General features: G+C 35.5%; 1 long non-coding RNA gene across 1 annotated transcript; it reads left to right on the top strand.

Moving 5' to 3' along the window:
- The first annotated feature begins 31,419 nt into the window (after positions 1-31,419).
- LOC122737349 lies at positions 31,420-99,972 on the top strand. Its single transcript, XR_006354245.1, has 4 exons — positions 31,420-31,628; positions 76,206-76,307; positions 99,411-99,572; positions 99,723-99,972. It is a non-coding gene; the product is annotated as an uncharacterized LOC122737349 (long non-coding RNA).
- The last annotated feature ends 44,207 nt before the right edge of the window (positions 99,973-144,179 follow it).

Here is a 144,179-nt window from a genome sequence, read left to right as displayed (position 1 = left end):
AGTTTGAAAGTAATTCATAGAATTTATTACATATATATGTATATATATTTAAAAAAGAAAACTGCATAAATTGAAGATTTCATGGTTTTATATACAATCTGTTTGTGTTCTGCTGTGCTTATTTTGATATTTAAGTACAGAATATTTTTAAAAGGATAGTGTGACAGTAAAATGTATTGACCATGTAGTAATCTGATTTGTTTAAAAAAGCAAATAAAATAACTGAATTGATTTTGTAGTGGTGACATTATTTTTATTGTTTAGATGCTAAGCAAACTGAAATAGACTTCTATAGCTATTCACTCATGTGTGTGAACCTACTCGCCCTCCAACCAGGTATTTTGATGGAATTCAGCTTTTTCTTTTTTTAAGTTTTAAGTCAATGAAACAATTTATAGTGTTTTACCTTCCTTCCTTCTTTCTTACCTTTCTTCTTAGTTTCCTCCCACCCTCCCTTCTTTCTTTTCTCTCTCCTTCACTTATTTCCTCCATCCTTCCTTCCCTGTATCCCTCCTTCCCACCTTCCTCCTCCCTCCCTCCCTCCCTCCCTCCCTTCCTTCCTTCCTTCTTTCCTTCCCTCTTTCCTCCTCTCCTTCCCTCCTTCCATTTTTTCCTTCCTTCTTTTTTTCCTCTCCTTCCTTCCCTTCATTTCTTCCTTCCTTCCTTCCTTCTGAAGAGGAGTTATTTTAGTCAGTATACAAATATCTAATTTTTAAAAAAAGTTTTCAAACAAAATTTTGTATACTTTACACAGTCTCTTCGAAATCTGACTCAAACACAGATTCTTATCCATACCAGATAAAATGGTAATACATGTGAAAGACAGATTAACTTATTTTAGGTCCACTGCCTACTTCTCCTTAAAACTGTTTGCTGGTTTTTCTTATGCCTTCTCTGATGTTTTTAGGGCATGAGATTGTGGGTTGTCATGTACATTCTCCAACCAATACACAGCGTGGAAGTAAAATTATTTGCAGTTTGCCAAGTTCTAGGCTACAAAAGAATTCCTTATTTTACAACTCACTCACCAGCAGGATGTGAAATGACAATATTCTCAGGTAATGAAACATGATTGAGATATGTTAAATTACCTGAAAAAGTTCTCGTGGTCTTATCATTCTCTGTGAACAGAAAAATCCTTTCTTATTGGGTGGAAGCAGTAAATCAAATAAGGCATTATTTCATTAGTCTTTCAGGTGTAATAATGTTAGTTTTGATCTGTAAATCTACTTCCTTTTGTGAAAGAACTATACTGACTTAGAGTGATTTTCTCAGTAGGATTTCTGTCAGGAAGGGAGGAAGATGTTGCATTGGAGGTTGGTCATAGGGAATAATTCTATAATCTTATAGTTCTTTCTGTGGGTCAGAGTTGTTGTCTATGTGGAAAAATCTTTCTAGACATATTTCTGTCAGAAGTCTTCATCCTCCCTCCACCCAAATTCCATGACTGTTTGGTGAATATAAACTAAGTCTTATAAGTGCCTCAGTTTTTTGGTAATTAAGGGGAAAAGTACTTCCAATATAATTTAAAATTTTCCACCCCTACCCAGTAATGGCAATAAAAACTCCAACCCATATTTTCCTTAGGATGGCAATACTGTAGTTAAATTATACAGAACTACAGGAGAGAGAGAGAGAGAGAGAGAGAGAGAGAGAGAGAGAGAGAGAGAGAGAGAGAGAGAGAGAGAGAGAGGAGAGAGAGAAACACACTTAACAAAATACCCTGTATTCACTTAACTGCATTTTAGAAGAATATCATTTACATTAGCTTAGAAAAATACCCTGCTTGTGTTAGTCATATAACATTTAAGATGCATGTCAGTTTTAACCTTTAACTACCACAGAACAGAATAGCCATTCTGTGCACACATGCTCCCGCAATACACAGAGTTTTGAATGCACTGAAGAGTTATTAGTGTTGTGGTTTTTTTTTAAATACAATTACAGTGCAGCTGTATAAGTCTGTTCCTCAGAGCCAAGCATTTTATGTCCTAGGGGTTGGCATGTGTTAGAGAAATACAAATTAAAAAAAAAAAGAGAGAGATAAATGTAATTGGGACTTGTAGTTGGGACCCTTATGTTTTTATGTTAAAGTAGCTGAGTGAGATACAGCATAACTTGGAAGTGACATTCATATATATTCTCTAAGCCTGTGACAAGCTAGTTCTAAACCCAGGATGATAGTTCTAGCATCTGTTTGCTGAATCCTATGAGAACTTTAGAGTAATCTTAACCCACAGTCTAATGACATCTGCCACTCAGCCAGGGATTTAAACAACAACAACAACAACAACAACAACAACCACCTTAGATCTGGCAAAGTCACCCTGGAGGTCTTTCCTTTTGTCAGTTAAGAGAGACACAGCAGGGAAAGACATAGAAAAAAAAGAACTTCACCATTTAAGAAAAAAAAAAAACTTACAAATTAAATCTGTCCAGATAGAAGGATTTTGACAAAACAGTTAGTTCCTTTTGGTTTTATTCAAAAGTAGAATCCCTAGAACTAATCTTCTGTTCAGGCCTCCATTCAGTGGGGTCAGAGATATGAGGAAGAATTATAATTTCTTTTCATGTCCAAATCATAAAATACCCCCAAGTGTTAGTTTATCCAGAAAGAAATGAGGTTCAACTTTGCATGGGGGGGTGGGTGGAGGGAAGGAAAATACTTTTTGTAAATTTTATTCCATAAATCCCATAAACATACATGATGTGGTAAATGGAGATTTTAATTTCATTGGGGAATAGCAGAACCCCAAAGCACTCTCTCTGCCTCCCCATCTGAAGACCTGTATTAGACCTGTATTCTTCATGACACTCCTGAGGCTTTCACTGTATGTAATTCCTCTCTCGTCCATTCCTGTGTGCAGCATGTGGACTGTTCTCCAAGAGAAGAGGGAAAAAAAAAAAAAGGATTTGGCTGGCAGTCAGAGCAGCAGGAGCAATTGCAGATGCTGCTATTTACACTATTTTCACATTCTGAAGAACAAAGAGCAGGAGGCTGCCAGCAAATCTTAGGGGCTAAGCTTTTGCCCTGCACAATCCGGGCTGACAGAAAACAGGCGGTATACCCACCACTTCATGAAGCTGGAGCATCTCTATTTTGGTGGAAAGCCTCTGCCAATAGCCTTTGTTACTGAGCCTGAGGAGGAAGAAAATCAAAATTGTCCACTTGTCACTGCTTCCAGATCTTCTTTGGGGGTACAGTATGGCAAGTCCTACCTCCAGCTCAGCTTGAATACAGCAGAGCAGGGTCCTTGTCGGAGGACAGATTGATTGCTTCAGCCCTCATCATGGCATTTGAATTGTAGATGCGCAGGGCCCAATTCCCCCCTTGGTTATATGCAGGGCTCTCATTGTCAGAGCTGCATATTGTTCCTTGTGAAACTCAAGGCACTGTATAAAGACAAAAGTTATTTATTTTGGGACCAGATTACCACAAATTAACTTCTGGACCCAATCCAAAGGAGCCCATGTAAGAGACTGGGAGGAGGCACAGGAATAACTATTACTCATCATCAGCCACATTATTTTGAGGACACATGCTATATTTAGCCAAACGATGGCACATCCTATGAGACTGGTATATTATCACTCAACCCAGAATGTGCCGGGTAGGATAGCAACACACTCACCACAATGGAACCACCTCAGTTAGAATTGAGAGATAGATGGCCCTCTTGGGAATTTCATTGGGTCCTGCTAACCAGTCATATCACTAGGCAGAACCAGTTTGTTTTCCCTGTTAGGAGATCTGTTGAAAGTGTTACAATAAAAGTTATTTAAGTCGCATAGTCTTTAATCTTCCAGCAAAATATTGTGCCCATGCCAGCAATGAATCATACTGTATTGTTATGCCTTTTTATAGTCTGATAATCTGTATTGTGTGTTTATAACCCTTGTACTCTGTATTTTATAATAAAACAAAACAAAACAAAAAACCCTACCAATATCCCTCAACCCTGTGGATCTGATGCTGTAACCACTTATGTTGCTGGGATGACATATGGTTAAAATGCATATGCAGAGACCATTTAGAAGCTAATCTGACCCTCTCTTTAAGGCCCAGAGACAAGTTATTGATTTTTCTCACCATCACTTACCCCTCCACCCTATTTGTCCATATTCTCAGAGAGTATTCTCTCTTTCTCTGCAGGCATCCTTCAGATACTTCAATTCTTAAATCTCTGGGATATAGTGGAGAGGCAAAGGGTATGGAGATGAGTTCAAGTCTCAAATGGGTAAAAAACAAACAAACAAACCAAACCTTACCTCCTCCACTAAGGAAGAATGCCCTTGAGTATCCCACTCTAAGTGACAAATTTGTCTTTCCTATTTCTAAAATGGTGACTAATAGAATGGGAGGAGGAAAGAAGGAGAAAAGAGAATTAGAATATCAATGCTAGTTTCCCCTATCAGATCTTGTCCAAGTTGAATTTATCTCTCTTTATTCACCTCTCTCCCTCTAATTCAGTTTCCCCCATTTTGATTTAATCTCATCTAAAAAACAATGTGAAGTGGGGTCAAATGGTCAAAAAGCATGCTAAATCTAGCAGTCAGTCAAGAAGCATTTATTTGCAAAAAAAAAAAAAACAAACCCAAAACAAACAAACAAAAAAAACAAAGGGGGGGAGGCAGCTAGGTGGCCCAGAGGATAAAACACCAGCCCTGGATTCAGGAGGACCTGAGTTCAAATCCGGCCTCAGACACTTGGCACTTACTAGTTGTGTGACCCTGGGCAAGTCACTTAACCCCCATTGACCCACCAAAAAAAAAAAAAGCATTTATTAAGCACCTACTATGTGCCAAGCACTGTTAAGTCTGGCAATATAAAAAAGCTGCCCCTCCTCCCTACAAAAGCAAAACAAACAAACAAACAAAACCCAACCACAATACTATTCTCTATCATGGTATAATGGAGAAGATAACAGGAAAGTACTTTGGTGCAAGCATGATATGAACAAGATAAATTGAAGGCAATCTCAAAGGGAAAACTCTAAGATTAAGGATGACAGGTAAAGGATTTTTGGAGAAGGGGGAAATTCAGCTGAGGCTTGAGGGGAGAATGGATATGAAAATTAGGAAAGAGAGCATTCCAGGCATGAGGGATAGTCAATAAAAATGCTTGGAGTAAGGAAATGGAGTTCTTGTGTGAGGAAGAGCAAGGAGGCCATGTTACTGGGTTGCAGACACCAGGACATTTGAGTTCAAATTTCTGCTCTGGTATTTACTTAGTCTATAAACATGGATGAATTTAACTTCTCTGTGTCTGTTCCCTCTTCTGTAAAATGGGGATAATATTTGAACTACTTCTACTTACCTTACAGGACTATTGTGGGGAAAATGCTATGTAATACTTAAAGCACTATGTAAATATTCGTTGTTACTATCTGTACTGATAAGATATCCCATAAATCAATGGGAATCTTTAAGCAAGATAGTTTTGCTTCCTTGGTTATACAGTTTCTTTTATGGGATGAGGGGGAAGGCTGGGATAGAGGGACATGAAGCCATTTGCTTCCCAGAGTTACTGAAATTCAATTTAAACATTTATAAAATATTTATTATATTCAAAGAATGCAAGGTGTTGGGATACAAAGACTAAAAAAAAAATTCTTTCCTCAAGGAGTTTGAAATATTCTCTCTCTGTTTGTATAATAGTATAATATAATATATAATCTTTTATATATAACATATAACCTATTTAATATATATTATGTATATTTATATATATATATTTTTAATTTTTTTAAAGAGACAATTCATTCTTCATTTAGACCCAAGGCTTGAATGTCTATTTTCCCCCTAATTTTCATGTTCAAAGATCAAGAATTGGATGGGACCTTAGAGGCCATTCCTTCAACCCACTCCTTCAAAGGAATGAGGAAACTCAGGCCCAGATTTATGTTAAGTAACTTACCCAAAGTCACAAAACTAGTAAGTAGAAGAATCAAGATTAGAACTGAGATCTTTTGATATTAAATATAGTGCCCCTTTCAACATAGCAGATCTCCCTCCTTTCTGGCCAGAGGAGTCCTCAAGTACATGCCTCATTTTTCAACACTGACTGCTGTACTTCTCTCCTCCCTTTACCTAAAAGTAAATCAAGGCTAAGCATCTCCTTTTCCTTCAGAGGAGCTGATTCTATTATGTGATGGGTTCTGTGACTCTCACACTAATTCTCAGTGCTGTGATAGATGACTAGTTTTCCATTTCAGGTTTGAGACTCTTTCTTCTATTTATGATATCCTCCATGGAAAAGCCAAGACAATCACCTCAGTTTTATGGATTGGAAAACTGAGGATAGAGAAGCCAAATGACTCAATGGGTATTCTTTGCCAGGTCCTGCTGATTCTGCCTTTGTAATATCTCTTACATCTGTCCCTTCCACTGCAATCAGCCTGATTCAGACCCTTGTCATTACCTGAATAGTCTTGTAACTGGCATCCTTACCTGAAGTCTCTCCACACGCTAATCCATGTTATACACCAATGCCAAATTCATCTTCTTAATGCTGATCATTTCATAGCACTACTCAAAAACCTTTCATGATGCCCTTATGATGTGGGAAGGGATTATGCTAGTGGTTATGGGGAAGTAGTGGTGGTAATATGTGTGTTTGGCAGTACAGTCTCAGGAATAAGAGTTGATATAAACACAGACACAGAGCCAGAGAGGCAATTAAGTATTCCATTGTCCAGTTTTGCTAGAATGTAATCTGTATTAGGTTGTATTAGTTAATTTTTCTGTCATGTCTGATTCTTCATAACCCTATTTTGGGTTTTCTTGGCAAAGATACTGGAGTGGTCTGCCATGTCTTTCTCCAGCTCATTTTTTTCATATATAAGGAACTGAGGCAAACAGGGTTAAGTGACCTACCCAGAGTCATATAGCTAGTAAGTATCTCAGGCCAAATTTGAACTCATGAAGCTAAGTTTTCTTGACTCCGGGCCTGGTACTCAACTCAGTGCATCACTTCATTGCCTATATGAGACTAGTATGAAAATATAAAATGAGAAAATATAGGTTAAGTAAGATTGTGGAGGATAGTTTACTTCAAGGGTAGGAAATAGCATTTATTTATTTGTTTGTTTGTTTATTTATTTATTTTTAGTGAAGCAATTGGGGTTAAGTGACTTGCCCAGGGTCACACAGCTAGTAAGTGTTAAGTGTCTGAGGCCGGGTTTGAACTCAGGTACTCCTGATTCCAGGGCCGGTGCTCTATCCACTGCGCCATCTAGCTGCCCTGGAAATAGCATTTATTTAGTAAGCATCTCCACCTATTGAAATACTCTCCATTCTTCAGGTCACAACTCAAATATTATCTCCTCCTAGAGGTTTCTCTTTATTTTCCAGCATAGACATCCTTCTTCTCTTGCTGTTTTCATAGTATTTGGTCTTATCACATTCTAATTTTATTATAATCATTTGTTTTCCTATCTTATCTTCCCTGTAGATATAATCTCCTTGTGGGGAAGAAACGGTATTTAAAAAAAAAAAATAGATACCAGTACCAAGCACGATGCTTTGCATATAACAGGGGCTTGATTAGTGATTGTCTAATTATGTCACATTAACTCCTATATTCTGTGATCTAGCCAAATTCTTCTTTCCTCACTCATAATAGTTCATCTCCCATCCCCTTGACTTTCTACTGGCCATTCTATTCCATGCATGACTACACTCCCTCCTCACTCTTGTCATGGAAGAGAACATCTCTCTCTTCCCTCAAGAACCAGCTAAAGTATCACCCTCTACACTCTTCCAAATGCTAGTGTTCTCCTTCCCAAATTGCCTATATTTAACTATTTTTATTTATTCTTTTTCATTTATTCTCTATGTGCTTAGGAGAGATAGCATGACATAGTAGATAAAAAGCTGCCTAGAAAAACCTGGATTCAAGACCTGCCCTAATTATATATATATACACACACACACATACATACATACATACACATATATATACATATATATATATACATACATATACATATAATTTGTTGTATCCCTCATTAGAAGAAAAGCTCATAGATTGCTTCATTCTTTATACTCAAATCCCCGCCATGTAGCATAGTGCCTGGCACATAATGGGCACTTAATAAATACTTGTTCATCATAATCACTAATTGAAAATATGATCGGGGCAGCTAGGTGGCGCAGTGGATAGAGCACTGGCCCTGGAGTCAGGAGTACCTGAGTTCAAATCCAGCCTCAGACACTTAACACTTACTAGCTGTGTGACCCTGGGCAAGTCACTTAACCCCAATTTCCTCACTAAAAAAAAAGAAAAAAGAAAAAGAAAATATGATCTGGGCAAGTTAATCTCTCAGTACTCTAGACAATTCTCTAAGATTATAAATTGCAAAGCAAATTCTAACCTGAATCAGTAGAGGGATTTTTCCCACACATAAGTTGCATATGCCAATGAAATCAAAAGTCTAGCTTCCTACTAAGGGTTCTTAACCTGAGAACCACAGATTGCCAAAGGAATACATAGATTAATTTTAGAAGAACCTGAACACTGAATGCAGATGGAAAATACACACACACACACACACACACATTCATATATACATTTGATATATATCATAGATTTTGCCACACTGCAAAAGGGGTCCATGACACAAAAAATATTAAGAACTCTCATGGTATTCTATATGTAATTTTATTCTCCTCAAATTAGAATGTAAGCTTTTTGCAAGTAAGGATTGCTTCTTTCTTTGTATATTTGTTCCTAGCACTTAGCACAGTTCCTGTCACATAATAGTGCCTTCAGGGATGCTCGCGATTGATAGAGTGATACGGGGGGGGGGGGGGAGGCACACCTCATACCAGACATTTTTCAAACCCAAACTCAGTTGGACAATCCACTGGAGCAGACTTGCAGAACACTAACCTATTTTTCAACCTTCCCTTATTCATTGGGTCCTCTTCTGTTGGCTAAAAATATGCCCAATGTTCTTACATACTTAAAAATACCTCCACTTGATCCTTCTATGCCCTCAAGCTTTCAATTTTTCTTTTTCTTTTATTTCCTATTCAGCTATATAGAAGATAAGGTAGGGGGGAACCTCAGAGGGAAAGTATTCTAATTGAGGAGGACTGGGAAAGGCTTTTTGCATTAGGAGAGATGATCTGAGACATGAGGGAAGCCAGGGAAACCAGGAGATGGAGGTGGGGAGGAACAGCATTCCAGGAGTGTCAGAAGCAGCAAGACCAGTATCCTTGCATTATAGAGAACATGGAAGGGACTAAGGTGTAAGCATACTGGAGAGGTTGGAGGACTCCAGGTTACAAAAGGCTTTAAAGATCAAACAGCATGTCATCATTGATCCCCTAGGTAATAGGGAGCCACTAGAGTTTATTGAATAGGGGTGATGTGGTAAGACTTGAATTGTAGGAAGAATCAATTTGACAAATGAGATCAGGCTGGATTGGACTGGGGAGAAATCTGGAGCAAGGAAACCAACAGAAGACTATTGTAATAGTCCAGATGTGAGGCGATAAAAGCTTGTACCACTTGTATCAGTGTCAAAAGAAAGAAAGGGTGTTTATGGGAGTTGTTGCAAATGTAGAAATGACAGACCTTAACAACTGATTGGCTCTGGGCAGTGGGATTGAAAGTCAGGATTCCACTGAGGTTTTGAGCCAGGATGACTGGGAGGATGGTGGCACCATCAATAGTAATAGGGAAATAAAGAAGCAGGGAGATTTTTGAGACAAAGATGTAAATTCTGTTTAGGGCATGTTGAGTTTAAGAAATCTATGATGCCTCAGATCTATATATTCAGATGTTTATATCTAGCCTTCTTATCCCTTCTACATTTAAGTCTGGCTTTGCCAATGGCTTGTGTGACATCTCCACCTAGATATTCCATAGACCTATAAAGATCAACATTTCCTAAAGAGGACTCATCTTTCCCCTTAAACTTACCCTTCCTCTTAACTTTTGGATTTCCTTAAGAGCATCACCATTCTTCTAATTACCCAGATTTGTAACCTAGGAGTTATTCTCAACTCTGTACTTAATTACTCTCCCCACCTCTCCACATCCAGTTCAAGATGTCTACTAAACAATTGGAGAGGCAAAACTGGAGGTGTGGAGAGATAACAGGGAAGGATAAGTACATCTGAGAATCATCTGCATAGAGATGATAATTGAAACCATTGGAACTGATGAGATTATCAAATGAAACAGTGTAGAGAAAGAAGAGTGCCCACAAGTTGACTGAGACTGCTCCTTCCTAATTCAACACTGATCTTTTTATTGCAAAGTCCAATGTCCTTTCCTTACTCCTCAACTTTATCTCTCAGCAGCTGTTGATAGTGTTGACAACCGCTCCTTGTAGATAGTCTTTGCTTCTTGGGGTTTTAGTTCATATTCTCTATATATCTTGCTTTGTATGTTTGTTTGCATGTTGTCTCCCCTGTTTGATTTTAAACTCCTTGAGGATAGGGACTGTCTTTTGCCTCTTTTTGAATCTTCAGCACTTACAACAATAAGCACTTAATAAATATTGATTGATTGATGGATTGCTGTCACAATTCTCTTTCTATGAGTACCATTATTTTTAGTTTTCTTTGTATGTTTATAGCTTATATTCTACATCCTATTCTTATATGGCTCGGTCCTGGTTGCTCTTTTCTTATCCCTCTAAATTCTCTCAGTAATCTCATCAGCTCCCATATGTTCAACTAATATCTCTCTGCAGATGACCCATAGATTATAACTAATGATGACGATGGTGGTGGTGATGATAGCAGCTTTCATATAGAGTGCTAATGTTTTTTCATGCTGCCTCATTTGATGACCATAATAACCTCGGGAGGTAGTAGGTGCTATTATAATTCTCATTTCATGGGGAACTGAGACAAAGAGAAATTAAGTATTTTGCCCAGAGTCACAAAGCTAGTAAGTTTCCTAGTCAGGATTCTAACTCAGGTCTTCTGACTCTTAAGTCAAGTAGCCTATCCAATATGCCACCTTTCTGCCTCAGATCTATATATCCAGGCTTCTTACTCCTCCTATATTTAAGTCTGGCTTCACCAATGGCTTGTGTGACATCTACACCTAGATATTCCATAGACATGTCAAGATCAACATTTCCTATAACGAGAACTCATCTTTTCCCTTAAACTTATCCTTCCTTTAAACTTTTGCATTTCTTTAAGGGTATCACCATTGTTCTAATTACCTAGATTTGTAACCTAGGAGTTATCCTCAATCCTTTACTTACTCTCCCCACCTCCTCCTTGTACCCATATCCAATTGATCACTTACATTTTGTCAAGTCAATATACTTACACCTTTTGCACCTGTCCACTTCTCTCTACTTATAGCACAACCACCCTTGGTCAGATTTCATCATGTCTTATGTGGACTATTTCAGTAACATCCTAATTGGTTAATTTATAGTTTGTCTTTTCTTTCTCCAATTTATCCTATGTTCAGCTGCCAAATTGATATGCCTAGAGTGACGGTCTTACCATCTTACTCTTCTGCTCAAGAAATTTCTGTGACCTTTCATTGCCCTAAGGACAAAGCATAAAACTCTCTTTTTTGGCATTTAAAGCCCTTTATAATGGTCAAGGACAAAATTCACATTCCTCTGTTTGGCATTTTAATCTCTCCAAACTGGTCCTCTAGTCTGATTACATATTATTTTCCTTCACAGAGTCTGTACTCCTACCAAATTAGCCTACATGTTGTTCCATATAGACTATGTAGCATTTACCTTCCTCCATGTCTTTGTAAGGGTTCTCATTATTCCTGGAATGTTCTTCTTCACTTTTGCCTCTTTGAAACCCTAGTTAGTCTTTAAGGTTCAATAAAAGTACTGTCTTTTAAAAGAAGCCTTTCTAATTTCCTTGGTTGTTAATCCTTCTCACTACCCCTATCACTGTGGAATGTATGTATGTATGTGAGTATGGTGTATGAACATATACATACACATATGTGTGTGCATGCACATATTTTTCCAAATATCTGTGAACATATTGCCACATTTGTGAACATATTTTATTTGCCATCAGCTGCTTATCTTGGTTTTCATTCCACCATCATCATCATCGTTGTCGTCATCATCATTATCTTCTTCTTCTTCATTATGTACCACCAAGTAGAGACTCATCACCAGATAATCTCATTGCCAGGAAACTCATCACTACAGAGATTACTTTAGTTTTACCTTCAAACTTCTTCACTTGCTTCTGCCTCTGATTGGAGGGCTAGAAGACAAGATAAAACAAAACACCCTCCTCCTATATCCTCCTTCTAGAGGGGACTCAAAATGCTGGCCATTTATTTATTTGTCACCAGCTTTTCTACTTGGTTTAGACTCTACCATCATCTGGTATCCTCTGGCACTTTCCATCCCTTTTTGTGTATTATCTTCCCACATTAGATTATACGCTACTTGAGGACAAGGAGTATCTTTCTCTTTCTCTTTTGTATCCCCAGAGCTTAGCATAGTGCCTAGCATTTAGTAGGCACTTAATAAATGTTTGTGGTATCATATGACATGGTAAATTTTATTCAATAGAGCATAAGCTGTTTAAGGTTATGTCATGTGCCGCTTTTGTAATTATAACCCCAGAACCTCATCCTTTTCCTGATCAAGACTAGGTATTTAATAATAGTATTTATAAAGTGTTTTACATATGTGTTATCTCATTTGATCTTCACAACCACCCTGCAAGGTAGTTGTTACTATTATTCCCATTTTACAGATGAAGAAACTGAAGTAGGCAGAGGTTAAGTGATTAAATTGATCTCTTGATTCACTGTGTCTTCTCCCACCTGGCTATCCCCAAGAATGTGACCAGGAGGGAGTCTTTTACCAGGTAAGGAACCAGATTATTCCATAATAATTCACTATGACTCAAAACCATGACCTGACCACCAAAAAAGCAAATAGAATTTGAAACTGCTTTAAAGAAGGAAGAGCGTTCAGAATACATGGGTGAATATCCTATTGAATTCCCCTGAATATAAGAAGTATTGTATTGAGTTTTGTACATCATATGCTAGGAAGAACACTGACAAGCTTGATTGCCCAGTAGTGGGAAATTGGGATTGCAGAGGGCCTAGTATTCATGAAGGCAGCCAGGTGGTGCATGGATAGAACACCGGGACTGGAGTCAGGAAGATATGAGAGTACAAATATCCTTAGAAAATTGCTATCTGTGTGACCCTGGGTAAATCAAAACTTCTGTTTGGCTCAATCTCCTCATCTGTGAAACAAGAATAATACCTCACAGGGTAGTTGTAAGCATCAATTGAAATAATAATGGCAAAGTGCTTAGTAATGCCTAGCACATAGTATGCACTATAGAAATGTTAGCTATGATTATTATCATTCTAAAAAAGGGTATGGGATATGATAATTGACTTTCAATATTTGAAGGGATATCAGGTAAAAAGAGAGATTAGACTTCAGTTTCTTGGCTTCAGAAGGCAGAACTAGGGGCAATGCTTAGAAATAATAAAGGTAATTATTTTGGAAGACAGGGAAGAAACAATAATAACAGCCCAGCTTCTTAACTCTTCTACCTATACCAAAGTGCAATGGGCTGCATTGGGAACTACCAAGTTTCCTCTTATCTGATGTCTTCATTGTGGTTCTTTGTCCTTCAATTTTGAAGAAGACCAATGACATCACAGGGTGATGTCTTAACTTGTGTATGAATTGCATTTAAGTGAGGTAGAGTTGTACAAAGTCATGAACCTCACTCTTTCTTCCTGAGTTATCAAAGTCTAGTGGCAGGACAGCAGTCAAGAGAGAGGGCAACAGACCAAGATGCAGTAGAAGATGACCTTGGTGTCTTCAATGCTTTACCAAGCTTCAGCTGTCTACATGGACATTGGAAAAAAATGTTCTCATCTGCTCATTCTGCCAGGGGAAGTCTTTACCTGATTGGGGCAGGCATCCCTCTAACTTACTGATAGATTTGAGTTCTGTTGGTTACCCATAAACTGGTTTAGCCTATCTGCAGAAATGGTTTACTGAGGTGTGGACACTGCACATGCTACAGTTTCTTGGGGCTACAGGTGATAGTTCGGCAAATCAAGTGGATACCAAAATTGGATGGCAAGCCCTTATGCCAGAGGTGCTAGTCTCCTGAACATACCATACTTGATGTGTTCAAATGAAAGCTAGATGGCCATTTGTTGGGTATATTGTCAAGGGGATTCTCTTGAGGTATGGGTTCAGTTAAATGGTTGCTAAAGTGCTGGCCAACTGAAATTCTATGAATGTAATATTTTTGAAAGAGGCTAAAGCCTGAGTCCAGGGTAAAGTCATATGTCAGCAACAGTAAATTATGCATCAAAGAACTAATGACTATCTTACTTAGTTAGCCGCCTAGGGCCTTACTCCTCTTGTGCTTGAAGAGTTCCAGCTGATACTGTAGGGGGTTGTATATAACTTGTTTCAATCAAAGGTTTTATCTGCTGAGACACTCACACACGCAGACAGAGAGACAGAGACAGACATAGAAACAGACAGAGAGAGAAAGACAGAGACAGAGACACACAGAGACACAGAGATACACAGAGAGACTGAGAGTGAGAGACAGAAACAGAGAAAATCCCATACATCCTTTCTCTACCTCCCCCTTCCTCCTTGCCCATTAAATTTGGCCTCTGGAGTCAGAGAGAGTCAAGAGGGTTTTCTCTCCATATGTTTCCCAACTTTGTCAATAAGACTTAGTGCTTCATCCAGTTTTTTTTTTGTCTTGGCTTTTATTTTCTCATGTTTCCTTCTTAGCCCCCCTCTCTGTAGTTTTTCTTTTTTCCGCATCTTTTCTTACTTGCTCCCCAAATCTTTTCTTTTTCTCTTATTCTTTAATTTCCTAAGCCTTTTCCTTGTGGCAACCAACTCCAAGATAATTAAAGAATGATTCCTTAGCATTTCACTAGAATTGCAATCTACAGGATAGAACGCCCTTTATATTCAATGAGACTCTGTGAAAATAACTCATCTTACAGCTCAGATGTTTCAGGGTTCAGATTCAATTCGGATAGTCATCTGAAAGTTGGGATTTTTAATAAAAGCTTTTTATAAAATACTTGGGTCTTCAAAAGTTTAATACATAACAAACAATAAAAAATCATACTTGTAAATAGAGGGGAGAAAAAGGTACAAATTTTCATGTTCAAATAATCTATGTACTCTCAGACTTGGAAATGAAGTTTTAGAAAGCATATTTTAAACTTCATTAAATATGCCATGTTTACCTATGTAATTGTCACAGCTGGACTTTAGGAAAATTTGAATTTTCATATAAATTCTTCCATCATTGCTTCAAATCTGAGGTTGAAATTTTCCCTCAAAGCAAGTAAATATTGTGACCTTGATTCTCTCATTTTTGGACCACTGTCTGCTATTATCTCCACATGAGGAGAACATGACCTGAATAAGTTCTTTGATCAATAAATATTGGCAATGAATATGTCCCCATCCATGGATTGCCAGGTGCTATTCAGTTACTATTACTTAGGTCATAAAAAAATCTCAACTCCTAGCAATATTAGGGCCCCTACGACCAGGATGGGGTTCGGAAATGTTGTCTGACTTTTGACCTCATGAGAGTTTTGTTGTAGTCGGAAGCACACTGGGTAGTAACAATACTTACCAGTGCTGGCCCTTGAACTCAATTTTTTTGACTCAGGGCCTTATCAGAAAGCCAGGGCTGATACTTAGAAGCTATGTGTCCCCCAGCAAGTCACCTAACCTTTCTGAACCTCATTTTCCTTGTTCTGCTTATCTAGAAGGTTGTTGTAAACGTTACATGCTATTTAAATGGGAGTTATTATTATTATGAGTTATTAATGATGACACAGGGGTGTGGGATGGAAGGACTATCAGTGATATAACACCCTTGGCTTCCTCTACCCCTCCCCCAACTTTTCTCTGCACAGAGAAGAACTTACATTGTCTCTTTCTATAGTTCCCGAAAGGCCCTGAAGTCATGCTCTGGGGATCCTGAGCGGGCAGCAGAGAAATTCCAGAAGCCTGCCAGTATTTTTACCTGTCTCAGGGCAGATTAAGATGGACTACAGCTCAATTAAGATACTGCTAGGATATTTCCAAGCAAATCAGAATTGGCTGTGGGAGGAATTTGGGGGAAAAGGAATTAGATTAAGGGAGAGGACTTGCTGACTAGGTACTAATGGAGGTTTTAAGAACCCACTCTAGTGGAAAGCTGAGTCTTTAGAGGCTCTCAAACCAACACAAAAGCCAAAGTTTTGTGTTAGGGCTACAGGTTGTTCTCAGCATGATGGGCCTGGAGTCAGGAAGATGTGAGTTGAAATCCAGCCTCATACATTTGCTATCTGTGTGACCCTGACCAAGTTATTTAACCTCTGTCTGCCTCAGTTGCCTCAACTGTGAAATGAGGAAAATAGCACCAACCTCAGTGTTGTAGTGACAACCAAATGAGATCAAGTTCATAAAAAGTGTACTTAACAGTGTGGTTGGCACAAAGTAGGTGCTTAATGCTTATTTATGTTTAATAACTAAGGATATGCTTATTTCCTCCCTTCCTCCCTTCCTCCTTTGCTCCTTTCTTTTTTTTTTAATTCATAATTTATTTATTTATTTTATTTTTTTGGTGAGGCTATTGGGATTAAGTGACTTGCCCAGGGTTACACAGCTAGTAAGTGTTAAGTGTCTGAGGCCATATTTGAACTCAGGTCCTCCTGAATCCAGGGCTGGTGCTTTAGCCACTGCTCCACCTAGCTGCCCCTTGCTTCTTTCCTTAAACCTCTCCCCACAGACACATATGCTCTCCTACTATGCATGAAACTTCTTAGACTTCCTTAAACCATAACCAGAAAATTTATGGGACTCAAAGGGAAAAAAAAACCCAAGAGTTTAGGTACTCTCTTATTATGTGTTTTGGCTCCTATGAACTTGAATATATCATGATACATTTTTATTTTCTTGCACTTTTTTTGGCCTATTGCATGACCTTCAAAACTTCAGAAGATAGGAATGTCAAGATCAATATTTATAAAGACCACTGAAGTGCATAAACATGTTAGAACTGAATGGAAATATAATAATTTGAAACTTAGATGGATGTGATCTCATCAGTATTGGTACTCCTTTGAATAGTGTGTATAGCCATATCTCTATGACTTTTCATCTTGTGTTACTGTTGTCTGTCTTCATGTAAATCTTCATTGTTTAACAACCAGCTCCCTGAAAAATAAGTAAATTATAGACTTTTTTTTTTTTTTTTGGTGAGGCAATTGGGGTTAAGTGACTTGCCCAAGGTCACACAGCTAGTAAGTGTTAAGTGTCCAAGGCCGGATTTGAACTCAGGTACTCCTGACTCCAGGGCCGGTGCTCTATCCACTGTGCCATCTAGCTGCCCTACATTATAGACTTTTAAATTTAATCTGCATGTTTAACATTTTCTCCATCACTTTCTTAAGTCTAGACAACACACACACACTCCCCCCAATAAATCAAGACCTGCTCTGTCATATTTACCAAATTCCAAGGTGTAAATGCTCAGAATGAAAATTTAATAATTGGCTCTAAGAACCAGTTCAGACTGGCTGCAGCATGCTTCTGTTGTAGTTCAGTCACTTTTCAGTCATGTCTGATACTGTGTGATCCCATTTGAGGTGTTCTTGGTAGAGATACTGTAGTAGTTTGCCACTTTCCTTTGCCAGTTCATTTTACAGATGAAGAAACTGAGGCAAACAGGGTTAGGGTTAAGTGACTTGCCCAAGATCACATAGCTAGTGAGTATCTAAAGCCAGTGTCTAAGGAAGATGAGTCCTCTTGGCTCCAGGCCCAGGCCTCTATTCACAACACCACCTAGCTGCCTTTAGCACACTCCTGACTCTACTCAATTCACTGGGAGCAGTGGGAGATCTTCCTCTAGAACTCTTGACGTGTGTGCATTGGAGCACATGTGCTGCCTATCATATATAGTTTGTTCTCATTCTATGACCAGCCCACCTCCTTTTCTCATCTATATTAATATAATAATATAATATATTTAATACCATCTGCTCTCTTACCTTTCCCCATTCCATACTGGCTCACTAGTCCAGAACAGAATCAACTCAACACTTGAACCCACTGGCAAAACTGACAATTATAAAAATCAGAGGGAGCTTTTCCCAACTACACTGGGCAGAAAACACAATTCCAGACCAACCTTTTACTATCTTTCAGGACTTGGAACTCGAAATCTACTTGGACATTTCCTGTGCATACACTGCCACCCACTTCCCCCAGTTTTCTTCCTCACAGTATGATAATCAAATCAATCATGGAAAACTAGAAAAGCAAGGCAATCTATTGTCCTGTGGTTACACTTGGAATCATATAATTCTATTTACTCTCTATGATTGAGAGTTGTAGACTACCTATGCCCCCTTCCTTGTCTACCATATCCTGGTCCCTTTTGCTTTTCTGTGAGCTCTATCCCTCCTATGTGCCCACTCTAACCTCCCCCAGAAGACAATGTATCCCTGTGCACCCTCTTCAGTAGCAGTCCTAGATATAATTCCTGTCTCTGCCTGTCCAATACATTGTCCAGGAGGGGAAATCAACATGCCTTTTGATTTTCATGGTCACTTCTAGATTCTCTCTCAATCACCATTCCTTATCAACTTCTTTTCCTTACAAGTTCATTCTATCCAGATATGTCACCCTATCCAGATCTTTATGACTCCTGGCACTCAGATAATTCTCCTCCTTTATTAAGGACTTTATTAGCTAGATCATAGTCTTACTCTCATCCCCAACTCTTGCTTTTTTACTCAAATCTTCAACTTACATGTTGATGTACCCTCAAATATAGTTTGTCAATCCCAACCCCAATGATCTATACCTTTACTGTATCCCTGTCATATACAGGGCTTGTAATAACTTTCATTTCATCATCATCTACAAGTCTTTTTCCACTGCCTTAAATTTAATATCTCACTATCAGTGTATAAGTTCCTAGTCTTCCATCTCTCCTTGGGCCTCACTCTATCAAAACCTATTCTAAGGACTCACTGCAACTTCCAATGACTGCTATTGTAAGCAATTCCATCTGCTGCCGTCTTAACTTTCTCCCCTTCACATTGTTGACCCTGTTGTTGATCAGTTCATCTTTACACAGTCCTCTTCTCTGGAGTCTCTACCACTGAAGGTCATGTCCAAATCTAACCCTATACTAACAACAAAAATAAAACCTTTCATTCAATCTTACACAGCTCTGCTCCTCTTTACAGCTTGATGCCCAGAAAAACTCTGTCCACTACCACAATAACTTGTGTCCCCTTTCTCATTTTCCACATACATTTTGGCCCTTTCCTCTCTGGCTACTGACCTCATTAGTCAACTGAAACCACTCTTTTCACAGTTACTCATAGGCTATTAATTGCCAAATATAATGGACTTTAAAAATTCTGTATCTTTATCCTTCTTTTCCTCTCTGTACCATTTGACATTATTTACTACTCTACTTCCTGAGATACACTTTGATCTCTGGGTTTGGGGGACATTTGTCTATTTTGGTTCTCCATCTGCCAATATAGCTACTCCTCAGTATACCTAGGTGGATCATCATTTTTCACCAACTCCATATACTTGCCTTTACCCTGAGATTATGCCCTGGATTCTCTTTTCTTCACTATACTCTCTTTCTTGGTAATCTAACTATGTTCCCATGGATTCAATTGTGTGAGTCTATATGTGTGAGTCTTTCTTCTGAACTTCATTCCACATCACTAATTGATATTAGACATACCCAAATGGATGATTTGTAGGCATCTCAAAATTGCTAATTTCCAAAGAGAACTCATCATCTTTTTTTTGCATTGTGTTCCTTTCCAATTTTCCCATTTTCATTACAGGTATCACCGTTCTTCCACTTATTCAGGTTCATAATCTCAAAGCCTTCTCAAATATAACCTCTTTCTTACCTCAGATCCAATCAGTTGCCAAATCCTGTTAATTTTACCTTCACAATAGATTCCTCATTCCTCCTCTCTCTCCCTCCCTCCCTCTCTCCCTCTAAAGTTTGATGTTTTATTTTTACATTACAAATATTTATAGATTACTCCAATTAAGTATAACTAATAATGCAGTGATCTAATCTGAAAGTGCATGCAATACTCCATATCTGTCACACCACCCCATATACATTTTTAAAATGTAACAGAAATCTATTTTTTTTCATTACACCCACTCACCCACAGGGGAAAAAAAGAAAAAGATATACAATTATCTTAAAACAAATATATTTTAAGTCAAGCGCAACAAATTCTTTCAATGGCTGTTTTATCATATATATGTATATACATAATATATATATACACACATATATGTACATAGCTACATACATATATGATAATGATGTGGGATGGAAATAGGGTCAAATTGATCATGAGTCATCCCAAAAGAATTACAAGTCTCAGTGACTGTTTCCCAAGTTTTATTGTAATACTGTGAGTGACCACAGGGAGAGAACCAGAATAGTGGAAAGGTATCTCCAGAGTAGTGAAAGAAAAGACAGTTATATTTATAGTATGGATAAATTGATTATCAGTCTCATTATAATAATCTCCACCTTAGGAAGTACAAGGGAGGGCCTGTCCTACTCATTATAATAATCTCTACCTTGGGGAGGTACAGGGGAGGGCCTATCCTAATTTGGAGTTCCTAGGGTCCTAAGCCAACCCCCAAGGTGGGTACCTTTTTCTGTGGAGGTGTGATTTTGGCATTTACAAGTCATAAGGTGAATCTGGGGACAAATTTGTCCTTTTCTGTGCATGTCTCTTTCTGATTCCCATGGCTAGTTTCAAAACATCTTCATTTTTCATTGATTCCTAGTTTGAGTTTCTATAGCCTGTCAATGTATCATTGTTATATGATATGCCCCTTTATGTCCCCATTATGGGTACTGATTACCATGAGTATGCAAGAAGCGAGGCCTTGACATATTAATGAAGAAGTTATCCATTAACTGGGGTCTGAGTCTCTCTTAGAGCTCATATCTGAATTAGAGCTTAGGTCTTAGGTTTTTCTGTAAACCCCTTTTTGCCTCACACATCAATTCTGATAATCAGAGGACTGGGTTCAAGAACTGTCTCTGATGATCAGCTCCTGTGTGGCCTTTATCATTTCACTCAACTTCTCTGGGGCTCAATTTATTTACCTGTAAAAGAGAGTGTTTGAACTTCAGATATTTTCCAGTTCTAGATTTATGGTAAAATTATTCAATAATCAATTATCTACAAGGTAATCCCCCTTTCCCCACCTCTGTGGATGAGGAAAATGTAGAGAAATTCTACAAAGAACTCAAAAACCTCCTCCAAAAAATAATGATACATATGTTAATACTTGATGGTTTCAATGCAAATATAGGCACATATGAGGAAGGCAACACATATATTAGATAATATGATTCAGTAGTAATACATAAGAAACCAAAGGCTTATAAAACACTAATAAGTAGGGTCATCAGAGAAAGTTTGTGTAGAAGGTGGTACCTGAGCAAAGCCTTGAAGGGAACTAGGGAATCAAGGTGAGAAGAGAGAACAGTCCAAGTGTGAGGGGAAACCTATACCAAGGTACAGAGCCAGCAGATTTTACATCATGCATTAGGACCAGAAGTAGACTAGTTTGTCTAGAATGTAGAGAATGTATGGGGGAGTAATGTGAAATTAATCTGCTAAGCAAGATTAGAGCTAGATTGTGAGGGCTTTAAGCATCACAGGAAGGAGTTTGAATTTTATCCTATGGGCAATCAACAGGGAACAATTTGCTTATAGTGATAATGTCAATATTGATATGTTTTAATTCCTTTAGTAGGATATCTAATTTTTGGTCACTAGGATAGTTAATCAGGGAGGTAAAGTGTATTGGGAAAGTCCTCCTGAAGATGAGATTTGAGATGAATCAAAAAGAAGTCTAGAAAACTGAGTGGGGGAGATAAAGGATGGAATGCATTCCGGGAATGGGAAGTAGCCAATTTAAAGGCATAGAGATGGAGTGTTATGGGTGTGAAACAGCAAATAGGCCAGGGTAGCTCTCTTGCAGGGTTTATGGAGGGAAATACAGTGTGAGAAGCCCACAAAAGGAGGATGAGGCTGGGTTGTGAATGACTTTAATTGCCAAACAGAGGACATATCATTGCCCTGCTCAAGAAACTGCAGTGAGTCCCTCTTGCCACCTGCCTAGGATAAAACAGAAATTACTCTATTTGGTTTTATCCCTTCACAATATGTCTCTAGTCTACATTTCCAAGTGGATTTCACATTATGTTCCTTCAAATACAAACTGTCCTTACTGTTCTCTAGACATGACATTCTATTTCCTATCTCCATGTCTTTGCCAATGTTATCTATCATACCCAGAGATACTCCCCCCTCAATTCTACCATAAAGAATCTCTCATTTCCTTCAAGGCTTAGCTCATGACACCTCTTATATTAGAGGGCCTATTTTGATTCCTCCAAATGCTAGTAAACCACCCCTAGAAATTATTATATTTATTTTGTTTTTAATTTTTGTGTATATGTTTCCTCCCCTTCCCTGAAGCAATATAAGATACTTTTTTTCCTGGTTTTTCTATCTTCAGTGCTTTACCTAGTGCCTAATACATAGTAGGTACTTAATAAATGAATTAATGTTGCTACTAAAGTGAGATGGGGCTACCCAGCCAAGGGACCATTTTTATATTTATCTATGTTTCATAGCATGCCTCAGCCAAAACATTAACCTCTTAGTGGCCATGTAGAGGTTGGTTCTAAGCCTCTCCCTCATTTAGAGCTGTTGGCTTTAGAAAGTCAATTTATCTGTGATTAGGATTGAGCTAGAAGTCCATTGGAAGGACCTTCCAGAACTTGTGCCTCTCTGATATAATGTTTGAGAACCAAGGCTCACCTCCACACCATAAGGAGGCATCCAGCTATGACTCTGTGGAGGAAATAAAATGGAATAATTAATAAATTTAACATGAAAGAGTAACATTTGCCATTCATTTTAACAGTTAAATTTCTTTTTCACCCTGATAGGAATGGAACAATACCAGAGAACTTTTCCTTGAGAAGAAAACAAAAAATGGATTTAAAAAATATAATGTAAATGCTTCTGATCTTGTCTATACACATTTTACAGAAGAGAAGACTGAGGATCAAAGAAATTAAACAATTTTCCTAAGGCCACATGGAAGATGAGTTGACAGAGCCCTAGGCTTATCTATTCAAAATTACCAGTCATTTCTTAATTCCCAAATCTGATGATTTTCTCTTAGAACTTTTTTGTTTTGTTTTGTTTTAAATCTATTTGCTGCATTTGATATTGTTCATTACCTTTCTTCCTGAATACTCTCTCTTCTCTGGGTTTTCATTATACTACAATATCCTGCTTCACCTCCTACTTGTCTGACCAATCTTTCTCAGTCTCCTTTTTGACTTGTCATCAATATCACAACCCACAACTCTGAGTATTTCCTAGGGTTTTATATTTCATCCTCTACCTTTCTTCCTCTATAGTCTCTCTCTTAGTAACTCCATTAGGTTCCATGTGCTTAACTTTCATCTCTATGCAGTCTCTTCCCTGAACTTTAGTCCTGAATTACAGATTCCCCATTAGACATTTCAAACTGGTCTTTCCAGAGAGATTGTAATCTCAACATGCTGAAGATAACTTAGGACCTTTCTTCTTAAACCCTCCCCTCTTCCAAACTTCCTTTTTTTCTGTCAAAAACATTACCTTCCTTTTAGCATTTCAGGTTCATATTTTTGGCATTGTCCCAGACTCCTGACTCTCCCTCACCCTACATAGCTAATCAGTTGCCAAATGTTCTCTTCACAACATTTCTGGCATCTGATTCCAGATCTCTACTCATAGAGCTCACCCTTCATTTTAAGTCTCTCATCACCTCTCACCTAGATTTTGCAACAGCCTTCTGGCTGATCTCCCTCTTGTATATTTATATTTATTAAATTTATATTTATACACATACAATTCATAGGCACTTATTTTACCCCTATTAGAAAATAAGTTACTTGCATGTAGAAATTGTTTCATTTTTTATATATGGCTCTCCAATGCCTACTGAATGGTAGGAGATTAAAAAATACTTGTCGAATGATTGGACCCCAGGTCTCCTTATTCCTAGTCCATTGTTTTTGAAAGTTTGACAATTATATTCTATAACTTCATTAAAGGACATATACAAGTACCGAACATCTTAGTAACCCTTTATCCTGACTCCTTTATACCAAAATATAAATAAATCCAATTCAATTCCAAATATTTGTTAAACACCTTTTGTGTGTAAAGCATATAACAAATAAAGAAAATGACCCAGTTAACTATGAGTAGGTTTTATGGTGAGAGGGTAAGAGAGAAGAGAATACGCATTTTTATAGCTCCTACTATGTGCCAGGCACTCTAAGAACTTCATTTTTTTGACAAAATAATATCTCATCCTCATAATAATCCTGAAAGGTATGTGCTTTTATTATCTCCAATTTATACTTGAAGGAAATAGTGCATACAGAGGTTAAGTGACTTGTCCACAGTTAATAAGTGGATGGTGCTGTATTTGGGCTCCAGTTTTCTTGACTCTAGGCCCAATGCTCTATTCACTGTGCCTCCAGCTGACTCTGAGCTGCTTCTGGGAGGAAATGGTAGTAGTAATAATAAATAGTAGTAGCACAGTAATAATAAGGCTTTACATTTCTATAGTACTTATTATTTTTCAAAGGTCTTCCCTGGCAGAACTCTGACTTCATTTTCAGTGGCCTTGCATTTACAGTTCAGATTCTTCTTCTTCTTAAGTCCAAGACTGTTAGCACAGCAAATCTGCAGCACTTGTCTCCCTGCCACTCGCTAAAATTCCACTAGTGAACACTTCTCCCACCCACCTTCCCCACTCAGAACAGCCAGAGGCAAATCCTAGATGTTTTCGCCCACATGGAATGCATGTTGACTGTGCCTCTTGGGGATCACCCAGTGGTTTACTCTAATAAAAAGTGTCAGTCTTAAGATTTAATGTAAAGAAATAGACCCTAAAGTGGCGCACAATGAGAGTGAGCCAGTATCTGACACTATTCCTTTCAGTTATCATTCACTGTTTACTCTGACTGTAAGCAGCAATCTGATGCCAACACAGTGTAAGAAGATGAGGAAGAGTCCAAAAGCAATGGATGCTAGTTTAAAAGAGTTGGACCCAGACAGCTTCTGAGTAGCTGAATAAGGGCTCATTGATTTACCACATTTGTTCTCACAACAAATCTCATGAAGTGAGTAAAATATAATATCATTATTTATTCCCATTTTGTGGATGAAGAAACTGAGGTTCAGAAAGATTGAAGCCAGAAGACTCCTAACACATCAAGCGAAGGACTTAAACCTAGGGTACTACATGAAAACTTCTCTTTTACAGTTGTCCTAGTGTAGTTATCCTATCCACTGGTAAAAATTATAACCCTAAATCACAACTTATTTTTTCCTTCTCATACCTTGAGATTCTTATCCATAGCTTTCTATAATGTGGCCTCCATCTGAAGATATAAGAATTAAAGATATCAGATTTTTACAACTTATATGAAACTTATATAAAAAGATAAAAGCAAGTCATTTTCATGCAGTGGATATAACATTATAATATGTTGTGAATTAGATAATCAATCAATCAAAAATAATAATTTATTAAATTCCTACTGTGCTAAGCTTTGTTAATACAAAAAAGAGGCAAAAGATGATCCTTGCCTTCAAGGAGCTCATAATCCAATCTGGAAGACAAAAAACAAAAATGTACCTATAAACAAGCTATGTACAGAATGAAATAGGAATAATTAAGAGAGGGAAGGCATTGGAATTAAGAGAAGGTGGGAAAGGCAACCTATAGAAGATTAGATTTTAGTTGACTCTTAAAGTTAGGGATGCTAATAAGTAGAAATGAAGAAGAAGAGCCCTGCAGGCATAGAGGTCGGCCAGAGAAAATGCAAGGAGCTGGGAAATGGTATGTTTTGTTCATGGAACAACAGGGAAGCCAGTGTCATCAGATTGAAAATTACATGGCAGAAAATAAGGTATAAGAAGATTAGAAAGGTAGGAAGGGTCTAGGTTATGACAGTCTTTGAATACCCAACAAAGAATTTTGCATTTGATATTGGAAGTGCTAAGGGAGTACTAGATTTTACTGAGGAGAGGGAGTGACATAATTGGATCTGATCTTTAGGAAAATAACTTTAGTGGCTGAATGGAAGATGGATTGGATGGGGGGGGGTAGTCTTGAACCAGGCAAACTCACCAACATGGTCATAATGTCCTTAGTGAGAAGTAAGGACAGTTTACACCTGAGTGATCCAGTGTCAGGTGAAATCATCAAGCCTTGGCAACACATTGGATATAGGGAATGAGAGGTAGTGAGGAGTCCAAGATAACTCCAAGGTTGGGAGCTGAGAAACTGGAAGGATGATGTTACCTTCTACAGTAATAGAGAAGATAGTAGTGGGGAGGGATGGTTTAGGGGAAAAGAAAATGAATGCCATTTTGAACATTTTTAGTTTAAGATATCTGCTGGACATCTATTTCAAGATGTCAGCAAGGCAGTTGGGTATGTGAGACTGGAGTTAAAAGTTGGAGGCAGAATAGGTTAAAGAATCATCATCTTAGAGATAGTGATTAACTCCATGAGAGCTATGGGATCATCAAGTGAAGTGGTATAGAGAGAAAAGAGAAGGGAGCTCAGGACAAAACCCTGATAGATACCTAGCTTAGAGGGCATGATTTGGAGGAGGAACCAGCAAAGGGGATAAAGGAGTGGTCAATATAGGTAGGAGAACCAGGAGGGTTGGTGTCTCAAAAACCTAGGGAGAAGAAAGAATCAAGGAGGAGATAATAATCAACAGTGCTTAAGGCTGCTGAGAAGTCAAGGAAAATGAAGATTTAAAAAAGGGCACTGGATTTGGCAACTAAAAAACAAAGAAAAATGGTTTTGTTCTTTTTTTAAAAATTTCCTGTTAGTTTGGGAAACTTTTATGGATAAGGAAGAATTTCAACAGTCCCATGAATGACAGAAAAGTTACTGTCATGAGTGACAGAAAAACAATCTAAATATAAGTAGGTGAAGACACAGAAGGGTATTTCCAACTCAGGGCTGAAAATAAGGAAGGTATCAAGGTGAGTGGAAAAGGGGACAGCTTGTCTTTGTGATGGAGGGAATATATAAGATGTTAGGTAGCCTAAGGAGCCCATGAAAAGTCTTGATTTGAGTTCAAAGAGATTGCCCTTAGTTTTAGGGTGGCAGGATGCCTTTGGCAGTGACAAAGGATGTTGTGTGATCTCATTGATGTGTCAAGATAAATATGTATAAATGACATTCTGAACACATATTCCTAGCCTTATGGTCCACAAGGGCCCATGAAGGGATTTTATAGACCTGTAAGATCGTAAGCTCTTCATTAGATTGTATGCTCCTTGAAGGAAAGGAGTCTTTTGCCTCTTTTGGTATCTCCAGTGCTTACTGGCACATAGTAGGCATTTAATAAATGTTCCTTGGTTGATTGATTGTAAGAGAAAAAGGAAGTATAGTTCTTCAATTTACTTTTGAGGATGTTCCCCCCTTTCTCTCCCTCCCCACAATCTGAATCCAAAAATATACTTATACCAAAGATTATTCCTATCCTTTCTTTAACTGGTGATCCTTTCAATATTAATTGGATCAGTTTCAAAGAAAGTGGAAACCACAGGAGGGGTTGCTTTCAGAACTCTCCTCCAGTCTATAGAAAGTTCCCTGGATCAGAAGTAGAAAGAAACATTGTTTTCTGGGTAAACCCTTCAACTCTCAAATCAGGGGGCTTAGCCCATTTTACGTGCAAATCCCTCATTCACCATCTGCTGTGTCCTATCAGTCTTTTCATCTGTCACCTCCTTACAACAAAACAGTTAACTCTTGAAGAAGGAAAAGGGAATGAGAGGCAATGCACAAGAATTGGAGGGGAAAACAAAAAGGAAAGAGAAGGAGCATTTCTCCAAAAGTACCATCTCCTATTTTGACAGTGTTGTGACAGCCTGTTAGCTCTCATCTAGGCACAGGTGCCTGTCTAAGCTGCTTCTGTTGCCATGTGGTAAAATATTCACTGACTCACTGTGAATAACCACCTTATTTAGAGCAATAATCTGGTGACAAGACAAACACTGTTAAGTTGTGTCAACTTGTTAGAGAAGACATAAAACAGAAATACAACAAACAATCCAGGGCTAGGGGCTATGTGGTTATACTTGAGAGGTATTACACTGCCAGAGAGAACTAAGAATTGGGTGAGGGAGAGGAAGGGAAAATCCTTGGGGAGAGGATATCAGAAGGGATGTAAAGGCTTGAGACACATTTCCTAGACTTACTTAGCAAAATCATCTCCAGTGGCCTGCAAATCAGAGGGTGTTGATCCAGAATGATCAATGATAGAATACAGCAAAGTCAGTGAAGGCCTTGATGGTCCCTGGGAATACAGTAATGCTGACCTCAAAAGCAACTGACCCAGGGACATAAGGAGGGCTGATCAGTGACAATTCAGGAAGCTATTCAAGGCCAACTCTCCAGTCGTCCAGTTAATAGAATCACTCTGGAAAATACCCATTCGCTGAAGTTGAATAAGAATGACTACATTATAACTTACATTACTGCCAGCTCGTACTAGAAGCACACTTAGATGAAATCGTGGCCATTAGACTATAGTGAGTGATCTTTTTGCAATTTTTTTTCTATCTGAAACCACACATAACTTTTGAAGATGTAAATTTGTAAAACGTCATGCTTTATGTATTGCATTTTTGGCATCTACTTTAGTTTTTAAGAATGGATGTTGTCTAATTATGCAGTGCAGCTTTGGATGAGAAAATATACTAAGTGTGCATTAAATAGACAACTTTAAATAATGGCACTTGTGCTAAGAAGTGTATTTTCTGGCAAGCAACTAATTTATAATGGTCATAGATAAATGCATTAGTGTATGAAATGCTTGTCTTTATTTATTGATTTGAAGGGGCAGTATTATATTTTTGAATATGTCTTCTTTATTGGGTCTTGTTTTTATCTGTTACAGACTTAGTCATATTTTATGTTTCTTGACACTCGAAGCACTTAAATGTTGGAAAATGAAAGCAATTTTACAGTTTAAAAAAAAAGTCAACATTCATCTGACCCACCTACCACATTTTGAGACCAGGTAAACAGATTAAAAAAAAAAAAAGAATACATCTGAGCTCTTTCCCCCAGGCTTTTCCCCATGAGCCTTGGGTTCCTCTTAAGTGTGCATATCAGAGGTAAAGAGAATGAGATTAAATGACCAAATTTACTGCGTTCTTAGTGCATAAACCACTACACTAGATCTTTCGGAGCCAATTTAATTTTTAGCTTTATTCTTGGCTTAATGCAATGTTTTAGTTCATTGCGCTTTTTGGATGTGCAGAAGCAAAGATAATGTGTTACACTACATTCATTTAATGTTTCATCAGACTTTTTTTGGTGTATCTACCTTTTGGTTATTTTAAAATGTTTCATCCTTATCACTTCAGTCATGAAATGTAGATTCATTAAATTACCGTGCTGGGGTAGCTCTGTGTGCAGCAGCCTTGTTTAAAATGTAGCACTGGTTTGCTCATCAGCATGCTGCAAAACCCTATCTGCCTGACAGATTTTTCCCAGACACCAAACTGTAGGCATCTTCTGACACAGGCCTTTAGAACCATCAGGGTTAGCCACAAGGAAATTTGCCTTCAGACATACCCAGAAATGGCTCTGGAATTCAAATTTTTGACTGAATCTGGTAGAACCTTTCTGGCTAGCAATGAGGGAATTTGTTTTTGGGCTGGACCCAGACACAGTCCTGGAATTCAAACTTTTAATGGAATCTGATAGAGTCCAATTCTTGACAGAAAACCAGGAGGGCTATCCTGGTGGTCTCATCATCAAAAAGTGTTTAAAATCCTCATACTGTGAATGATAGTTATAATCATTAACTATTAATAACAATAACCTGTTCTAGTTGAGCTCTTTTGAACCCAGATGAGAACAACCACAACATAAGAATTTGTAGAGTGCTCTGTAACTTTAAAAGTGTTTTCATATAAATAATTTCCGTAGATAGATTTCCAAGGAAAGTTGGGTGAGTAAGGGGGCTGATAGGAACAAAGATCTCCCGAAAGAAGTTTCGACCAACCATATAGCTAGCCATACATACAACTGGATTTTTCACACCTCTCAATAACAACTGGCATCTTTTCTTAAAGGAAGCTCCATCTTATTTGAAATAGGGCAGGTTGCCTGTCATCATCGAAGACAATGGATCAGATTTCTGAGTCCTTTGCTCAGAAAATATAATATAGCAGGATGCCTAGTACAGTGGCAAAAGTGGCAAGAAAGAGCTGAGAGTCACTCAATTTAGTCATTTATTTCACGTGACATATTACAAAATGCGGGATAAGACATTTATTGCACAGGGAAGTTCAGTAGTTCACCAACACTAAAAACAAGTGCACCCAACCGTAAATGACAATTACAGGGCTCCCGTTTATCAGATATTAAATTGGCAATGCAGTAAATCATGTGTTCTGATTGGTTTAGAGGCTACTGAAAACCAATAAGGAGCCCACCTTTTTGCTTTGCATAATTGGGATTAAATATTTTTTTAAAGCAGGAAAATGGAAAGCTCCCCTGGCCCTGTTCAAAGCAGGTCTCCCAGAGATGCTGCTTTTCTACCAGGCTGTCTATCATATTCCATATGCATTTCAAAATAGCATTAGCATCAAAAAAGAAGAAAGGTACTATTCCAACAAGTAGCTTCAACCCTGGGTCTGAATCCATCAGAGGAGATTGGAACCATCAGAGGTACTTTGTGTCAAAACTGTTTCTGCTAGACTGAATCTGAAAATAAACACCTTTGCTCTCTATCATTACTGTTTCATTAACACCTTGGCCAAGTTCTTTGGCCAAAGAGGCTGGATTTCAATGTGATGTTAAATTATTCCAGGACCAGTGTGCAGCAGTCCTTGAGAATTGTATAACCATAGCATCTCTCTCTCTCTCTCTCTCTCTCTCTCTCTCTCTCTCTCTCTCTCTCTCTCTCTCTCTCTCTCTCTCTCTCCAATTGCCATCCTCAACCTCTAACACACGTAAACATGACTAGACACACATATAAATACACAAATCTGAGATGGTGAATTTTAAAAAAAGCTATTCAGGGCAGCATTCCCATCAGGTTTCTCTGCAAAGCAGTTTAACTGTAGTTAGTAAGTGCTTAGTGTAATCTAATAAAAGCCATTTTGCAATATTAAGCAAAAAACATCTGGTACCCAGAATTCCCTGATCATTTTTAACTAGATGCAATATCTCTCTCTTTCTCTTTCTCTTACAGACATGTGAAAAATAGCCTAATAAGGATCCTTGTGGTAAAATCAGATGGAAAACGGGGAGGAAGAGTTCCACCGTCTCCAGCAGCTCATTTGAAGCAGCTCCTCCGAGTTTCACAATAATAATCAGTGCTGGCCCAGTGCCGCTGGATTATTTTGTATATTCATGAAGCTGCTCATCAGCCGTCAGGAGAATGTGCAGTAATCCTTGGATGAAATAAGGCCAATCAGTGGAATAATGAGGAAGGTAATATCTCCCAAGAGGCCTGGAGTGGGTTTTCATCAAACCCGGCTGTAACTCTCCAACTATTTGCTTTACAAATGCAGCCTTTGATCTTTGATTTGGGGAGAAGAGGGGGAGAGACAGACGTGCTGTTGTATTGTCCAGCCTGAAAGGATAACAAGCTAGCTCTGGAGAAGGAGTGAGTGGGGAGGGGAAAAAACCTGGCTTTTAAGTACCAGTCAGTCCTTGTTAACTAAAACCTCATAGTCTTTTTTTTTTTAAGTGCGTTCTAATATAGATTCGCTTAGTAGGTCAATTGCTAGGAATTTTTTGTTTGTTTCATTTATATATGAAGCCTATAACCTGCTTTAAGAAGGATGCATTGGGCCTATACAGATTCTCTCTCTCTCTCTCTCTCTCTCTCTCTCTCTCTGCCAGAAAGCCACGGGGAATTCCTAAGAAACCTGGATAAAATCTCCCCTAGAGTATGAGGATCACACAACTAGCTAAAAAAAATGAAGTATTTCAATTGCTTTAATAAAATTCTATTTCATCTTCATTGTGGTAAAAGGGGGGGGAGGGTTTAGATCAAATAAATGCTTCAGAGCATCCATGTAAGGTTTTTTTTTTTTTTAGCAAGACAAACCAAATTTAGTCAAATAGAATTAGCAAGGCAAATTAGCCACACACACTGCCTATATGTCTGCACTTGAGAGTACATGAGCTACAAAGAGAGTTCAAAGGGAGCTTTGTCATGTTTGGTGGACAGAAACATCCTTCCGGTGAGACTCCATGTGCTTAGCATGACTAAAAGAAAATAACTGTTTCCCATAATCACCCTTGTTTCGCTCTCCTCCCCCCTCTTCCAACTTATTTGTCGTCTAATTTTCCTCCCCCTCCTCCTCATGTATCACATTATGATTCTCTTTTCTTACAACACAGGCATTTTAATCCTCCCCCTACTTCACAGAAATTTGTTATTTTCTTTCTGTTTCTTTCCATAACAATTGGGATAATAATGTTCTGTGCTGTGGAAAGAGACTAGTTGGCTGAAGATTGAATACTGAAGTTGAAATGAACACCTTAACTATGATTCTGTGAAGTGATACATCTCTTAGTCTTTTGCCCTGTTAGAAATGTACCCATTTGTTTTATGCAGGGAATGGTGGGGATGAAGCCATCAGACAATGGAAGATGCCTAGATTCTTGCTCCTTTCACATTTCTTAAATTAGTTCTTTCAATATTCAAAGTATCTGGGATTGCATTTTTAAAAGTGCATTTTTAATGATATTTGGTTCAGATCTCAGTCTAAAGAAGGGCTCTTTAAAGCTTATCACCTGATATACCTTGATTATGACAGAAGGGAAATGATGGGAAAGCAAACCAAATAAAGAAAATTTCATTTACTTAAAATAAACTATTCCTTACAATGTGATTTCAGTTCCTAAGTTTTTCTATTTCAAAGAAAGATAATATATGGTATGTACCAAAAATGAGAAATTAAGTTAACAATTTGAATAAAAATTCACACTATATAAATACCCTATTAAAGTTACATAAAATTCAGTGTTCAATAAAGAAGATAATACAAGTTAATTTAAACAGTTGAGAAGAGGGGGAAAGTATTCAAGAAACTTGTGAAACAGGTGTATTTGATCACTGGTGATATTATTGATGAATTACTTTGCTGTATTATGGGTAATTGTCATTGCCAGTAGCATATATGGGATTTCAGCAGAAGGGATTCTCTCAATTGCTTTCATCTATGTGCTTATTAACTGTATTTCTTTATACTCAGGAAAAAGTCACTAGGATTTCCACGAAGAATCCAAAAGACTATGGTCTTTTCAGCCTATGTTTTCAGAGAGATACAACTTTAGCTTTTTCTGCCATTGGTACTAGATGTTAGAAAGAGACAGAAAGGGCTAAATTTGACATTTGATTCACCCTATTCTGGGATTTTAAACTGTGATGTAAATTAGCCTGAAACTGGCCTTTCTTCCATTTTCTCTTTTCAAAATGTAATACAGTTAAATGACAGAGATTAATTACTAAAGTAATTACTGTTGGAAAGCAAAAGGACAGTTGTATAAGACAGTCTTTCTCATGATGACCAAGTCTTTCTTGACAATTATGCTTAATTCCAACAATGATTATTCTGCGTGGCAAAATCTATCAATCCAAGGGCATACAAGCATTGATGCATTCTCACTCACGATGAAGTCTTAGGATGAGGTAATTATATTTGACTGAGTCTCATGTGGCCTTTAGTCCTAGGGGGCATCTCTAGGAACTATTTTTCCTTGGTTGTTTATAATCTGCCTATTTTGGCTACCATGCCCTGAAGTTCAACATCATTTGCCACTTGGGGCTAACTTATGATTGTTTGCTTGCATGTGATCTGTGTCCATATGTGCAGATGAAGTAGCACAAATTTTAGGAGAGTCCCTAAAGGGAGGCCTAGGACTCTTGCTGCATAGAAAGGTTTTACATACTGGGGAAGGCCATATAAAATTCTAAACACTTTCCTACTTCCCAATGAATTAATTTTGGAACATAATGAAGAAAAAAGAATGGGTGATACTGGGGAAAAGCACAAATATTAAGTAATTGACTTGTAGATATCAAATAGTACTTTACCACTTTTGACTCCACACTCATTGCCATCTTCATCATGAGTACTTTCCAGGACAGGATTATGATTTGCTGTTAACATTAGACTCAGTGCAGTATTCCGATGATTAACCATGCTTCTTGCAAATGGCTAGCATAAACCCTTCAGGGATATCATATTCCATTGCAAAAGGAAACAATCTCACATCTCTTAGTCAGTCAATGTTACATTTTCAGTGAAGAGTTAGAAGCCATAGTCTTAGGTGTTGTGTAAACTTTGGATACTTGGAATACAAGAGAGAAGAGACAAGAAGAAGAAATAAGTATAAAAGGCAGGAAAAATGTAAAAGTAAAGGGCATCGTTCTTAGGTATTTCATTCTAAGCATGGAAAGGAAGGAAAAGTGAAGATCTGGGCACCATCACTAGATTTGTAGTTTTTATTCACTTATTAGCACTGCTTCGTGAATCAGATAGCTGGAATTAAAAAAAGGCAACAGCTCTTCTGAATGAGATCTACATAAATCACTAAAATAAATATGTCTCTATTTAACGTAGAAAAAGGAGAGAGAGAGTGAGAGAGAGAGAGAGAGAGAGAGAGAGAGAGAGAGAGAGAGAGAGAGAGAGAGAAGCTTCAGGCTCTAGTGCTTCCTTCCAGGTGTCTTCGCCTGCATGATTTCATCTGTGAACCATAATCAACTTCCTTAATGAAATACGTAATTAACATATTATAATTGTGGTAAAGATGATTTTGACAGAAATCATTTTCCATATCTAATACTATGCTAATTTAATCTGTTCCTCACTCCCCGACATGACCTTTAGTGATTAAGTTTCATGGCAGAATTGTTTTTTTTTTTTGATGGATTGATTTATCCACAGTGGTTGAGACCCTTCTCTTGGCATGGCTATCATTTTTTCCTCTCTAAAACATGCAAATATACACATACGCAGAATTCCACATGTGCCAGCCCACACAAAAATACATACTTTCATGCCTAGAAGAATGATGAGCAAGCATGTGGCAAAAAGAGGAATAATATAATGAACTCTCGTGTTCATATGAAATCTCAAATGCTAATAACTGGTAAATTTAAGGAAAGTCAAGATTAAATAGGTTAGAGTTAAAATTCTTCTTTCCCTCTTTACTAACCATTCTCACATAGAAAAGTATGGGTGGCTATATGAAGTTAGCATTGGCAAAATAAAACAATTCCATTGAACCATAACATCATAAACTATAAGAATGAGGACATGGAAACCCACAAAATTATATTAATATTTCCACAAAGCTTTCTGTGTGTCATATCTATATAGTAATAATATTTCAAAACTGCCTGCTTACTTTTTTGTCAACTTTTTTTTCTTTTACCTTAAGAAAAAAAAATTCCCTTCACTCACTACTTCTTCAAGCAATCATCATATTTCTCAGTTCATTGATAAGTTTCTGTCAGTCATCTATATTTGCTTCCTTCTTTGCCTCAATCTATTCAGTCTCTGACCTCTTACATCTTTGTTCCTGTCTTCAAAACTCTATTGATACAGCTCTCTCAGAGGTCACAAAAGACTATCCCATTGCAAAATCCAATGACTGGCCCCTTTTTTCTGTGTTCTTCATTCTCAACTTCTCTGCAGAACCCGGTGGACCACATCCTTCACTATTTTATATCTTCCTTGGAAACACCTCTCATATGATTCTTCTTCTATCTTCCTAATGGCTCTTTTTTTTTTTTGTTCTACTCTTCTCTTTCATTTTCTTCCATCACCTTACAGGTAGTGTTTCACTAAGTTTTTGTACAATATATATACACACACACACATTTCCATCCCGAACCTCCCATATACCCCTTAAGATTTCCAGTCCTATATATATAATTACTTGCTAATATATCCACTTGGATATATTGCTGCAAACTTAGAATTACCATAACTGAACTCATCATCTTCCTGCCAAAATGCCCCCATCTCTAAATTCTTGTATTTCTATTTATGACATTGTCATCTTCCCTATCATCCAGGCTTGGGAAATCAGACTCATATTGGAATTTTTCTACTCATCTATATATGCAATATCTTTTGCACAAATCTGTACTTTTCTAATTTAAATGCAACTACTATTTTGGGCCACATTTCTTTTAGGTTTGAATTGATCTTTCTACTTCCAGTTTATCCTATCTCCATCCCACCCTTCATAGTGCTACTAGTGTGATCTTCCTAATGTACCATTCTGATTATTTTATTCATCTCTTATAAGTTGTCAGTGGTTCCCCTTTACCTACTAAAACATAAATTCATAAAACTCTCATTTGAGGGCCTCCATAATCTGTCTCCAATCAACCTTTTCAGACTTGTTTCATTCTACCCTATTTCTTATAGTTCAGTACCATAGTTTTGGTCAAATTGGAGAACTTTCCATTTCCTCATTCTCATCATGCCATTTTTCTATTTCGATACTTTGCCTGTTATTAACTCCTTAGCCTGTCTGTCTATTGAATTAACCTCCCTTCCATCTATTACCTTCCAGTGAAGACCACATCATGTACCCCAATTGTAAAAGGTTCTGAGGGGGCAGCTAGGTGGCACAGTGGATAAAGCACCAGCCATGGATTTAGGAGGACCTGAGTTCAAATTTGGCCTCAGACACTTGACCCTTACTGGCTGTGTGACCCTGAGCAAGCCACTTAACCTTCATTGCCCTGCAAAAAAAAAAAAAAAAAGAAAGAAAGAAAGAAAGAAAAAAGAAAAGGTTCTGAACTGAAGCAGAATTTTGCAATTGCTGCCATCCTCTACCTTATCTATATGACATTTTTGTGAGGTACAAGGTGGGAAGGATTCAGATAAGTACTTAGACAAAAATAAATAATATAGGCTATTTTATTTGCTATACATTTACTTGCATTTGAAAGAGAAAGCATTTACTATATTAGTTATGGGAAGTGCCTTTAAAATTACAGTTTAATCACAGCAATGAGATTCACAAACATCCCAAATCTTTGAATTGGTTGGTCACAAGATTTGGATATTTTTGATCTGCTACTGTATAAAAACTGCTATAAGTATATGAATATCAGAGTTATAATTTTAAATGCCCAACTTCAGTTTTCTGCTAAGCCACAAGAAAAATGGATTGTATTGAGCAGCCCTAAAAAATAGTGATTGTCTTGTTCAATGTTATAGAGGGAAGGAAGGGGGAGAGAAAATAAACAAAGTAACCATCGTAAGGCAAAGATTATCGAGTCACACTAGGAATGATGAAGGCAAAATTTGATCCACTGGCTTATGTGTATGTTGACTCTGAAGCCCTTAAAAGATTTATAGGAACTTTTTGCCCTTCCGGGCAAGTATCCTGGTGTTATTTTTATTTATAAATGAACAGTATCTTCTGACTTTGAGTTTATTTTAAACTAAGTCAAGACTGGCTTTAAAGATTTTGCTGTTTTGTCAAAGAAAAAAGAGGGTATGACAATTACTTATACTAACCTAATGAACTTCCTTTCTCACATTACTTTCTGGTTCTTCCAACCCTCACCCTCCCCATCTGTACAAATTATAATTGTTTTCTTTGTGTGGGGATGTCTAAACATGGTGCTCTGTTGCTTTTCCAGAATACTAGGAGCTCATTCATAAGGTTTGACCAAGAAAGTAACTCTTTGATTTCACCAAGTAATGTTTACTTATCTTTTCTCTCAGAAATGTGATTTGGATCAAGTTTTTCCTTTTCTAGGAGGATAAAGGGACCTGAGTAAAGCTCTTCTTGAGCAACGGTGTCCTCTCTGACAAATAAAATGATAATTTTGCTATCATATATTTTTCTGTTTAAATGTGAATACATTGACATTTCTGTCTTTCTTCAAGTGTAAAGTGAGAATGACCATGCTATATACTTTATGACATATTGAATAACAAAAAAACATACTTTATGATATATTGAATAACAAAAAAGCATTATACAGATACAAAGTTATAATTCCTGCCTCTCTGACCACTCATTCTCAGACCCTTTGCTGCATCATCATTCATGTCCTGTACCTAAGGCTATGTCATATATAATTTTCTACACAACCACACCAACTCCCTCACCACAACCTACTCACTTTGTGATTTCGTCATTTCCTGTAGGATGAAAGATCACCTCTATGCTTATAAACCCCAAATTTAAAACAACAACAACTAACTAAGTAGCCCTGATGTCTTTTCTAAATGCCAATTCTATTTTACCAACTGTTTGTTGGATTTCTCCAACTGGAAGTTATCATCAGTTTATCCAAATCCAACAGGTTGACAAGGCCCTATCTATATAACATCTCCTCCTCTCCACACAGAAACAGGATAGCTCTGGAACTCATTACCTCTCACCTATCCTATTGATAGAGCCTTTATCCTTTCCATCCCATCCTCTATATCACGGACATATCAATCTTCCTAATGTATAGACTTGAAAATGTCAGTTCTTGGGGCAGCTAGATGGTGCAGTGGATAAAGTACCAGCCCTGGATTCAGGAGTACCTGAGTTCAAATCTGGTCTCAGACACTTGACACTTACTAGCTGTGTGACCCTGGGCAAGTCACTTAACCCCAATTGCCTTACAAGAAAAAAAAAGAAAATGTCAGTTTTTGGCTCAACAATATTCAGTGGCTGCCTATTATTTCTAGAATAAGATAAAAGTTCCTTGGTAGTTTATTACAAGACTTCCGCAGTATGACATCCATTTTTTAAAAAAAGATGTGTTATATTGTTTTCCTACTTCATTCAGTATTTTAGTGAAACTAGGCTACTAGTGAAAACAAACATTCCATTTCCTACCTCTATGCCTAGATACAGGCTATTCCCCACCCCACCCCCCATGCCTAAGGTGTACTCCAACCTTATCTCCACCCTTTAGAATCCTTCAAAAATGTTGAACTTTAAGACTCAGTCCCTGAAACCTTTCTCTGTCCATACAGTCAGTAGTTCATTCTCTCTTCCTCCTCAAATTTCCTTGTATTGCAGCATACATGTTTTACCCTCCTCTAATGTCAGACTGTCAATTGAATGGTTTCATTTTTGTCTTTCTCCCTCCATTGCCTTGGGCACAGTAGGCATATAAGAAACATTTGTTAGATTGAATTTGATTGGAAGATACTTTTCAAATTGGCTATAATCAGAAAGATTTGTGTACTCCATGAATATATTAATAACCAGAAGCTATGATTATTTAAGACAGTTATATTTGCTTACCTCTGATCCCAGGTTCTTTTATCACAAAATGAACAAGAAGTAAGGTCAGGTCAGTCCTTGTTCAAGAACATTTGATTCAATTAGATATACATTTATTAAGTGTCTAAAATATTCAGAACTCTGTGGTAGGCACTGGCAGAGATACAACATTTATATAAGATATAATCCTTTCTCTCATGGAGCTTACAGTCTGATAAAGGAAAGAGATATACATAAATTGATATAATTAACAATAATACATGGCAAAGACATTGAGAGCATAAAAATAAGTGCAATGTAAAACCCAAGGAGAGAGAGATAATTACTCAGAGAAGGGATCAGGGACAACTTTCTAGGAAAGGTGCCAGTTTAGTACAATTTTCAAAGTAAAACAAAAATTCCACAAGCAAAAAGAGAGATAGATTATATTCCAGAAAGAAGGGAAAGTGTGAGTAAAGAGTGGAAAGAAAAGCAGAGATCATTTTGGGACATAGCAAATGACCCAATTTAGCCTGAACATAAAGAACATGATACAGAGAAGTTTATAAGGCTGGGTAGGTAGGATAGTATCAATCTATGGTATATCTTGAATATTAGTCAAAGCAATTTAACTTTATTCAGTACAAAGTAGAGGGCCAGTGACAATTTTAATAGGGAAAGATAAAGGACATTTAAAAATCTAGTTACTAGCTGTGTGACCCTGGGCAAGTCACTTAACTCCCATTGCCCTGACTTCCAAAAATTAAAATCTAGGCAAGAGAAAGACTAGTTTAGCATCTGTGTGAAGGATAGATTTGTATAATGGATAAAGTGGAAGGAGGAAAACTGATTGGGATACTGTTGTGATAATGATAACTCATATTTATATTATGCTTTAAGGTTTGCAAAAATCCAAGAGAAGTTGGCATTACCTTATGGGGAAACAGAGTCACAGAGTTTAAGTGATTTGCCTATTGTTACTACAAATTTATGTTACACAACTTCCACTGGGTCCTCTATGATTTTTTTTTTAGGGCAACAAGGCTTAAGTGACTTGCCCAGGGTCACACAGCTAGTAAGCGTCAAGTGTCTGATACTGGATTTGAACTCAGGTCCTTCTGAATCCAGGGCTGATGTTTTATTCACTGTGCTACCTAACTGCCCCAATACTGATTTCTTAATTGACAGATCCAATGGCTTTTTCTCAAACTTCATTCTCCTTGATCTCCTTATAGCCTTTGACACTGTTGATCACCCTCTTCTCCTTGATACTCTATTGTCTCTAAGTTTTGGGGACACCACCATCTTCTGCCTCTTTTTCTCTCTATTTTTTAAGTGAGGCAATTGGGGTTAAGTGACTTGCCCAGGGTCACACAGCTAGTAAGTGTTAAGTGTCTGAGGCCAGATTTGAACTGAGGTACTCCTGACTCCAGGGCTGGATGCTCTATCCACTGCACCACCTAGCTTCCCCCTGCCTCTTTTTCTTAAACTGCTCTTTCTCAGTCTCCTTTTCTGGGTCCTCAGAATTTTGTACTGGATCCTCCTCTTTTTCCATACTACCTCACTTTACAATTTCATCAGTTCCCATGGATTTAATTATCATCTCTATGCTGATGATTCTCAAGTCTACTGATCATAGCCTAATCTCTTTGCTTATCCTCAATATCACATATCAAATTGCCTTACAAATATATCCAACTGAATAACCAGTAGACATCTTAAATTCAACATGTCCAAAATTGAATTCATCATTTCCCCCCCAAACCAGCTATACTTCCAAGCTTTCCTGTTATTAGTGAGGGTACCACCATCTGCCCAGTCTCCCATACTCAAAACCTACATTTCACTCTTGACTCCGTACTCTCTCTCATCCTCTGTATGCAATCTGTTATCAAGTCTGTCAACTTCAATTTTGCAACATCTCTTGAATGGACCTCCTTCTCTGATACTACTATTCTGGTACGATGCCTCATGCATAATGCCTGAAATACTGAAATAGCCTATTAGTTGGTCTGCCTGCTACAAGTCTCTTCCTACTTCTGTCAATTTTCCATTTAGCTGCCAAAGTTATTTTCTTAAAGCATCAGTCTCACCATGTCGCCCTTACTCAATCAACTCTAATGGCTCACTATAATTTCCAGTATAAAAATCAAAAACCTCTGTTTAGTGTCAAAGCCTCCTCTTCCCTACCAGTCTTCTTATATCCTATACCCTTCCCGCCATATACTTTCTGATCCACTAACACTGGCCTTCTTGTCAGTTCTGGAAGAATTTCTTGGCTCCAGGCAATTTTCTGGCTGTTCCCCATGCCTGGAATGTTCTTCTTCATCATATCCACTTCATGGCTTTCTTTAATTCCCAGCTAAAATTCCACCTCCTGCAGGAAGTCTTTCTTGATCCTTCTGAATTCTGGTGCCTTCCTTCTGTTGATTATTTGCTATTTATCTTTAACATAGCTTCTTTGTACATATTTGTTTGTTATCTCACCCATTAGATGGTGAGCTCCTCCAGAGCAAGGGCTATCTTTTGTTTCTTTTTGTATCCTCATTGATTAGCACAGTACCTAACAAATAGTAGGTACTTAATAAATGTCTACCAGCTGACTGATTGTTACACAGATGGGTAGCACTAGAATTTCAAATGTAAGCTTCCCGATTTAAAATTTTCACTGTATCCCTTCTTATTACATTGTTCTGCTTCGCAGTAATTCAGGAAATGATGACTGTACTAATGTAGAAACAGGGATGATAGAAAGGATAGAGGTGTGAGAATAGGTAGAATTGTCAGACTTTGGTTAAGAGGTTGAATATGAAAAGTGAGAGAGATAAAAAAGTTAAAGATAATGCCAACGTTTTAAAATAAAAGAATCACTGGTGGTGACGCTGATTGAGACAATAAATAAGAAATCAGAATAAGGAGCAGTACCTTATAAAAATATAATTTTAGCTTTGGACAAAATACGTTTGAAGAGTCCCTAGAGCACCCAGTTGGGGTTGTCCAATAGACAAGCAGAAATGTGAATGTGAAGCTCAGAAGAAAGGTCAGAGCTGGGGATTCTAAGAATAGAAAGAAGTGTTATGGATAGCTGTGTGAATGAATGAGATTATTGAGGGTTCAAAAAGATAAAAATCAGGAAAAAGACAAGAAGCAAGAAAAGAAGATGCAAAAGGAAAAATGACAGATATAAGATGAGAATGTGCTATGCCAAGCTAAGGGGGGAGGTGCTATCCAAAAGGAGGTGCTCAACAGAATGAAGATCTGCAAAGTTCAAGGACAGAAAAAATATGCATTGGTGACCTTCTAAAATAGCAGTTTCAGTAGAGTGTTGAGGGTGGAAGCCAATTCATAGGGTTGAAAGACTGCGTGATGATGAAATACAGATGGTGGGAAGGCATCTGGATGTGTTAGACCTGAGCATATCTGTAAGCTAATGGGAAGAAACCAAAGTCCAAGATAAGAGAAGGAATAGGCTCTGTCTAACTGGAGAAATGGAGAAACTAGAGGAAATGGCTGTGCTATGGAGGATATGCCAATAATGCCAAAAGGAACAATAGTTCATGGTCTATAATTCAATTAACTTTCTATCAAGGGCTATGAATTCATTATTTAATGATAGCCAAATACATTTGTGTTTCTGTATATGTTTGTATATGTATACATATGGATATTGACATGTACAAAGAATAACTAAGCGGGGTATCGAATAAAATGAGCTATATTTCTTTAATGAGGGAATTATGTGGTATATTAAAAAAATTCTTTCTTCAGAGCATTAGTGGCCAGTTCACTGTGAAGAATACCATAGGACTGGCACCATATAATGGCAAGATCTGGGATTCATAAGATTACAGATCTAGAGCTGATGCAGATGGTAGAAATCTCTAGTCCAACTTACTCATTTTATAGATGAGGAAACTGAGTTCTAAAGAGGTTGACAAAGGGAACACAGTAAATGGCAGAGATGAATCCAGGTCCTCTGACTCATGTGAAATCAACATTAGAATTAAAGAATATAGGCAAATGAAAGATGGTTTAAATATATATTTACCTAGCATAGAAGGAAAAATCATAGTTATGTTAAATGCTATATGACAATAAAACATAGGATGGAAATTGTGTTTATAAGTGCCTACTAGTGCGACTTAATAAGGAGAGACTGAAATTTCTTCTCTCTCTTTTTAAAAAGAGCTGATAGACTAGGATAGAGAGATTTATCACTTTTTAATTAAGTTAGTGTCAACTCATGAGGTTTATTTCAGTACAAATCTGTTGACCAAAGTCTTTCTGGTGAAACCTGCTCCTTATTGAATGAAGCCATACGTATTCATGGAAATTTCATTGTGAGCTGAGGCTATTCCTTGGACTCAGCTGCCACATTTTAACAAGAATGACTATGAGTTATTGTGATTTCTATGTGCCCAGCAATGCTATGGAAATGGGTTTAAGATCAATCTCTGTTGTTTTAAAAACCCAGAGTAGTAGATCCCACAGCACAGAGAAAAATGAACCCTGAGAGGGGTCTTGCCTATATAGCACTAAACTGAGTACTAGGGTTTAGTGTGTGTTATCAGAGTCTTGAGTGAAATATAAACCTATAGAATTTTTCATCTTTTGTTCCAGATCAATAGAATCAGTGGTTTAAATAGAACTTTGGGATGCAAAAGTTTTGAAGAATCTTTTTCTGCTTAATACTCAGTCCAGGGATTTCTTCTTTTTTCTTTTTCTTTTCTATCAATGCCTTGTCTTTTTCAGTAGTGTCATTAGCTCCTACATAGAATCCTAATGCAGACAACTTGCAGATCTACATATCCAGTTATCATCTCTCTCTTGATTTCCAGTTCCACATCATCAGTTACATGTTGGGTACCTCCAACTGGATATCTCATATGCATCTTCAATTCAATAAATCTAAAATAGAGCTTATTATCATTTTTAGGGAAAAAAACCCACCTCACTTTAATTAGCATATTTCTGCCAAGGTCACCATTATGGTCTTAGTTACCCATATTTACATCCCTGGAGTCATCCTTGATATTTTAGTCTTCCTTCCTTCCTTCCTGAATTGGTTGCCAAATCTTGTCAATTCTACCTCTGCAGCATCATCTATTCAAGTCCTCATCAAAACTTGCCTAAATTATTATAACTTCTAAGTCAGTCTCCCTGAACCTAATCTCTTTCTCCCTCTCATCAGTTCTCCATAGAGCTATCAAATTGACATTCCTAAGGTACAGTTCTGCTCAAGAAGTTATAGTGGTTCCCTATTTCTCCCAGGATAAAATACAAATCCTTTGTTTGGCATTTATAGCCCTTCACATTGGTCTCCAGCATACTCCTAATACACTCGACATTTCAGACAAATTGACCTATTAGCTAGTCCCTGTTCACAATATTCCATCTCCTTCCTCTGTGTCTTTACAAAGGCTAACCCTCTCCCCACCATGCAAGGAATGCACTCTCAACTTAACTTTTCAAATTCATGGCTTCCTTCAAGGAAACTCAGTGCAACTTTCTACTTGAAGTCTGTCTCGAATGCACTAATTATTAAATTACATTCCCACATCCCCCAAATTAGATTTCATGCATTTTATATTTAATTTTCTGTGCATTACTGTTTCCACTTCTCCTGTAAAATATAAGTTTCTGGAATACAGGGAATATTTTTATTTCTGCCGTGGGTCAAGCATAAGCATAGTTCATTGGCTTAATAAGTGTTTAATTGTTGGATTGAATTGGAATGTAGAATAAGTAGAAAGGAATAGAATATAAGTCTGGACGGTAGATTGGAGTTAAATTGTACAAGATTTCAAATAGGGAGTTATGCTTTATTTAATTAGCAATTGGAAACACTTGAAGGTTTGGGTGGGGCAGAAGAGTAATGTGATTAGAAGCATATAAATATGCATAACTGGTACCCTATTTATATTCTTAGAGCACCTGAGGTAACTTCCTTTGGGAAGGCCTTCTTACAATGCTTTTTTTATTCTAAGACATTGAATCCCAAAGTCTTGCAATCATTTGGCTTATCTCCAAAAGTCAAAGAAACTCACATGTTCTTCAGTCAATTTTCTGCAGACCCTATTATTTTATTGTAATTTCCATGAAGGCAAAAGATAGGTTGTATCTCAACTTTGTACTTATCCCAGAACCTTGCCTGAAGACTAAATGCTTAATAATTGTTGAAAAATTGTTGAAGGAATAGATAAATGAATAAATGACAAATGACAATATTTATATTGGCATCTTGATGGCATTGTAGCAATAAAATAACAAAACTAAAAATTGATAAAATGTTTCCCTTTTTAATCTCATAGACGTCTACAATCCCCTCCATGCTATAGAGAGATAATGGTATACACATAATATATGTATGTGTACCATATTTTATGATTTACATTTATCAAAGAGGCATGACAATTAGCCACTAGATTTGTAGAAGGTTAGTCCTTACAAAACACCTGTAACTGTTGAAGAAAGTCACGAATATTAAGGAACTTTTTTTAAAGAAAGTAAATAAACAAATGAAGATTCATCTATAGTATCACTAGGCTCAAGGGTGATGATCCTGTAACATTACTGAGTTCTGAAGTCATCATGTCACATAGGGTAGCCTGCTACAATCTCATTTAATAATGATGTACAGACTATGATTTAAAAGCGATATCATATGATTATAAATGACACTATTAAAGCACTACTGTTTTATTATTTAGAAGCAGGTGGAGGCCTACTAACATGATGGTAAATAAATACTTCTGTGTTCATGTAATATGAAATAGGCTTTTTCCCCCTTATGACTTAAAGCTATTCATTAAAATTGATCGGCTAGTTATAATTCAGAATTGACTACTGTGATTTGAGAACTCACCTTAAAGAAGAACCAATTTGTGACAAGAAATCCATGAACAAATTCCTTTAAGTTGTTACAGGACATGAATTTTGTAACCATTATGTGATTTGGACAGTGAAGTAACATTTAAATATCAGTTCCCTGTGACTAGAGATATGTCAATAATGTTAAGGATAGAGAGTTGTTGGAAAGAACTGGCTGACTCAGCTGATCCTAATATTTGCTGACTTTTTACTGCTGAAAATAGTCACCTATCTACTTCCACTCACCAGCCTCAATTTGGCAGAGATTCTGATAGATTGATAACACATGCAGTACTGTATGTAATTCAAAGATAAACTGTATTCATTTCCATTTCAGCTCTTAAAGTCTATACTACATAACAATATTGTACTTAAGAAGGAAACACTGCAGTAATAGTGTGCATGAGATGCTTACGGTAAGCCTATCTCTCAATTTGCATGTAAAAGTATATTTAAAGGGGGGCACTGTCAAGGTAAGAACTATATTCCTACCCATATTATTGATAACCGGGTAAACTACTAAAATGAAAATGAATTTAAGAAGGTAATATACACATCACTTATATTTTTGCTTACTTCTAGAAAAACACTCAGCTTCCATCTTTATTTTGCAAGCTATTTCTTGGTTCTTATTTACCACAGCAACAAATAAGTTCTGAACTGATCCAACCATTCTGGAGAGCAGTTTGGAACTAAAACTGTGTGTTCCCTTTGATCCAGCAATACCACAGTTAGGTCTATAGCCCAAAGATATTGGCAAGGTGCAGGGAGGAAAAGGATCTATTTGTACAAAAATATTCATAATACTCTTTTTGTGGTGACTAAGAAGTGAACATTGAGAGGATGCCCATCAATTAGGGAATAGCTAAACAAGCTATGGTATGTGATTATGATGGAATATTATTGTGCTGTAAGACATAACAAGAAGGATGATTTCAGAAAAACCTGGAAAGACTTATATGAACTGATGCAAAATTAAGTTAGCAGAACCAGGAGAAAATTGTAAATGGTAACAGTAACATTGTACGTTGATGAAAATGTGAATGGCTTAACTATTCGGAGCAATACAGTGATCCAAGAAAATACCAAAGGATTCATATTGTAGCATGCTGTCAGCTTCCAGAGAAAGAATTGATACTTATTGAATACAGATTGAAGCATGTGACTTTCACTTTCTTTCATTATTTTTTTAAAAATTTAGGTCTTGTACAAAATTACTAATATGGAAATGTTTTACATGATTGCACAAGTATAAGCTATATTGGATTGGTTACCATCTTAGGAAAGCAGGAAGAGAGGGAAAAAGGGAGGGGCAGAATTTAGAACTCAAAACTTTTTAAAAAACGTTAAAAATTATTTTAACATGTAACTCAGGAAACATAAATATCATAATTTTTAAAAATGTTTAGGCCACTTTAAATGTGTTCCTCTTGGCATCTATATGCAAACAGTAGTAATACTTTTTCTTCTGTCAATTTTTTCACAACTACTTTTGACTTAAATGAAAATTTTGGAATATAAGTCAAATTTACTTCTAAAGCAAAATGAATTTGACTACTGAACAGTCTGAAAGAGTAAATACTATGGGCTTCTTCTAAATAAAGGTACTCTAAGAAAGATTTGCCCCCGGGGCACAGTGGATAAATCACTGGCCCTAGATTCAGGAGGACCTGACTTCAAATCTGGCCTCAGACACTTGACACTTACTAGCTGTGTGACCTTAGGCAAGTCACTTAATCCTCATTGCCCTGAAAAAAAAACAACAAACAAACGATTTGTCCCCTCTCTCATTCCCATTCTTTCAATTATTTTTTCTCTCTCTATTGGCTCATTTCCAACTATCTATAAACATGCTTTTGTCTCCCTTATTCTCAAAAAATGCTCACTTGTTCCTTCTTTCATGGATAACTATCATCCTATATCTCTTCTGCCCTAACTGGACTCGTTGAAAAAGCCATCTACAGTGGGAGCCTCCATTTTCTCTCCTCTTCCTCTCTTCTTAGATTCTTAAAATCTGGCATCCAACCTTATCATTCCACAAAACTGCTTTCCTCAAAATTGCTAATGATCTTTTAGGGGCCAAATCTAATGGCCTTTTCTCAATCTTTATTCTCCTTGACCCCTCTGTAGCTTTTGACACTGTTGATTACTCCTCCTTGATACTCTCTTCTCTCTAAGTTTTTAGGAAAACTCCTTCCTGGTTTTCCTCCTAATTATCTGACCATTCTGTTTCAGTCTTCTTTGTAATCATCCTCCAGACCATGCCCCCTAATCACAGGTGTGTCTAAGGGTTCTGTCCTGGGCCCTCTTCTCTTCTTCCTCTATACTACTTCACTTGGCAATCTTATCCATTCCCATGGATTTAATTGCTATCACTTTGCTGATTCTTAAATCTACCTGTCCTGCCCTAACCTCTGCTGACTTCTAACTTCAAATCTCTAACTGCCTTTCAGACATTTCAAACTGTATGTCTTGTTCACATCTTAAACTCAATATGTCTAAAACAGAATTCATTATCTTCCTTTCTAAGCCCTCTCCTCTTTCTACATTCCCTATTACTATGGAGGGTAACACCGCCCTCCCAATCACTCAGGCTCCCAACTGGAGTCATTCTGGATTCCTCACTATCTATCATTCCCAATATCCACTCTCTTGCGGAAGCCTGTCAATTCCACCCTTTCAACATTTGTTAAATATGACCTCCCTTTCCCCCTGATACTGCCATCACCTCTAGTGCAGTCTCTCATTACCTTAATTATTGTAATAGCCTGCTTGTGGGTCTGTCTACTTCAAGTCTCCCCCACTTCAATCTAATTTCTTCCTGGATATTCCACAAACAAGACAATCCATCTCAGTTCTGGGCATTATCTCTGACTGTCCCCCATACCTGGAACATTTTCCCTCCTTCACTCTGACTACTGACCCCTACCTGGTTTCCTTTAAATCCCAACTAAAATCCCATATCTACAGTAAGCCTTCCCCAACCCCTCTTATTTCCAATACTTTCCCTATGTTTATTATTTCCTATTTGTCTTGTATATAGCTCACTTTGTATATATTTGTTTACATTAAATTGAGAGAAGGGATTGTCTTTTTTTTGTATCCCCAGCATTTAACGCGGTGCCTGGCATTTAGTGGGCCCTTGATTGATTGATTTCTATCCATCATTATTAAGATTACCCCCATCTTTAGTGTAACTCTGGTAGTCATAAGAATGTGCAGTTTAAGGGTACAGTGATTACCATCCCTCAAGGCAGAGTGCAGTCTGCATTGGCTTAAAGATACTATGATATAATTTTTTTTTACTTTTAAAAATATTTCACAATATTAAAATTTGTGAAATTTTGTTGATATCCATCAACATTTTTCAAATTTACTAGTATTCTTTCATATTTCTTTCTCTCTCCCTCCCTTAAAATTTTTTTAAAGTAGTGAACATTTTTATTTATAGTTTTGGGTTCCGATTTTTATCCCTCATTCCCTCCATCCACTCCCCCTTCCCTGGGGTGGTAAGCAATCAGGTATAGGTTATAGATGTTTAATTATGTAAAATATTATCATATTAGTAATTTTGTATAATGTATTGTTGAGAATAGTTAAGTCTTTCACAGTTCTTCATGAACCAATATTGTTGTCTTTGTGCACAATGTTCTCTTGGTTCTTCTCACTTCATAATCCATCAGTTCATAAAAGTCTTTCCAGGCTTTTCTGAAGTCATCCTGCCTGTCATTTCTTATAGCACAATAATATTCCATCACCATCATATATCATAGCTTGTTTAGCCATTCCCCAATTGATGGACATTCCTTTGATTTCCAATTCTTAGCCACCACAAAAAGAGCTGCTATAAATATTTTTGTACAGATCAGTCTTTTTCTCTTTTTGGGAATGTCTTTGGTATATAAACCTAGCAGTGGTATTGTTGGATCAAAGGGTCTGCACAGTTCTATAGCCCTTTGGGCATAGTTCCAAATTGCTCTCTAGAATTGTAGGATCTTTTCACAACTCCACCAACAGTGAATTAGTGTTCCAGCTTTCCCACATCCCCTCCAACAACCAATATTTTCCTTTTTTGTTTTATTTACTACTCTGATATGTGTAAGGTGATACCTTAGAATTGTTTTAATTTGCATTTCTCTGATCAATAGTGATCTAGGGCATGTTTTCATATGATTATAGATAGCTTTGAAAACTGCCTGTTCATATCCTCTGACCATTTATCAATTGGGGAATGACTTGTATTTTTATAAATTTGACTCAGTTCTTTATATATTTGAGAAATGAGGCCTTTATCAGAGATATTTGTTTTAAAATTTTCTTTCCCAATTTTCTTCTTCTCTTCTAATCTTGGTTACATTAGTTTTGTTTGTGCAAAAACTTTTAAATTTTATGAAACCAAATTATCAATTTTATATTTTGTTTTTCTTTCTATATATTCTTTGGTCCTGAATTCTTCCTCTGCTCATAAATTTGACAGATAAATGATTCCATACTCTCCTCCCTTCCTTTCTATGTAGGGATGTGTATATGTGTGTGTATTTCTATCTCTTATATTTATACACACACATGTATGTATGTATGTATGTGTATATATAGATATATATTTGGAGCTTTTTTGCTATAAAAGGTGCTTTGTAATGAACACCCAAATAAGCTTCCTTAGAAAATACATTCCATGAAAAAAGCTACCAATTGTTAATAGAAAGGAGGGATGTGTCTTTTAATTATGTCAGCATAATCCTAACAAAATCAGTGCATAACATTTTTGAGAAGTATCTTAACATGCTTTGAGGGCATCCTTTTACAGGATTTTTAGTGGGGAACAGGTGATTTTTCTTAGATTTTCTAGGCTTTCTAAATTTTCTTAGAACACATTCTATCATCACAAAGTTATTTGAAGGGCAGCTAGGTGGCACAGTGCATAAAGTACCAGCCCTGGATTCAGGAGGAACTGAGTTCAAATCTGGCCTCAGACATTTAATACTTACTAGCTGTGTGACCCTAGGCAAGTCACTTAACCCTCATTGCCCCACACAAAAAAAGAATATATATACAAAGTAGTTTCAAATATGAAGATAATATAGGATCTCACTGTGCTAATTGTCTGTTGCTTGACTTTTAATTATTTCTATTTATTTGATTAAATATTTTCCAGGGGAAGCTAGATGGTGCAGCAGATAAAGCACTGGTCCTGGATTCAGGAGGACCTGAGTTCAAATCCGGCCTCAGACACTTAAGAGTTACTGGCTGTGTGACCCTGGGCAAGTCACTTAACCCCAATTGCCTCACCAAAAAAAATTTCCAATTACATATAAAACATTTAAAAATAATTTTAAAAAAATGTTGTCTTCCAAATTCTCTTTCTCTCTCTTCCTCCTCCTCATCCTTGAGAAGACAAGCAATTTGATATTGATTATACATGTGAAATTATAAAAAATGCATTTGCATATTAGCTATATTGCAAAAGGTAATGCAAGCAAAAAGAAAACAATCATAATTAAGAAAATAAAAAGGTATTCTTCAATTTGTATTCAGAATTCATCAGTTCTCTCTTTTGAAGTAGATAGCATTTTTTTATGATAGGTCCATTGGAATTGTCTTGGGTCTTTGTGTTGATCAAAATAGCTATGTCTTTTATAGTTGGTCATCTTTATAATACTATTATTACTGTATGCAATATTCTCCTGGTTCTTCTCCTTTCACTTTGAATGAGTTTATATGTCTTCCCAGATTTTTCTGAAATTATCCTATTTGTCATTTCTTATAGCACCATAGTATTCCAAAACAATCAGAAACTGCAACTTGTTCAGTCATTCCTCAGTTGATGGACAGCTCCTAAATTTCCAATTCTTTGCCATAAAAAAAGAGGAGCTATAAATATTTTTGTAGATAGGTGCTTTTCTCTCTAATTTGATCTCTTTGAAACACACGTCTACTGTATTGCTGGGTCAAAGGATATGCAGAGTTTTTTCACTTTTTGGGTGCAGTTTCAAGTTGTTTTCCAGAATGGTTAGACTAGTTCACAACTCCAACAACAGTGCATTAGTGTTCCATTTTTTCCACCACATCCCTTCCAACATTTATCATTTTCTTTTTCTGTCATATTAGCCAATCTGATAGGTGTAAGGTTGTATCTCAGGGTTGTTTTAAATTTCATTTCTCGACAATAGTTATTTAGATAATTTGTATATGACCATTGATAGCTTTGACTTCTTTGTAAAACTACTTATTCAATACACTTTGACCATTTTCCAACTGGGGAATAGCTATTATCTTTTCAAATTTGCAATAGTTTCCTATATATTTGAGCAATGAAACCTTTATCAAAGAAACTTGCTGCAAAATTTCCCCATTTCCTGTTTTTCCCCTAATTTTAGCAACATTAGTTTTATTTGTGGAAATACTTTTTGATTTCATGTAATCAAAATGATCAATTTTACTTCCTGTAATCCTTGCTATCTCTTATTTGGTCACAAGCTCTATACTTGTCATAGATCTGACAGGTACATTTTTTTCATACTACCCTAACTTATCTATGATATTACCCTTTTTGTCTAAATCGTTCATCCATTTTTGACATTATCATGGTATGTGGTGTTAAATGTTCTATCCCTAGTTTTTACCAAACTGCTTTGCAGTTTCCCCAACAATATTCATCAAAAGTTAAATTCCTATCCCAAAGCTTGAATCTTTGGGTTTATTAAACACTAGCTTACTGTGGTTATTTGCTACTCTGTAATGTATACCTAATCTATTCCATTGATTTGCCACTCTATTTCTTAGCCTGTACCTGATTTTCTTGATGATTTTCACTTTGTAACATAGTTTGAAATCTGAAATAACTAGGCTGCCTTCTTTCATTGATTCCTTAGATATTCTTGACCTATGTTTTCAAGATAAATTTTATTTCTATTTTTCTAGCTCTATAAGATAATTCTTTGGTAGCTTATTATTCTTTATTATTAGTTAATTATGTGTTATTAGTTATTATAGTTAGTTGCTTTAATAATGATTAAATGTGTCTTCGAACATACATGCATAATTTTTCCATATAGAAAGGTAGATAATTTGATCTTATTGAGACCCTTATTATTGTTCTTTCATGTTTCTTAAGTCTTGCATTTTTTGCAATTTTCTGTTCAGCTCTGGTCTCATCATGAATGCTTGAAAGTCCTCTATTTCATTAAATATCCAATTTTCTCTTGAAGGATTATACTCAGTTTTTCTAGGTAGGTCATTCTTGGTTTGAACCTCAGATCTTTTGCTCTCTGTAATATCATATGTTAAGCCCTCTGCTCCATTATTGTAGGGGTTCCAGACCTTTTGTAATTCTGACTGTGGCTCCATAATATTTAAATTATTTCATTCTATCTGTTTTCAATATTTTTTCCTTGACCTGGGAGCTCTGGAATTTGATTATAATATTCATTGGAGTTTTAATTTAGGGATCCCTTTTAGATGATGTGGTAAAAATTATTTGTGGTAAAGATTAATATTCCCCTTTTTAGCTAACTCATTTGCGGGGGACCACACCTGGCCCACCCCAAGGTTACAAAGGCAGCTTTTTGAAGGACCTCCCCTTTTGGGGGAGGGGAGATTGAATGCTCCTGGGAAGGGAGGTGGGCTGCTTCTGGTACGTGAGCTCACTCTTGTTCTCTTCTTTTGGTCCTGGTCCTTGTGGTGGTACATGCTGGTTCTCGGTTTGGCAGGCTGTTCAGGCCTGGGTGAGTTAATGAAGGAAAACCCTAAATTCCTTTGAACTAGCTTAATTGTAAATCAGTCTGGGGTTACATAGGTTAAGCTTAGAGTTAATAATATTCATCTGTATTTCCATTTTCCTATTTACTTATCTTTGATTTTTTATTAGTTTCACCTTTGTTGTTTAATTAATTCCCAAGTGCTAAAATCTGATCCTTTTGTGAACTTTAGCTTAGAGGCTCCTTTCTTATTAGCCTGGGAGAAATATTTAAAAAGGGCAGTTCAGAGGGGAGGTTTAACCCTAAAAGGTCCCTCATATTTCTGGGACCCCAATATTAAGACGAGTCATCCAAATAATGCTTCATATATCAAATTTTGGCCTTCACAATGATGATTGGTGGATTCTTTCAATTTCTATTTTACCTTCTGGTTCTAGGGTATCAGGACAATTTTCCTTGATAATTTCTTGGAATATGTCACAGCTCTTTTTTTGATCATGTCTTTCAAGTAGTCCAATATTTTTATATTATCCCTCCTTGATCTATTTTCCAGGTGAGTTGTTTTTTCCAATGAGATGCTTCACATTTTCTTCCCATTCTTTTGACTTTGTGTTATTGTTTCTTACTGTTTCATGGAATCATTAGCTTGCCCAATTCTTATTTTTAGGGAATTATTTTTCTTCAGTGAGTTTTTGTACCTCATTTTCCACTTGGCCAATTCTTCTTTTTAAGGAATTCTCTTCAGTGGATTTTTGTGCTTCTTTTACATTTTGACAATTCTATTTTTAAGGTATTTTTATGTCTCTTTTGCCAACCTATAGATTGTCTTTTCATAATTATGTACTTTTACTTTTATTTTTTTACCTAACTTTTCCTCTACCTCTCTTATTTGATTTTGAAAAACATTTTTAGCTCTTCTAGGACTTTTTGCTGGGCCTATATCTAATTTTTTTTCCCCTTTGAGGCTTTACTTGTAGCTGTTTTGATTTGTCTTATGAATTTGTTTATTGATCTTCCCAATCACTCTAGTAGATTTTTATAGTCAAGTTCATTGTTGTTGTTGTTTACTCATTTTCTCCCTTACGTTTTGATTTGGAACTTTATGGTAATGTTAGGCTCTATTCCTGGTGTGGGCAGGGGGAGAGCACTGTCTCAAGCTTTGGCTTTTTCACGGTTGTTTTCACAGGTCTATTTCTGGGAGTTTAGAAGTTTTCAGTGCTTCCAAGGTTATATAATCTGGGGACAGTTGTGCTGCTTCTGTCATACCCACCTAATCTGACCACTCGTGCTTCATCCATTTTGGTTCTGAGCCAGTTTCCTCACCTGTGTCAAACATCTCTATTTCTGACCTCAAGTGTTGTCTTAGGCTGGAAATATGTCTTATTCTGACCTTTTGTGGGCTTTTAGAATTTGATTTGAGGCATTATTTTAAAGTTGTTTTGAGAGGAATGTTGGAAGAGCTTAAATGAGTGCTTTCTTTACTCCACAATCTTGGCTCTGCCCCCAGACATGCTGCTAATTATTTGTTGATTATAAAACACACACACACACACACACACACACTATCTATAACTTGTGAGAGCAAAATAGCACTTTAAAGGCTGTTATTTCTCAATCAAGATGTCTTCTCTCCACAATCAAAATAATTCAGAATTCATTGAAAGATTAAAACAATAATAACTTTCTTTAATAACTAACCCTCTGAACATTAATATCAGATGTGGCATAAAATAGGTTGTATGTTTGCCATATGTATTCAGCATTGTGATGGTGGATATATAGTATCTAATTTGGAGAGAGATTCTGTGTGGATAATGAAGTCATCCAAATGTTTCTGTTTATGGGCAGCATTGTAGAGGTTACATCAAGCCTTGAACCTTCCTGGAGATGATACATAAATGGTCAAAAGAATAAACAAGAGTATTGACATAGAATAAACCAATGGGCTAAAAAAAGTCAGATTATGACACGTAATTAGATGGACAATTTAGAGCTCTTTATAAACACATACATGTGTGTATATGTGTGTATATAGACACATACATGTATATATGTATGTGTACATATAGAAAATATATCATACACATATATGTGTGTGTATGTATATATGGAAGAGTGGATTACTTTCAGGAAATTACAAAGATAATTACATCAAACTTCCAGAAACAGAACCCCATCCTTTTAATACCAATATCCTACCTGTTGTTAGTGTTGTGATATTGCTGACAGACATAAAATTCAGCTGTCTCCCAAGAAGTGAAAGTGAGCATCACAGAGGCAATAGAGAAATGAAGGAGATGTGCTAACAAGTTGCAACATATAGCAAATAAGGGAATTCAGTGAAACCCAGTAATAAAGGATTAGGAAGATGGATGATATTAAAAGATTGAATGGTTATGTGGTGAAAGTGAATTATGATAGGTGGACATGCTGAGTACTCTACTACTTGTTTCACAAAGACAGGCCTCCAGAATATTATAGGACCATCTGATAGTGAATTTTCTGCTCTTCATTATTTATAGAAGTCTTTCTACATAATGCCCTCCCCAAACCCCTGCCTCAAGTTCATCTTCTGTCCCTTCTATCAGTGATCTCCTTGGAATATCTAATCTGATCAGTGGAATCTCTGGGTCATTGTGTATGAACATTTCTATAACTTTTCTTCCTTGGTTCCTAATTGTTCAGAATAGTTGAATCAATTCCAGATTCACCAGCAATGAAGCACTGTACCTCAGTTCTTGCAAATTCTCCAACAATGAGATTTTCCACCTTTTAGTGTCTTTGCTGACTTGATGAATGTGAAGCAAACTCTTAGGGTTTTAATTCACATTTCTCTGATTATTTATGATTTAGAACATATTTTCCATTTATTATTGGTAGTTCGTATTTCTTATTTTGAAAGTTGTTCATTTGTATTGACAACTTATTTATTGAGGAATGGTTCATACATTTGTATTACTTTCCTATACAACTCATATACCAGATTTCAATCATAATTCTTTCCTGCAAATACTTTTTGTAACTAATATATTTTATTCAAATTCTAGCTGTATCAATTTTATATTTATAAAACATAAAATTTGATGATTGTTGTTTATGATCTATTCCATGACCAGTTAAGATTTTTTGTATACATAACTCTGAAAGATGTAACTTTCCATTATCTTTTAATATTCGATGTTTTGAATATTTACATCATCTATCCATTCAAAATCTCTTCTTATATTAGGCATATGTTATGGTCTAAACCCATTTTTATTGCTTCCAAGTTTTCCTAATCAGTTATTATACAGTTAATAATCCTTTTCCCCAGTGTTCTACATTCTTGGATTTACAATATGCTAAACTACAGTGTATATGTATTTCTAGTAGTGTAGTTAGAGCACCAAACCTAGAATTAGTCAGACCTGGGTTTAAATTCCCTCCTCAGATACTTACTAGTTGTTCAACCCTGAGCAAATAACTTCTCTTAGTTTCAATTGTAAAATGAGGATTGTAATAGAACCTATGACCTCACAGGGTTGGTGTGAGGATCAACTAAATTTAAGCTGTATGACCTTGGGGAAGTGACTTAACTCCAATTGTCCTAGACATCAAGGGTCATCTCTAGTCATCCTCATATATATCTTGCCACTGCACCTAAATGGCTCTGGAGGAGAGAGTGAGTAGATACAAGAAAACTACAAGAAATATATGGAATAGATGGAAAGTAACCTCAGAGGAAAGCAAAAATGTTTTGGTAATTTCCAACAGGTCAGATTCCTTAATATTCTGTTACCCTGTTACTACCCATCTTTGTATTCTTTTTCATTTGTTCCTATGTTCAAAATAAAAAGAGAGAAACTTAAACAAGACCAAAAACAACTATACTAAGAACACTGCCTTCATTTTGTTTTCAATTCTGTAATAGAAATTGATACTTCATGAGAACATTTCTCTCATTTTTCCATAAATTCTGTTTGAGTTACCCCTCTAAAGTTACACAGTCCAAATATATTCTTCCACCAAATGCTGTATGCTAAAGGCTAGTCCTCTCTTGACCTCAACACCTTTCTTTCAATGGATTATTTGATACTTGGTGGGTCCAAACCTTACACTCCTGTGTGTTTGTGTGTATGTGTATGTGAGGGGGGAGGGAGAGAGGAAAGGAGAGAGAGAAAAAGAGAAAGACAGAGACAGAGACACCGAAAGAGATAGAGAAAATATTATGGGTTTTTGAGAATAAGTTATATCAAACTACAGTCATTTCTTTTTTTTTCTTTTCCTTTTTGGGAAACTAGCAATGTCAGAGAGACATTGTTGTATAGTAGATAGAGTTTTGGCCTTGGAGTTAAGACTATCTGGATACAAATTCCAGTTCTGAGCTCTAAGCAAGTCACAGTTTAGCTGAATTTCAAAAAGTACTCTAATATTTGAGCTGGTGATATCTCTATGTATAGTTCCTGATATCTCTATGTATAAGATAGGAAAACACAGATACATAGATGATAGTAACATTAGGTATACTTGAAGTTGTTTGAATAGATGTACCCTTTGTGTCAGCCAAAAAATCTTTAGTGGTATGTTATAGGCTTTGTTCTTGGCAATATTTCATTTAACATTTTTATAAATGACTTTACTGAAATCATAAGGGCATGCTTATCAGATTTGCTGGTGCTGGCTGATGGCTTTAGCTACTACAATGGATGATGGAGTTGATATTCTAAATTATCTCAACAGACTGTAACATTGGGCCAAAACCAACAAGAGAAAATTTCCTCTTCAATACTTAAGTTGATCTGTGATCTCATCAATGTGGGTATTGTTTTCCCTGGTACAGATTGCAACCCATCCATATCTTGTCATTTGTTGTGGTTCTTATTGTCCATTTCCATTACTTTAAAATAGCTTAAAATTAAAAGGACAAAGAAATGTTTTCAAAAATGAAATAGGTTGATTACCTTATGAGATAGGTTCACCATCATAGTAGGTATTTGAGCAGAAACTGATTAACTCTGCAGATTGGCTTATTTTTGCACTAGATGGGAGGTTAGAGTCAGTGACGTCTTAGGTCCTTTTAATGATGTTACAAAAATGAACATAGATTCACTTTCTATTTTCTCAGCAGAGGATATATTTTCAACCTCCCTTCTGTCTATATATTTAAGAGAAAGTTTCTTGATTTGAGGATTTTTCAGAAGCCACATAATATAATACCCAAACATTAGTTACTACTAATATTAAATTGTGTAGTAAAGAGGAGTATGTGAAAAATCTTTACATGGAAAATCAAATAGGAAACACTGGTGAGAGTATAGTTCATAACAGGCCACATCCATACCAAGGAATGAATTGGAAATTGGGCAGAGAATCTTTACTTAAGTGGCCATTTAGAAAATTCAATGCAATTAGTTGCCTCTAGTGAATTTGGTAATTAGAATAGGTGCTCAGAGAAAGTATTAGAGTAGGAAATTGAGTAACTCTTGCCTCACCTTGAACTCTAAATATTATCTTTAGGTTTCCAAAAGAATCCTTCTTATGCTCTAAATTGCATTTCCTTCCTTTGCTTTGTAGCAATGTGTTCTTTTGGAAAGTCATCATTACTATTCACCACACCATGATGCATAAAACACCCTACGTTTAGGCATAATCACTTATATAGGTAAAGAAATATTATAGTGAGAGAAATTTGGTGTGAGAAATTTAAAGCCCCCAATTAATCAATCTAAGTTGGAGAAAGTCATAGATTTTTTTTAAAGAGCAAAATAGCTCCAGGGAGAAATGGGTGTAGTGAAGAAATCAATAAAAAAGGTTTTAAAAAATTAATTCACTTCTTAAAGGAAGCATAATATATCTAACAATTTCCCTTAATTCTCATTTTGTACTATTTTTTAAATAAGCCAACTTAAGCTAGTAGTAGTCTTAAAGATACTGAAGAAAAGCACAGACTGTGGTATATGAAGATACATTCTGAAAAGGCATTTTCCTGTGAATAGCAAGTACTTGATAGGTTGACATGGTGATCAAATTGTCATTTGTCTCAAATATCTAAATCTGCTAAGAGCACTCATGATGATCTGATAATCCTGTATTATCTTTCATATAGAGATTCCAAAAGCTGTCCTCAAGGCCTATGCTCTAGTCATCATATATGCTGATAAAAGGCAAGTTTCTTAGAGGGAACAGGAAAAGCAAATCACTGCCCCATCAAAAGTGTGTGTGTGTGTGTGTGTGTGTGTGTGTGTGTGTGTGTGTGTGTGTGTGTGTGTGTGTGAGAGAGAGAGAGAGAGAGAGAGAGAGAGAGAGAGAGAGAGAGAGAGAGAGGGGAAGACAGAGACAGAGAGACAGAGAATGAAAGAGATCACTAAAGAGCCTTGGATGCATGTGACACACTTCACCAAATATAATATGAGTTGGACAGGTTAATAGTATTTTTCATCTTTTCCAGGTAGGACAGTGCATAAACCCTATGACTGTCTAAAGATTTCTAGGATTCATACACAGAGTGAAATGGACTCTTTTCTGCCCAGTTGCTCAGGCAGAATGTTAAGCCTTTTCTCTAAGCAATTCTAACCCTTGGAGAAACAGGACCCTAAGATCTATTTTCTAGATTTGATTCTGCAATTAATTACAAGTATAACTTCAGTCAGGTAATTTACCTTCTCTTGACTATGATTCACTTACCTGTAGCATGAGTGTGTCAGATTCCTCTTTTATTTTATTTTTAATTAATGGAATAAAATAAGTATTTCCATAATAGTACAATAAAAAGATGATTGTACACGAAACTGCAAATCTACTATGCATAACTTGCTATTCCTTTCAAATATACAAAAAACATTTTCATGTAAATTTATTTTTTCTTCCTTCCCCCACCCTAGAGATGACTACCATTAGACTCAAATAGGTGTATGTGTGTGTGTGTATACATGTAAAAACATTGTATGCATAATTCTATTTATCAATTCTTTCTCTGCATGCAGATAGTGCACTTCTTCAAATGCCCTCCTTAACTTGGGCATTTATAATAGACAAAATAATTTATCCACTCAAAGTTGTTTTTAAAACAATATTGCTGGTGCTGTATACAATGTTCTCTTGGCTCTGTTTATTTCACTCCACTATTTCACACAAGTCTTTCCATACTTTTCAAAAATCATTGAGCTAATATTTCCTACAGCACAGAAGCACTCCATCACAATCTTATACCATAACTTATTCAGCCATTCCCCAATTCATTTCCCATTGAGATTCAAAGTTATAATTGCCATTTGTGAATTTCCCTCTATTTTACTCACTATTTTCCTTCTCAGCCTCTTTTCACCTTATTCCTATTACCTTATCTTCTCCTCTTACTCTTATTCCTTATTTTACCCTTCCCTCTAAAAGTCCTTCCCTAATCTATTTACCCTACCCTCCTAATCTTAATTAATATAACCTTCTAAAAGTCCCTTCCCCATCCAATCCCTACTATTTTCCTCTTCAATGCACATGAAAGTAAGGTTCCAATATTACCAAACCTCCACCCACACCTGCTTCCCTGTATTAATTCTTCCTTTCACACCCCATTTTTATGAGATAATTTCTCCTTTTAATCTTTTCCTACCTACCCAGTTTTTTTAGAATTACCTCATCATACACAATTTATCCCTAATATTTCTTTTAAACTACCAAAGTGATAACAGTTTTAAGAATACTATTGCATTAATAATTACCAACATTAATAACATTTTCATATATCATAAGTAAACAGTTTGACCTTAATCAGTGCCTTATAATTCATTTTTTTTTTTGGTGAGGCAATTGGGGTTAAGTGACTTGCTCAGGGTCACACAGCTAGTAAGTGTCAAGGGTCTGAGGCTGGATTTGAACTCAGGTCTTCCTGAATCCCAGGCCGGTGCTCTATCCACTACACCACCTAGCTGCCCCTTATAATTCATTTTTTTTAAATTAATAAAGTATTTTATTTTTTTCCTGTTACATGTAAAGATAGTTCTCAACTTTTGTTTGTACAAGCTTTACAATTTCAGATTTTTCTCCCTCCCTCCCCTCCCTCCCCCCTCCCCTAGACAGCAGGTAATCTGATATAGGTGTGTTATATATATATATATATATATACACACACATAATAACATTAATCCTATTTCTGCATTAGTCATGTTATAAGAGAAAAAAATCAGAGCAATGATGAAAAACCTCAAAATAGAAAAAAAACAATAGCATCAAAAACAAAAGAAATAGTATGGTTCATTCAGCATCTATACTCCGCAGTTCTTTTTTTTTTTTCTTGGATTTGGAGATCCTCTTCCATCACAAGTTCCCTGGAACTCTTCTGTGCCATTGCATTGATGAGAAGAATATAGTCCATCACAGTAGATCAACACTCAATATTGATGATACTGTGTACAATGTTCTTCTGGTTCTGCTCATCTCACTCATCATCAGCTCACCAAGACCCTCCAGGTTTCTCTGAACTCCTCCTGCTCATTGTTTCTTACAGCACAATAGTATTCCATTGTATTCATATACCACAACTTGTCTAGCCATTCCCCAATTGATGGGCACCCCTTTAACTTCCAATTCCTTGCCACCACATAAAGAGCAGCTATAAATATTTTTGTACATGTGGTTCCCTTTCCCCTTTCCATGATTTCTTTGGGAAAAAGACCCAAAAGTGGTATTGCTGGGTCAAAGGGTAAGCACAGTCTTATCACCCTTTGGGCATAATTCCAAATTGCTCTCCAGAATGGTTGGATCAGTTCACAGCTCCACCAACAATATATTAGTGTTCCAATTTTCCCACAGCTTCTCCAACATTTATTATTTTCCTTTTTTGTCATTTTAGCCAATCTGATAGGTGTCAGGTGGTACCTCAGAATTGTTTTTATTTGTATCTCTCTAATCATTAGAGATTTTGAGCATTTTTTCATATGGGAATAGATAGCTTTGGTTTCTTCATCAGAAAACTGCCTGTTCATATCCTTTAACCATTTCTCAATTGGGGAATGACTTGGATTCTTATAAATTTGATGTAATTCCCTATATATTTTAGAGATGAGGCCTTTATCAGAAGCACTGGCCTCAAAAATTGTTTCCCAGCTTTCTGCCTCCCTTCTAATTTTGGATGCATTGCTTCTGTTTGTACAAAAATTTTTTAATTTAATGTAATCAAAATCATCCATTTTGAATTTTATAATACACTCTATCTCTTGTTTGGTCATAAACTGTTTTCCTTTCCAAAGATCTGATAGGTAGACTATTCCTTTCTCTCCTAATTTACCTATGGTATCACCTCTTATGTCTAAATTGTGTATCCATTTTGACCTTATTTTAGTATAAGGTGTAAGATGTTGGTCTATGCCTAATTTCTGCCATACTATCTTCCGGTTTTCCCAGCAGTTTTTGTCAAATACTGAGTTCCTGTCCCAGAAGCTGGAGTCTTTGGGTTTATCAAACACTACATTACTAGTGTCATTTACTACTGCATTTCCTGAGCCTAGCCTATTCCATTGATCTACCACTCTATTTTTTAGCCAGTACCAGATAGTTTTGATGACTGCCGCTTTATAGTGGAGTTCCAGGTTTGGTACCACTAACCCACCTTCCTGTGAATTTTTTTTCATTATTTCCCTGGATATTCTTGATTTTTTGTTTTTCTGGATGAATTTTGTTATTATTTTTTCTAGCTGTATAAAATAATTTTTAGGTAGTCTGATTGGTATGGCACTGAATAAGTAAATTAATTTAGGCAGTATTGTCATTTTTACTATATTAGCTCTGCCTATCCACGAGCAGTTGATATCTTTCCAATTATTTAGATCTGATTTGATTTGTGTGAAGAGTGTTTGGTAGTTGTGTTCATAGAGTTCCTGGGTTTGTCTTGGCAAATAGACTCCCAAGTATTTTATATTATCTACTGTTACTTTAAACGGAATTTCTCTTTCTATCTCTTGCTGCTGGACTTTGTTGGTCATGTATAAAAATGCTGATGATTTATGTGGATTTATTTTATATCCTGCTACTTTGCTAAAGTTGTTAATTGTTTCAAGTAATTTTTGAGTTGATTCTCTAGGATTCCTTAAGTATACCATCTTATCATCTGCAAAGAGTGATAGTTTTGTTTCCTCCTTGCCTATTCTAATTCCTTTAATTCCTTTCTCTTCTCTGATTGCTAAAGCTAACATTTCTAGTACAATATTAAATAATAGGGGTGATAATGGACATCCCTGTTTCACCCCTGATCTTATTGGGAAGGCCTCTGATTTATCTCCGTTGCATATAATACTTGCTGATGGCTTTAGGTAGATACTGTTCTTTATTTTAAGGAAAGCTCCCCCTATTCCTAAACTCTCCAGTGTTTTTATTAGGAATGGGTGTTGTATTTTGTCAAAAACGTTCTCTGCATCTATTGAGCTAATCATATTATTTTGGTTAGTTTTCTTATTGATGTGGTTGATTATGTTAATAGTTTTCCTAATGTTGAACCAGCCCTGCATTCCTGGTATAAATCCCACCTGGTCATAGTGTATTATCCTGGTGATCATTTGCTGTAATCTCCTTGCTAATATCTTATTTAAGATTTTAACATCAATATTCATTAGGGAAATCGGTCTATAATTTTCTTTCTCTGTTTTTGCTTTGCCTGGTTTTGGTATCACCACCATATTTGTGTCATAAAATGAATTTGGTAGAACTCCTTCTTCACCTATTTTTCCAAATAATTTGTATAATATTGGAATTAATTGTTCTTTAAATGCTTGGTAAAATTCACCCGTAAACCCATCTGGCCCTGAGGATCTTTTCTTAGGGAGTTCATTAATGGCTTGTTCAATTTCTTTTTCTAATATGGGTTTATTTAAGGATTTTAGTTCCTCTTCAGTTAACCTGGGCAGTTTGTATTTTTGTAAATATTCATCCATTTCATTTAGATTGTCAAATTTATTGGCATACAGTTGGGCAAAATAATTCCTAATTATTGATTTAATTTCCACTTCATTGGTGGTAACATCCCCTTTTTCATTTTTGATACTGGTAATTTGCTTTTTTTTGCTTTCAATCTTATTAATTTCTCCTTTGATTTTCAGGATCTCTAATTTAGTATCTAATTGGGGATTTCTAATTTGTTCTTTTTCTAGCTTTTTTAGTTGCATGCCCAATTCATTAATCTCCTCTTTCTCTTTTTTATTCATGTAAGCATTTAGAGCTATAAATTTTCCCCTAAGCACTGCTTTGGCTGCATCCCATAGATTTTGGTATGTTGTCTCATTATTGTCATTCTCTTGGATATAGTTATTGATTGTTTCTATGATTTCTTGTTTGGCCCATTCATTCTTTAGAATGAAATTATTTAGTTTCCAATTGATTTTCATTCTACTTTTCCCTGGCTCTTTCTTACATGTAATTTTTATTGCATCATGATCTGAAAAGGATGCATTTACTATTTCTGCCTTTCTACATTTAACTATGATGTTTTTGTGCCCTAATACATGGTCAATTTTTGAAAATGTGCCATGTACTGCTGAGAAAAAGGTATATTCCATTATATCCCCATTCAATTTTCTCCAGACATCTATCATGTCTAACTTTTTTAGTAATCTATTCACCTCTTTCACTTCTTTCTTATTTATTTTTTGGCTAGATTTATCTAATTCTGAGAGGGGGAGATTCAGATCCCCCACTAGTATAGTATTACTATCTAATTCCTCTTGTAACTCATTTAATTTCTCCTTTAAAAACTTGGATGCTATACCACTTGGCACATACATATTCAATATTGATATTACTTCATTATCTATAGTACCTTTAAGCAAGATGTAATGTCCTTCCTTATCTCTTTTAATGAGATCTATTTTTGCCTGCACTTTGTCTGAGATAAGGATTGCTACCCCTGCTTTTTTTACTTTAGCTGAAGCATAATATATTCTACTCCAGCCTTTTACCTTTACTCTGTATGTATCTCTCTGCTTCAAATGTGTTTCTTGTAAACAGCATATTGTAGGATTCTTGTTTTTAATCCACTCTGCAATTCGCTTCTGTTTTATAGCAGAGTTCATCCCATTCATATTCACAGTTATTATTACTGACTGTCTATTCCCCTCCATTCTATTTACCCCCTTTGTACTTTCCCCGCCTTCTTTCACCCTATTCTTCCTCACAGACGTTTTACTTCTTACCCCTGCCTCCCCCAATCTGACCTCCCTTTTTATCACCCCCCTCTCTTTTCTTTACCCTTTTCTCCCTTGCTTTTGTCCTCCCTTCTATCAGTCCCCCCCTTTCCCTTCCCCTTTTGCTTCCCTAAAGAATGAGTTAAGTTTTTTTATCCCAATGAATGTATATGTTATTCCCTCTTTGAATCAAATCTAATGAGAATAGGGTTGAAACAATGTTCACCCCTCCTTTCTTTCCCTCTTTTGTAATAGGTTTTTTTTTTCACCTCTTCATATGATATAATTCATCCCATTCCACCTCCCCTTTCCTCTCCTCCCCATAGACTCCCTTTTTAACCCCTTAAATTTTTTTTTTTTGTATCATTACATCAAAGACAATTTATATTTATACCCTCTGTGTTAGGTCCTTCTCTCTGCCCAAATACATTTACAGTTCTTAAGAGTTATGAGTATTATCTTCCCATGTAGGAATATAAACAGTTTAACCTAATAGGGTAACCTTTTATTTTTCTCCCCCTCTGTTTACCTTTTTAAACTTCTCTTGAGTCTTGTATGTTGAGATCAAATTTTCTATTCAGTTCTTGTCTTTTCACCAGGAAAGATTGAAATTCCCCAATGTCATTAAATGTCCATCTTTTCCCCTGAAAGAAAATGCACATTTTTGCTGGGTAATAGATTCTTGGCTGCAATCCAAGCTCCTTTGCCTTCTGGAATATCATATTCCAAGCCTTGCAGTCCTTTAATGTTGAAGCTGCCAGGTCCTGGGCAATCCTGACTGTGGCTCCATGATATTTAAATTGCTTTTTTCTGGCTGCTTGGAGTATTTTCTCCTTCACCTGATAATTCTGGAATTTGGCTACAATATTCCTTGGAGTTTTCCTTTTGGGGTTTCTTTCAGGAGGTGATCGGTGGATTCTTTCAATGATGATTTTATCCTCTGATTCTATGATATCAGGGCCGTTCTCCTTAATAATTTACTGGAATATGATGTCTAGATTCTTTTTCTGGTCATGGCTTTCAGGCAGTCCAATGATTCTCAAATTGTCTCTCCTTGATCTGTTTTCCAGATCACTTGTCTTTCCAATGAGGTATTTCACATTTTCTTCTATTTTTTCATTCTTTTGATTCTGCTTGACTGATTCCTGGTGTCTCATGGATTCCTTATCTTCCAACTGTCCAATTTCAATTTTTAAAGCATTGTTTTCTTCAGTAAGATTATGCACCTTTTTTTCCATTTGGCCAAGTGAATTTTTTAAGGCACTGTTTTCTTCAATGAGATTATGCACCTTTTTTTCCATTTGGCCAGATGAATTTTTTAAGGCATTGTTTTCTTCAATGAGATTATGCACCTTTTTTTCCATTTGGCCAGATGAATTTTTTAAGGAATTGTTTCAGCAGTCAATCTTTGTGCTTCCTTTTCCAAGCTGCTGATTCTTTTTTCATAGTTTTCTTGTTTTGCTTTCATTTCTCTCCCCATTTTTTCTTCTACCTCTCTCAATTGATTTTTAATATCCTTTTTGAGCTCTTCCAGGAAGGCTTTTTGTTCTTGAGACCAATTCACCTTCCCCCGTGAGGCTTCACATGTAGGCAATTTGAGGGTATTGTCCTCATCTGAGTTTGCATTGGCTTCTTCCGTATTGATACAGAAGCTCTCAATGGAGAGGGCTCTTTTTTGCTTCTTACTCATTATTGCAGCTTATTTATTTATTTTTTAAGTTGAGGTCTGCTCTGGGGGCACCAGGGTCCCTGTTTTGGGCTTCTTGTGTAGGGGTATAGGTGCTGTGTGACTGGTTTTTTACTCTGAGGCCTTTATGGTATGTGGAGGTCCCCTGCCCTGCACTTCCTGTCTGGGTGCGCTCGGCTGGCCAGGCGCCTGCTCCTGGCGTCCATTCCCCGTCCTCCCGGCTGGTGCAGGTAGGTTTTTCCACTGTCCTTCTTGGCCACCAGATTTTTGAACCAGGTTCCAGGGGCCTCAGTCATTCAGCTGTGGCCCGCAGCTCCTGCTGACTTGCCCTGACATCCTCAGCGTTGGCTTGCTGCCCTGTGCTGGGCCTCCCTTTTGCCCAAGTCAGACCGACCTTTTCCTGAAGTCTTCTAAATTATCTCTGGTTGGAGGACTGTGTCTCTCTGTCCCTTTGCAGGTTCTGTAGTTTAAGAATCGTCCAGAGGCTTGATTTAATGTTCTTTTTGAGGGAACAGAAGGAGAGCTCAGGCAGTTTGCTGCTTCCTCTCCGCCATCTTGGCTCCACCCCTATAATTCATTTTTAATGATTTCCTTATATTACTTCTGGATCTTTTATATCAAATCAAAATATTATTGAACTTTGATCTCTTGTTACAAATACCTGAAAGTCTTTTAGTTCATCAAATGTCCATTTTTTTCATTCAAGATTATACTGTTTTGTTGAATAAGTTATTCTTGGATGCAACCCCAGCTCCTTTGTTTTTTGAAACATAGTGTTCTAAGACCTATGGTCTTTTAGTATAGAAGCTGCTGGTCTTGTGAAATCCTGATTAGTTTTCTTCAGTATTTATGTTTTTTCCTTGTTGCTTGCAATATTTTTTCTTTAATACGGGAGTTTTGAAACTTGGCTATGATATTCCTGTCACTTTTCTTCCTAGTATCTCTATCAGAAGGTAGTTGGTGGATTCTTTCTATTTCTACTTTACCTTCTTATTCTAGAACTTCAGGGTAATTGTCCTTAATAATTTCTTGTAATATTGTATGCATATTATTTTTTTAAATCATCTTTTTCAGGTAGGTTGACATTTTTTATATTGTCTCTCCTTGATCTGTTTTCTAGATCTGTTGTTCTTTTAATGAGATGTTTGAGATTTTCCCCCATATTTTTCTATTTATTTATTATATTATTTTTTTCATTCTTTTTTTTCTAATTGTATTATATCTTGGTGCCTTATAACATTATTATATTCCACTTGCCCAATTCTAGTTTTCAAGGGATTATTTTCTTCCATAAGATTTTGTTTCTCTTTTTCCAGTTGGTTAACTCTCTTTTCATAGTTTTCTTGAATTGCTGTCATTTTTTCCCAATTTTTCCTCATTCTCTTATTTGATTTTTGAATTCCTTTTTAAGTTTTTACATAAGTCCTTTTTTGGGCTTGTGACCACTTAACATTACTCTTTAGGGTAGGAGTGGCTTATTTTTTAACCTATCTTCCTCTGAATTTGAACCCAGATCTTCTTTTACACCAAAGTAGTTGGTGGTTGGGTTCTTTTTCCTTTGCTTACTCATTTTTATTTTTAATTGATCTTGTTTTATTTTAGCAGCTTAATATTATTATTATCAAGTTTTAATCCTGAGTTGTGGGTAATGTTGCCCTAGGCCTCAAGTCCTTCTGATGGTCATTTTCTGAATTCTTTCTGGGGCTCAACCTCAGAAACTCTTCTCTTTGTAACGATTAGAATGATGCCACCTGCTGGAGACTTACTGTAGAAGAGTTCCGCCCATGAAGCGAAGGTCTTTGAGGGCAAAACCACGAGTCTTTTCTTTGGCGTCAGGAAGTGACGCGGGCTAGTGGGAGGAGGAAAGGAAGAGACTGGCGCTCGGTCTCATGCTCTTTCCTGAGGACTCTGGTGGAAAGCGGAGCTAGAAATGTGCTCTCCCTTTAATAGATAGGAATCTAGGCCTTTCTCTCTCTTTACCAAATTCTTATTCTCCTTAATAAATGCTTAAAAGTCTAACTCTTGCTAAAGCTTATAATTTATTGGCAACCACTCATTAGATATTTTAGACAGTTTAGCTAGAATTTTAGCCCTCAACATCTTCCTCCCTTAAGCCCCAGCCACACTTTCCAAAAAATGTCCTCTTGTGCTTACTCCTCCTCACCCAAGTCAAAGCCCTACATAAGGTCTGGTCAGCACTGATAGGCCTGACTTCTGGAAATAGCATGGGGTCCTTCAATCTTCCCTCATTCAGCTATATGATGTTCTTTAGGCTAAGCTTTGGGAGGTAAAAGTTTTGAGGTAAAAGTTTCTGAGGTGAAATATTCTTGAGGCCCTGAATAAAGTGAAAGTGGAGATAAAATTTCTTGAGGTCTAGTCTGCTTCCCTCAGGGCCTACAGTTTGTAAATTCAGTGGAGTTGGCCTGTCAGGGTAGGCCTTATAACCCTGGAGTCTTCTCTGATGCCCTCTCAAGATGACTTAAGAGGACAACTGCTTTACCCCTTTATTTTTGCTGCTCTATGTTCGTTTTGTGGTGATTTTCTGCTTATGCAGGAAATCTGAAAAGCCAGAACATTTCTGGTCTACTCCTCTATCTTCCCACAATGCAAAAGCCAATATATTGGAATTCTATGATTTCAGAGTATCCTTATATCTCTATTCAACAATTCAATAAAAATTAAAATATATTGTTCATTGGATGTTCTCCACTGAAGGGACTGGTAGACACTGAAGGATGCAAAAAGTTGAGATAAGATACAATCCCCAAGCTCAGAAAGCTTATATTATTTATGCTCATAAAGTCCAATAAAGCAGTGGCCTCCAAACATTTGGTCATGCTACTATTATAATTTTGTTGAGCATGTACCCCTAATGAAGCCATATTTACTTATTTATAAATTATATATAATTATTACTGTACTAATAATTATATACATTATAAACTATACACATTATATAATATAAAAGACATTAAAATGACATAAAGGTGAATATTTTAAAACACAAATAGTACAAAATCATTTTTGCACTAAAATATGATAATGATAGGTTAGTGGGAACAATGTGATTGTATTTGCCTCATTATTTTTTTTAAAATAGACATTTAACTTTTGTGTCATACAGCACTATGAAGGTCAGGCTCTAAGTTGAAAATATTTTGATCCTTTTTTTTATGGCTATCATAACAGAAAAATACACAGCCAGGTCTCAAATAGTACAAATAATGCATTCCCTGAAGAGGTTGCATGTATTCAAATTTATTTTATTTGAAGTTATAATTATGTGAAGTATGGCAATTCAATCCCATCCAGGTCTTTAAAAAATAAAAATCAATAGAGTAAATTCAAAATATAGTCTGATTTTTAAAAAAAAACCTCTTCAAGAGGGAAGAGGCATAGTTAGATAATACTTTGCATTCATTATCCATTATCAGCTTTGCTTGGTTTCTACTGCCTCCTCCAGGATAATTTCATCACCTGAACTCTCGTCATCAAGGCAAATGTTTCAGCTCTAATATTTATACCTCAGTTGCCTCTCTGCTCTTACAGGATGGCAGAGAAATAAGCTTCTCCTAAGGCTTCCCCTTGTAAAGGTCTCAGAAGTTTTTAGCTATCTTTATTTTTCATCAGCTGCTTTTTTGTTTTCAACTCCATGACCCTCCTGCTCTTCAACCATCATGCCCACTCTCCTAGCATCATGCCCTGAACTGAGTACCCTCTGGCACCCTTTCCAATCCCTTTCCTTTTCAGCTTTGATTTGTGGGTTGTCTTCCCCAATTAGATTGTAAGCTCCTTGAGGGCAGGGACTTTCTTTCTTTTTCCTATTTGTTTCCCCAACATTTAGAACAGTGCTTGACACATAGTAAGTGCTTAATAAATGTTTATTGACTATTGAATAAGATCTCAGTGATTTTAATAATATGATTTGAGAGTGTCATGTAGCATTCCCAAAAGCAAATGTAGGCAGCATATAGGAGAGGGATAGTTTTTAGGAATATGAAGGTGGTGATTCTGCTTTATTCTTCCCTGGTCAGACAGAATCTAGAGTATTGTATTTAGTTTGGGGCATGACAGTTTAGAAAGAATAATGATAAACTGGAGAGGATCCAAAGGAAGGATTCAAGATGGTAAAATGCCTTGAATTTATATCCTTTGAGGATAAACCTAAGTTAATAGGAAGAAGAACAGGAGGTGGGGATAATTACTGTATTCAAGGATATTGTGTGGAAGAGGGATCATATTTATTGTCTAATCCCTTTTGCTTTGCTACTGCTGTCGTAAATCATTCCTTTTCCCTACTGTTCATCTTTACTGGCTGTCTCCCATGCCTGGAATTCCCTCCCTCTTCATGTCTGCCTCCTGGCTTCCCTGACTTCCTTCAAATCTTGGTAAAACACTACCAAAAGCAAGAAGATTTTCCAGATTCCTCTTAATGGTAATATTCCCACCCCCCTGATCTCAGATCACGTCCAATTTATCTAGTATAGATCTTATTTGTACATTGTTGTTTGCACATTGTCTCCCCCATCTGATTGTGAGCTTCTTGAAAGGAGGAACTCTTTTTGCCTTTCTTTGTATTTCTAGCACTTAACACAGTGCTTGGCATGTAGTAAGTACCTAATAAATTCCGGGGCAACTGACAGAAGTGGAAATAAAACATATTTAGCCTTAATGTCAAGAAACACTAACAATGAAAATTATCTTAAAGTGGAAATTCAGGCTGCTTTGGCATGTATCAGCATCCCTTTCAATTGAAAGCCAACTTTCAAAATAATATGTATGTTCTGTGGGAAAGAGCCTGGGACATTGCTGTGAATTGAGAAGTTACATTTATTCCTTCAGTTAATTAATATGCACACTGTAAGTTATGAGGAAAAAAATAATTATTTCATAGGATTTGTTCCTACAAAAAAGCATGCTGGTAATTTTTTAATTCAATGGCCATTTCTAAAAGTTTACAATTTTATCTTTTAAATCCACTAAAATTATTTATATTTTGATTTTTCATATTTAATAATAGTCTAATATTATACTAAAATATTTTCCTCCACTGATGTGCTACTCCAATGCCCCATCCCATACACACGTGGTTCTGAGTTTTGTTTCAAAGGCTTTATTAGCAGTATACAAACACTGGAAGGCTGTACTAAGGTGCCTATTAACCAGTCTAGGTAAACTCAAGACTTATCACCAAAAGTCTCACCATTACGTGGTGGTGTTAATGATGTTTTTGGTCAAAGTTATTCACAAAACCATCTCCAAAGGCATCAAAAGGTTTTGGTACGCTTCCATGAAGGGAGCACCAACGTCAATGAAATCACAACTCTATTGGAATAGAAAAATATTATACATGCCAAAAACTTGGAGCTGCTAATTTTGTAATTAATAAGTATAAAACTCTCCATATTTTGTAACTCATGTTATTCAAGGAGGCTCATCAGAATAGTGACAAATCTGCCAATGAAAATGACCTAAATATGCTGTTTTTATTGACTGATTAAAAATTGGATGTATCAGGCTTGTTTCTGAAAGTTCAAAAACACTATCAAAGACAATAAAATTTTCTATGAATTGATACATATAAAAATCTTTACTTGCAAACTGTGCAAATGTAAAGTAAAATAATGCTTTTACTCTACATTTGGTACCACTCAGGTACCATTTATAGTTTTTGTCATTTGATACTCAGAGAGTTATAAAGCACTTCATCAAGTTATAATTTACCATTTGAACACAAAAGGAGACAGAAAGTGTCTTAAAAGGAAATGATTTTATTCTTAATCTTTTTTTCTGTCACCTTGATTCAATTCAATTTAACTCAGCAAGAATCTATGACGTATATAAGATGTACATAAATGTACATACAACGTATATAAAGATTAAAAAAACAGCAGGAAAACAAGACCTACTCTATAGATCCTTATATTCTACTAGGGATACAACATTTACAGGAATAAATACATATTTTGAAATGGTGAGAGCATTAGCAACTAGGAGATCAAAGAAGATTGATTGTAGGAGGTGACCTCTCCTCTTTCTACTTAACTTTTATTTATGTGGAAAATGGAAAACTGGTGATTTCATAATCTATATTTGAAATTTGACTCTTTTGGAATTCCTGGATGAGATATAACCCCTAATCAAGGACCTTCGTGGTAGCTGAATGGGAAGAAATGCCAGGGTGATTGATTCCCTTCCTCATTATCCTTCCTTTTCACCTCCTCCTACCTGGTTAGCCAAACTCCTTGGTGGAAAAAGTGGAGTAACATTGCTTCACATACTGGTTGGACAAGCTGGAAGTCACCAACTATGAGGCATCCAGTAATATGAAGGACTAGCAGGTCTTATCATCCTCCAAACCACTGAATCCTAAGTTTCCCTAACATTTACCAGATGCTGTCACGATGTCCTCTAGACCCCCTAGGTTTTTCCATCTGACCTGACAATTTACAATAAAAACTCCTAGGCCTTGCCATCTACCTTGTGACTAAACCCTTAAAACTTTGAGGCCATTTGAGTCACCCTGCAATTAAACTCTCATTTGTGGTGTCACATCCCCCCATCCCCATTTATCAAGCAGGTTATAGCTCCCGAACATATTTATACAGCCTATTGTCCTTTTATTTAGATGAATCAGTGAGTCAGTTAAAATGTTAAATTAAGGCAAACAAAAGTTTGGATAGTATAATGAAATTAGAAATGTTAGTTGTTAAGTTAGTTCATTAGATCATACATACATTCTTTTTAGGTGACACAAAGGGACAACGAAATGGGGCCAAAATTTAATAGTTGAAGGAAAAGATTTAAGTAGCATTTAGGAATTTGTGTAACACTTTTAAAAATCCAATGTTACTGAATACCACAAAGGTCAATCCTTTCACCACCTGTACTTTCCTTATGATGCTATGTAACTAAGATATAGAATAAGTTGATCTCAAAGTAATCAAAATGGCACTTGATCCAAAGGTCAATAGAAAGATACACAATGGATATGCATTGCCTTTTATCAATGATAAAGAGTTTTAAACATGGTATAAAAGACATCATCCAGAACATATAGAACTGGAAAAAGAGCTGGGCCAATTATCAAGTGAGACTAACACACGAAGGATGGACAATAGAAATATTCTTCTAGTACTTCCTAGAATAATAAGAGAATCAGAGGAAGGCCTCCTGAGTGGATCATCTATAGAAGATATAAGAAAAGTTGTGACTAAAAAATGTAAAGTATGCAATTGCATACGGGTTGTGATCTGCACTGTTTTGTTTTGGTGGGAGAAGTGTTATGATATATTCTTACAGATGAAGTCTAATCCATTCTAACTCTAATTTGAATGAAGTTTAATTCCATCTAAGTGTTAAAAAATTGCACATATATGAGTACTATAAACAAAATAAATGGATTTTGAATTTGAGGATACTCATTTATATCACTTATATTTAAGAACAGGGAAGTGAAGCTATTTATTTTTTAAAGGGACCTACTACTAAAAAGATGGTCTTTTTAAAGAGGCTGGGACATCTAAATCTATAATTAATTCAGCTGATGAACTCATAGTTAGGAAGTGCACTGTAACAAAGCAAATAGACAAGCCACTTGGATCTTACTACATTAGAGAACCATTTGGAACACTGAGAGATTCAGTGACTTGCAAATGATTTCACAGCTAGTTTAGGTCAGAAGTAAGGCTTGTATCCAGGTCTTCCTGAAAACAAGGCTGGTCCTCTAGCCTGTAGACCACATTGTTTGATCATTTCTTGAATGTGATCTTCAAATGGTACCCAATTAAATGAGGAAAAGAAGTATGTATTAATTGTTCAAGTTTGAAATTATTGATCTCATAAATTGAATTCTACAAAAATCCCAAAGAAAAGTAACTGAAATGGTAGCAGAAAGTTAGAACACCATCTTTGAGTGCATCTTTAAAGAATGCACCACAATAATTGTTTCTTGAATCTTGGTTAGAAATTCAACATATAAACCTTTTTTTAAAAATTTTTTTTCCTCATGCACTATACTACCAAAAAGCAATCTATCTAGTCCTGGGAATGGACCCAGAAGGCATAAATTCAAATACAGAAGAATGTATACTTAGGATAATGGTAACAGCTGCCAACAAATATGTTTCTGGAACACAGTTACAGCAGCATGCCCTAATTATGTAGTGCAAAATAATAATAACAAATGAGATAGGAAGAATCACAAGCACATTAAAATAGTCTTTACCTTTGCATTATCCTTTTATGAACATTTTAAGAACATTCTTTTTTTCTCAAAAATATACACGTACTAATAAACAACCTCTAACATGAATTATTTTGACTCATGCAAATTTGAAAATGTTGTGATCTTTTAAGTTCTAGTGGTCATATTCATGGTGTCTTAAACTCTTTGGCCTACTGTTTTCTTTCATAGGCCTGGAACATCTCACTGAGCTTCTCACAGGATTTCCACAAATGTCAAACAAAAACTAAACAAAAGATCATTTAAATTATTGTGAGGAGGAATTGTGTGGAGGTAAGTACATTTCTGATTCATATTTTTTTCCAGAATTTTACAAGATCCATGGTAATGAGATATTTTTAAAGTTCCTATTTGTAGAAAGTATGTATCTTTTGAAAAATACATTTTCCTGTTGTTTTTACTTTGTATATTACTGACATGTAGAAGATTCACTTGTAAAATATCCTTAGCTCAGGTAAGTCATGGAAGAAGAGTTTTCCTTTCCTGGATTTTTATTGATATTCCCAGGGGCCAATTTCCACCTGGTCTGTAAACCCAGACAGAAACATGTGCTCTGCAGACTACACAAGGAAAACAAGTCCTTTCCTTTAAGATATGTTTGTAAATTACATGGAATGATTGAGGTTTGAAAGACTCCTTTGGCAAACACAGGAAGATAGAGTTTTGTCACATAAATCAAATGTATCTGAGCCAAAGAAGTTTTTCTCATTTTTTACATATTTGACAGAAATGTACACAATAGCTGAACAATGCCAAGAATAATATTTTTTAAAAAAATAGATATCTGCTAAATATTAAAAGGAAGAAAAATAAATGTCAAATGCAGACAAGTTCTTCTAAAAGAAGGCATACTGAAGTCATGCAGTGGAATGCAATGCTGTCACTCCATTTCTTTTATACGTTCTGATTGATACCTATTGACAATCCAATTAGCCTTGCAGATAGGTTAAAAAAAATCTATCAGCCCACAAACATTTTTTCAGCTTGCATAATTTTCATTATCCTACTCCACTGTTACTCCTTTTATCCCTGAAATGGTAATACCTCACTCATAAAGACTGTAAAGCACTTTCTTTGGTAGATAATTCAAGTATTATTATCAGCCCCATTTTTCAAAGGAGGAAACTAAGACTATAAAATTGTATGTGTCTTGACCATGGTCTCAGAACTATTAAATATTGGTCAGAACTTAAAGTCAAATCTTGTGAACCTAAGGCAAATGCCAGCCTATACCACATTTGGAGTACCTCCTTAGTAGCTCAAAGGACATTTTTTCCCTTCTTTCCCAGGAGTAATAGATATATGACCCTGAATTTAGGCCTAATGAAATGATCCTAGGGTCTATTCAGGCCTAAGGAAATGATTCATCTAAGGGTTTGAGTTATCTCCATTGTTGAATATAACACTGAATTCCTAACCTGATGGATCATAATGGTGTGAAGATGACCCAAGGTTCCTCAAGATTATACTGGTAGAGCATAAACTCTTGGTCAGTGGGTACAACCAAGGCTTTATATGTGGACCTAGAAATCCACTTAATGTTCTGTCATCTGAGTAGTATTCTAGCTAATTTCAGAAAGGGTAACTTACTAAGAGGGAAGGCTCCAGGTCACCAATGTTTTTGAAATCATGGAAGTGAATGGCAGTACCTGCCAAGACATGGAGGGATTATGATTTTTATTAGTGGATGGAGTGCACAACTCATGAAATTAAAGGCCTTTCAAAGACTGAAGCAAATAACTGAAGAGTGACTGCAAACAATTTATGATACATGTGAAAGAATATGTTTTCAAGACAGTAAAAAAAATTAGTCTATTTTTATTAATGAATTTAAATGAACAGTTTGATTATAAGCTTTCCAAATCATTTAAAATTCACCTATTGATTAAAATTCTCTTTGACACTTATAAATCCATAGAGAATATTTATGTATCTACAGTCCCTTGGGGTTATGTTTTATGCTGTTCTTGTCAACATTAGTTAAAGTAACTTAACATTATTCAAATACAGTGATTGACCAGAAAACAATTGATAGATTTTTTTCTTGCAAAAGAAATAAGTAAAATCATATTACTGGATGCATTGGATGATAGCCATTATTCTCTTGTACATAGCATTTAACAGAAATCAGCACAAATAGAAGCAATACATAGGTAATTCATTTTGGTTGATAGTCTTAAACTCTGTTCCCATTAGCTCTTATAAACTCTCTTAACATGTAGATGAATTTCCATAATTTTTCTGTAAACTTTTAATAAAAGCACCCCTAAATGCAGTGTCTTCCCTGACACCTACAATAATTGGCATTGTTCTGGGAGTGAGGCACAATGGAAAAGAGGAATCCATGGGGTCAGCCCTTCAAAGCAGTGCTAGAAAGTACCTAGAGGAGAAGGCTTAGAATGGATATCTTGGAAGCTTTGATTGTATGAATAATATGGAGAAAAGAGACCAGATAATTATAGGGGTTTTGAATCAGAGAAAAAAGGGTTGAGAATACACAGAAAGAAAAGAGATAATGGAGAGTGAGAGAAATCCTTTTTTGGAAAGGGATGCAAAAATGAAATTTAAAAACGAAGGAGGGGAAGCTAGGTAGCACAGGGGATAAAGCACCAACCCTGGATTCAGGAGTACCTGAGTTCAAATCCGGCCTCAGACACTTGACACTTACTAGCTATGTGACCCTGGGCAAATCACTTAACCCCCATTGCCCCGCAAAAAAAAAAAAAAAGAAAAAAGAAAAAACTAAGGAACAAGACTAGCTGAAGGGAAAAAGAAGGGGAAATATCAAATGAAAAAAGGGGAATCAGGTGTTAGGTGAAAGAGAGACAGTGGGAAGAGTACCATGATAAAAAGATTAAAAGAAAGTAACTAAAGGAACATGATACTTTGCAGCAAGAGGGGACTTGAAACTGAAAGGCTTCTGCACAGACATTAATGCAAGGATAAGAAGGGAGTCAGTTGAATGGGGGGAAAATAACTGTATTAAGTTTCTCTACTAAGTGTTTAGTACCCAAGAGATATAAACTCTCTCCCCCACCTTTTTTTCTCTGTATACATACATACATACATGCATACATGCATGAATACATATATACAAACATATATTTTATATATCTGTCTGTCTATCTAATAGCTATTCTCCAATAGATAAATGGCTAAAGAATATGGACAAACAGTTCTCAAAAAACAAAAACAAAACAAAACTGCAAACTATAATACACCAAATCAATAATGATAAGATAATGTGAATTAAAAAACCCTATCGTTTTACCTCATAGCCTACAAATTGGCAAAAATGAGAAAAATGGCAGCAGTCAATTTTGAAGGGTTTGTGGAAAGATAGGCACACCAATATATTGTTCAAGGAGCTACAAAATGATATAACCATTTTGCAAAACAATGTGGAATTAAACTAAGACTGTGACTTAAATGTTCACATCCTTTAAACAAGAGACTCCATTACTGAGTTTATATTCCAAGGAAAAGCCATTGATAAGAAAAAAAGCCCCTATAAACTCCAAAATATTAATAGCAGTTCATTTTTGTAATAGGTAAGGATTGAAAACATAGTCAATGCCCATCAATTGAATCTTGCCTCTGACATTTATTAGCTATGTAACCTTAGGCAAATCACTTACCTCTCTAAGATTTTTCCCTCCTTCATTTATAAAACAGAAATAACAGTACCTACAGTATATACCCAATAGAATTTTTGTGAGGACCAGGGAAAAAATGTTTGTGATATAGTTCACAAACATGAAAGAATGGTATTAGTCACTATTATGCCAATCTGTATGTGGATTTCCAGGGAAGGATTGCTAGGCTCTGACCTATTTAGCAATGAGGACTGTGAGAATTGGTAGACTAAATTCACTGTCTTGGCTGAAGAGGTAGATGGCATGATTATAAAACTTGCATGTTATGATGTAAAGCTGGGCAGGAGAGCAAATATGATGAATGACAGAATCAAAATTCAAAATCACCTCGACAACCTACAGTATGAATCAAAACCAAAAAATAGTAAATTCAGCAGGGGAAAATATAAATTCTTATATTTAGGTTTTAAATTTCAATTACATAGCTAGATGATAAAGGATATGACTGGAAAGCTGATGATGTGATGAAGAACTGGGAGTTATACTTGCTTTGGGCACAATGTGAGCCTAGTGTGATGCCATCACTAGAAGGTTGTCTGTAGCAAGTAACACAGACTTAAAATGATGTAGAGGAATGACTGTGTACATTTATGATTGAAGTACCCCCAAATCACTGACATATGGGGAAAAGAAAGGAAGTGCAGAACCTCCTACAAAAGTGAACATACTCAGGATATTTTAATAGAAGTATTGTATTCAGATCAAAGGAGACCCTGTAGAAGAGGCCAACCCAACTAGGTTATTGTGTTCAGTTCTGGGTGTTACATTTAAAGACTGACATTAATAAAAACAACCAGAATACTATGTCCCAGATAGTGAAGAGCCGTGAAATAATATGTGAGTGTTTATGAGGAGATAGATTTCAGGGGAGTAGGAGTGATAATTTTCTAACAATTAGGGCTGTCTAATAATGGAATATATTTCCTCATGAAGGTCAGAGGCCTTTTTCCTGAGGCTTGTTCAAGGAAAGCAGAAAACTGGGGAAAAAATTTATAGACAATTTCTCAGATAAAGGTCTCATATCTTAAATATATAAAGAATTTTGTAAAATCTATAAGAATACAAGTCATTACCCAATTGATAAATGGTCAAAGGATATGAAAAGGCAGTTTTCCAATGAAGAAAATAAAACAATTTAAAGTCATGTGACAAAAATGCTCCAAATCATTATTGATTACAGAAATACAAATTAAAACAACCAAGATATATTATTTTATACCTATCAGATTGACCAAAATGATTCAAGGAGAAAGTGACTAATGTTGGAAAGGATGTGGAAAAATTGGGACACTAATTCATGGAATTCATGGTGGAATTGTAAACTAATCCAACCATTTTGGAGAGCAATCTGGAATTATGCCCAAAGTGTTATTAAACTGCTTATTAAAAAGTTATTTTCCCTTGACCTAGCAATACCACTCCTAGGTCTATTTCCAAAGATGATTAGGAAAAAAGGAAAATAACCTATATGTTCTAAAATAAGTATAGCAAGTTTCTTTTTGTTGGCAAAGAATTAGAAATGTGGGGATGTCCATCCATTGCGGATGGCTGAACAAGTTGGAGTATATGATTATGATGGAATATTACTATGGTATAAGAAATGATGAGTTCAATGATCTTAGAAAAACATGGATAGTCTTGCACAAAATAATGAAGAGTTAAATGAACAGAACCAAGAGAATATTGTATATAGTAATAGCAAATACTGTAACGGTTTTAAGAATGACTTTGAGCAAATAAGTCATTTTTACTATTATTAATACCCAAATTAATAATAAAGGACATATGAAGAAAGATGCTATCTGCATCTGGAAAAAGAACTAACAAAAATAATTATATAAAGAATTTACATACATACATACATATACAGATATACATATTTGTATCTAATAGCAACTATGTCTATGATGTGGTAGAGGAATAGAAATTGTACATAATAAATTTGCAGTTTCTTGTGTAATTGTCCCTTTTTATTATGCTGTGTTATGGAAATGCTTGTTTTATTCCATAAGTTAAAAATAAAATAATACAAATTAAAAAAAAATAAGAAGTATCTCTATGGCTGTCTGTCATGAATGCCATAAAAGAAATTCTTAACTAGAAGAAGGTTGAACAAGCTGGCCTCTAACTGTGCCCCTTCACAAGATTTTTTTAGTTCATTAATTCTCTAGTGCCACCACACTTTAAAAATTGCATCATGTCATCAATGCTGACATTGCCTCCACCAAAACTCCTTTGCAAACCTCCCATGCTCTAAAAGATAGATATTATATTAAGCAACTCCTATAATGTGCCTCTCCAAATCAGGCTCCCTGGATCTTCTGACAACACACACAAATTACATATCTGGGTCCTTTTTTGAAAATCTATTTAAAGTTTGTCAGGACCTTCCTGGGCCTGTGCTATGGATTTCTAGCCTTTGACAATTCACCGTCACCATCAAGAGACACTGGACTAAAACTTCATGGAAGTTTTTTTTTTTTAATCTATTTGAAGATGCTGTTTCTCAAAAGATAAACTGTTTCCCCTCAGAACCAGTATATGAACATGTAAAGCCATTTTTTTCTTAGAGGAAGCTGTTTGCTCCCATTTCATCTGATGTATTTTGAATATATAATAAGCTGTTTTCCCTCTAAAAGTGTATTTGCCTAAACAATGATACGATCAAAATTCCAAATTTAATAAAATGTAAAGGTATGTAGAAAGAATTATAATGGAGGAAATGGATCAACCAAAAAGTATTTATTAAACACCTACTATATGCCATATGTTAGATACTAGGGATACAAGGACAAAATTTATATATATATATATATATATATGTATATGTGTATATATATATATATTTATATATGTATAATGAAATGTCCCCTACCCTCACAGATCTTATATTGTATTGAATTAATTTTATTTGTTATAATTTACCAAATCAACATTTTAAATACTATCCTAAGCATTAAGTGAACAAAACTGAATTGTAGTTGAAGAATTCTGATGAATATAGTTGTCATTTTCCACTAACCATGTTTTATTTAATTCATTTTTCTGGATAAGCATTCCTTGAAAGATGTAACAACAGAGATACCTTTGTGGATCTTTTGATTACTAATAATAACTCATGCAAAAAAAAAAACAGTCAGAAAGTCAACTAATATTTATTTAAAAACAAAACAAAAACAAACATGGGCTAGCCACTGTGTTACGCAGACAACAGACTACCTGTACTCAAGGAGCTCACAAGAAAAAGCTGACGCATGTTTGGCAAAGGGGCACACCACTGTTAGAAAAAAGGCTCAGAATAGAATTATGGTTATAGAGGAATTCTTCTGTAGTTACTTATTTTTAGGGATGATATTGCACTGACTGCATTAACCCTGAACGTTGAAGCATTTTCTAAAAGATCTAGAATCACTCAAAAAAGCTTAGACAGATTATACACACTAGAAAAACAATGTGAATTATTAGTGATTGTTGTCCAGACTATTATGTTGCCAAGACAATCTCAATTTGGAGTCAGAAGATGGTTTAATACTAGTTCTACTTACAATTCATGTGACCTTGAGCAAGTCACTTAGCCTGTCTCTGTTTTCTCATTTGCTAAATTGAAGACATTGGATTAAATGACCTTTAAAATCCAATTCTCTAAATAGGCAGTCATTCGGTATTGGGATACTATGGAGGTGGTCTATCAGTCCACATATCTGAGGTAGACACTGTAAATAGACAGTAAGCTATACCCATAGAGGAACAGCAGGGGAAGAATGGGCTATACTTTTTTTCAATAAATTACATAGTTCTTTTAATGATGCAAAGATTCTGGCTAAAACCAAGAGACTTTTTGGTTTCAAGTTTTTTTCATTTCCTATTTCAAGAAAACACCAGGATTGATATGTTGATGGAATATTGCTATGAGTCACAGAAGAGTTGAAATTGAGAATCACATAAAAGACAACAGAAAAGCAAATGTTGGGTAAAAGCAGGCTGTGATGCATTACAATTGAGGATTCATGCAAGAGAAGAAGTGTGAAGTCAGTCATTAGAAAAATCTATGACTAGATAAAATGATGAGAAGGTCATATAATGAGCAGAAGGGAACATTGCATGCTCCCACATGCTTTATTTAGAGCCATGCAATGAGAAGAGAATATGAAGAAGGTATGCTACACCTAGTGGTGAATTTATTGAAGGATATGAAGGAGAGTTGTACTGGATAGGCTAGTATAAAGAGATTGTCATCTGCATTGCTGAAGGGAATAGCCACATTGATAAGATTGCATTGAAATACTGGTTCAGTAGTAGTTATCCACATAACATTCCTGAATGTTGGGCCATCATATGATTTATTCTAGATGTCTCAGCTCAAATGGATTAAATTCTATATTTAGACAGCATCAGGTGTTTTGCTCTGAGAGTTGGATATTTTTTTTCTGAGCTATTCAAAGTAAAAAATGGAGTAATTAAAAAGAAACTAAAATATTGCAGGCACTTAGTCCTTTGTACGTGTGGGTGCCTTTTAAATTTTATTTTATTACATTTTACTTCAAACATAACATAAACCAAAAATTAATTGCATCAATTAGATAAATTATTTGAAAATACATAATTCCAGTAATTTTAGTAGTTATATTTTTAATGAATCCATATAGTCCACATGTTCTTTGCCAAACTATAAATAGAAGAAAAGCAATAAAACCCACTCAAATTTTATAATCAACTGCTAAGGTTTTCCCAGTAGCTAAAATGTAGTCCATTGTGATATAGGAGAAAATGCACTAGGGCAGGACTCCAAAGGACTGGGGTTTTGGATAAATGGTATAAAGAAGGAAAGGAGGGAAGGAGGGAAGGGAGAAGGAAGGAAGGAAGAAAGGAGAAAGAAGGAAGAGCAGAGGAAAATGGAAGAATGGAAGGAAGAAAGGAAGGAAGAAACAAATGAATGAACAAATAAATGAATGAATGAATGAATGAATGAATGAATGAATGAATGAATGAATGAATGAATGAATGAACTAACAAATGAACAAAGGGAAGGAAAGAAGGAAGCAAGGGTTTTACCTCTGCAACATACTAATTGTGTGTCCTTGGAAAAGTCAATACATTTATAGTGATGATTGCCATTTCTTTTCATTATAAAATAAGGCTGGACTTTGTGATTTCTACAATCTATGATTCTATCACTTCAGCCATTTTTCATGGGAGGCCAAAAATATTGAGGCATAAATTTGATGAATAAGAAAATAAAACACTTAAAGGAACTGGAGTTTTTGAAAATAAGGAATGGATATCATATTTAGCAATATGATAAAGTTGGTTTCCATAAACCCCTCCAACATATAAGCATAAATAAAGAATGGATGGTGTGAAACCCATAATTCCTGGAAATATAAAAAAAAGGACTAAAAGATTTTTAAAAATCTAAGTGAGAAGGGCTGAGGATAAGCCTAGTTCCCAAGCTGATAAACTGATGAGAAGCTAAAAAAAAAAAGATAGAAATGAAATAATTAAACTTTAAAAGAGTCCATGACACACAGAACTCCTTTTAAACTATGATGAAAAATAAATTAAAACACAAATGAAAATAAAGTAAAACTCTGTGTTTTCTCCAGATCATGGAACAATAGCAAGAAACATCAGAAAGCTTCAAAAGAAGAGAAAGGTTTTTTTAAAAGTTAATATTGAAATGGAACTAAGGATAGAAATCTAAGTTTTGAGCATCAAATTTTAAAAGACAAGCAACAAACTAGAAAATTTAAATTAGATAATGAAGAATATTTCTGAAAAATCCAGTGGCTCTGAAAGAGAGAATGGCAAATTAAAATCACAGAAGTATAAGAAAACATAGCAGAAGAGAAAGAAAAGGCCATTACTTTAAGGGACTACATTGATTCTACACAAGCTAAAGTAACTGAACTTGAAAATTGTATGTATTATTCCTTAATGATGTTCTTAAGGACAATTTAAGGTTCATAGATTTGGAAGGGTATGACAACTAAAAATCAAACAAACAAAAAATTAAATGCTATCCTGTAGAAAACAATGTAAACAAACTTCTCAGAGCTATTAAGTCTTGACAAATTTACTAACTTATTTAATTAATTTATTTAATCACCAACAAAGAACAACTTTACATTTGAATGTCCCACCCATAGAATGGTTAAATCTTACAATTTCTATATGAAGAAAAAACACAAACAAAACAAATTTTGCTAACAATCAGGTGAACACATTTGTCTATTCAGGATCTATATTTGATATATGTAGTATAACTATCCAACCATGAAAAAAATCGAAGAAATGAATGGAATTGCATATTCCAAAAAGCAAAGTAACTCAAGTTGAACTCCCAAGTAACATTTCCCACTAAACTAGCCTAATCCTGAATGGGGGAAAAAAAAGATGAGCCTTCAACAAAAAGAGACATTGAGAGTATTAAAAAAAGGGGGAGATAGCGTAGAATATTCAAATTGCCAACACACCATGCTAGAAAAACAAAAGAAAAGTTTTAAAAAGTAATTTTTTAAAAAACAACACTAATCAATAAACCATTTTTAAAGATTTATAAATCATTGTTAAAAAAAGAAATTAGACTGAATGAATAAAACAAAAAAAAACAAAATAAAAAGGATCATCAAGAAACAAAAAGGAATTAAGGCTAACATGGAAAAAAATATCATAGTGGAAAGTCACTCAAGCAAAAAGAGGAAAGGCAAAGATAGAGACAGAGCTAGAGATGCATGCCTAGATAGCCTGGAGGTGAAAAGAGTAAAGATAGAAATTTCCTTAACCCTCAATAATAGTGAGTGAATGTGGGAAATAGGATAAAAACAATCAGAAATGGGTTTGGTATAGTAGAATTGAAATACATTTCACCCAAAGAGAAGAAATGAATGGATACTATTACGAATGTTCTCATGTTGGGAAGGATTAGCTTATAATAGTTTTCATCTGTGGGGAATGGGTACAATATAAGGGCACCTTCTTGGAACAAAGGTGATATTTCACAGGACTGTATCTCATCTCTGGGTTGTGATGTGTGAATCTCTAGAAGCAACAAGCAACCCCATTAAACTCTCTCAGCTGATGCTTCTTCCCCACATGGAAAAGCTGCAAAATCTGCTTCTGGAAGTCATGATGATGTGAAAGAGAGAGAATGGGGAACATGTATAACCATTTTGTAACTCTCTGATCTGTTAACTGAATAGTTGGGAAGAGTATATTTTAATTGTAGGTGGAAATGGAGATGTCTTCTAAAAAGGACTAAATCAGCTATCTCCCCATCAAAGCCATGAGACTATATGAAATAACTCTTAGGCTTTAGCCTCTTTTGTAGTTTTGTCTTCTATGTAAAGAGAATCTTTTACCTTGAGAGGTCAGGAAAGAAAGCCACAGGAATCCAAGAATCAGAGTCAAGGGTAGGTTTAGCAGCCAGTCAGCATCAATGATCTAAGGAGAAAGGAAGTGAACTTTTAGACTCAGACCAGTAGAAGCTGAGGAAAAGACTCGTGGTGCTATCATGCCATGTATTTGGATTTGACTGTGGTGGAACCCATGATTTGTAGTTACTGAGTTAAATCTTTATCCTATTCTCCACTGATACTGTAGTGGTACAGGGGAGACTATGCCCTTGATGAGTTGGGGATAATTATTTGTATGTTTCTTATTGCTATATTTTGAGACTATATGTCCTTTGTAAAAGATAATTGTTATAAGCAGTAAAATGGAAATAGAATTCTAATGACTGGCAACTAACAATGGGGGAGTGTAGGTGAGGAGGTATTGATATGGTCAGTTGGTCAGCAGGAGCTTGAGCCAATGGCATTAAAGAACAGATGCCCCTTTCCCCCCAAAAAATCCCCCCCAAAACAAAACTTGAGTTACCCTAGAATCCTTAGGAATATTGTAGGCTATCTGGTTCTGGAAGAGGAAGGGCCAAAGGTTACATGTTATTAAAAGAACAAGTAAGGGAAGTAGTTGAAGATTACAATTCAGAATAGCCTGGAATGGGATAGAACCCAGAAGGAAAATTAAATAAAATTAAAACTTCTCATAAAATGACACCAAAAAAGAAAGATAAATTAAAGGATTGATTCTGAGTGGGGGGAGGCCTGAGTCAGAAACATTTGTCTGAGAAAGGAGGGAAAAAAAACCATTAGAGTGTCACAGGGAAAATGGTGCTGGGGGTCCTTAGGTATTCCTCTGTAAAGTATTACACTCTTGCACACAGTCCAATTAGAATTAAAATGGCATTTTATTTGGGTACTAGAAAAGAGAAGGAAGTCAAAGATTTAGCCTCAAGGGGAGGAGATGACTTAGAGACATCTTTCTCCTATGAGAACAGAAGGAAGGCAAAGGTTTTTAGAGGGGATAGATGGGGTGACCACCTGACAATGGAAAATTCCTTATTGGGGGTGGGGTGGGAAAAGCTTGAATGAGGGTTGTGGTCCTTACTTCTGTTTGTCCTCAACACAGCTCAAGTAGTAAATCATGCCTAATGGACTTATCTCCCCTTATTTCTTAGGTGTCCATCCCCTTTAGTTTTGCTTCTCAAGGAGAAAACCTCTTCTGAGTTATCCCAGGCCCATATGAAGACAAATAAAGAAAATATATGCATATATGTATATACATATAAACATAGAAGGGGCAGCTAGGTGGCACAGTGGATAGAGCACTGGCCCTGGATTCAGGAGGAGCTGAGTTCAAATCCAGCCTCAGACACTTGACACTTACTAGCTGTGTGACCCTGGGCAAGTCATTTAATCCCAATTGCCTCACCAAAAAAAAAAAAAGACATATAAACATAGAAAGTAAAATAAAAGTAAATTAAAGTAATTAGGGATAAAGAAGATAATTGGGAATGAGGAAGAATGAGGAGTCATCATAAGTAGAGGCTACTTTCTCTGCTGGGTTGTTTTTTTTAGGGGGGGAGGGCAATGAGGGTGAAGTGACTTGCCCAAACTCACACAGCTAGTAAGTGTCAAGTGTCTGAGGCTGGATTTGAACTCAGGTCCTCCTGAATCCAGGGCCAGTGCTTTATCCACTTTGCCATCTAGCTGCCCTGGTAGAGGCTACTTTCAAAGTAGCATAAATAAAGCCAAATTTAGGGAAATAGTGCCATTTCTCCACGATAGAAAATCAAGAAAAAATGAATTAAAATGCAAACATAATTACCATGACCATATCAAATTAATAATCCAATAAAGTGAAAGAGAATTGCAGAATGGATTAGGAAAAAAAGAAAACATAAAACCTGAGTTCCTTGATGGCAGGGACTGTTTTTACCATTTTTTAATCCCCAGCAATTATCACAGTTCCTGCTGCAAATTAAGTGCTTAATAAATGTCCATTGACTGATTGATTTACCACAGGAATTGACTGCATGTATGGAATACTTCTGAAAAATTAAATCAGAATACAAATAAGAGGGTGGAACAAAATCGACTGTGTAGCAGGTGATTCCAAAGAATAGAAATTGCAATATTTATATCAGAATAAAATAAAAATTCATAGCATCAAGAAGTAAACAGAGACTCTATTATACTTAAAGGAACTCAAGGCAAGTAAACAATATTAGCATATGTATATACACAATAATCTTCCTTTCTAGGACATAAATAAATCTAACCTAAAGATTAGCAAAACTTAAAATAAGGAGCACTCTCCCAAAATAAAGAAATCTATTGGGAGAAGTTAGACCAATAAGGCTTATGCTGTCTTCTGAAGAAGAACGTTAAAGTCTATACCTATATCTCAGTCTCACATTGACATTCTTTCAAAAATAGCCCATATACTCCATAGCATAGAGGAATTTAAAATAATTTTAAAATGTAGAAATGCTAATCACATGGACTATAGATAAAATATAATAAAATAGTAATTAATGCAAAGAACACAAAATGGAGATTTAATAATGTTTAGAAAATGGATAGGTAAAAGAAAATATTATAAAAACAAACTACTATGTGAAAGCAAATTATAATGATGAGACAACATACTGAAATCTAGGAAATCTTGCTAAAGTACTATTAAGAAAAAAATATTCCTAGAATGGGGGAGGGGAGGGGAGGGAAGTTCATTGGTTCTTAGTAATATTGATCTAGAGCTTTAAGGGATCACAGAGACCATGTTGTTCATTTTCTTAATTGTATAGGTTAAGAAACTCAAGCTAAGGGATGTTAAATGACCTGACCAATATCCCACATTGAAAAAAAATATCAGAGGTGCATTTGAACACTGCCCTGTTTGGCTTCAGAGCCAGTGCAAGAGAAAAAGCAAGGATTATTAATTGAATCTTAATATTCCATTTAAAAATCAATAATATACAAATGCGGGGCAGCTAGGTGGTTCAGTGGATAGAGCACTTGCCCTGGATTCAGGAGGATCTGAGTTCAAATCCTGCCTCCGACACTTAACACTTACTAGCTGTGTGACCCTGGGCAACTCACTTAACCCCAACTGCCCAGCAATATATATATATATATATATATATATATATATATATATATATATATATATATATATATATATATATACAAGTGCAAAACAAGCACAAAAGAAGTCAAATAAATAACCATGTATTAAGTGCTAACTATTTGCCATGCATTATATTAAATGCAGGAAATACAAATAAAAAACAAAAGGAGAGTCCCTGCCCTCAAGAAGCTTCCATGTGAAAGAAGACCTCACCCAAAAGGAAGTTGAAAGGCAGGAGTAAAGAATATAGGGAGAAGGAACTCAAGTAGGGGCTTGGAGGAGAAAGTCTGGAAAGCCAGTAGAAGAGCCTGGTAAGACATGGCTGACCCAGGCATTTTCCTTAAAATGGAGGTTCTGGGAGGAATTGGATAGTTAGAGGAGGGGAACAAGAGGGAAGGATGAACTTCCAAAGTCAGAAGGCTTTTGTGCAAAAATTTGAGAATTATAGTAGAAAGAGTTAAAAATGGAAAACACAAAGAATATAGAAAAAATAGAAAAAATTTTACAGCTGTTTCTTTGAAAGGGCTAACAAATCAATAAACCTTTAGCTAATCTGATCAAAATAGAGGAAAATCAAATTACCAAAATTTTAAAAAATAAGATAAAATGTCAAAAAGGAGGAATTTAGAGAATTGTATGCAATTATATACTAGCATGCTACTATACGCAGTTTTATGCCATTAAAACTAGTAATTTAAGAGAAATAGAGGCTTACCTATAAAAATATAAGATGTTCAAATTAACAGAGTATGAAGTCGAGATCTTAAGCAATCCAATCTCAGAAAATAAAAGTGAATAGGTCATAAAGGAAATTACAAATAAAAAAAGCTTTCAGTTTAGACAGATTTACAGATAGATTCTATAGAAGATTTAAAGAGTAATTAATGTCTGTGCTACAGAAAATATTATTTAAAAAATGAAAAATAAAACACTTGAACAAACTTTTCTTTTTTATGTGAAAAATATAGGCTAGCCAGCCAGCTATGTTCATAACCTGTCACTCTCCCTTAATGCACATATATGGGGTGTCCCAAAAGTCTACTTTTGTGCAGTACTTTTTTATATTTTAGTGTAGTTTTAAGCTAGAGAATCTTAAAACTGAACTAAGACTTTTGGGACATCCTCTAAAACTAGTTGCTTTCTCTTATACATTGCTCCTCCATAATCTTATTTGCTCTTTTCCCCTCTCCACTCACACAATAATCAGTTTGTCTCAGTTTATCTAAAAAATGTGGTTTTAGTGGATCAAATCTAGACCAATATGATCAGTATGAATAAAAAATGAATTATGAAACCCAAGAAAACTCATTCAATGTTAGGATACATCAAGAGATACACAGTCCCCAGATTGAAGGAAGAGATAGTCCTCTTGACCTCTACCCTTGTCTGTACACAGCTAGAGGTTTTTGATTGCTTTGGCCTAACTCGTTTCAATAAGTCACAATAAGATAATATGAAGTATGATATGATAAGCAATAGACCGCAGAGGATGGCAACCATAATGGAAAAGGCCATTAGTTACAAGACATATGAGAATTGGGGGCAGGAACAACCATATTTAGTCTAGAGAAGAGATGACTTAGAATGTTTCATGTACTATTACAGCAAATAGGGTTTAGACATTTTTTTCTTTGATGTCCTTCATCCTTCATTTTCGAAGAGTACCGATGATTTAATGGGTGATGTCTTGACTTGTGTGTAAATTGCATATAGGTGATGCTGAGTTGCTCAGAGTTGTTAGCCTCACTCTCTTCCAGAATCAAAGTCCAGTAGAAAGTTGAAAGTCAGGATGACTGGCAATGGCCCAGGATGCACTGGATGACCTTGGCATCTTCGATGTCTGACCAAGCTCTAAGCATTCCATAGTGCCTGCTTTAGCTGCCTTCATGCTCATTGGAACAAATTATTCTCACTTACCTATTTCATCTGGGGAAGCCTTATGTGCTTGGGATAAACATCCCCCTGACTCATCAATGAGTTTGTGGTCTGTTGATTAGCCTCCACCTGGTTAACACATCTCCTAAGATGGTTTGATCCAGGTGAAGACACTGTGCATGTTACACCTTCTTGGAGCTGGATGAGAGGTGGACACCAAAGGGGGATGAGCAGTCCTGAAGATAGCTTGGCACCAGAGAGTGCTGGTCCTCCTGAACGCCTTATACCTTGTGGACAGAACTGTGGATAGAAGTTGAAAAGAGGCAAACTTAGGCCTAATATAAGGAAAATCTAATGATGAGAACTCTCCCAAAATGAAACTAATTTTTTTCGGAAAGAGTGATTGCTTTGTTTCTTTTTTTTTCTTTTTCTTTTTAAGTTTAATTTTTTATTTAGAATTTTCCCCAAGTTACATGTAAAAAAAGAGAAGAAAAAACTATTTTTTCACTTTGATTTTTTAAAACTTTGCGTTCTAAATTTTCTTCCTCTCTCCTTCCTCAACCCTCCCTGTGCAATCAAACAATTCAATATAAGTCATACATGTATAGTTATGCAAAACATCTTCACATTAATCAGGATCTAAAAGAAAATAGATAAAATAACTTTAGAAAGAGGAACTAACAAATAAAATTATACTTCAATGTGTATTCAAATACCATCAGTTATTCCTCTATTGATTGTTTGCATTTTTCATACATCCTTTTAATAGCATCCTACTCATCATTTCTTTCACAGTTACGATTGTTAACTGTATTACCCTCCATCCTATTCCCTCCCCTTGAAATTTACTCTATTTTCTATTTCCTTTCCCCTATCCTTCCTTTTTTACTGCTCCCTCTCCCAATATACCCTCCCTTCCTTCACCTCTCCCCCATTTATCCCCTTCCCCTCCCACTTTCACTCAGGGCAAAATATTATTATTATACCCACTTGAGTGTGTATGGTATTCCCTCTTTGAGCCAATTCTGATGAAAGTAAGGATCACTCACTTCCCCACTCATTCCCTATCTTCCCCTCCACTCCATAAACTTTTTCTTGTTTCTTTTATGTGGGCTACTTTACCCCCTTTCCACCTCTCCCAGGAAAGAGTGATTTCTGACTCCTTGGAAGGACTTAAAGTATGGGTTAGACAGCTACTTCTCAGGAATATTATAGAGATTATGCTTACCCAGGTATGCATTGGGCTCTCTGACCTCTGAGGTCCTTTCTTAAAATGAGAATCAGTGGTTCTGTGACATTTCTAAAAATTCAAATGATCTTATTACCTTCTCAACCTTCCTTTCTCCACACTATTCACTTTCCTTTGAGAACACCAATATCTGAATTGTTAGTGTCATATTTGATTCTGCCCTTCTCATAGCCTTTCAAAATTTCTATCAAGACTCAGTTCAGATGTTACATCTTTCATAAAGCCTTACCTGACTCCCCCACACTGAATTATCCTCTACCTTCTCAACATTTCTTAGAATACTTTGTTTAGACCTCTCCTTTGAAGCCATTGCTATATACCTTATAGTATATCCAATGGTTTATAAGTCTTATTAGTCTATATATTCCTTGAGGTAGGTACTGTCATCTAAAAAATGAAGAAATAAATCCCCATCACCTAGCACAATAGCTTATACATGGCAGGTGGTAAATTAATATCCATTTCCTGGGTAAACAAAGAGATAGAAGATATATTCATGTTTATTTCCTGAGTAAACGAATAAATGGAAGCTATTCCCCAATGAAGTCAGTGCCTGGCTCACAGTTTATCTTTCCTTTGCATCTCCTGTCCTCATATTCAAGGACATCAATATCAACCAATCAAATGAAAAAGGGTTTTTTTGTTTTGTTTTGTTTTAGTTTTATTAAATGCCTAGCACTGTACTAAGTATTGAGGAAACAAGCACTAAGAAGGAAACAACCCCCATTGGTTGTGAGCTTATGATCTATTACATAGATATTGTTTCTTATTGGTCTCCCTGCCTCAAATCTCTATCCACTCTCATTTATCTCCACTCAACTGCCAAATATATTTTCTTAAAATATAGGTTTTGTCATGTTATCCCTGGTGGCTCTGTGCTGGGGTGCAGTGAGTGGAGAGAGTTGGGCCTGGAGTTAGGAAGACTCTTTTTCTTGAGTTCAAATCTGACCTCAGATACTTACTAGTTGTGGGACCCTGGGAAAGTCACTTAATCCTCTTGGCCTCAATTTCCTCATCTGTAAAATGAGCTGGAGAAGAAAATGGCAAACCACTCTGGTATCTTTGCCAAGAAAACCCCCCCAAAAGGGATCATGAAGAGTCAGACATGACTGAAAATATGACTCAACATGTTCTCCCCCTATGCAGTAAACTGTAGGCATTACCTGTTGATACCAGGAATAAAATTAAGTCCATTTAACTTTTAAATCCCTTCCTACATTTTCAGTTTTGTTTATATTTGACTCCCATCTCCTTCCTTCAACAACTTACATTCCATCTTCTGACCTCCTGATCCCAGGTGTTTTCTTTTCTTTCCTTCTTTCTTCCTTCTTTCCTTTCTTCCTCTCTCCCTCTCTCTCTCTCTTTCTTTCTTTCTTTCCTTTTTTTAAAGGGAAATGAGGGTTAAGTGACTTGCCTAGGGTCACACAGCTAGTAAGTGTCAAGGGTCTGAGGCCAGATTTGAACTCAGGTGCTCCTGAATCCAGGGCTGGTGCTTTATCCATTGTACCACCTAGCTGCCCCAATAGTAATCATTATTAAAAATAATAGCAATACTAACAATAACAAAATGCTTTGAGACTTGCAAAGTGCCTTATATATATTAGCTCATTTGAATAGTTTTTATTCAAGCCCTATGACAACCATAAGACATGAAATCTAGAACAACTTTGTTTATTGTGGAGAGATTTTCAGGCTAAAGCAGTAAAATGCCTGTCATTGAATAACAATAAGTAAAAAAAAATTGTCTTCATTTGAATTCCCTCTTCTTCCATATAAGAACATTTGAGAAACACTAGAGGCTTATCTTTTTCAGTCTGGACCTGCTATTTCATTGGTGGGAAGTATATTGGCACAAAGAAGTTTAGGGATTTTGCCTATGGTTAAGCAGCCAGTATGTGCCAGAGACAGGCCATGGACCTAGGTCTTTCTGATTCCAAAGCTAGCCTTCTATGCCACATTGTCTTTCTCAGGGCAGTATAGTAATGTTTATGTGCATTGTTTGCTTTAGAAAGAGGCGTGCCTATTATATACACTACAAGCCATAGACCCCAAACAAACACAGGTGAACCAAAGCAACACAAAATAGGATTACCATAGTGATGTTAATCTCCTAAAATATCTAGTCTGAATGTGTGTCTATCAATTTTAAAAATGGAAAGATTAATATTTTTAAAGTAATAGAATTGAGACCCCTAACATCCTTCATGTATTCATTCAGTTGTCATATGGCCAGTCAAGATAACTTTATAAAACAGGTTCTACAGTACACACTGGTTTTTGAATAGAGTTTTCTCAGATATTGGCCTTTTGTAGCTCATCTTTTCATCTTTGACTCATTAGTACCAATGTTGACAAACGTCCTTTCCCAAAGTTATTCTACTTTACTCTCTTTTCAAACTTTAACTTTAGTAACTAAATACAAATTCATCCCCCCACCCCCACCCTGCCCTGGCCCATTTCCTAATCTAAGAAGGTTACATTTGCAGGCGGTTGTTGTCAGTTGTCAAAACTGGACATTGGAATCAATAAATCAGGCCTCTTAGCCAGACTTGTCCATCAGTTGGTTGATTAAAACAACAGCAACAATTGCTAAATAAATCCCCTCTTTGGTCCTTTAAAATGCCATGTACTACAAATGGTTCAAAAATATTGTTGTTGGATATTCTTTGACATTCTTCATGCCTGCAACTTAGCTGCAGCCAATTTTCCTTCCTGAGTTTATAAAGAATCATTTTTCTCAAAAGCAACACATTCCTTTGACAATACTCAGGAGTCACATTGGCAGCAGTGGTCCTTTGTGAATAAGACCACTATAAAACCTTAGTCAATAAGTGTTTAATATAGATATTGACAACGCTTTATGGGGCACTGATTCATAAAGGACGGGAGCTAAGAGTATTGAGCACTTTTCATGATTTGCATTCCAAATCACTTGTAAATGATAGCATTTGTCTGAAAGGAAAGTTTAAAAGTTAAATTTAAAAGCAATGACTTCTCAGGAAGGTAGTTGATTAAGTATTAAAACGAACACAACCATAAAATGGATTTATGTCATCTTGAAGACCTTGGTCTAATTAGAAGAAGAAGAAAAAAGAAGAGATGTGTCAAACACTAAGGGAAGCTCTTACAAATTTAAAAATCATTTGTTGATTGACATGATTTTTGATCATTGCAGAAGTAATTTCTACAACAAGGTTGGGAATTTTATTGATAAACTCATGGCATTTTTCTCCACCTTTCTCATGTATTCCTGTCTCTGGGACCCTGAGCTTTGTTAGGTAAGCTTCTACTTCATTTTGCCTGGAACCAGGTGACTCTCCACTTCCAGACTATCTCTAAACCTTGGCATGCATATTCGGCTATTCTCTACCCCTTTGACTAAAACATGTTCTACCAGGCAAGCTTTCATTTTATCTTGTCTAGAAGCAAGCCACTGTGCTACCCCTAGGCCATCTCCCAACCATGTTGCCTGTAGTCTGATCTTCTAATCTTCCTCCTCCCATTTTCTAATTCTATCTCCCCTATTAGAATGCAAGGTCCTTAAAGGCAAGGGATATATTACTTTTGGATTTGTATCGCTTGTGATCAGCATGATTTTTGGCATATATTAAGCACTAACGTGTTTTTTAAGTAATTTATGGAATGAAACAAGTATTTCTATAACAGTACAATAAAAAGATGATCTACTATGCTCAACTTTCTATTCCTTTCAAATATACAACAAAATGATCATGTAAATTTATTTTTTTATTCCCTTATTCAGTCACTTATGTGTGTAGTGCAAGTTGGAAATTTGCCTCACACTCTTGTTAGCAATGGAACTCAACAAATCATTACCATTGGTAGCCTCGTTTTCTTCATGTATAAAACAGGAATGTTAGTATATATCTCATACAGTTATTATAAAGACTAAGTAAGATAATTAATATAATGCATTTGATTATATTTCCAAGCCTTAAAGTACAATTTCATCTATTAATAATAATGCTAATAATAAGTTACATTTTGTTTATTTTTGGATTATAATAGCAAAGCACTTGGAGTTAGAAGGGACCATAGAGGTCATCCAGTCCAATCCCCCAATTAGGAGTCTGAGTTTTCTGTGGTATTTCTGACAAGTGACAATGTAAGGTGTGAAAGAACAGCTCCAGGGATAGGGAAATCACCACCTTATCTGATACTTTTTTTCATGTTTAGATGGTTCTAAGTTTTTGGAAGTTCTTTCTTAAATTGAATCCTAATCTTCCTTCCTATAATTTCTTCTATCTAGGACTAATCCATGTAAGATTAGTCTCTCACAATAAAAACTAAAATTCACACAGTTCTTTAAGAACTGCAAAACATTTTGTGTTAAGTGATCTTAGTTGATCCCTACAAAAGACCCAGTGAGGTTAGCATTGATGACATTCTGATTATACCATTTTAGATGGGTACATTGAGGCTCAGAGATATGAAATCATTTACCCATGATTTTACAAGTAAGGTGTAAGTAAGAGCAGCTAGGTGGTTTAAGACAGCTAAGTGATGTAGTGAATAGAGCACTGGACCTTCAGTTAGGAAGACTCATCTTCCTGAATTCAATTCTGGCCTCAGACACTAGCTGTGTGACCCTGAGCAAATCACGACCCTTTTTGCCTCTGTTTCCTCATCAGTAAAATGATCTGGAGAAGGAAATGACAGACCACTTCAGTATCTTTACCAAGAAAACCCAAATGAGGCCACAAAGGTCACATCACTGAAAAATAACTAAATGACACCAGAGGCAGGATATTCACTAAGGCCTCCTCTTTTGATTGAAGAATTAGCTCTCATTCATTAGAGCAGGACTACACCCATATCACAGTCTTTTAAATGCTGGATCGTGTTCGTTTATCCCCAACAAGAATATTAGCTCTTTGAAAGTAGGCACAAGGTCTTATTTACCTTCACATCTCTCAAGTCAATTTAACGTAGATTATGGTTAATATTTGCTGGATTAATGAATGAATGAACAATTATTGGTGAAAGTCATATAACTAGAAAAAAATTACAGGAACATAAATGATGTCTCCTAGATTTGGATGTAATGTGCTATGTTAGCTTGCATAAGAATATCTTTAAAATATAAATAAATGTAAGATTGTTGGGGAGAGAGGTAGGCATTAGCTATTGAATTTTGTATTGCTTCTAACCAAATCTTGTGATTCAGCATGGAGCTCAATTTCTTTCCTGTTCCTTCCTCCCAGCTAACAAAATAAAATCATGTGTCTTGGAGGCTGTTATCTTTTTGAAATGAAAAGGTCAATGTTAACAGAAGTGCCAGGTTCACAGGGACTAGTGAGGTCAGAAACTCAGTGGCTATTCACAGGGCTCAGTGGTATTGATGTTAATGTTCACCCTTTGACAAATAAGATGACAGTGAGAATTTTAAGATGGTAAAACTGTTGCCTGATTTCAAAGACTGGAAGAGAAGGAAAATGCAAGGAATTGTGAGGTAATTTAATCCTCCTGCCTCTGGGTGCTATGTAAGGGGGAAAAAATCAAATCTGGATAAAGTATCATTACTGAATGATAGACACACCTTTTGTTTGGAGATAAAAAGTGACTGATGGGCAGAGGTAAAGAAAGGATAAAAGGGAGATGATGTGTCATTGATCTATACAAAGTGAATCATGATTAAATGGAGGTAGAATGAGGGTAAAATTCTGGAAAGTATTGTTCTTGTGCAGGTGTTGATGTATTTGGGAACTAAAGTTGTCGCTGTTATTTTTAAACATGGATGTGTGTGTGTGTGTGTGTGTGTGTGTGCACGCATGCGCGCTCACATGCTTTAGCAAACTTCAGTTCACCTGCTGACAAGATGTTCTGACAGCTGTTCCCTCAGATGGACTCTATGTATTTGCATGAGGAGTGAACTTAGCACCTTTTGATCAGCATTCATTTTATTTTTTTAATGTTAATTTGCTAACTGACCTTTCATTTCACAAATGAAGAAGTCCTAGAATTCATAAACATTTAGGAGTAAAATATCTTGCCACTAAAGTGTAATTCATCTAAAAAGCATCTTTTTTCTGGTAAAAGGTTGTTTATTTGTTTTTTAAAAGTCAGCCGATAGATCTCTCCCCTTTTAAATCCTTTCTTCTCTCCCAGACAGCTCTCTCCTCCAACACCCAATTGTTTCAAATCTAATTAAAAGAGTTTATTGAGATTGCATTAAAGTGTTTAACACCATGATTCTCCCTGGGATTCTATATAACTATGAACTATTGGACAGCAGAAACCACTGCAAATACAGAAAAATCAAACTGGCAGGTAAGTCAAAGGACATTGGAAAGATTCATAGCGGTCATGAGTAACTTGCATATGAAAATTATTTATATCTATCTATCTATCTATCTATCTATCTATCTATCTATCTATCTATCTATCTATCTATCATCTATCTTTCTTTATCCTTCACAGCTTGTGTGACCATAAAAGGAGATGATTATGCCTTGAGAAGAAGAGATAATTTTTGAAGAACCTAAATGTTTCAAAGGTATCCGTGGATTATTACAAGAAAGAGAGGTGAAGGCCAGCAGTATGCTAGGTAGCTTCTTTCTGGAGAATATCTTGGATAAGAATTAGAATAAGTATATATGTTTGGGTTACAACACTATAGAGATCACAGATCCATTAAGGGGACATTACAAATAAAATTCTTAACTTAAAAAGGCACATGGAGATGTTTTCAAATTTTAAAAGAAGTCTTTTATTTATATTTGTGGCAGAAATACCAGGAATTATAAGTCTTATACTATATTTTTTTAAATCTTAGATTATTTGTTTTATTTTATTTATATTCAAACATTTCTTTTTATTTCTCTGTTTTATAGAATTATTGGGAAAAGTATATTTTAAAATAATATAGTAATAAATGGAAATGTATCAAGAATAATATTTTTACTTCCTTCTATCTTTATTTTTTTCTGATTAATAAGTATTTGTTCTTTTTTCTACTTTCCATTCCCTACAGTTGGACAATTAAAGAGAAAAAAAGAAATGAAAACAAATATACAAAGTAAAAGAAAACAGGTTCCCACATTGACCACATTAAAAAAATTCTCTCTGCAGGTGGTAGGTAGTATACTTCTTTGGTCCTCTTGAGTCATGGTTTGTCATTTCATTGAGTATTTTTCCAAAGTTTTCCGTAGTTGTATTTTTCTATATGATGTTGCTTTCATCATATAAATTGTTCTCCAAGGTCTGTTCATTTCACTGTATCAAACTTACCAGTGAACTTTCAAATTAACTATATGGAAATGACCCATTTTGTTGGAAGTCTACTATTAATCCATAAAACAAATGTTTATATAGATTAGATAAAGGAGTTTCAAGAATCAAAGTCAACATATTACAATAAAGTAAAAGTTTAGTTTATTCAAAATTTGAATTGAGTTGTTTTTCAATCATGTCTGACTCTTTGTGATTTGAGGTTTTCTTGGCAAAGATACTAGAGTGGTTTGACATTTCCTTCTCCAGATCATTTTACAGATGAGGAAACTGAGGCAAACAGGGCTAAGTGACTTGAATAGTGTCACATAGCTAGTAAGTGTCTAAGGTTAGATTTGAATTCCAGAAGATGATCCTTTCTGATTTTAGGTCCAGCATTCTATTTACTGTGCTACCTGGTTGACCTAGTTGTATTTTATCCAAAATAGATTTTACCAAATATCTAAATGAGGAATAAAATAAAATAAATACTTTGCCTAGATAGGCAAATACCAGATGTCACTGGTGAAATGACAATGCATTAGAGTAGTTGCTTAGCCATTTCCCACTCTTCGTGACTCCTTTGGGGATGTTTTTGGCAAAGACGCTCGAGTGGTTTGCCATTTCCTTCTCCAGCTTATTTTACAGATGAGAAAACTGAGGCAAACAATGCTAAGTACCTTGCCCAGGTTACACAACTAGTAAGTGTCTGAGGCCAGATTTGAATTTAAGAAGATGAATCTTCCTTGCTTTACAATGGGCACTCTATATACTGTGCCTCTAGCTGCCCACTCTCTGTACACAGTAGGCACCGAATTAACATTTGTTACTATTATAAATTATAGCCTCTAATTCTCTGTTCAGTTTACAATGTCTGTGGTATATCTTTTCCACTTCTTGAATCTTAGCCCTTTCTGTGCATGTGTCTTTCTGCTTGATGATGGTGTATGAGTTACTGACTAAGTTTCTCATGGAAAAGAGCTCTCTGATTGAGCTAATAACCATTTTTTATGAACAACTATTTGCATATTCTTTGAGCTAATGTGTCCCCGAAGTGATCGATGTATATTTTCATTCTGTGTGCTCAATAAATTCACACCCCTGTTTTTAAAGCAGGAGCTGCATAAGTGTGAGTTGTTGGGTATAGACTGCCAAGATGCTGCATTGCCAAAACTCAAACATCCTAAATTTATAAGCATCTTGGAACATGTATTAAAGAAACACATGTCCAGGGAAAGAGGATCCCCATTGGTTTGGTTGTAGCTGGCAAATATCTAATGTAAAGAAAGGCGCCTGACTCAGACTGCATGTGAACATGAGCAAATCAGTCATTCAGTCAAAGGGCAGCAATGAAAGACTTAGTATGTGCCAGGCACTGTGCTAAACACAGGATAAAAGAAAGGCAAAAAAACACAATTCCTGCTATCCAGGACCACAACAAAGAAAGTTCCATGTGGCCGCCTAATTGTCTCTGGCAGCTGAATGCTACTTGATCTCACTTAGAGAAAATAAAGACTATAATTTATAAATGTGTTGGGCATCAATAACTTTAACAATTTACATTTAAAGAGAAAGTGTGGTATAGTGGATAAAGTTTTGGGCATGGAATCAGGAAGACCTGAGTTCAACTCTGGCTTGAAAGGACAACTAGCTGTGTAACCTTGGGCAAGTCTCTTAACCTCTCCGGCCTCTGTTTTCTCATTTATAAAATGGGGATAATAACAGTGTCTGACTCCCAAAGTTGTTGTCAGGATCAAATGAGGTGGTATTTGTAATACACTTAGCCCAGTGTCTGATACAGAGTAGATATTATATAAATGCTTATTCCTACTCCTCACCTTTACCTTTCAGATAGAAGCCTACTCTTCAAGTTAACATTTTAAACTAATGGTTTTCAAAGTGTGATCTGGAGGTGTCTGGGGTGGGTAGATTCCTGATACTTTTCCAAGGGATCTTCACATTCAAAATTATAATAATAATAGCAACAATAATAATAATAACAGTTCTTTGGGGGGGATTCCTCAATAATTTTTAAGCATAGAAATGGATCTTGAGACCAAAAAGTGTGAGAAATACTATTTCAGTTGCCTGAGGTACTGAGAGTTTCAATTCTTTACTTGGTCCACGCAGCAATTGTGTGTAAATTATGACACAGAAATGAGAGCAGTTAATTTTGACAGGGTAAAAATAAAAAAATCATCTCAGTAGCTAAATAACAATGGGTCAAACTAAAATGACTACATTGATCAATGTATATTATCAATATTTAGGTATTTTAAAAAATTATACCTTAGAAATGAGAGGGGACAGACCATAGATGAGAATCATAATGTGGAATGAAGCAGGAATTTTTGATGAGTATTGGTTTCATGTGAGCCAAGTATGATAAAAATACAACAAGGAGTTTGTAGAAACTAACAAACACTTTGATTAAGGTAGAGCAGGCAACAGCCTAAAAAAGTTGTTGAGAGGAAAAACAACCTAAAAAAGTTGTTGAGAGGAAAATGCTTTGAAATGAGATTGAATAATATCCTATTCAATTGCTTAATTGAAGTTCAAAAAAATCTTTGAATACAAGCCATAGTTTTGTCCTGGAAGTGACCTGACTATGCTTTTTTTTTTTTTTTAAGTGAGGCAATTGGGGTTAAGTGACTTGCCCAGGGTCACACAGCTAGAAAGTGTTAAGTGTTTGAGGCTGGATTTGAACTCAGGTACTCCTGACTCCAGGGCCGGTGCTCTATCCACTGAGCCACCTACCTGCCCCTGACTGATTTTTGAAGAGACACTCTCTTTTAGTAGGCCACCAGACACTACTTAGATAAAAGTTTGGCCCATATATCTGTCCATATCAAATTATGGGGGGAAATGTAAATACTATTTTGAAAATAACATGTGGAATTTATTCTAACATCTCTCTCTCACTCTTTCTCTCTCATCTATCTATACATTTATTACAACTTTATGAAAAACAATCTTAAAATAAAATAAAAAATAATGTAAAATACATAAGTATTTCATGCTCATAAAATAATTATAAAAACATGTTAGCAACATCACATAACATCCATTGATATATTGCGTAGGCTCGTTTTCCTGGTGTAAAATTTCTTAAAATATGCTGTCTTTCATGAAACTGATAACTATTTTTCAACTGCTTATCTTTTTGGGGAAAAGGATTACAAAATAGTCATAATTTTCCATATTTAAAAAAAATCTGGCCAAGTCACTTAATATTTGCCTCAGTTTCCCCAATTGTAAACTGGATATAATAATGGCACCTACCTTTCAGGGCTGTTTTAAGGATCAAGAGATAATATTTGAAAAGCATTAAGCACAGTAACTGGCAAATAGGAGGTGCCATATAAATGCTAATTCTTTCCCCTTTCCCCTACCTGAGCTCTCCTGACTTAGAGTGCTTCTAACTCTTGAAGCCTATTCTGTTTCATTCTGGATAGAATTTTCTTGCTCACAATTCACTCAAAATTAATTACTAATGCCAGGAATTATCTAATAATGGCTCAAAATATATCATAAGATTGGGGGCAGCTAGGTGGCACAGTGGATAGAGCACTGGCCCTGGAGTCAGGAGTACCTGAGTTCAAATCCGGCCTCAGACACTTGACACTTACTAGCTGTGTGACCCTGGGCAAGTCACTTAACCCCAATTGCCTCACCAAATATATATATATATATATATATATATATGTATATATATATATATATACATACATATCATAAGATGTTTGCATTCAAGTGGCAAATCTATTGGTAATAACAAATTTCTCATAGGGTGAAACAAGTTTTAATGAAGCAGCTCAGCATGGTAGCATGGCAGGTTCTTACCTGCAAAGTCAGGAAGACTTGGGTTCAAGTGTTGTCACTGGACATATAATGAAGGGAAATTTACCTAGTTTCTTGTTGCCCCACCCAGCGACTCTCCAAGATTCTAAATTTCAGATCAGGTCTCCTTCATCCCTACAAGTTCCTTATAGTAAGACAATCACTGGTCTGCTAGAAAAACAATCAATCACCAGGATAATGGAAGAGCCTGTTTTATGGTCTTATATTCCCCGCACCGTACCAAGTAGGCCAGAGGTGTCAAACACAGGATCTGGTTCCATGTGGCTCACAACACTCTCAAGTGCTACCCAAACAAGATTAGAATGTAATTGGGAAATATTTAACACAATAAATTAAAATACAATAAAACATAATATTCAATTATAAAACTAAGTCCATATGTGCCTGAAAGAATATTTATGTATGGATGAGTTGCCCCCAGTTCTATTTAAGTGTGACACCACTGATATAAACAGTCAAATATTTCATCTATGTATAAGGAGTGCTTTTCTTTTCTATATCCCTAGGAAAAGTAATCTCTGGTGGGTTCAGAAAAACAAATATTCCTTTTGCAAACTTTCGGACAGTACTGAAAACATCAGAGAAGATCAGTTTTTAAGGTTTAAATAAAACACACAGTTATCCTAGAATAAGAATGCCAATTATATTCAGGAATTATGTGTGAATTTCTAGGGAAACTGTGATGATTATTAATATGATGTTATTAATAATAATGTATAAATGTCCTTTTAAAAAATAGATGCTGCTAATACATTGTCAGTAGGATAAATGAGTCACTTTTGCAGTAGTGATGACTCTCAGAAAGATCTGCTCTTTCCACACATTCTCTCCTTTGGAGATTTAGTCCTTCTGTTTCTTTCAGATGACTCCTCCATATTTATTTGCAGCCACAATGTCTACTTCTAATCGCCTAATTAACCTTTCCACCTGAATGCTCCACTGGCACCTAAAGTTCAATGTTTACAGAAGGAAAACAGTCCCTCCTCCCCAAATCCTACTTCTCTTTATGAATTTCCTGTTCTGTTAATGGCTGCAGACACTTACTAGCTATGAGACCTTAGTCAGGTCACTTATCTTTCTTTGCCTCCATTTTCTAAACATCTGTAAAACGAACAGAAGAAGGCAATGGCAAAGTACTCCAGTATCTTTGCCAAGAAAACCTCAGATAGGGTCATAAAGAGTCAGACATGACTGAAACAACTGAACAACAAATTACCTCCAAAATCAAATATAAAATCCTTGGTTTGGCTTTTTAATTCCTTCACAATCAGTGCCCCTTTCTACTGTTCTAGTCTTCTTACACTTTACTTCCCTTCACACATTTTATGATCCAGTGACAATAGCCTCTGTGCTGTTGCTCATAAATGACATGACATTCTGTCCCTTAATTCCCTGCTTTTCAATAGCTATCTCACAGTGTACCCAAAATTCTGTCTTATCTATGGAACCTTCCTTTCTTGCCCTAGACAAAAGTGATTTCTACTTCAACACTACTAACCCATACAAATTTATACTCTTCTTATCTACTTGCCATATTTTAATTTGCATTACATTAATTTATGCATGTCTTAGGAACCTCTTAAAATTGACTTTGCAGAGCAAAATTCAACCTCACAGACTTTCCTTCAACAAGATGTCTCCCATGTATATGTTAAAAGCATACATGGTTATTTGATTGATTCACTACAAGACAACTTTGTTCCATTATCATGTGATTAATATCAATTTCAAGGGAGATATAAAACAAGCTAATTCCACATAGAATATCCCATGCAAAATGCAATTAGGAATTTTTAACATAGAGGCCATGAGCTTTTTTAGAAAATATTTTTATAACTGCATTTGAATATTATTTATTTCCTTTGTAATCCTATGTATTTTATTTTATGCATTTAAGAACATTATCTGAGAAGTTGTCCATAGGTCCAGCATACAGTCATAAATGTCCAGGACAAAAAGAAGGCCAAGAATCCCAGATCCAGATCCAAATGGTGAAGATACTTCTGTTTGCAGATAACATCATACTGACTGCAGAAAGCCCTCCCCCCACCAAATTTCAAATAACAGTCTACCAATCCACAGAGGAAAGTCCAGATAGATAAGGAATACATATTAACCAGATTATGAACAGCAGTTAGATAAGAAGTCCTTTGATTTATCAGGACAAAACCTTGGGAAAGTCATACATCTGCATGATAATATGGACTATAGGTAGAAATGGAATAGGAAGAAGGGCTTTATCTGGATCATATTTGAGAAACTGTATAGCATCTTCAGTGATCGTAAACCCATTTCTGCTGCCCAAGCCCATCTTTCTTTCTTTTTTTGCAAATGTACTGATATTTATTCTCCCAGTCATGCTATGTGACCATGAATCATAGAACACCATAATATCAGAAGTAAATGTGTAGGAGACCCAAAGATGAGGGAAAGACACATGGAGGATGCAAGTAGAGTATAACAAATTACCCATGATAACTTGCACTCAAAAATGTATGAGACAACTTCAGACGTGCTTAATCCGAAAAGATGATCCAATCATCAAGTGAAAAAGTGATCACAAAGTCCAATGTTTTTCAAGAAATTCTAAAAGAGGCAGATCAAGGACTCCAACATTCTAGATAGTCCTTTTTCAGAGGATTTATAGAAAGACCTCCTTGCTAAGCATTGCCAAAGAATAGAAAGGTATAGATAACTCATGGTTCAGAGAGTGCTTCCATTGATGGTGTCATGAATCCATCAAAGTATTGAACAAGAACAACTCTTATTTCTATTCCCTATATTTTAAACTCCTTAAGGTCCCAGTACTGAATATATTATTTATCTTTGTCTCTGCAGTGGAGGCTAGCATGGTATTGTGTACGTAGTGTGTGGCTTAAAAAATTGATGAATGAGTAAAGGAATAAATGAACAAAGATGGGTTAGTGAAAACTGATTTGAGCTATTTTATGCCATTCTTGGAAGTAAACACTCAGTTTCTACATCAAATATAACGTTATCCTTATGACTTTTAGATACTTTCTGGTCCTTGTCATAATATAGCAAAGTGAGGGCTAAGTGGTGAACTTTCTTTAGCTCTCTGTATCTTTATTTATTTATTTGTTTGTTTGTTTATTTATTATTTATCTTTTTTATTCTTTAGCCTCAGTTTTTCAGTTGACATTGTGAGTGAATTTGTGGCCTATAATTGCTTTAATTATTGTAATCTCTTTCTAAGAAGTTTATGTTTGTGGTACTTGCTTAGCTATCTATATAGGAGGATCATTAATCACAAGCAAACATCAGAAGGGATAATCAGTAAGTTTGCCTCCATTTTGTCATGAGGCATACAGCGGTCTAAGGATAATGTAGACCAGTAAAATGAAAAGTCACCTCTCCTTGTCAAGGAAGACAAAGAACTGGAAACTTGAAGTAAGAAGATTAGTAGACATATCAGGAAAAGCAGCCAATAATGGTTAATATAGGTAGACTAAAAACTGTAAAAAAAAAAAAGCATGGGATGGCAATTGGGTGAGAAAGAAAGATAAACTTGTTTATTATAAAAATAGATAAATAGCTTCGTCTAATCAATATAACAAAAATATATTAAGTGACTACTGTATGGAAGGCACTATTTAATACAAAGAAAAAAAACAGTCTGATCTCAGACCTCAAGAAGTTCAGAATCTTGGAGGAGTGGCAAACAGGTTTTACTTTAACAGTATGTTATTTTGTATATAAAAAATGATTTGAGGTAATAAAGGAGGAAAGTCAAAGGTTGTATCCTTATGCATCTGTAGAATAAATGCTATATTTAAAAAAGTTTGGAGATATTATAGTACATGGCATTTTGTGGGCAATTTCTTAGTCAGATCTTGGAGAATCCAGGAGCATCTCATCCACCAGCTGATCCATAAGACTGAAGATCAAATACTGAAAAAAAAAAAAAAAAGAGATTTATTAGCAAGCTAAGGATAAATGCTTGCTGAGAGTAGTTTCAGTCTCCTCAGGGTATGGTACTTAGTTGTACAACAAGGTTGTACAATAAGGAAGAGCCTAAAATATACTGTTATTTACACAGCATTCTGCAGCAAAAATCATCCAATAAAGCCATATATGCCCGGGTAAGAGATATAAGGGAAAATGCTGTTCTTGGAAAAGCTGGGAAGGGGCCTTTTGAGAACAGAGTGTAGCAGCACTGGATAGTGTGGTTTGGGGCATATATCTTATAATATTAACCAGGACTCAGCATTCTTACTTAATTTAATTTCTAGCTTAACTGAAAAAAATTCTACTCGTTAAATTCAATATTAGTCATGAGGCTAATCAAAAATGTAATTTTGGAATGAAATGGAATAGGTTTTGCATAACTATTTTATATCTTATCCACTTTCATGTACACAAGCGCCCAATAATGGCAAAAAATGAAATTGATTATATTTTAACAGATGGGAAATAACTGATGACTGATGTGGAATCATTTCCAAATCAGCTATATACTTAAAATTAGACAATAGACAGCAAAAAGATGAAAATCAATACCAAATTGGAAGAAAGAATAAAAAGAAGTTATGACTTGCAACATAGAAAATAGACAACATAGACATAGATTATAATTAATCCAACCTACTTAAGTAGCCATTGATACTTTTAAAATGGAAAATGTATAGAGCAGACATGGACACAAACTTGTGATTTTCTAAAGAAGTTTAACCTATATTAATCAATTGCCACAAAGAGAACAGTAGACTATAGGACTTGTCTCAGAGAGTAAACCCTAATTCTTGTTTACCAAGAAAAGATTTATGGAAGTCAAGAGTGAAAACAGCCCTGTTTTAAATTTTTAATTGTTTTTTAAAAAATATTAAAGTTAAGGATGAAAGATTATAAGCAAGATTGCCACATAAAAGTGAAAAACTGTAGAGAAAAAATTGTTTACAAAAAACTTGGCAAGAGAACAATTTAGCCAGGTTATTATGAGAGCATTTAGCAATGTAAGAGGCAGAATAAGAAATAAAATTTTAAATATATTTATTTAATATTTTATTTTTCCCCAATTACATGTAAACTAAATTTTAACATTCATTTTTAAAAATTTTGAGTTAAATCATCCCTGTTCCTCCCTCATTGTGAAGGCAAGCAATTTGATGTAGATTACACAAATGATATCATGCAGACCATATTTCCATATTGGTCATGTTGTGAAAGAAAACAGACAAAAGAAACCAAGAAAAATAAAGATTTTTTTTAAAGGGTACTTTGATCTGCATTCAGACTCCATCAGTTCTTTCTCTGGAGGTCAATAGCATTTTTCATCATAAATCCTTCAGAATTTTCTTAGATCATTGTATTGCTGAGAATAGCTCACTAATACACAGTTGATCATTGTACAATATTGCTGTTACTATGTATAATGCTCTCCTTGTTCTGCTCATTTCACTCTGAATCAGTTCATGTAAATCTGTCCAAGTGTTTCTGAGAGCATCCTGCTATCATTTGTTATAGTACAATAGTATTCCATGACACTCATATACCACAACTTGATCAGCAATTCCTCAATTGATGAGCATCCTCTTAATTTTCAATTCTTTGCCACCACTAAAAGAGCTGCTGTAAATATTTTTGTACATATAATCCTTTTGCTTTTTTGTCTCTTTGGGATACAGATATAGTAGCAGTAATGCTAGATCAAAGAGTATGCATGATTTCATGACTCTTTAGGAATAGTTTCAAATTGCCTCCCAGAATGGGTGAATCAGTTCACACCTCCACCAACAATCCCTTAGTGTCTCAATTTTCTCAGATCTTTGCCAACATTTGTAATTTTCCTTTTCTTTCATACTGGGTAATCTGATAAGTATGGAATGGTGCCTTGGAGTTATTTTAATTTGAATTTCCCTAATCAGTAGAGATTTATAACCTTTTTTCATATGACTATAGATAGCATTGATTGCTTTATTTGAAAACTGATTGTTCATATCTTTTTATCATTAATCAATTGGGGAATGGCTCTTATTTTTGTAAATTTGACTAATTTCTCTATATGTTTGAGAAATGTGGCCTTTATTGGTCTGTGTCTGTGATTCTTGGTTGTAATCCTAGCTCCTTTGTCATGTGTGATGTATTCTAAACCCTCTGTTACTTTAATGGAGAAACTCCAAAATCTTTTGTTAGCTTGTATCTCCACTTTATTTGAATTTGGGTTTTTTATCTGCTTGAAAAATTTTCTCCTCAACCTGGGAGTGCTGGAATCTGGCTATAAAATTACTGGGAGTTTTCATTGTGGGATCTCTTTCAGGAAGTGAAGAGTGGATTGTTTCAATTTCTATTTTACCTGCTGGTTCTAGAATATCAGGGCAGTTTTCCTTGATAATTTTTCTTAGTATTTTACTTCCCCCCAATTATGTGTAAAAATAATTTTTAACATTCATTTAAAAAACTTTGAGTTCCAAATTCTCTCCTTTCTTGATAATTTTTTGAAGATGATGTCTAGGGTATTTTTTTTATCATGGATTTCAGGTAGTCCAATAATTCTCAAATTATCTTTCCTCAATATATTTCCCAGGTCAATTATTTTTCCAATGAAATATTTCATATTTTCATTTTTCATTTAATTTTATTGTTTCTTAATGTCTCATAGAATCATTACCTTCCACTTGCCTATTCTAATTTTTAAGGAATTATTTTCTTTGGTGAGCTTTTGTATTTCCTTTCCCATTTAGCCAATTCTGCTTCTTCATTTTATTTGGTGAGGCAATTGGGGTTAAGTGACTTACCCAGAGTCACACAGCTAGTAAGTGTCAAGTGTCTGAAGCTGGATTTGAACTCAGGTCCTCTTGACTCCAGGGCCTGTACTCAATCCACTGCACCACCTAGCTGCCCCACCAATTCTACATTTTAAGGAGTTCTTTTCTTCAGCGATATTTTTTGCCTTTTTCCAATTTGACAAATTCTGCTTTTTAAGGCATTATCTCCAGTGGATTTTTGTGCCTCTTCTGTTTTTTAAGGCATTATTTTCTTCAGTATTTTTTGTGCCTCCTTTACCAAGCTGTTGACTTTTTTCATTATTTTCTTGAATTATTCTCATTTCTTTTTTTCAGTTTTTCCTTTGCCTTTTTTTTTTTTACTTTTAATGTCTTTTTGAGCTCTTTAAGAAATTCTTTTTGGCCCTGAGACCAATGTACATGTTTTTTTAAGGATTTGTATTGTGATGTTTAAAATCTAAATTGTGATCACCTTAAATTAGTAGCTTTAGCACCAGTCCTTGGGCATTAAACATTTATTAAAGCATACAGATATTTACAAGGAGTTCAGAAAGTTAAGAAAAAGAAGTCCTACCTAGCCTAGAGTTCCAACCTGGTTGGGTTCTTCCTGAAGTCCTCCTCCACAAGCCTGCTTTAATCAGGAACTCTCTCACTAGCTGATTGTGGAAGCTTTTTATAGGTCTGGAACAGAGGTGGTCCTTACACACTGCTTCAAGCTGATTGGTTGGCATCATCCAAATCCACTGGTTCTGAAGGTGTTCTCAAGGTATGATTACAATCCAGTTAACTTGAAGTAGGCTAATCAGCAGTTAATCACTCTCACTTGATTCAATCGGTCTAGATTAATCTCCAGGTCAGTCTTTGAGTATAACCACGAAGGGATTGCTGAACCCCTCAACCTTCTGATCTTCACATTGTGTAAGAAATTTTATGTTTGTAAGTATGTTAATGCTTCATTTTTGTGGACTTTCTGTTTTGATTTATCTTTACCTGCTTTTGCCTTTAGCTAATAATTTTATAAAGCATTGGTATTATGAAAGAGAAAATAAAGGGGTTGAAGAAAAACAAGAGAAACTTTATCATATCATATTTCAAGAATCTACTTCTATTGCCATAAACTGGGACTTATTTTGCTGAAATGCAGATGATACAAAAGGTGATGAAATGAAGACTTAAAAAAATTCTTGTCTTCTCAATTCATGTTTTTAAGAACTTTCATTGTTTGATTTGATTACTGGCAAAATTTTTCTGAAATGCAGAAATAGACAGCAAGATATTAATATGGGATGTGGAGATTTTGGATATCGAAATAAAAAATGCTCTAAATTCACTCAGAGAAATAATGTCAGTTCAAATGTTAAATAAAGGTTTCCTTTTTATGCCATTGTATCTACATTTTGAAATTAATATTATGAGTTTGTTTTCATAGAGATTTTCATTCTTTTAAGATTGTGTTTTGTTTTTCCAACTTATTATTTGATCAAATTATATAAAGTATTTCCTTGGTAAATTGATTACTATGACAAGTGTAAATTAATTCTAGAAATACTATTTTTGCAAAAAAATATTATTTGGAATCATTGTACATTGTAACATATTCTGACTCAAAGCAAATTCACAATTTAGATTTTAAACATCACAGTATGTAGCAGTTTTCATTTTTATGGTTTCTTCCAAGTTTGTATTTTGATTTTCCTTGTTACCGGAGTTATTTTCTATGTTAAGTTTTTTTTTGTTGTTGTTTGCTCATTTTCGAGGCTTTTAAAATTTTTTACTTCTATGTTAAAATTGGGCTTCTGCTCCCAGGGTGGAGGAGACAATGTCCAAATCTTTAGGTCTTTCTTGAAGCTGCTCTCAGAGATAATTCTGGGGTCTGTAAGTTTTCAGTTCTTCCAATGTAGCATGATCTAATGAAAAGTGTTTTCACTGCTCTCTGAGTCTATTCTCTGGTCTAGGAGTAATCACAAGCATTCTTTTTTACCATGGAATTTATGAATAGGACCCTGTTTCCCTGTGGCCGCATGCTCTTATGTGCTAATAATCCTCTTTTCCCTGGGACTGCCAACTAGTACTATGACCTGGACCTACATATGGACAATGCAACAGAGTCTTGTGCCTATTGCTAGCAAAGGGACCCTTGTGATTTCCTTCCAATAAGTTGTCCAACCTGCTTATCATCTGTAGGCTGAGAACTCCAGAAATTGCTGCTACTTCTGTTGATTCATTTGCCCCCAAGACCTACTGCTGGTTTGATGGAGAGTGGCCTCATGTTCCACTCTCACCCCAAATGGGATAGAACTTTCCTGATGCCCTTCCAAGTTGTTTTAGGCTGGAAATGTGTTTAACCCCTTCATTTTATAGGTCTGCTGCTTCAGAATATATTTTGAGGCATTATTTATAGTTTGGAGGGGATCTTGAGACAGCTTAGGTTGAGTCCCTGGCTTTTCTCTTCCATTTTAACTCTACCCTCCACAACCACATTTTTAAAAATCATCCAAGATTTGTATTAAAAATTATTTTCTCCTTCATTGATAGTGGACCCACCCCATCTTGACTCTAATATCATAGCTTCCTTTGTGCTAAATGAAGAAATAGAAATGGCAGTAAAGAAATAAAGGTGAGAAGAGAGTTAAATTAAACCAAATAAACACAGAGAACATTTATGCTGGAAATGAGACCATTTCAAAAGAATTAGGGGATGGAATTAGGGGACAAGAAGGTTGTTAAATGAGTGAGGGGAAACAACAGACTTCATTATTACTGAAATATTTATTTTAAAAATCAGTATCTATTGATCTATATATTCTTTTCCCCACATCTCTTTAAAATTTGTTTGAAAATAATATATGCATGCACTTAATTTATCCTGGATGAAAAGTACTGTCTGTTGGCAGGGACATGTTTTTGTAAACAACAACAATAAAAAACCTAGATAAAAATCATATCTTTTTAGTTGGACAGTTGATTAAAAGGTACAAAGAATATAATACCATGCTTATTATTCATTGAATATATTTTTAAAAATCAGCTGATATGATTGAGTAAAATTCCCCTTATAGATTTACCTCTATCTTCCACATTATATGCTATAATAATGAGATTGCTTGATATTTGTAATAAAAGATCTTTATTCAATGATCCTCTGATTATTAATATAAAGAGAGATATAAACAAAGAGATGTATGATTGACAAAGACATTTGTCATTGTCGTGGAAGATACTTAGCAAAAAGTCCAAAGTGAAATATTCCCTATCCTGTTGAATCCTCCAGATGCTCTGATTTCTGAATGACAGTATGCTGGTTGTGTTGAGTTGTAGAACATTACAGAATTTACTAAATAAAATATATAATTATCTAAATGATCTCAGCTTGAGTATCTACACTGTAAAAATAGACAAGTGAATGAAGAGTGATTATTGCTGAAACTATGATATACAGTTAAATGAATAACCCAGAGAATTGGTCCATGAGTAGACATATTTTAGCCATACACTGCACATGCATAATGCATTGTGCCCAAAATTGAATTGCCATAGAGGATTGGGCTGGATTGTCTATGAGAGACTTAACAGTGCTTTTAATGACTCTGACCTTATTCTTAAAACAAAGAACCCCCATTAAAAAAATTATGGGTGTGACTAAACTAATGGATACATCTTTTGACACAAATATGCTCTCAAAAAATTCCACTCAAAAAATAAATATTTTTTATAAAATATGTCCTTCCTCCAAAACAGGTAATCATCTATTAAGAGAAAAGAAAGATGTGTCCTTTAACATTGACAATGGTTGGTTTTTTTTTTAACATTGAACAGAGTGCTGTTGATATCAGGTTGGTTTTAGTTACATTTTTGTAATCATTGTATACATTTTTCTCTAAGCCTGACTTCACTCTATATAATTTAATACATCTTCCCTTGTTTTTCTCAATTCTTCATATTCATCATTCCTTGTGGTGCAACAACTTTTCCTTATATCCATTTCCAACATTTTCTCAGTAATTCTCAGATTGCTAAAAGACCTCTCTTTTTTAGTATTTTTTAAAAAGTTGAAGAATTTGAGGTGTGGTTATATTGTGATCTACACTACCAGAGGAGGTATTCACATCAAAGTATGGCCATAGATTTGGTATAAAAAGCACAAGTGAGGAAATTACACATGATATCTCTGCTACTTTTTATTATTAATTAAATAACCCAACATGAAACATTTCCTAAAGGGATACCAACATTCACCTGGCAACATCTACTTTAAGTGAGTAATAGTGTCTAGGTAGTATTACTTCACCATCATGGTACTAGACTTATGCCCCTAGTCTTAAATGAGTAACAGAAACATTGCAATAGGGAAGCTTTTCTATTTGGTGGGCAAGAAAACATTTCTTTTTCAATCCCCACCAATGAGTGATATTGCTATTCTATCATCTCATCTAATTTTATAACTCAACAGCTATATACAGTTCTCAACTGGGCTTGGCTAAACCCTATGCCAGTAGGGGGGGGAGGGGAAAGAACTCATCTACTTGTAGCTGTCATGGATGTAAAAATCCTGGCAGCAAAGTGGGACTTGTGGTAATAATTGTGACACAATAGATTTTGACATGACAGACTGTTGATATGTTCATTTGCATACTGATATGCTGCACATTTTTTCAAGTTATTCACTCTGGACCTGAGCCTAGAGCCCTGGAACATTCCTACAGGACTACAGGATGCCCATTTATTTCAGTGGAATGTCCATGGACAGTCCACATGAGAATGAGTTCTTATTCCTATGTCATTTTATTCAGAGAGAAAATACAATGAAGAGAGAGAATGTGAAATGGAATTAAACACAAGACAGTGATATGGTTATATAAGTCTTATATTAGTCTTGAGCAGTCTCTTACCAGAAGGATGGAGAATCCTATGAGGGACAAAATACATGTAACCATTTAAGAAATGCTTTATTTATTTATTTATTTGAGGCATTTGGAAGTACTAAATGGGAATAGACTAGGAAAACCATCAATCATTCTTGGCCTACAGCAACAAACTCTCTACAGACATGAGTTAGGATTTTTATTGTTGTTACATTGGAGTTATTCTGGAAACATAAATTAATTGAGGAACTGAATGAATCCAGGATTCTTAAAATATCTTGTAAGAAGTATAACTGTATTTCACAGGGACCTTTGTAAGGTACACATACAAGAAGCTTGGTTTTAAGGGGTGAACCTTTACTTGTATGGTAAAGAATATGACTTAGACCAGCGGTTTTCCAGAGAAGTTATTTCACAGGTAGATAATGTTGTGAAGAGTCCTGAACGTGTATAGAGGAAAGATAAGTCACCCTTTCCTCCTTCTTCTCTAGTGCTAGTGGATGCTCAGTAAATAATCATTGTTGATTAGAATTTTCGTGATATATTTTCAATGATTAGCTTTTCAATTGTAAATATATCACTTTGAAATCAATAATCTTGTCTTAATCAGGATCAACATTTAAAAAAAATAATGATTGAAATGATAATGGCAATCCTAGCTAGCATTTATATGTCTCTTAAGTTTTGCAAGTGCTTTACAATATTATCTTTTCTGATCCTCAAAACAGGAAAGGGAAGTAGGTGCTATTATTGTCCCTATTTTATAGATGAAGAAATTGAAGTGGACAGAGGTTAACTAATATGCCAAAGTTCACACAAGTAGTTAATATCTAAGGCAGGATTTATCTTTCTTTTTTTTTATGGTGAGGCAATTGGGGTTAAATGACTTGCCCAGAGTCACACAGTTAGTAAGTGCTAAGTGTCTGAGTCCTCCTGACTTCAGGGCCCATGCTCTATCCACTGTGCCACCTAGCTGCCCCGTAATTTTTTTTTTATTATTTAAATTTTTTTCTGAGTCAATGGGGGTTAAGTGACTTGCCCAGGGTCACATAGATAGTAAGTGTCAAGTGTCTGAGGCCGGATTTGAACTCAGGTCCTTCTGAATCCAGGCCACTGCTTCATCCATTGCGCCACCTAGCTGCCCCCCCAAAAACAGGATTTGAACTTGGGTGTTCCTGACCTCAGGTCTAGTGTTATATTTGTTATGCCACCTAATTGTCCCCAATATTTATATGATTAGTATTTGCTCTATGGCTTAATAGACTTCAGAAATTCCTAGATCCTCTGGTTCTATACTGTGATTTATGAACTTTCCTTGATTTTCTTTCCCCAACTTTCTTCCATTGCCTCTTCATTACAGAACATTGCATTTATAAAAGTACTGTCTTTCTGACTGAGACATTTTCTTGGAACATCTGGTTGGTTACATTTTACATAAATTAACAGACTGTCATCTCTTCCTGACAGTTACCTGTTTACTTTCACTTCATTAAATGCCATTTTTCAGAAATAGCACAAGATATCTGAAACACAACATGTAATTAAGCAAAACAATACAAATAAACATAAATAATCATAATGAGAACTGGAAGAAAAAAATACAGCCAACTTAATGCTGGGGAATTTGTTCAGTACTGTTGATTGTAGACTTCAATTATTACTGAAATAACCAATGAATTTAGGGTGCCCATATTTATTAATGTCTGAATTATACATAACACTTTGCTTTAACCCATTAAAATAGATTGACATGTTCCATTCATTTATTTTCATGATATCCTTATGCAGTGACAGCACCACAGTGCTATTATAGTATCATATGGGGCAATTTGGGTTCAGAGAAGTTATATCAGTTCATACCTGTCCAGGCAGAAGAAAATGATGCTTTATTTTTTACATGGTCATTCTATGATGAATTAACAAGAGTGTGATATCTAAAAGCTGAAAAACAGCCCTCCTAAAATACTTAGCAATTACAATTTCCATTTCTAGTTTGAAACTGGACATAGTAATAGGAAATGGAAGATGATCCCCAGAAGTCAGAAGGTGTCCAACACACTACCAAGGCAGAGTGGAGGACAACTACAAGTAGCTCCAGTACTAAGAAAGTGGCTGGATCAAAGCTGAAAGGATGCTCAGCTGTCAATGTGTCTAGTGACAAAAGGAAAATTCAGTACTATAAAGATCAATATTGCACAGGAACCTGGAATGTAAGTTTTGTGAATCAAGGTAAGTTGGATGTAGTCAAATAGGAGATGGAAAGATTAAACATCAACATCTTGTATCTTAGTGAACTTAAATAGATGGAAACTGATGAATTTCATTCAGGTAATTACCACATATCCTTCTGGAGGCAAGAATGCCTTAGAAGAAATGCAGTAGCCTGAATATTCAATAAAAGGGCAAAAAAAAAAGATATAGCTGGGTATAATCTCAAAAATGACATATCTATTCAAATCCAAGACAAATCATTCAACATCACCATAATACAAGTCTACACTCTAATCACTGATGCCAGAGGGCAAAGTTGATCAGTTTTATGAAGACCCACAACATTTTCTAGAAAAATATCAAAAAAAGATGTTATTCATCATAGGGGATTGGAATGTTTAAGAAGGAAATTAAAAGATAACTGGAATAGGCAAATCATCATTTTAGAGAAGACTTTTGAACATCCCTTAGACAGCAAGGAGATCAAAGCAGTTAATACTTAAAGAAATTCATTCAGACTATTCACTGGAAGCATAAGTATTAAAGCTGAAGCTTAGATACTTTGGCCGCATAACGGGAAGACAAGACTCACCGGAAAAGACTCCAATGTTGGGAAAGATTGAAGGCAAAAGAAAAAGGGAGTAGGAGAGGATGAGACAGATAGGTAGTATCATGGAAGTAACAAACATTAACTTGGATGGAGTTCAGGAGACAGTGGAGGATAGAAGGGCCTAGTGTGCTATATTGTCCATGGAGTCACAAAGAGTCAGACGTGACTGATTACTGAACAACAATAACAACACAATGAAAATGACTAAAAACAGGGGGCAGCTAGGTGGCACATTGGATAAAGCACCAGCCCTGGATTCAGGAGGACCTGAGTTCAAATCCAACCTCAGATACTTGACATTTACTAGATGTGTGACCCTGGGTAAGTCACTTTACCCTTATTGCCCTGCAAAAAATAAGAAAGAAAGAAAGAAAGAAAGAAAGAAAGAAAGAAAGAAAGAAAGAAAGAAAGAAAGAAAGAAAGAAAGAAAGAAAATTACTAAAAACAATAGAAAGTGACACATGTGAGGAAAATCTAGAATGGTTAGAACAAGACTGCCATTACACTTAAATACCATGAAAATAAGTGGTATGGGCTGCTTTGGGAAGTAATCGCTTCTCCCTTAGCAATGGTCTTTAAGACCAAATTAAACACCAAATTGGAAATTCTGAAAAACAAAGGAGTGCTTAATAAAACTGAAGTCAAGAAAATCATGGAACTAACAAACAAAAGTAGAAACTGGATGTATGAAAAGAACACTCTATTACCAACAAAGTCCAGCAACAAGAGATAGAGAAGTTCCATTTAAAATACCTGTAGACAATATAAAATGCTTGGGAGTTTACCTGCTAAGATGAATCCAGGAACTATAGGGTGAGTTAGGGCTATGTCTACTCCAAGCATGTGAAGACCTCCCACTGTGCAATGGGCAAATGAGAACAATTTGTTCCAATGTCATGAACATAGCTGAAGCAGGCACTGTGGAGCATTAAGAGGTTTATCTGACATCAAAGAGGCCAAGGTCATCCACTACATTACGTGCCATTTTTATTCATCTTGACTTTGCTCTTGCTCCTGCAAGTGAGACTGCAACTCAGAGTTTTGCAACTCTGCCTCACTTAAATCCAATTCACACAACAATCAAGATTTCACCCTACGATGTCATTGGTCCTCTTCAAAAACAAAGAATGAACAACAACAACAACAATAATAATGGTATAAACAATGAAATAATATCCCAAATATTTTCATCAAGTTTCTCTGATGAAGGCCTCATTTCTAGAATATGTAAGGAACTGAATCAAATATATAAAAATAAGAGTTATTCCCCAATTGATAAATGGTTAAAGGTCATAAATAATTAGTTTGCAGAAAAAGAAATCAGTTATTCATAGTCATATGAAAAAGTTCTCTTATCCAGTATTGATTAGAGAAATTATGATTCAAACATCTCTAAAATACCACTTCACATCTGTCAGAAATAACAAATGCTGGATGGAATGAGGGGATATAGGAACACTAATAAACCATTGGTGGAGTTGTGAACTAATCCAACCATTCTTTAGAAAAATTTTGAACTATACTCAACAGGCTATAAAACTGTGAATACCTTTTGACCCAGCAATAACACTGCTAGTTCTTTATTCCAAAGAGATAAAAAGGAAAATGACAAGAATGTACAAAAACATTTCACTCTTTTTGTGGTGGCAAAGAATTGGAATTTGAAGGGATACTCATCAATTGAAGAATGACTGAACAAGTCATGGCAAATGATTGTGATAGAGTACTATCATGCTATAAGAAATTACAAACATGGTGGTTTCAGAACAACCTCAGAATTATTATATGAACTGATAAAAAGTGAAGTGAGCAGAACCAGGAGATCATTATACACACTATCAACAGTATTATAAAGATGATCAACTCTGAAAGTCTTAGCTATTCTGATGAATACAATGATCCAAAAAAATTCCATAGGACTCGTGATGAAAAAAATGTTATGCTCTAAAGAGAAAGAACTGGTAGAGTATGAATGCAGATTGAAACATCCTTTTTAAAAACTTTCATTTTCCTTTTGCTTTTTGTAGTATGGCTAATATGGGAATATGTTTTGTATGATTTCACAGATATAATTGTTATTATATTACTTCCCCTCTCATTAATTGAGGGAGGGACTGAACAGAGGAAGAAAATTTGAAACAAAAGAAAATTTAAAGAATGCTAAAAATAAATATTTTTTGGTCTTTAAGCAAAGATTTTATAACTACTTGTTGGGTTTGCTGCAATGGGGATTGTTATTGGATTGATTCTGAGACCCCTTACAATTCTGGAATTTTATGACAATACGGAATTTTGAATCATACCTGTTACATAAAAACAGACCATACTACTACTATGCATATTCATTTGGACCAAATTCTCATTCCACAAACCCAGACCCAATAAATATATATCTAGGCTATAAATTGAGTAAAACACAATTCTGGTTTTTGAAGGGAATATACTGTATAAGATAGTGTGACTACCCTGGGGGATCTTACAGTCTAAATGGAAACTTATGATAAATACATCCAAAAGGATCTTCACACCACAAGGTAAGAGAGAATAAATGCCAAAGGCGGTGCAAGCAAGTACTATATGAAATTAAATGAGAAAAGGATTATGCAAAAAATGTATTACATCCCTGTTCCCCATGCCAAGAGATGGTAAAACAAATGCATCAGTCCCACTGTCAAAAGAGGAAAAATTGACACAGACCAACACCAACTGTGGTGGAGGAAGGAAAAAAAATTTCCCAGGCCAGATGCCTTCAGTGTTTCAGCATGACTGCCAACATTTTAAATGTCTCTCATGTCTTTACTTTGCAAGTCCCTGTTGCATTGCTTTAGATCCTTCAATTATCATCAAATAATTTTTCCTTCTATCTGCTATTCACAAGAATATAACAATCCACTTAAATAAACATAAGATACTAAACCAAAAAAATAATGGCCTACAACTGTTTTCATCTCTGCTCAGACCAGAATCATAGATATTGACCTTAAACTCTAGCAGGAGGGATTCAGTTTCGACTTTATGGGTCAGTAAATGCTGGAATGATTTCCCAAAAGATATTGAAGTCTCTTCCCTGGAGACTTAGAATGAAATAAAAATGTATTTTTTGTGGATCTGCATAAGTGGAAGGATGGACATGGCCAAATCTTATTCATTCTACCTTCATCACATCTCTATCATCCACTCTCTTCTCTCTATCTACTTTATTCACCTTTTGTAAGTATCTTTATCATCTCCTTCCTAGCCTTTTGCAACACCAGAGGCAACTAAGTGGTGCTGTGGATAGAATACTAGGCCTGAGTCAGGAAGATTTGAATTAAAATTTAACCTCAAACACTAGCTGTGTGACTGAGCAAGTCTCAACTTCTGTCTGCCTTGATTTCATCAAATGTAAAATGAGAATAGTAATAGTACTTCCTTTACAGCATTGTTGAGAGGATAAAATGAGGTGATATTTGCAAAGTGCTTAGCACAGTGTCTGGCTCCCAGTAGGCTGGGTGCTTTTCCCCATGGCTACATTCTTCATTTAGCTTTTATATGTTGTCTTCTCTTGGCATATGAGCTCCTGAGGACAATGACTGGCATTTTGCTTATATTTGGAGCCCCAACACTTAACACAGTGTTTGACACATATTAAGTGATTAATGAATTCTGTTGAATTCATTAATTCATGAATTCTGCTCAAAGGCAGACCAGAGATGGTATGCTAAGTTTGAAGATATGGAAGGTTGACTGTCCAGTCAGAGAAATTATCCTAGACATAAGAGAGTCAACCTTCCATATCTGGCTTCAACTTACCATCTCAGTTATTTCATAATATTCCCCTTTATAAATTCTACATTCTAGCCAAAGTAATCTACTAACTATTCTTCAAACTTAGCATACCATCTCTGGTCTGCCTTTGAGCATAATATCTCCCATGCTTGGAATGCTCTCTTCTCCCTCTTCTCCTCCTCCCTTTCACCTCTCAGAATCCCTCACTTTCTTTAAAGCTCAATTTGGGGAGCATTCTAATCATATAGGAAGCCTTTTCTACTGCTACATTTGTTGGTATTATCTCCCTTCTCAAAATGATCTTGTATTTACTCCCTCAGCAAAGAAATTGTGAGCTACTTGAGGGCAAGATTTATTTCATTTTCTTTCTGCATCTCCAATGTCTATTAGAGTCCCAGCCCACAGTAGGTGATTAATCTATTTTTGTTGAATTGAATTAAATTGAACTGAAAGACTTGTGAGAACCTTTTCCTGTGTAGTGTTTCTGTAGCTACCACAAAGATATCATAAAGTCATTAGGTATTAGTAAAAGCTAACACCAATTCCAAGGCTTCCTAATATCTGGTCCAGTTCTTCATTGCATTGTCTTTCTGTGCCTTATAGTATATTTACTTTTGCTTTGAATCCTACCACTGTATTTGTCAGAAGTCATTTTTAAACCACCTTATCTTATTTGTAATTTCAGTTTTCATCTATGAATAAATGTCATAGTCATATTATATAGAGAAACAAATGGCCTTTAATTGTGATGCTTTGATCATCATAAAGAAGCAGTTCATGAGGATATTTAGTTAACAATTATTACAGTATTTCTCATTGTCAACCTTTTCTGAATAACATTTGAATCATATAATTCTATTTTTCCATTGTTTAATATACATAGTTATTAGTAGAATCTAAGCCTTTTTCATACTGTATCCAACACTATCTTATTTTTCACTTTTCACAATACTGTCATTCTTCTGCTAAGTATGTCAATCACAAATTCTTTCAAGGTACAAACTATATGGGCTAAAAGTTATGAAATAGGATGTGGGTGGAGAATGAGAATATAATTCTGCCAAATTTTGGAGACAGGAGATTCTGCAGTCACTAGAACATTTCATTCCAGAGAAGGTGTGAGCAAAGTGGTGGGCATAATTTCCAAAATGAATTTGAAATCCAAATGACAACTCAAAAACAAGGTGAGACACACTTCCATTTAAAAATTGAGATGATTTTGCCCCTATTTCCCTCCAATCCCAAAATTCTTCTACATGATCTTGGAAGACTTGGCATGCAAAACTAGATAAGTAAATGGAGATGATAATGTCTTCTAATTTATCTGAATATCCAAAAATAGATGTGGAAAAGAAAGATAGTCTTTAACAGATACGCAAGTGAGTTGTTTTGTTTTCTTAATATAAACTAAATCTTGGTTAGAAAAAGCAACAATTGAGGGCAGCTAGGTGGCGCAGTGAATAAAGCACCGGCCCTGGATTCAGGAGGACCTGAGTTCAAATCTGGTCTCAGACACTTGACACTTACTAGCTGTGTAACCCTGGGCAAGTCACTTAACCCTCATTGCCCTGCAAAAAAAAAAAAAAGGAAAAAGAAAAAGCAACAATTTAAATTATGTGTATGTGTATGTGTATGTGCATATTAGAGATTGAGAGAGAAGAGAATGAAAGAGAGCAACAGAGCAACAGAGTGAGGAAAGAAAAAGATTGAATTTTATAGTATTGTTCAACTTCTATGGGGCTAGTGGGCACAGAGTGTGAATCTGTGACATAGCAAAGATCAAAGAGATAGAATTCTTAATTTCCAATTTCCTTCTTCCTTCCTTCCTTCCTTCCTTCCTTCCTTTCTTTCTTTCTTTCTTTCTTTCTTCCTTCCTTCCTTCCTTCCTTCCTTCCTTCCTTCCTTCCTTCCTTCCTTCCTTCCTTCCTTTCTTTCTTTCTTTCTTTCTTTCTTTCTTTCTTTCTTTCTTTCTTTCTTTCTTTCTTTCTTTCTTTCTTTCTTTCTTTCTTTCTATCTTTCTTTCTTTTTGGTGAGGCAATTGGGGTTAAGTGACTTGCCCAGCGTCACACAGCTAGTAAGCGTCAAGGGTCTGAGGCAGGATTTGAACTCAGGTCCTCCTGAATCCAGGGCCAGTGCTCTATCCACTGCGCCACCTAGCTGTTCCTCCAATTTCTAATCTATCATTAAATTTTTAAAAAGAACGTCATTATCTTCTACCCCATTATTTCACTCCTTCCTCCAAATGATAGTCGTGTGTTTCTCTTTTTCCCCTGAAGCTTTATTTCAATGCCTCTCCTTGGCATTAAGTTGAATTTAGAATTCCAAAGGTCAAAAAAGCACAAATTCTGGCAGACCCTAGTAATCTGGAAAATGCTTAAATTATGGGATGAGCAATGGCCTGTATATATGATGTAACCCTTCCTCCTTCTTTTTTCCCCCTTACATTTTATAAGTCTTTTGAAAGGCTTATCACTGGAAGTTTGCCTGTGAGTAAAGAATGTTTTATGGTCATAAAATAGACTGTCTACAGAGGAGAAAAAGGTTGTGAACTTCACTGATTAAGAGGATTATGACCACACTGAAGTCATGGTTCTTGAATCATGTAGTTCCTTTAGTAATGTTGGCAATTTTGGGGGCAGCTAGGTGGCACAGTGGATAGAGCTTTGGCCCTGAATTCAGGAAGACCTGAGTTTAAATCTGGTCTCAGACACTTGGCACTTAACTAGCTGTGTGACCTTGGGCAAATCACTTAACCCCAATTGGCTCACCAAAACAAAAACAAAAACAAGTAATGTTGGCAATTTTTATCTTGGGATTCTGAGGAATAATACAGTATACAAGGAAAAGGACAGTTATATCTTCTTATAGACTAGAAAAAACGGGGGGAGGGCACATTTCTCAGCTTCTGAAGATACATAGGGCAACATATGAATCCTTTTAAAAAATGAATCCCTTAAATGAGTCCCTTGTCTCATTGTCTATTCTTCACTCACCCTTTAACCAACAGAAACTGGCAACAACAGAAGTATTCCTCATCATTCAGCATCATGAAACAATACCCTCTACCATTATATCTGCATTATGATGAAAGACATAGGGAGAAAGGGAAAAACAAACAAACAAACAATGGAGACAAAGAAGCATGTATAACTTTCTGTTTGGGCAGGAACAAGCTCTTCTCTAATTCTGGATAATCAAACTCATTTTAAGACTAAACATCTCAGCCTTATAGAGCTTTTCATTTCAGTCATTTTGAATTTGCCAACCTCCCTTCAATCAAATCCAGCTCAGAACTTAAACAAAAACTGTTGGGTTTCTTTGGCAGGCCCACAAGTCAATGATCATACCAACCCTGTTCTTAGTAGTTCCCCACAGGCAGGTTGCCTGGCATTACCTAATCTCCAGTTATGTTTCTAGGCTGCCAGATTCCATTTTATATCTCATTGTACCTTGACTAATGCCTGAGGTGTTTGGCTTCCTTTAGGGGATGCTGGCTGCTTGAAGATTCCATTGGGCTATCTCCCACTTTTATATGTGTTCCCTTTAGAGTTCAAGCTCCACACCCTCTCATTACTTATATTCAGAATCTGCAAGCCAAGACATACATCATTGGACATTAATGGCCACATTTCAAAGCACCTTGATTTGCACAGACACATTGTTTTGTGCATCATTGGATTTTACAAATCAAGAACTAGATAGGTCACAGGAGTAGCTTGTTTGAATGGGTAGGCTAGGCACCAACCCTTATTGCCCATTTAGGCACCTATAAAAGATTGAGTCTTGCCCAGCCAAGTAAAGCAAGTAGAAAACTGAAAAAAAAAATCAGTCAATTTACTGATTGTTTGTCTAGTTAATGTGAAATGTATTTGCTTAGATACATTGAAACAAACAAAAAACTTAATTGATATGTGATTTTGGCTATGTGTCGATACAACTTTAATCAATAGTTGAAGAACAGGTATGACATATCACTGTCCTGCTAGTTATTACAAGGGGAAGAAATAAGAAAAAGCTAATGTCTATGGTGTCCATATTTTACAGACAAATATAGAACAGAGTTTACCAAAGGAGATAAATCTTTTTGCAAAGCCTCATTAAAAGTACATCATAGGTGGCAGCTAGGTGGCGCAATGGATAGAGCACCAGCCCTGGATTCAGGAGGACCTGAGTTCAAATCTGACTTCAGATATTTAACACTTACTAGCTGTGTGACCCTGGGCAAGTCACTTAACCCCAATTGCCTCACCAAAAAAAAAAAAAAAAGTACATCATAGACAGCTGGATTTGCAGAGTTTGAAGGTCAGAGTTTAAGGAATTATTTTGTTCAATGAAATTTTGTAGATTTTTCTAACCATTTGGCCTATTTTGATTTTAAAGATAAATTTTCTTCAGTATTTTTGTACTTTTTTTTTTTACCAAACTATAAATTCTCTTTTTATAATTGTCTTGAATTACTCTCATGTCCCTCCCTCTTTTTTCCTTTACCACTCTTATTTGATTTTTACAATAATTTTTACTTAAAAAAAATCTATTCAATGAATTCTTCTTGGGCTTTTGTCCAATCTGCATTTTTTTCTTTGAGGTTTTGCTTGTAAATATTTTCAAGTCATTGTCTTCTGAATTTGTGTTTTCAGCTTCCCTGTCATCATAAAAGAGGTTGTTCTTTTGTTATTGCTGTTGTTTTTTCTTGACACCCCCCCATTTCTTGACTATGTAATTAATGTTAGAGTTGAGCTCTACCCATCTTTGGGGGTTGTATGTGGAGGGATGACTGGCCTGAACTTCTGTAGCTCAATCTGAGGGCCTGTAAGTTTTTGATGTTTCTAAGGTTATATGATTTGAAAAGAGTTTCAGTTAATGCTGCGTAGTCTACATTTTGATGCTTACCTAAGTAGATCCCATTTCCTCATGACCATGATTCCTCTCTGACATGGAACTGCAAAACACACTGTGGTAGTGTCACTGCTCTCTTGTAACTATAAGTGTTCCTCTCGAACTGGATAATATACAATGGATCTTCCAAATGGAGCAAGGTCTTGTGCGGAGTATTAGCATTATTTTTAATTACAAGTAAAAATACTTTTGAACATTATTTTTTAAAATTAATTTTAGTTCCAAATTCTTTCTCTCCCTCCCATTTCTCCCATCTCATTGAAAAAGCAAGGAATTTTATATAGGTTATACATGTGTGGTCATGTAAAGCATATTTCCATATTAGTCATGTTGTGAGAGAAAACACAGACCAAAAAAAAGTAAAAAAAAAATGCTTCAATATGCACTCAGATCCCATAAGTTCTTTCTCTGGAGGTGGACAGCATTTTCATCATTAATCCTTAAGAAGTGTCTTAGAGAATTTTATTTCTGAGAATAGCTAAGTCATTCTTAACTGATCACCATACAATATGGAATTTATTGTGTTACAATGTTCTGGTTCTGCTCACTTCATTTTGTGTGAGTTCATATAAGATTTCCCAGGTCTTTTTGGAAAGCATCCTGCTTATCATTTCTTACAGCACAATACTATTCTATCAATCATATACCACTACTTGTCCAGCCAATCTCCAATTAATGGGCATCTTCTCAATTTCCTATTTTTTGTCACCACAAAAGAGATGCTATAAATATTATTGCATGTATATGTGTGCATGTTCTTTTCCTTTTTCTATCTCTTTAGGGTACAGACCTAGTAGTGGTATTGCTGGGTCAAAGAGTGTAGACAATTTTATAGCTCTATGTGTGTAGTTCCAAATCGATCTCTGGAATGTATTGATCAGTTCATAACTTTAGCAACAATGCATTAGTGTCCCAATTTACCCCCATTCCCTTCAACATTTGTCATTTACCTTTTCTGTCATTAATATTAGCCAATCTGACAGGTGTGAGGTGGTACCTTAGAGTTGTTTTAATTTACATTTCTCTAATCAATAATTATTTAGAACATTTTTTCACATGACCATAGATAGTTTTGATTTCTTTATCTGAAAAGTGCCTGTTCATATCCTTTGACCATTTATCAATTGAGGAATAATTCATATTCTTATATATAGAGAGGCACTCAGATCTCTACATATTTGAGAAATAAGGCCTTCATCAGAGACATGTTATAAAATTTTACTTGTTTTTTTGCTTTCCTTTAAATCTTGGCTGCATTGGTTTTGTTTGTGCAAATCCCTTTTAATTTAATGAAATCAAAAGTATCCATTTTATATCTTATAATGATCTCTTGTTTAGTCATAGATTCTTCTCTTATCCATAGATCTCACATGTTCCTCTAATATGCTTATGTGGTATCACCCTTTATGTATAACTCATGTACCCATTTTGATGGTGTGTCCTATAATCTCCTTCTGATTAAGTGTTCAACCTTCTTATCATCCCTGTGTGTTGATCACTCTGAGTACTGCTGTTGCTGCTGCTTTTGCTGCTTCTAAGGATGACAACTGATATCAATTCTGTCTCACCACATTCCTGGCAAGCCCTTACCTTAGTGTCTGTACACCTGTTTTTTTTGTCTTACCAAGCTGCTCTGGGCTAAACAAAAAGACTCACTGTGATTTTTTTTTTTGGTTATCCTGCTGAAAATTCAATTTGATGTGCTTTTTAACTTGTTTAGAGAGAATGTTGAGAGAATTCAGCAAAAATGCTCACTTTACTCCACCATCTTGTCTTTTTCTCTAGACACAATAGCTATGTGATCCTAGGCAACTCATCTAACTTCTATGAACCTCAATTTCCTCATGTGCAAAATAGGGATAATAATACCACCTCCCTCACAAAGTCATGAGAATCAAATGAAATAACATGTAACTATTTCACAAATCTTAATTTTTTGTGTAAATGCTATTAATTTATTATTATTAATAATTTGGAATAGACCTCAGAGTTCATTAAGCCAATGTAAACAGCAATCCCTATTTACAATATCTTAGTGTTATAATTGGTTATTCAGCTTCCACTTGAAGATCTGTATTATTAGTAAATCCACTCTCTCCAGAGGCAATCCATCCTACTTTTGAATAGCTATAATTTTAAAGAAGCACTTCTTTGCCCCCAACTGGAATTTTCTCCTTTATTATTTCCATGCATTATTCCTCATCTTTTGGAGAGATACAAAACAATTATGGTAATAATATCTAGCATTTATATAGCACTTAATATGTGGCAGGCAGCATACTAAGTACATTACAAATAATATCTCATTTGATCTACACAACTCTGGGAAGTAGGTGCTATTTTTTTTTTGGTGAGGCATTTGGGGTTAAGTGACTTGCCCAGGGTCACACAGCTAGTAAGTGTTAAGTGTCTGTGGCCGGATTTGAACTCAGGTACTCCTGAATCCAGGGCCAGTGCTTTATCCACTGTGCCATCTAGCTGCCCCCAGTAGGTGCTATTATTGTCCCCCATTTTACAGATAAGGAAACTGAGGAAAACAGAAATTAAATGGCTTGCATAGGGTTACACAGTTGGAAAGTATTTGAGACTGTGTTTGAATTCAGTTCTTCCTAACTCCTAGACCAGCATTTTACTCACTCCGTTACCTAGCTGCCCTCTTGGTGGCTTTCTAAATAACAAAACTTCCAATACTTGAAAATAGTTTAGTTTAGTCTTCTCTTGAGGCTTCTCTTCTGCAGCCTACAAACCATTCATTGGTCTTTCACTCTAGCCTACAAGCTATTCATAGTTCTTTCACTCAGTGATCATATGATATGATTTTGATTCTCTGACCATTACAGTTATTTTGGTGTGGACATTCTTAAGCTTATTGATGTCTTTCCTTAATTGGGATGCCCAAAGCTGCAAACAAGACCCAGATATGGAATGAGCAATGACATGTAGAATGAAATAGTCACTTATCTTGCTGTAGACACTATGCTAATATCATTGTGGCCCCAGGGCACATAGGTTTTGTTTGTTTCAAACTTCCATATCACAATGTTTATTGAAAATTAAGCTCAGATACAATGAAATGATACTAGTTATCATGAACAATGAATTGTTTCTAGTTATACCTACTTCATCTAATAATTGTGCAATTCATTTTGTGAAACCTACTAAAGGACTTTATATATACTCCCAGTAAATTTCATCTAATTAGATTTCGCCAAAAGTTATAACTTCCTGATTTCTTTTTGGATCCTGTCTCTGTCAATATATTAGCTCCATTTTCCAGCTTCACATCACCTACAAGCATTGACAAACATGTTGATCATGCTATTTTCCCAGTCACTGATAAAACTAATGAAAAGAAGAGGGCCAAGAATAGACCTCTGAGGAGCTTTATTCTTACCTTAACTTTTAGCTTGATATCAATCCATCAATCACCTCTCCTTTGGTCCAGTTCTTTGACTATTCCTGAATACACCTAATTATATTACCATCAAATCCTTAATTCTTCATCTTATTTACAAGGACATTCTAAATTACATAACTAAATGCCTTTCTAAAATTTAAACATTCAGAATTTATGAAAGTTCTCTGGCCTATTAGTCTAGTAAGTCTATGATTAAAGAAAATTAGTTTATCTGACATGACTTGTTTCTATTGAACCCATACCACCTCTTAGTTTTTTTAATGCATTTTATTTTGTTATGTATTTCCTAATTACATTTTTTAAATTTAACATTCATTTTTTAAAAATGATTTCCAAATTCTATCCCTGTCTTAAACCTCTCTCCCAAACCCTTTGAAAAGGCTAGAAAATATGATACCAATTACACATGGAATACATTTCCATATTAAGCCTGTTGTAAAAGAAAACACAAAAATACACAAACAAGAAAAACAAAAAAAGTGAAAAAACATGCTATAATCTATACTCAGAATTTATCAGTTCTCTCTTTCTGGAGGTAGATAGTATTTTTCATCATGGATCCTTTTGAATTATCTTAGATCATTTTCTTGATCAAAGTAGTTGTCTTTCACAGTTGCTCATCATTACAATATTGTTGTTACTATGTACAATGTCCTCCTTTTTCTGCTCACTTTATTTTGCATCAATTAATATATGATTTTGCAGTTTTTTAAAACCATCTTGCTCATCATTTCTTAGAGCACAATAGCATTCCATCACAATCATATACTATAAGTCGTTTAGTCATTCCTCAATGAATGGATATCCTCTCAATTTCCAGTACTTTACCACAACAAAAACTTCTAGAAGTGTTTTTTCCATGGATAAGTCCTTTCCCCTTTTCTTTTACCTCCTTGGGATGAAGATCTAGTAGTGGTATTTCTGGTTTTAAGTTCATGCACAGTTATGTAGCCCTTTAATGTAGTTCACATTATTCTTCAGAATGGTTAAACCTATTCACAAGTCCAAAACAGTGCAATAGTGTTTCTATTTTTTCACATTCCCTCCAGAATTTGTTGTCTTCCTCTTCTGTCATGTTACCCAATCTGATTGTGATGTGATATGTTAGACATGTTTTAAATTGCATTTCTCTACTTAATAATGATTAAGAACATTTTTTCATATTACTATTTATAGCTTTGATTTCTTCTTCTGAAAATTGCCCATTCATGTCCTCTGATCATTTATAAATTTTGAACCACTCATACTTTGTTTTACAAATTTGGCTAAGTTCTCCATATATTTTGAGAAGTGAGGCCTTTACCAGAGAAACTTTTTTCCCCAGTTTCCTACTGCCCCCCCCATTTTGGTTGTATTAGTTTTATAAGTGTAAAAATTATTTAATTTTAGGTAATCAACACTATCCATCTTACTTTCTATCTCTTATTTAATCATAAACTCTTTAATTATCCATAGATCTGACAGATAAAATTTTCCATACTCATCTAATTTATTTGTGATATTACTCTTTGTGTCTAAATCCATTTTCACCTTATTTGGTATGTGATGAGAGATTTTGGTCTATGCCTAGTTTCTTTCAAATTTCCTTGCAATATTCCCAGAAATTTTTATCTTAGAAATACCAAAGCTTGAATCTTTCGGGTTATCAAGCATTAAATTATTATGGTGATTTAGTTTTGTTCATTATGTACATAATATATTCCACTGATCCACCACTCTATTTTTTATTTAGTACCAGATTATCTTCATGATTACCACTTTTTTAATATACTTTGAAATCTATTATGGCCAGGCCACCTTCTTTCTCATTTTTTCCACTGATTCCCTTGATATTCTTAAACTTTTATTATTCCAAATTAGTTTTGTTCTTAATTTTCTATATTTTTCTATAAAATAATTATTTGGTATTTTGATTATTATGACTCTGAATAAGTAAATTCATTTAAATCATATTGTTATTTTTATTATATTGCCTTGGACTATCTATGAGCAAATATATTTCTCTAATTATTTAGATCTGTCTTTATTTGCATGAAAAGTGTCTTGTAATTTTGTTCATATAGTCCTTGGCTTTGTCTTGGCTGGTGGACTTCCAGATATTTTATATTTTCTGCAATTATTTCAAATGGAATTTCAATATCTCATCCTGCAAGATTTTATTGGTAGTATGTAGAAATGCTGATGATTTATTTGTGTTTATTTTATATCCTGCAGCTTTGCTGAAGTTGTTAATTGTTTCAACCAGCTTTTAGTTGATTCTTTAGGGTTCTCTAAGTATGCCATTATATCTCCTACAAAGAATGATAGTTTTCATTTTGGGATATCTTTGTGGTGGTATTAGATACTTTGAATTTCTATTTTACCTTCTGGTTCTAGGATATTGAAGCAGTTTTCCTTTGTAATTTCTTAAAGTATGATGCCTAGGCTTTTTCTTTCATTATGACTTTCAAGTAGTCCAATACTTCTTTTTTTTAATAGAATTTTATTTTCCAAAATATATGTAAAAACAAAATTTTAACATCAATTTTTTAAAAAAACTTTGTGTTCCAATTTCTCTTCCCCCCCCTCCATTCGCACCCCCCACCCACAAGAACTCAAGCAATTCAAAATAAGTTATACATGAGTAGTCATGGAAAAATTCCCATATCAGTTCATTGTGAGAGAAAACAGTCAAATAAACCAGAACTTCAGATTAAGGAATTGTAAAATAGGAAAAGAAAAAAGAAATTTAAAATGTGTTTCCATCTGTTTTCAGATACTATCAGTTCTTTCTCTGTAGATGGGCTACAATCTTCATAAGTCTTTCAGGGTTATATTGGATCATTGCCTTGCTGAAAATAACCACATGCTTCCCAGCAGATCATCCCCCACTATTTCTGTTATTTTGTATACAGTACATTTCACTCTGCTTCAGTTCATGTAGATCTTTCCAGGTTTTTCTGATAGAATCCTGTTTACAGTATACAGTACCTTAAGCTTAACAGAGAATTTTCTTCATAAAAGCCCAGCAGAGTAGGTACCATACATTTTGCCATTATAATCAATCATCATAACTATTTCCCTCCATCCCACTCCCTTCCTATGACATTTACTCTATCTTCTTTTTACCTATTCCTCCTCAGAAATATTTTACTTCTGACTATCCTCTCCCTAGCTCTGCACTCCCTTTTTTCACCCTTCCTTCCTTATCCTCTTCCCCTCCTATTTTCCTGCAGGGTTAAATAGATTGCTCCTCCCAATTGGGTATGAAAGCTATTCCCTCCATGAGCCCACTCCAATGAGATCAGGGTCTCTGAGATAATTCTGTGTTCTAAATGTTTTCTTCCTCCCTCCCTCCTCAACCCTCCCTATGAGATAAAGCAATTCAATATGTCATACTGGTGCAGTAATGCAGAACATCTTCATCTTCCTTGAAAGTGTTTTGCTTTTTACTGCTCTCTCCCCCAATCTGCCCTTTCCTCCTTCCCTTCTTCCCCCTTCCCCTTTTCTCTCTCCCCCCTCAGGGCAAAAAATATATTACTATACCTACTTGATCATGTATATTAGTCATTCTTTGAGCCAATTCCGATGATATTTAGGTTCACTCACTCCCCAGCTCCTTCTCCCTCTTCTACTCTCCTCCATAAGCTTTTTTCTTATTTCCTTCATGTGAATTACCTCTCCCCAGACCATCTCTCCCCTTCTCCCTCCCCCAGTTTATTCCTCCTACACCTCAACACTTTTTTAATGATGCCATCATGGATTAGTTAGGTGACACAGTGGACAAAGCACCGGCCCTATCTTTGCTGGTTGGTTCCATAGTAAGTAGGCCTGAGGTTATCTCTGGACCTGAGAACAGGCCAGGTGAGATTAAAACCTGCCCCCCCCAACCCAAAACACCTGGGACCTTCTGAAGCTGAGAACAGGAGTAGAGCCAAGAAGCAGCCCCACCCCCCAGTGGAGAGTTTAAAATCAAGTGAAAGCAAGGCCAGGAAAGCTAAGAAGAAACCCAACCATCCCCTGGGCCACACTGAAGCTTGGTCCTGGAAGCAGTGCCATACTTTAAGAAGGAGTTAAAAGCCAAGAAATAGTAAGCCAGGATGAGTAGGCAGAGAAAGCAGAAGACCATCGAAAACCTCTTTGGGGATAAGGTAGACCACAATACAACCTCAGAAGAAGAAGATAATAACAGGATCAAAGCTCCAACATCCAAAGCTTCCAAGAAAAATATGAACTGGTTTCAGGCCATGGAAGCTCTCAAAAGGGACTTTGAAGAGAAAGTAAGAGAAATAGAAAGAAGAGGTAGAGAAAAGGAGGAAAGAATGGAAATGGAAATGAGAGCGATGCAGGAGAGTCATGAGAAAAAAGTCAACAGTTTGAAAAGCCAAATGGAAAAGGAGATTAAAAAACTGTCTGATGAAAATAATTGCCTAAGAATTAGGATTGAAGAAATGGAAGCTAGTGACCATATGAGAAACTAAGACACAGTAAAGCAAATCCAATTGAATGAAAAAATAGAGGGCAATGTGAAATATCTCCTTGGAAAAACAGCTGACCTGGAAAATAAATCTAGGAGAGATAATTTGAAAATCATTGGACTACCTGAAAACCATGACAAAAACAAAAGCTTAGACACCATCCTCCAAGAGATTTTCAGGGGAAATTGCCCTGATATTCTAGAAGCAGAAGCTAAAATAGAAATTCAAAGAATCCACCGATCACTTCCTGAAAGAGATTGCAAAAGGAAAACCTCCAGGAATATTATAGACAAATTCCAGAACTCCCAGGTCAAGGAGAAAATATTGCAAGCAGCTAGAAAAAAGGAGTTCAAATACTGTGGAGATCCAATAAGGATAAAGCAAGATTTAGCAGCTTCTACATTAAAGGACCGAAGGGCATGGAATAAGATATTCCAGAGGGCAAAGGAACTGGGACTTCAGCCAAAAATCATGTACCCAGCATAACCGCGTATAATCTTTCAGAGGCAAAAATGGGATTTCAATGAGAAAGAGGTCTTTCAAGCATTTGTGATGAAAAGACCTGAACTGAATAGAAAATTTGACTTTCAAATACAAGAACCTAGAGAAGCATAAAAAGGTAAACAGGAAAAAGACTTCATGAGGGATATTAAAAGATCAAACCATTTATATTCCTACATGGGAAGATAAGACTTTGAAATCATAATAACTATCTCAGTAAGAAATTCAGAGAAGACAGGTCTGAACTGAATATGAAGGGATGATATCTGTAAAGCATTTTTGTTTTGTTTTTTGTAGGGCAGACAGGGTGGAGTGTCTTATGTCTGGGACTGGATTTGGGCTTGGGGCCTCCTGGGTCCAGGGCTGGTGCTTTGTCCACTGTGCCACCTAACTAATCCATGAGTCCAATACTTCTTCTTTTTTTTTTTTTTTTTTTTTTTTTTTTTTTTTTTTTTTTTTTTTAGTGAGGCAATTGGGATTAAGTGACCAGTAAGTGTTAAGTGTCTGAGGCCGGATTTGAACTCAGGTACTCCTGACTCCAGGGCCGGTGCTCTATCCACTGCGCCACCTAGCTGCCCCTGGAGTCCAATACTTCTTAAAATTTTTTTTCCCTCAATCTATTGTCCAGGTCACTTTTACCCACAATGAGATATTTCACATGCTTCTTCTATTTGTCATTCTTTTGACTTTGTTTTATTGTTTATTGGTGTTTCGTTGAATTATTAATTTCCATTTGCCCAGTTCTACATTTTAAGTATTTTTTTTCCATGAGCTTTTGTACTTCTTTTTAAAAATCTGGACAATTTTGCTTTTATAAAGAGTTATTTTCATTAGTAAAATTTTGTATGTCTTTTACCATTTGATCAATTCTGTTTTATGGTGTTATTTTCGTAAATATTTTTGTACTTCTTTTACCAGGTTGTTTATTGTGTTTTAATAATTTTCTTCTCTCACTCTCATTTATTTTCCTAATTTTTCCTTTACCACTGTTACTTGATTCTGAAAATCATTTTTATCTCTTCCAGAACTTCTTATTGAATTTGTGTTAGATTAATATTTTTTCTGAGGCTTTTCTTGTACCTGTTTTACATAGAAAAAGGACATGTGCAAAAATGTTAAAAAAACCAAAACATTTCACTCCGCATATAGAATCCATGGCCTCTCTGACAGAGGGTGGTTAACATTCTTCATTTTCAGTCTTATGGAATCGTGTTTAGTCACTATTTAGTCACTATGATGATCAGAGATCTTAAATCCTTAAAATTATTTTTCTTTACAATGTTCCTGTCCTTGTATGAGCAGTTTTCCTGGTCCTAATGGCTTTGCTCTGTGTCAATACAAATTACCAAGGATTTTCTGAAGTTGTCTCTTCATAATTTCGTACTGTGATGAAATAATGGGATTTCGCAGATACTCAAACACCCACCTGGAGATTAATTTAGACTGATTGAATCAAGTGAGAGTGATTGACTGCTGATTAGCCTACTTCAAGTTAATTGGATTGTAATCACACCTGGCTATCCCTTAAGAAGGTATTGTTCTCAGAAGCTAGACTGTGAACTCAACTTGAGAACACCTTCAAGACCAATGGATTTGGATGACACCAACCAATCAGCTTGAAGCAGTGTGTAAGGACCGCCTCTGTTCCAGACCTATAAAAAGCTTCCACAATCAGCTTGCTAGAGAGTTCCTGATTAAAGCAGGCTCCTGGAGGAGGACTTGAGGAAGAACCCAACCAGGCTGGAACTCTAGACTAGGTAGGACTTCTTTTTCTTAACTTTCTGAACTCCTTATGAATATCTGTATGCTTTAATAAATGTTTAATGCCCAAAGACTGGTGCTGAATCTTCTAATTTAAGGCGATCACACAATATGGATTTTAAATATAACAGTACAGATCAATAATATCTCATTATTTTTATGTCATTCCCCAATATGTTCAGCCATTCCCCAATTTTTGAAAAGCCACCACAATTATGGAAAAATTGCAAGTTTTCCTTCCTCTTTTTCTCCTTTTGACACTAATGTGTTCATTTCCCCCTAATTTCTCCTTCTCTTTAAACCTTGAAGAAAGAACCAACATATTCAGAACCTCTAATTTGTTCAATGCTCTTTGAGCATACTTGAGTTCCTAAAGGACATTTTTGTTTCTTCCCTTTCTATCAGAATGTTAGCCCTACACCATCATATAGATCCTTATAATTACACAAATAAATTTGTTTCAATGGACTTTTGTCTTTGCATTTCAAAGTTACTACCTAGCTCTGATTTTTTTTCTTCAAAGTACACTATTCCAAGAAATATTCATTTTCCCTCTGTAGGATTATATTTAACTTTACAGTGTAGATTATTTATGGATGTAAACATGACACTTGTCTTTTGGAATATTGTATTCTAAGATCTCCTTCATTAAAAATAGAACCTGTCACATCTTAGGTAGTCCTGACTTCATGAACTGCTTCTTTTTGGATGTTTTCAAGATAGTTTATTTTTTTACAAGGGAAGATCTTATTTTGATTGCAACATTTTTGGAACTTTTTTTTTAGTTTCTTTCAGGAGATGATTGATGGATGCTTTTTATATTTATTATGCCCTCTGGTTCTAATAGTTTTATTTATTTAGTAATTTTATTTAGATTTTGGAAATATAGTATTCAGACTTTTACTATAATATTTTTGTGGTAGATCACTGATTCTTTTTTTTATTATCCCAAAGTATTCCTCTCTATCTATCTATCCATCAAGACATCCATCTATCTATTTTTCCAGTTTATGATTTTTAAATCATAAAAGTATTTTATTATTTTCCAGTTACAATGTAGAGATGGTTTTCAATATTTGTTTTCATAAGATTTTTAGTTCCAAATTTTTCTCCCCACCTCCCTTTCCTCCCCTGTCCTCAAGACATCAAGCAATCTGATATTGGTTAAATATGTATGATCACATGAAACATATTTCTGCATTAATCATATTGTAAAAGGAGAATCAGAACAAAAGGGAAAAACCTCAAAAAACAAAAACAAATGTAGATACAGTATGGTTCAATCTCCATTTAGAATTCATAGTCCTTTTTTCTGGATGTGGAGAATGTTTTCCATCAAGAGTTCTTTGGATTTCTCTTTAATCTTTCATTGCACTGCTGAAAAGAGCTAGGTTTATCACAGTTGATCAACACACAGTGTTGCTGTTACTATGTACAATGTTCTCCTGGTTCTGCTCACTTCACTCAACATCAATCCATTTAAGTCTTTCCAGTTTTCTTCTGAATTCTGCCTGCTCATCATTTCTTATGTAACAATAGTATTCCATTACATTCATATACCACAACTTGTTCAGCCATTCCCCAGTTGATGGGAATTCCCTTGATCTCCAATTCTTTGCCATCACAAAGAGAGCTGCTATAAATATTTTTGTATATGTGAGTCCTTTTTCCTGTTCTATGATCTCTTCAGGATACAGACCTAGTAGTGGCATTAGTGGGTCAAAGGGTATGCACAGTTCCATAGCCCTTTGGGCATAGTTCTAAATTACTCTCCAGAATGGTAGGGTCATTTCACAACTCTACCAACAATGAATTAGCATCCCAATTTTTCCATAGCTTCTCCAACATTTATTATTTTCCCTTTTTGTCATATTAGCCAATCTGATAGGTGTGAGGTGATACCTCAGAGTTGTTTCAATTTGCATTTCTCTAATCAATAGTGATTTAGAGCATTTTTTCATATGGTAATAGATAGCTTTGATTTCTTCATCTGAAAACTACCTTTGGCCATTTCTCAATTGGGGGATGACTTGTGTGGTAAAAAGTTTTAACAGTCGGTTAGATAATGGAGAGACGCCAGTTTTTTTTTTAGGACCACCCTTTTGGGGAGGAGACCAACAGCATGAGCTACGCACACCAGTCCGCCTGTGACGCACGCCAGATTGCCTGCTTAGCACTCGACTTCCGGGGTGCGAGCTTAAAAGGCAAGGAGAGAACGGAAGTGGGGCCTTTTTTCCTGCTCCGCTGGTCTCCTGGCTGCGCTGCACAGACAGACAGGGACTGGAGTTTGACTCGGCCCGGCTCTCGGTTAACAGCACGCACTTGACTCGGTCTCTCGCCCCAAAGGTGGCCTTCCGCTTTTGGTGAGTTTTATACGGAATATAGACTAAGCCTAGACTTAAGATGATTTGTATTGTATTTCTACTTTCCTATCCTTCTAATCAACATCACCTTTTGACTACCATACAATAAAAGCTCTATCTAGAAAACCAGAAACTTCTTCCATTTACTAGTCTGGGAGATAAATTAAGGGAAAGGTTAAGTAGGGTAGATTTATGATCTAATATCCAATTTTAATCTCACACTTGCATGCTTATAAATTTTATTTAGTTACCTATATATTTTAGAAATAAGGCCTTTATCAGAAATACTGGCTGTAAAAATTGTTTCCCAGATTTCTGCCTCCCTTCTAATTTTGGCTGCATTGCTTCTGTTTGTACAAAACCTTTTTAATTTAATGTAATCAGTCATCCATCTTGCATTTCATAATATTCTCTATCTTTTGTTTGGTCATAAATTGTTCTTTCCATGGATCTGGGAGGTATACTATTTCTTCCTCTCCTAACTTATCTACTTTATGTCTACATCTTGTACCTATTTTGACCTTATTTTAGTACATGGTGTACGATGTTGGTCTATGCCTAGTTACTGCCATACTATCTTCCAGTTTTCCCAACAGTTTTTGTCAAATACTGAGTTCATATCTCAGAATCTGGAGTCTTTGGGTTTAATAAATGGTGGATTACTGTAGCCATTTAATACTGTGTCTCCTGTGTTTGACCTATTCCATTGATCCACCACTCTATATTTAGTCAGCACCAAATGATTTTGATGTCTGATATTTTATAGTATAGCATTAGATTTCATATGGCTAGCCCACCTTCCTGTGCACTTTTTCATTAGTTCCCTTGATATTCTTGACCTTTTATTCTTCCAAATGAACTTTGTTATTATTCTTTCCAACTCTATAAAATAATTTTTAGGTAGTCTGATTAGTATTGTACTGAATAAGTAAATTAATTTGGGTAGAATTGTCATTTTTATTATATTAGCTTGACTTATCCATGAGCAATTGATATTTTTCCAATTATTTAGATCTGATTTTATTTGTTTGAAAAGTGTTTTCTAATTGTGTGTTTGTCTTGTCAGATAGACTCCCAAGTACTTTATATTGTCTAAAGTTACTTTAAATGGAATTTCTCTTTCTATTTCTTGCTACTGAACTTTGTTGATCATGTATGGAAATGCTAATGATTTATCTGGTTTTATTTTATATGCTACAGCTTTGCTATAGTTGTTCATTGTTTCAAGTAGTTTTTTTGTTGATTCTCTAGGATTCTCTAAATATACCATCATATTATCTGCAAAGAATGATAGTTTTGTTTCCTCTTTGATTATTCTAATTAATTTAATTGATTTTTCTTCTCTTATTGCTATAGCTAATATGTCTAGTACAATATTAAATAATAAAAGTGATAATGGGCATCCTTATTTCACCCCTGATCTTATTAGGAATGCCTCTAATATGTCCCCATTGCATATAATACTTGCTGATGGTTTAAGATAGATACAGTTTATCATCTTAAGGAAAGCTCCACCTATTTCTATGTTCTCTAGTGTTTTTAATATGAATGAGCTCTGTATTTTGTCAAAAGTTTTCTTTGTAACTATTGAGATAATTATATAATTTTTGGTATGTTTGTTACTGATGTGGTTGATTAGTTTGATAGCTTTTCTAATGTTGAACCAGCCCTGCATTCTAGGTACAAATCCCCCTGAGACATAGTATATTATCCTGGTGATGAAATCTCCTTCCTGATATTTTATCTGAGATTTTTGCATCAATATTTTTTAGGGAAATTGGTCTATAATTTTCTTTCTCCACTTTGGCTCTGTCTGGTTTAGGTATCAATACCATATTTGTGTCATAAAAGGAATTTTGTAGCACTCCACCTATTTTTCCAAATAATTTTTTTTGTATTGGAATTTATTGTTCTTTAAATTTTTGTTAGAGTTCACTTGTAAACTCATCTGACCCTGGAGATTTTTTCTTAGGGAGTCCATTGATGGCTTGTTCAATTTCTTTTTCAAAAATGGGTGTATTTAAGGCTTTTATTTCCTCTTCTACTAATCTGGGCATTTTGTAATTTTGTAAATATTCATCCATTTCATTTAGATCATCAATTTTGGGGGTCATAGAGTTGAGTAAAATAGTTCCAAATTATTGCTTTAATTTCCACTTCATTGGTGGTGAATTTACCTCTTTCATTTTTGATACTAGTAATTTGGTTTTCTTCTTTCTTTTTTAATCAAATTAACCAAAGTTTTGTATATTTTATTGATTTTTTCATAAAACCAGATCTTAGTTTTATTTATTAATTCTATAATTTCCTTACTTTCAATTTCATTAATCTCTCCTTTGATTTTCAGGATTTCTAATTTAATATTTAATTGGGGATTTTTAATTCATTCTTTTTCTAGCTTTTTTAGCTGCATACCCAATTCATTGACCTCATCTTTCTCTATTTTATTCATGTATGCATTTTAGAAATATAAAATTTCCCCTACAAACTGCTTTGGCTGCATACCATAAGTTTTGATATGTTGTCTCATTATTGTCATTCTCTTGCATGAAGTTATTGGTTGTTTCTATGATTTGTTGTTTGACCCACTCATTCTTTAGGATGAGATTATTTAGTTTCCAATTAATTTTCTGTCTATTTTTCCATGACTTTTTATTACATGTAATTTTTATTGCATCATGATCTGAAAAGGATGCATTACTATTTTGCCTTTCTACATTTGACTGTGAGTTTTTTGTGCCCTAATACAGTCAATTTTTGTGTATATGCCATGTACCGCTGAGAAAAAGGTATATTCTTTTCTATCTCCTTTAAATTTTCTACAGACATCTATCATATCCAACTTTTTATAAAATTCTATTCACCCTTTAACTTCTTTCTTATTTATTTTATGGTTGGATTTATCTAGTTCTGAGAGGAGATGGTTCAGATCCCCCACTAGTATAGTTTTGCTATTTTCTATTGTAACACATTTCTCTAAGAATTTGGATGCTACACCACTCAGTGCATATATGTCTTGTATTGATATTACATCATTATCTATTGTAACTTTTAGGAAGTTCCTTCCTTATGTCTTTTAATTAGATCTATTTCTGCTTTTGCTTCTTCTGAAATAAGGATCACTTTTTTTTACTTTAGCTCAAGCATAATATATTCTTCTCCAATATTTTACTTTTACTCTGTCTGTATGTATCTCTCTGCTTCAAATGTGTTTTTGTAAACAGCATATTGTAGGATTCTACTTTTTAATCCACTCTGCTATTCATTTCCATTTTATGGGAGAGTTCATCCCATTCACATTCACAGTTATGATTACTATCTATTTCTTTCCATCCTCTTTTCCCCTTTGTTTGTACTCTTTTTTTCTTCTTTACCCTATTCCTCCTCACCAGTATTTTGCTTCTGACCACTGCCTCCCTCAATCTGTCCTCCCTTTTATAAGCTGTCCTTCCTTTTCTTTCCCATTTGCTCCCCTGCTTCTGTCCTCCCTTCTGTCAGTACCACACTTTCCCCCTTATCCTTTTACTTCCTTAAAGGGTAAGCTAAGTTTATTTATCCAAATGAGTCTACATGTTATTCCCTCTTTAAACCAAATCTGATGAGAGTAAGGTTGAAACAATGGTCATCCCTCCCTTATTTCCTTCTATTGTAATAGGTTTATTGTGCCTCTTCATAAGATGTAATTAATCCCATCCCACCTCTCCTTCCCGCCCCTCCCCCATTCTCCTTTTATTTTTCCCCTTAAGTTTCTTTATATCATCACATCAAAGTCTATTTAGTAACTACACCCTAATAGAGATACAGATCTCAGGAGTTAAAAGTATTATCTTCTCTCATAGGGATGTAAAGAGTTTAACCTTGAATAACTTTTTCCCCGTCTTTACCTTGTTATACTTCTCTTGAGTCTTGTATTTGAAGATCAGAATTACTGTTCAATTCTGGTCTTTTCTTCAGGAAATCTTGGAAGTCCCCTATTTTATTCAATGTCCATCTTTTCCCCTGAAGGAGAATGCTCAGTTTTGTTGGAGAGTCGATTCTTTTTTTTCTTTTTTTTTTTTAATCCAAGCTCCTTTACCTTTCAGAGAATCATATTCCAAGCCTTCTGATCCTTTCATGTTGAAGCTGCCAGGTCCTATGCAATCCTGACTGTGGCTCCATGATATTTAAATTCTTTCTTTTTGGCTGCTTGCAGTATTTTCTCCTTCACCTGATAATTC

The sequence above is a fragment of the Dromiciops gliroides genome, chromosome 1 (assembly GCF_019393635.1).
Source record: "Dromiciops gliroides isolate mDroGli1 chromosome 1, mDroGli1.pri, whole genome shotgun sequence".
In the NCBI taxonomy this organism is placed as follows: Eukaryota; Metazoa; Chordata; class Mammalia; order Microbiotheria; family Microbiotheriidae; genus Dromiciops; species Dromiciops gliroides.
Note: the sequence above shows the minus strand (reverse complement) of the source record. Positions and strands in the feature narration are given on the sequence as shown.